This window comes from Salvia splendens, chromosome 8, assembly GCF_004379255.2.
Source record: "Salvia splendens isolate huo1 chromosome 8, SspV2, whole genome shotgun sequence".
Taxonomy (NCBI): domain Eukaryota; kingdom Viridiplantae; phylum Streptophyta; class Magnoliopsida; order Lamiales; family Lamiaceae; genus Salvia; species Salvia splendens.
In genome coordinates this window covers 4,925,594-5,047,243 of record NC_056039.1, presented here as the reverse complement: position 1 = coordinate 5,047,243, position 121,650 = coordinate 4,925,594, and the positions used below count along the sequence as shown (strand labels likewise).

Genomic DNA, 121,650 nt, shown 5'->3' with positions numbered 1-121,650 from the left:
GGCCGGTATCACCATCAATTGCTGCATTCTCATTCTCGTCTACACCAAAAGTGTCAGGAGTAATAACTGTATTATCTGAGCTAGTTTCAGGAATTACCTCGGATATCACTGGAGGAGGACTCGATTCAGGCGTAGGCGGTTGAGGAGGCTCTACAGCAGATGTGACTGACTCGACAGTGACACTAGCTTGTTCTGTTGGTTCCACGTTCGAGATACTTGGATGTGACATCGGAAAACTGAGGGGTCCAATTTTATCACACTCCCCCTGAACAGCACTCCCCCTGACCCCGAGGTTGGGTGTGATAGAAGTATTCACTTTCTAGAAAATTACAATTCATGGTTGTTATAACCTTCCTAGACCCCGGGTGATAGCATCGATAGCCCTTCTGATTTACCCCATACCCAAAAAAACACATTTTATTGCACATGCAGAAAATTTTCCTCTTTCGTGTTTCGGTACATGCACATAAAACGGAACAACCAAAGATTTTGAGCGGAAGTATGAGAGGTGGGGGAATATCAGTTAGGGATGCGAGAGTCTGCAAAGGAGTTTTCATACCCAAAATTTTTGTAGGCAAACGATTAATCAGGTAGACAGCAGTGGCAACAGCTTCAGGCCATAAAAATTTAGGAACATTTGAGTCAAAAAAACAGGGCTCTCGTGACCTCTAGGATTATCCTATTCTTTCGTTCAGCTACACCATTTTGTTCAGGAGTGTAAGGACAAGTAGTTTGATGAACTAACCCCTTTTCTTTAAAAAAATCAGTCATGTCTTTGTTAACAAATTCCCTACCATTATCGGATCTAAGAATTTTGATCGTGGTTTGGAATTGTGTCTGGATCATTGTAAAGAAACGGGTAAATTTTTCAAAAACGTCAGATTTATGCTTCAAAAAATATACCCAAGTCAATCTAGTGCAGTCATCCACAAAAATGAGAAAATATTTAAAACCATGATCACCAACAATAGGAGTTGGACCCAAACATCGGCATGCACTAGAGAAAAAATAGTCTTAACACGAGTATCACTTGATCTAAAGGATTGTCTGTGGTTTTTTGCCAAAACACAAGATTCGCAAGTAATATCCTTAAAATGAGAAAACTTTGGAAAAAGCAATTTTAAATACCCCGAGGATGGATGCCCCAATCTGCGGTGCCACAACCAAGCTTCCCGATTTGCAGATCCGTGAGCAAGCATCGCGGTGCCACCTTGTTGAGTAATCTCATCCACATAATAAAGACCTTGACGCTCAGTGCCACGCCCAATTATCCTCCTCGTCCTGATATCCTGTAATACACAGAAATTTGGATGCATTAGTAACGTACAGTTTAATTCTTTCGTCACGTGGCTGATAGACATAAGTTTATGAGATAATTTGGGCACATAGAGGCAATTTGTAAGCTTCAGGGTTGGGGATATTTCAATGGTTCCACTCCCACCCACAGCGGTCAACTCTCCATCGGCAGTTTGAATTTGGCTTTTAGTTGCCCCATTAAATTCATAAAAATCTTTCAGAGCGTAGGTCATAGTATCAGTTGCCCCACAATCAAAAATCCACTCACTCTCCTTAGGGTCAATTTTACTTTGGGCAATGCATGCAATAGGTATATTTTCCAAGGGTGCAAAACGATTTGGGCTTAAGACGGAACTTTCAGACAGTTTTGGGGTCAAACGTGGAATATAGTTTTTCTGGGGTCCTAACTGTAATTTTCGCGGGTCATATTGCATATATTCTGAACTATAAGGACCAGAAATTAAATTACTCATGCTTTGGGGTTTATTCTGAAAATCAAATTGGGGATCGGGGTTTCTCAACCCCAATCCGTTACCTCCATATGACCCGCCTCCTTTCTTCTCCGCGAAGGCTGCCTCGCCGGGCCTGCCGCCTCCACCCGGTTGAGGACCGGTATCTCCTGCTCTCCCACGGGTGTTAGTCATCTCCCTATTCCCTGCTCCTTGCAGAAATAATCCGCCTCCATCTTCGACTCCGATGGCAAATCGAGCTTTAGCCTTTTGATTTTCATCCCACCATTCCGGAAATCCAACGAGGAGGAAACATGTATCTCGAGTATGTCTTTGTTTTTCGCAATGAGAGTACCAAAATTTTGATTTGTCAGGTTTGAAACTGCCTTGGCGATTGGGCTGTTGCGCGGCGGTTCGTGGTGGTGGCTGTTTTGGTCGCGGTGGTGGCTGGTTTCTAACGGCGAACCCGTGTCCGACTTGGCCCGATGATGATCCATCGTTGATTGCGCCGGTCTGGAGATCGATGTCTGCTGTCGGCATGATTTTCAACCGCGTAGCTTCTCGTTTTACCAGACCGTATGCGGTCTCGGCTGAGGGCAACGGGGTTTCCTTGAGAATATCCCTTCGGATCCCGTCATATCTTGCATTCAAGACTGTTAGGAATTTGAACAGCCGTCTTGTTGCTACATACGTTCGAAGTTGGCTAATCCCCTTGTCGCAGCAATCCACAGGTTGATGTTGGCATCGGTCAATTTCGACCCAGATTCCGTGGAGATGTCGCCAATATGTTTCTAGCCCATGTTCCCCTTGCACGATTCGGCCTGCCGTTTCCTCTAGATCGCACAACAGATATGGATCTGCAGTACTTTCGAATGTAGTTTGTAGGCTCTCCCACAGCTCCTTTAAATAGGCCAAGGGTTACATAAAATTGGCAAGATTTGTCATAATACTCATTCCCTAATTAATTTTTTTTCCTAGCTTACCTATTTTCCTTACTTACATATTTTCCTTTCTAACAGGTCCAATTTTCAATTTCGAATCATGATATAGTGGACAATTTTAATTCCACTTATAATTCATTGTACTTGTGTTTATGATTGAGCTTTGATCTTGGTGGAATTGTGTTTGGATAGAATATAAAACAAATGGGTGTTAAAGCTGTTAAGTATAGTAATTGTCTTATATTTTAAATGATAATTTATTAAAATAATTAAGAATATAATTAGGGAGTAAGTAATTTATTTAACAGTTTTAATTGGTCAAAATCAAATTAAAAACGTTCACGTTTAAAAATTGATGGAATTGTTAGTTTAGGACCAACTATGATCCGAATTGCAAAAATTCAAAAGATAATAAAAATTCAAAAAATAATATTTTAGACACTTTTTTTCCTTTACTCTATATTCCATTATTACACGTCTTGACATTTAGAAACTCAATTCAAATAAAAACCCAATTATCATTCAAATAAAGCTCAAATTAGTGAGACCCGGCCCATGTTTAGTGGGGCCGCACGCATGTGGCAGTGTACATAATTCTGAAATTCCGAACATAAATATATTTCCGACTCCAAATCCAAACACTTCGATCTTCAACAATGGCGAGAAATGAATTGCCTCCGGGGAGGAACACAAATCCCAACAACAATTCCACGAGCCCTGCCACAACCAAAGCCAAAACAAAGAATTCACCTAAAACCATCGCGAAGAGCAGCAACGGAAGCCGAAACAGAATCACGGAAGCCGCCAATGGCGATGCTTCCAGCGAAGATACGGAAGTATCCGTTGTTCCGTCCTCGAGTGTGGAATCGGAAAACGATTCTAGAGCTTCGATTCACCGCCGCCACATCGATTCACTGGCCACGGAGTCCAGTGAGGCGGAGGACGACGGAGTAGAACAGAGGAGCTCGAGCAACGAAGAAGAGGAGGAAGAGGAAAAGGAGGTAGAAGAGGAGGAAGAAGAAGGGGAAGAGGAAGAGGAGGAGGAAAACGAAGAAAAGAAGCCAAATAGCGTTAATAGGAAAGGCAAAAGGGACAATGCGAAGAGTAAGGGGAAAAAGAGAAGTAGAAAGGAGGAAGACGAATCGGAGGCGGAGGAGAAGGGCGAGAATGCGCAGTATGTGTTTCCGATGAAGCGGATCAATCGGATTGCTAAGGTCGAGAATCCTGATCGTAAGTTTTTCCAGGAGGCGGTATTCGTCATCAATAGAGCTTCGGTATGGATTTTTATTGAATTCTATTTTTGATTGAATTCCGATTTCGAGGAGTTAGGGTTTGCTTGCAAAAAATATGCAAATACGTGTTGTGCTATTCAATTGACATTTTTAGAAATTTTGAGGCTGAGCAATTCGAACTGCTTATCATAACTCATGAATTTAGATTTTATGTATCAGATTAAATTATGGTAGAATTCTGTTCCATGAGCTGAAAATCTATGTATCTCTCTTTGCTGAATTTGATAGTCTCTAGTGAGGTATGGCAAGGTGAGAGTATGTGTTATTTTAAAACCAATCTATAGTCTGGGGATACGAGGGGGAAAATACATGAATGCTGCTTATCGTGAAAGACGATGAATGAATACCATGTGAGGTTGGCATTCCCGAATATGAAATGTGGATAAAGATGCAGATATTGCTCCGTTATGTCTTTGATGTGGTTTGTCGTTTTGTGATTGGTGCAGTGTATATGAGCATTGTAGTTAAGACTTTAGTGAAGGAACAAAATGCTCGTGTTATTGCTGTTTCTAGTGTCGTGTTATTGTCATTAATTGCTACAGATCTCATTTTGAGAAAGAAGAAGTTAAATTTGCTACAGGTCATCTGAGTTCTTGACACGTGTTGTCTAATTCGGCATAGACTCTTAACCTTTAGTGAATACATTCAATCAGACGACACATTCATGATGCACGTGGAGAACCTAGACAATTAAGTTTTAGTAGAGATGAAGCTCCTATACATGCTAACTTGAATACATTAGTTGATATTTTTTCTGCATTTTTTGGTTTTGAGGTCATTTTTATTCAATATTAAAAAAATTATGTAATTTTAGTTGTGTGATGTATAACTAATGCCCGAATCTCTAACTCTGATAACCGGGGAAAATAGAAAGAGAAAAGAGTGAAGCACTCTGTCCTCTGTTTATGTGCGCATATGTGTACTTCTGCCCCCTTCCCAATATGGGCTAAAGGATAGAAATATTTCATTGTATATAACATCAGGTGTCATCATATATGAATGGTGTTTTGAGAAGGAATTTAAATTTCTCTAATATGACAAGAGTTTCATATTAATTGAGGAAATGTTCAATTATTGGATAAAGTATCATGGACCTTTAAATATCAGAACTTTACTGAGGTATTGAAACTGCACTGCCTGGGCAATTTTTCATGTGTTACTGGTCTTGTGGTTGCAGGAGAAGTTTCTCCAAGTTTTCTGCAAGGAGGCATATGCTTGCGCATTTCTTGAAAAGAAAAAACAGATCGCTTACAATCATTTGTGTAATGCTTCTTCTTTCTATTACTTTGTTCCTTTAATTTTAAAGTGAAGCATCATTCATCCATGATACATGTTACTATGCCTTCATATGCATTTTGAAATGCTAAGAATTAACATGGTGTTGCCGTCTGTTATTCCTTTTTTGGGGTTCAAAGTGCACAATACATACATCACTTTGAAAATCCATTTATGGTTGTAACAACTGAGGCTGCTACCGTTTTAAAATCATTTATATTACAATCTTTAGTTTGCTCTACCACCTCAAGATTGTAATTTAAATGATTTTAAAATTGGTATCTCACATAAATTATATCACCCACCATTGGAACTCGTCATTCATTTTGCTATTTCACTAGTAAATTGCGTGTGGCTATTATTGGTATGGTGACTGGGAAGAGATCCTCACAGGATGACAGCGGATGAACCAGTGCAAAGGAATAAGTAATTTGTTAGTGTTAACTGAAGATGAGTTCGTTGTAGATTGTTTGGTATAAATATTATTGAAGTTAATAGTATTTGTTTGAGATGAATAGTGCATTACAATCGATATATATTTGTATTTAACTAAATTTATACCTGACTTGCTTTTAATCCTGTGTACAGCTTCAGTAGTTTCCAAACGGAAGCGATTTCAGTTTATCTCCGGTACTTTTCTTCCTTTCAGTACACTGATCTTGTGTTTTGGTGTTTGTCTAATTCTTGCTCAAGAGTTCACTCACATCGCCATTGTTTGTGCTCTTAGATTTTGTTCCTGAGAAGACGAAGGCGAAGGATGCTTTAGCACTAGGGGAAGAGGCTGAGATGACGAAGGCTAAGGAGAAATAATCTGGATTGAGAGTACAAATCTTTCACCAGTCTCTTTCTTGCCTGCATTTTCTAAGTGGCAAATTCTATTGAAGAATTTGTGGAGGATAAGCTTTTTTTTTGAGTAATTCATTTTTTTCTTTTTCTAACCTATATGAGCTTACGGCTATATTATTGTTAACTTTATTGAAAAAATGCAAGCTTCCTCCTGGTAGAAATCATAAATCTGGGTAGTATTTTCCATTCTAGTTTTTCTAATTTTAAATATAAAAATTAGTTTGTAGTACTATATAAGTTAGGTTCCGATCAGCTTCATGCCTTCATCTATGTAAGCTCAATCTACAAAGGAGTAATGCTTTATTATCTTAAACACTCTTACGATTTTCTTTTTGGGACATCCCATTTTAAAGTGAAACAATTTAAAAATAAAAATTAAGAGATTTTATATATGGTTAAGAATTACTAGTAATGACTCATTTAACATTAAATTAAGAAGAAAATCCAAACTAAATCCCTTCTTTCCCTACACGTTGATTATACACACCTATATCTCATTTCCCTCAAATGATTCACATTTACGTCATTACCTCACCTCATTCACCCCTCATTCTCTTTTTGATCTCGTAAGAACCTTAGTTCTACCGAACTTGTTCATCGCCGGATTCCCCTCAGATTAGTGCCAGTACCCTCGTGTTTTTTCTTCATCATCTACCCTGCTGGTTACTTAACTACCTTAACCATACTGCAGTCCACTATGATTTTTATGTTTTTCGAAGTGCAAATATGAAACTAAAATGTGGCTATGTTGATTCTAAATATGCTAATAAAGACAAGAGGAGGTTACAATTGCTACTATGTTTTTACACGGGACATTATTGTATTATTATCAAATACTTAGCCTGAAAACATAGTTTTCAAAAGAATTGGTTTTCAAAAATATTTTGTTGTATATTCACTCTACACTTTTTTACTTGGTCCAATACTATGGTGGTCCAAGTCCTTGATAAGCCCATTACCCAAAACCCAGACTCTTGATGTTCGATCGACTGTCGGATACCCACCCTGACCTGGAAAAGGTCTGCATCCTTGACCAGCGATGCTTCGTTTCTATCACATGGCAATCGAGGAGCTTGTACCCGACCTTATTCGGGTGAGAACTCATTCGAGTTATTCATTATCATCATATCTCACTACAATCTGCTCTCCTCTGTCTTCTGGTGATAGTTCTTCGTCTTTCTTCTTTTTCTTCCTCTTCTTCCTCACTTCCATCATGTGTATGTGTGGCAAGCTAAGTACTTATGGTGATCATGACCTTCTGGTTATTGAAATCGTGTATAAACCTAGACTATGGTTATTGTTCTTGAGGATTCGAATAACTGAATGTTGAGATATCTATAGTTTCCAGTGTGTGAAATATGTTTAGGCAAACTTCGTGTCCGTTAGTCAACTTTTCTATGTGTGTAGGCGTTCGACGGCTGGGTTAGGGTTTGTGGTGGTTTGTGACGATGGTTTGTATCTTCTTCTTTCTCAATTGTGATTGTTCAGTAAAAGATAGCAGTCTTTTGTTAATCTGTGGTTGTGTTGTGTCAAAGTCTTCATTGGGAGTTGTTGGTTAATGTGGTTAATTGGAGAGATAAAGAGGAGATGTAGGTATTAAATGAAGAGAGAAAGAGGGTTGAGTATTTTATTGGAGATGAGAAAAAGTGGTTAGGTGTATTAATTGGATAGAGAAAGTTACCAAAAATAGAAATGTGTCATCTTAGTTGGGACAAACTAAAAATGAAAGTGTGTCAGGACGTAGGGAGTACTTCTTTACATTTTTGTTTTGTTTTGGTAATAATTTAGATGTAGTCTTATCTTTTATAGACCTGAAGTTTTGATATTTTTCTTTTAGAATATTTGATATTATGTTGTGTTTCTAAGATGTAACTAACATGTTGATCGTGAGATTGACAATCTCACACTTGTGTAAAAAGAGGTCAGTTGAAGTGAATCTTAGCGAATCTGATCCTTATAATACTCATAATTGTGAAATGGAAAAAAACTATCACCCGCACTCGATCCAAAGTTTTTTTTTTTCATTCTTCATTAAAAGATGATCATTAATTAATAGTTCTCCATATAACCCCTATAATGACTTAACCCTAGATCTAATGGATGAAGAGAAACGTTTTGCCAACCTAACCGCATCTTGATATTTAAAGACTATAAATTCCCCATATAAACAAAACCTAAAGAAGATTGCCATATAGTATCAAATTTTCAGAAGGGTGGTTACGTTTTCTTAGTTTATTCCAACTTTATTTTATTGTTGCACATAGTCCACAAGATAAAGCATAAGATGCAACACCGTTCTAACAATCCACAAGGAAAAGGACAAAGACAATACAATAAAAACACAAGGAAAATCAAGCCATACTAATATCATCACTATTCAAGATATACTACTAGTACACAATAAATAAATAAAACCAATGCACATGACGCTTCCATCACTATTCAAATAAAGCACAAGTCGCATAATTTCACTATTGCTTCACAAACAAAACACACACAGTGATAAGATGTAACGCCAGCAATCACACACACAGTCAATTAAAATTACCAAGGACAGAAAAATTGTTAAATTTGAAGGCACATGGAATAATCCCTTTAACAGAAGTCGACACACACGTTACAAACATCCGTGGTCCAAGAAATGAAACCCTAAAATTCCACTAAAATAAAAAACAAAACAAAAAAAATGAAGCAAATAACCTTTCTACAAATGCAACACAAATTTGAAATAAGAAGAGGACCCTCCTCTCTTCTGACAGTTCACAAGATCGATCTATTCTGTTTTGCATGTCTTGTTTGGAAGCTTTTTTGTCTACTCACTTTTCACCTCAAAATCGAATCCACCATTCTTTTTTCACCTCAGTGATTTCTGTTATAATGGCCCATCTCCATCGTAGAAGCAAAGAAGTTGGACTTCAACTCCTTCCCTCCGACTCCGAGAAAATCCCGAGTCAGGCTGCTCTCCCCTTCCATCACCCTCCGATTCTTGCTTCCCTGACCATCTTTCCCACGGCCCGAGCTCGAGAAGGAGGAAGGGCTCATGAAGCCGAACCCAGCCGCGCTTCTTGTGGAGCCCATCTGAGCCGCCTTGTGCAGCAATGCAGTTGCGGACATGGGAGCTGCTGCTGTTTGTTGAGTGTAATAAAGTGATGAGGGAGTTTGGGACAAACTTGATTTGTTGTCTTCCTCTTTGAGGAGGAAAGATTCCTCCTCGTGCCCCCGGCTCAACCACTGGCTCTGCGAATCCAGCTGTTGGTGGATGATTTCCTCTTGCAATCTGCTCGCATCAGTATTCAAGAAAGTGTTTTCGTTAGACGAATTCGGATAATTTGCAGACTCCAGCCACAAGGGGAACCGGTTAATCTGACTCCCCGATTCGAAAACCCCAGAAAAATCCACATTATTGTTAGTACTGCTCTGGAAAGAATCCATGACTAGCCCGTTCCTGTTGTTGAACCTCGCGCTCTCTTCCACCAGCGCATCGCAGAAGGCTCTGTGCGTGATGAAGCTATCCTTTCTGCGTTTTATTGTTAGTATTAGCCTTAGAAACAAACGAAGAAGATGAGGAAGAGGAAGTGAAAATAGTAGACCTAGAAAAGAGGGTTCCGCAATCACACTTGTATTCTCTGGTGCCGCAAATCTTGTTGTGAGCTTTCCAATCGGACATGACAGCGTATTTCTTGGAGCATTTGTCGCACTTCCACTTCTTCTCGCCGTGCTTCCTGCTGTAGTGCTTCTTGATCCCGGTGAGATCGCCGAGGGCCCTGGAGGGGTGGTGGTGGGCGCATGTCTTCTCGGGACAGATGTACACCTTCTTCCTGACCACCTCCTCCTTGTTCCGCTGCTTCAGCTTCCACGGCAGGTTGTGGCCTCGCCGGTGCAGCTGCAGGTTCTGGTCCCTCTGGAAACCCTTGTTGCAGATCTCACACACGAATCTGTTCGTCGCCATCAGAGACTTGGGCGACATCGCTATCACTTCCGCATCCGGATCTGCATATATATATCACCATCATCAAATTCATCAATAAACATAAATAATATAACTATCTGTTTGCTCTTGCCTGGTGTTCCGGGGAGGTTCCGCTTCCGTTTCGATGGATTAGTATTGCTAGGGTTTGGATTGGTAGGGTTGATGGTGAATTGCTCTTGAATGAGCCCTCTCAGGGGGGGTGGATTCACCGAAGATAGTTCGTCGTTAATCGACATCATTCTCTCTCAAATTTCTACTTTTGTTATGTGTGTGTGTGTGAGGAAGCAAGGATTTGGGTGGAAATGGATAAAAAGAGTATATGAGTTGGGTCAAGGCAAAGTGGAGGCAAACGCTTTTACTTATTATTGCATATTTAGCTCAAAATAAGACGAAGGAAAGCAATTTGCCATGAAAACCTAGGTGAGCTGAGGAGAGGTGATGAGGAGAGAGGATAGAATATTTTTGGTGTATGTTTCTCTCTCCTTATCGTATATGGCTGCTGATGCTAAGAGTCGGTCAGGATGGACTCTCCTTGGACCACACCCACCCCACCCCCTCTCTCTTTATGTGTATATATCTATATCTATGTGTATATATATTTGAAAGGGCACTGATTACCAGGAAAATTGAAATTTTACTAACAATGATTAGTAATTATTGAATGTATATATTCGTGTATGTATGCATACCTATGCTCTTCTAGTAGTAGAAGAATGGAAGTGGCAAATTTGCTCGGATAATTACTACTACCTCCGTCCCCCAAAATTCGTCCCAGTTTGACTGGACACGGGTTTTAAGAAATATAATGAAAAGTGAGTTGAAAAAGTTAGTGGATTGTGGGACCTACTTTTATATATTAATTTTATAATAAAATGTGAGTAGGAATGAGTTGGTACCAAAAACGGTAAAAGTGAAATGAGACAATTTTGAGGGACGGACGAAAATGGAAAACTGTGACGAATTTTCGAAGACGGAGGTAGTACAATTAGTTAGTAAAATTTTTTCTTATACTACGTCTATCCTTGAGAAATACTATAAACTTTTATTTTTTATTTGAACACGACTTTTAATGCACAAATTGTAAAATAAGAGAGAGGATGTTAAAGTATAATGAAATTAGTGTTTGTGGGAGTGGGGTCCACTTATTAGTAGTTTATTAATATTCAAAATTAAAAAAATTCATACTTTTTTGGACGGACTAAAATGGAATAGTTTACCTACTTTTCAGGAAGGGGGGAAAATATATATTTGAAACTCGTCGTATATTTGATTTTTTGTCAATACTTAAGATTTATACGGGTGATAATATGTATGTGAAATTAAATATAATAAGGTAGAGGATTAGGTGAAAGTAACGTAACCAGTCTCAGAGTTGAACCCCAATAAAGTGAGAAATTCTCTAAAAAAAGTGTGAGTTAAAAAAATGAAACTGCTGCAACAATTTCTGTAGTGTGAGCTAATAGTTGAATATTATTGCTTGAAATTTGAAAAGAAAACGAGTAGTAATATTTTGATTTGAGAGAATTGGAGAATTATTATTAGACATGCCTACTGTTCGTAAACCGGCGGTTCCGAGCCACGGTTCAGAACCGCCAGTTCCGGTTTCGAGAAATGTGGAACCGGAACCGAACCGTGAGGCTATTTCACGGTTCCGGTTTCGGTTCGAAAACCGGCGGTTCCGGTTCTGAACCGTCGGTTTTCCGGTGGGTTTTTTTACGGTTTTTCATGGTTCTGAACCTCCGGTTTCCGACGATTTTTCGCGATTCCAGCTAGATTTCATGGTTTTCACGGTTTCGGTTTGAAACCGGTGGTTCCTGCACGGTTTCGATTCGTAAAATTTGGAACCGGAAATGGCCCCGCGGTTTAAAATATGGAGGTTCCGGTTCAAGAAAAAAGTCACGGTTCCGGTTCGGAACCGGAACCAGTGGTTACGATTCCGCGGTTAACCGCCGGAACCAAAAACCTTGGGAAAACTCAGTTTTTCGGCAATAGAAAAACCCTCTCTTATTATTATCTGAGAGATATGGGAATTTGGGGAGCTCCACAAAAAGTTTATGAAAAGTTTACGAGGGGAAAGTGAAAAATGATTACGCCATGATTGTTTTTACTTTTGAGGCCATTTTTCGTGTGGGTACTGTGTGTGAGAGAGATATTTTTTCCTTTTTCTTGTCTTATAGTGATTAAATTCAGAATATATGTTTGTCTATATATGCATGGTTGGTATATTTTGGTGTCAATGGTGGTTTTTACCACTTCCGATTACACTACTATTCAGTTCAAAATTATAAAAATTAGTAATACTTTCTTTTCTATCTTTATTTTGAATTGAAAATGTTATAATCTTTTTTTCTTAAATCCATTTGTTTACTTTCTTTTTTATGGATAAATAAATACTAGTACTATAGTTTAAAGGATATTTACAGTGTATCTGAAAGCCAGATATTTGTCTTGGGTATTGACGCTTCTACCTTTAAAACAACCCACATATTTTTTTACTTTCTTTGTTTTTATGATTCATGGAGAGAAGTGCGAAAAATATATATTACTATCATATGATTCATATCCCACTACAATTAGGCTTGATTTTTCAAACTCATAATTTGAATTAACATTTTCGGCCTAGACTACGCAATAGTGGGCCATAGTCAGGCTTGAATTTTGAAATAGTATGTATTTCAAACTTTTATACAGAAATTCAGTAATGGGCTTTTCAAGGTTTTGATACCAAGTTACATTTAACAATTAAACTGGAGATGTTCAAATTGGGCTAGGCCCAAGGAAAAGAGCCTAGAATGAGTGGATATGGTTGTAATGAGATGAAACAAAAAAAATAAAGTACAGTACAGTATTATTTTAAAGTGAGATTAACTTTCACTAATTTAAAAGGTTAGTGTATTTAAAATTAAGATTTGTTCGATTTTTATACAATGTCTCAAAATGTGGAGGGGTTTAAGGCAGCTGTCTCCATATATAGCCTCACAAAGTCACAATCCAACCCCAATCATGACATGATGCACAATAATGGAGATAAAGATAAGGCACACTCTTTATCAACATCTTATTTTATTTCTCATCCATTTCATCAAAATCTAACAATAACAGTAGTACAATAAAAATACAAGACAATAAAAAAGGTTCACTGTTTCAAATGAATATAAAAAAGATTGAAGAAAATTAGAAAGTAGCTACGCCAGTTTGAGGAGGCTAGATAGTTGTTGATGATCGTGGGATTGAGAGGGGTAATATTGGTTAGCAATTAGGAGAGAGATTAGAACAATACCTAAACAAAACACTGCGTAAAACTGCCTAATTGCTAATTCTCTTTTATTCTTTATCCCGAATAAATGTTGAAATTTCTAGATTTTATTTATTAAATGGAATTAGTTTACTAGTAGTATCCATATTTGATGCATCGTCACGTCACATAGCATTGTGGTGCTAAAAAATGAGATAAAATTGAATTGTAAGTTTATAGAAATTATTTCGCGGTGAAGGCCGGAATTGGCTGCAGTTGCATCAGCCATGTCAATCCTAATTTCGGTCTTGTAGTCTGCAAAATTTAATGTGCATAATCATAGTATTTCTCAACTTTTGATGGTTTTTTTTAAGACTGCGGTTACTATCTATACCATTGTTTTGTATTCTCTCAGTTTCATTATTAATAATATTGCTTGATATAGATTTTAATATTATAAATTTTATATAACAGAATAGAGTGGAAAAATAAGTGTAAAGTATTGTTAACTAAAGATGAATAAATAGGAGGAGAAAAAAAACAATAATAGATCATATTACTAAAAAAATATTAGTAAAACATGAATATTGATTGTGGAAGGAGTATATTATACTCCTACTACATGAGTAATTCAAATCCTTTTCTCCTAATTCACTAAAATCATATATTCTTGTTTTTTTTTGCAACGTAATTTTCCTGGAATCATCAATCATGTCTAATTAATTAATTGGCCCAATTATCTCGACCTCCACTACTACTGTTTCCTTGACTAGAGTCGGGGACCCAATTCACACAATTTTATCGAATCAACACACTTTTTATTTAATATTCATAGAAATTCTTCGACGTTGTCACCTTCAAAAGTGGAAGTGCTTCATTATTTACAAGTAGCACTTTATTTATTTCAACTTCATTGAATGTTAGACATACTTTAAATCTAATTCTTTTTATTTCTTTCTTTTAACTTTTTATATGCTTTAGATAAAAATGGGTCCCTATCTTTAACTAAAATTACCTACAAATTACAATTGCTATTCATATAGTATTGACTTTGTATTACTTAACCCAAAAAATATTGTAAAGTTTTGAACTAGTAACCTTTCAATAATCAAATCATCTACAGGATTGAGTAGGTTCTATGAGTAGAAAGTTGTATTTATTGCGTGTCCAATTAATTAATACTGCAACTAATTTTCAATTATTAATGTGGTAGGCTGGAATTAAAAACTTAAAGACAAAAGACAAACGATAAAGAAGGTTCGTCTTAGAATCCATTTCATTAATATGATAAACCTCCAGATGATTTTTCCCCACATAATCTCGAATCCCAACAATAATCCATTCCAGTCAACGAAGAAATATTATTTAACAAACAAATGAGTGTTTTAATTGAATTTGATATATATATTTGTTTGTGTATCCCTAGAACAAAAAATATTTTTTAGACTGTCAGCTAATGAGATTATACCAAAGAAGCTACCTACTACTTAATCTAATCTAGTTTTTGTTTTAAAATTGTAAGTTGTAGTGGTCATGCGACGTAGGGTTCACACGGGTGCATGGGTGCGACGTAGGGTTCACACGGGTGCATGGGTGCGACGTAGGGTTCACACGGGTGCATGGGTGCACAAGTACGCGGCTGCTAGCTATCTTGAGTAGATTGTAGTCTTAGTCATGTTTTGATTCTTCGTTGTTCATCTTTGTAATCGTAAGCAAGTGAGTGTGAAATACAATCAAGATCCGAACCTTTCCCGTGGGCGTAGGTTTATACTGAACCACGTAAATCTGTGTGTGTTGTTCATTCTTGCATTCTCCGTTGATCGGTGATTTCTATCGCGCTTGATTCCCAACAAAAATAGTACTGCATATACCATTATCTGACGAGCAAGAACAGGACCTTGTTGCAGAAGCTCCCTTAGCCTTAGGTTGTTCTCAATCTCAGCCATCTGCTTTTCTAAACACTCCTTCGACGTCTGTCAAATAACAAAATCGCCAATATATTACTCGAGTTTTCACACACATCATTTACAGAGACATATTCCTTTGATGCTTGTCAATTGGACTAAAACATACATGTATAAAACGAGCTTCGAAAAGCCTATCATAGCATGTTATGTATTGGAACTTATGTCAAAGCTAATCCCATTTGCTAACTACAATTCTACAGTGGTAATTTTAGTAGGAAAAGTCTTAATCTCGTCGGATTCAAAGTCTTAAATTGACCTTGGACAAAGAAAATAACATAATGACAAATAATCAGATGAATATACATAGCATTGGTGTTAAGTAATTCTACAACACCTTCGAACCATTGCTGCCTTCGATACTTAAATCACGAAATCAATAGTAGACAAAGCTTTATAAGACACCTCAAATAGGAGAAATCCTCATTCTTGAAGGTATAGACCTTTCAAATCAACGATAAAAGTTATAGAAACATCACGGCTTAATACCACCGAAATCTAACTCGAAATCTTTGTTATGAGATATTACAAAGAAATCTAAATTTCATAAAAAAAATTAGCTATTTTAAGTTATACTGTATATGAATATGAATTTGATCAAAGAGCTAAAAATTTTAACTTAAATTTTATTTAGTATTTTCCCTTAAGACATATACGTAAGTCCGTCTAAATATATAAAAGTTTAAATTTTTTTCCTGTTAAGAAATGGACTCTTTCAAAGTCGTTTTCCAAAAAAATGAAGGTTAATAAGAACAGGGCCATAACTTGTTGGTATAACGACTTGATTTTGGAATTTTTCTACCCTAGGCTAAACCATTGATTTCGTATTGCTTTTTGAAATTTGAACTCCAGAGACCAGATAGGATATTAAAGGCAAATAATGTCAAATAAGTCAGCATTGTGTGACATTTAATTTTTTTATTCTCTGTGGAAATTCGGACTATTTTCTTATGAAATTTGCTCTCCTATGATTCTCTCAAATCAAAAAAGCCAACCCAATACCCAAGTATAAAAGTACTTTACACACACAAAAAAAAGAAGCCACGCGTCATGGGGTGTTCCCACATGTTTTCTCGGATTTTAACAATGTGAACACCAATAGTTCATATTGTATGTTTACTATACTTAACTAATTAAGTAAATAAAATTGAAAAAATATTTTACGACGAACCGACCTCTATGAAGTCAATTGTTCTAGACAAATTCATGGGCAAATTAAACTTTCAATTTTATGACTCTTTCCAAAAGTCGTGGATGTTTCATTCTTACGTAATTAGTTCGACCATTTTCTAGGCCAAATTTCAAATAAGTTGCAACCTTGATCAATAGATGTCACATGGCATGTATTAAATGAAAATTGACCATGTATTGTATATGCTCCATTCAAAAACGGGTAACCATTATTAAACATTAATATATGGGCATCAATCATTCATGATTACAGACAATTTGATTTACTATTAGTAGTACTATTTTTCTTACAAAGAAATTAAATGGCTACTTACCTAACAAAAGTACCCTTACTGAAACTTCTTACCTCGTTTATATGATTGTTACCTTGTTTTTTAACCTTTTTTTTCTACCTAAACAAACCTAATCCAATTCAATTTTGAAATGAAGTATGGCATAAAAATTATGGCCTAAATTTTCCCTTCATTAACTAAAAAGTAAATTATGCCAATTTCATCTAGTAAGCGTGAATTGACAAAAAGCATATATTAATAAATTTGTGTGAAAAAGAAAAAAGATACATTAATTATTACCAAGTCAAAAGTAACGTGTAGGTGTGACCTTCACTAGACTTGCCCACTTTGGAGACTTTGGATTTTGGCTATACCTTTTTTTTTTCTCATAAACTATAAAAGACTCAAGTCTGCATTATTGGAAATATATGTACTTGTGTTATTTTTCTCAACATTTGAAGCATCACACTCTGTTTTCTCACAAATAATGGCCGGAGGAGGAGGAGGAGGCGACGGTGGCGCGAACCGATCTCTGCAAGAAACCCCCACTTGGGCTCTTGCAACAGTTTGTTTCATCTTCATCTTCCTTGGCATTTTTGTCGAACATCTTATTCATCTTGCCGGCCATGTAAGAAACTATTTCATAGTACTACTTCATAATTTGTTGATCAAAGTTATAATGATTTAATTTTCACATACATAAACTCTGCTTTTGGAATTCTAGTGGCTCAAGAAGCATAAGAAGACTGCTCTTTATGAAGCTATAGAGAAGCTTAAGTCAGGTAATTAATGTCCTAATTCATGAATTCCCTCTCTCTCTCTCTCTCTTTGTATCTCTAATGTTGCAATTTGGTGCAGTGTTGATGCAATTGGGGTTCATGTCACTCATATTAACAGTGACACAAGGATCTATTTCCAAAATATGCATAACAAATTCAGCTGCAGATTATATGCTCCCATGCCGCAGCCAATCACAGACCAAGACAACACAACATCTATTATTCTCAAATTTGAATAAACCACAATTCCAACCTCATCACCACAGAATATTGCTAGCAGATTCACCTTCAAATTCATCTGATTATTGCGGATCTAAGGTTTAATTACCTCTTTAAATTATTGTTATCTTGAAATTTTCATTTTTTTTTCTCAAATTTTATTTTGTTTGGAACAATAGGGGAAGACTTCATTGATGTCGGTAGAGGGTATGAATCAGCTGAATATCTTCATATTTGTGCTAGCAGCTATGCAGATTGTGTATAGTTTGGCTACCATGGGCTTAGGAAGGGCTAAGGTAATTAATTTCTTACTTAAACACAACTAAATCATTGATAAATGTGATTACTTATTTAGTTATTTTTGGCCTAATATGTAAAGATGAAGAGGTGGAAAAGTTGGGAAAAGGAGACTCAAACTATAGAGTACATAACAGCAAACGGTAGGCTTCATTTCATATACATTAGTCATTCCAATTTGGGCGTAAATTAAGTATATATGTATCGAAAATAGATCCAGAGAGATTTCGATATACAAGACAGACGACATTCGGGCGTCGACATATGAGTAGCTTTGCTACAAATTCTGCTCACCTCTGGATTGTAAGCATGTTTTGATTTTAAATTTAAGTCAATTTTCTATGTTCAAATTTCTCATTTTAAATTTGGTTTATGGCAGAAATGTTTTTTTCGACAATTCTTCAAGTCTGTGGCAAAAGTCGACTACTTCACTCTACGCCATGGATTTATTTCGGTTAGTTTTATTTTATTTTATTTTATTTTATTTTATTTTATTTTATTTCTATTGTTTTTATTTTTTTTTTGTTTTTTTTTATTTTTTTTGTTTACTTATATCTAATGATATTGTATACCAAGATGTTCAATTAGACACCTGTGTGGGTGGACTAGAGAACTAGTGTGAACATGAATTAGACTGATACATTCTAACTACTTAAGATTCAGCCTGTTCAAAAAAATGCAATATTTACCAAGAACGCGTTACTTTAATTATGCCAACGATACGAGTGTCTTTTCGTAATTATGTTATAAATTCATATGGTTTACTTTACCCAAATTTGATTGTGGTAATGCAGGCTCATCTATCAACAAATAATTCATTCAATTTTCGAAAGTATATTCAACGATCATTGGAAGACGACTTCAAAGCTGTCGTCGGCATAAAGTAACTACTCATACCTTCATCATATCTACCAATTTGTGTTGGATTTGACTTATAACATAAGTATTAAATATTATTGTACCAGTTTTGTAAACTAACGAGTACAACATAATTAATCACCATTGGAAAATATATATGGACATGATTTCCATTTTTTCACAAAATATTTTTTTTGGACAGCCCAGTCATGTGGATGGTGGTGGTTATATTCTTGTTAGTTGATGTACATGGTAAGAGCATTAATATTACATTCCATATTTGGTTTTATCCATATTTGGTTTTCATATGGCTGCCTGCCTGAATTTGATTAAATTTAGTGATTTAAATGGTAATTATACCATTTAATTTTATCTATTTCTCTTGATCTCTTCTATATATTATGTCATTAGCATTTGCACTAATTAATTAATTAATTGTTATAGGATGGAACGTCTACTTGTGGGTCTCATTTCTACCTCTGCTTGTGAGTATATTGTTTATTTTCTAAAAATCATTTTACTATTTTTGGAATAGAAACGATGACAAATACTCATACTACTACTATTATATTTATAATAATGCAGATAGTTCTGTTTGTGGGAACAAAATTGGAAATAGTAGTGGCAAAAATGGCAATGCAATTAGCAAATAATAACACAGTAATTAAGGGAACTCCATTGGTGCAACCGGACAGCGGTCTCTTCTGGTTTAAACGCCCCCAACTCGTCTTGACTCTTCTTCATTTCATCCTCTTTATGGTAATGAAAACTTGCTTTGAAGTTTCATGATTAATGTTAATTATGGTTGATCAACACAAACTGAATTTACTTATCCTGTAATTAATTTTGATTCTTGTTTTACTACAGAATGCATTTGAATTGTCTTTCTTCATATGGGTCACAGTACGTTTCCTATCCTAATTCACTATTTTTATCTTTTCTCATGAAATATTATTTAAATGAAATAATAATATTCCATATTTTTGCAGTGGCAATTTGGGATCAAGTCTTGCTACCATGAACATGTCGGGATCTTTGTTATCAGGATTGTGCTAGCGTGAGTATATAAGGATTTTTTTTATATTTGTTAGAATTTTTACATTTCCCAAAACTTTTTTAACACATATATTTGCTTAGTTGATTCAACTTTTTTTTGTGTTAATATTTTATATTTCAAATTAAGTGACGTTGAAATTAATTTAATGCAGGGTGGCCGTACAAGTCCTTTGTAGCTACATCACTCTTCCTCTCTATGCCCTTGTTACTCAGGTTAATTTTGCAATCACCTCCTTTTTTTTAACTTATACAACAAAAGTATTATAATTAATACAAATCTTTATCTAATAAGTCTTTAATCTGCAGATGGGGTCCAAATATAAGAGTGCAATACTTGAAGAGCACACAATTCATGCATTAAAACAATGGCATGCAAATGTGAAGCACAAGAGAAAGATTAATGATCGTCTGCACCACTCATCACCGGACGACTCCGCGTCCACTACGGTGATAAATGGGGGCAATAGCGGAACAACGGATGCCTCGACGTTCCATCGACCATCGCCTACTTTTACGGAATTTGTTTCTAGTGATGAAGATGATGAGATCGTTGAAGTCCAAACGCAGGAAACTAACACTAGTCACATCCAAAATCAACATGAATTGGTTCAAATAGTTTAGCCAATTAAACTTTAATTTTGGTAGTTAATAGGATTAAAAATACATGGATGATGGATTCAATTTTAACTTATCATAAATAGTTACACATATATACATAGGTACATATAATCAGGAGTAGTGGTTGATCAATAATAGAAATGCGTATAATCCATTTCTTCACAGTATGTACAGATCAATTTTTTAGATTGTGGACAATTTTTGTTTGTTTTACGGAATAATTTTTTTTCTAGTTGTTGATTTTGCTTTCACAATTGTTTGTTAATCCAGTTAAATACTTTTACGGACTAATTGTCTTCCTTGTGACTATTGAGGCCCAATCTAAAAGCTTTCGCGCTGTTTAATAACAAGTAATTTGTTCTAGGCCCAAAATTAAGGTCCAATCTATGGCCCAGTAGTATAATTTAGTTGGATGAAATGCAATTTTTGGCCCCTTTTATATTTACGATATTGAAATAGAAAACATAATTCCTAAGAGGTTGATGGAGTCAAACAGTTTTATGATTATTTATTTCTAATTAGTATCCTTTTATTGTTAAAATCTAAACAGTAAAATATGAGGAAAACCCTCCACCCAACCAAAATCAAGAGAAAAGACTGATCAAGCTCTCTCTGTCTCACACACACACACACACACATCCCATGCGGTAGGATTGCGAAGGAGATTGATAGAGACAAAGAAACATGAATTGGTGAGACCAAGACTACAGATGGGGACAATGAGAGGAGAGGTGTAAGGTATTTGTCATTAAAATATAAGGCCCACAAATAATTAAAAGGTTAGGCCCAAATAAACTATTAGGAAATGAGAGGTTGACAACAAGACATTTCCAAGTGGAAGGCCCACCAATTAATTGCCATTGTACACCACTTGTCGGCCCATTAATGGCTCCACCAACTACCATTTTACATAGTAGTTTTTCATTATTTTATCATTAGTTCATAACCATGTCACTGACATCCATATTAATACACCTTATATGAGGTCTTTTTTGGTAATTTTACTAGAGGGGAAATCTAAAAAGAGATGGAAATAATTTATAATAATAATTTATTTTATTTTTTTAAAAAAAGGCAGATAGCGAGATTGCTTCAAGTTTTGTCAATTCGTACAAATTGTTGGAAAGAAGATAGACCAATTGAAAGTAATTCTTCAACCATCGCTGTCTTTTTTCTTTTCATTTATTTGGATTGTTATTTGATTGAAACAACACAAACTCACGATTTCTATGCAAAATCATATTTTTCTTCTTTTTATTGTAATGTCTATATATATAATTTTTAAGACGTTGACATAATATTAAAGTACAATGAAAATTCTCAAACTATTCGTTATTTAACAAAAAAACACTTAAACTATTAATATTTATAATAAAATGCATCCTTATATGAAAAGTGAAAACTACCAAAAAATACTTTGCTAATCAATTTCGGTATGACACGACACGACTAGCGACTCATCAATCTCTTATGAAAACTACCAAAAATATTTTGCATGTTTTAAGATGTACTTATAATTTTGTACTTGTCAATAATTCATAATATTATTATTAGTTTCCAGATATTTTTCGTATTTTATTATAATGGTTAACAAATCCGAGTATAAATTGTGTTACTTTAACTTAAACTCAAAACAGATTATCGTGTTCATAATAAAAGATTGTTATGAAAGAATTGATTATAAATTAGTACTTGCAAATAGAATAAAGTTGAGAGCTGAATGATCTAGACATTACCATATTGCGATGCCTGTGGTATGTTGGGAAATGATAAGAATATATGTATATAATATACATTTCATGTACAAGAGATTATAACCACCATATGTCTTGGATTATATAGATTTGCATAATGTCTTTTCTGAATGATTTTGTGTATTTTGAAGTTCGGTTTGGTACATTGACCAAAAAAGTAGTTAAATAATTAAACAAACATATAAATAACCAATTGTAATAAGAAATGTCGCAATAATAATGTGATCATAAAGGTCCTACTTATATTTTCGTGTCTTAAAATCATTTTGGGCACGATGCTAGCTCATGATAAAATACATTTTTAGAGTTTAAATGATTCTTCTATTTTTATTTTTCATTGAGGACTTCTGTTTGAGATGCGTCTAATTTGCATTAATAATGTAAAAAAATAAAACAGAATTGTGTTTTAAATAAGAATTTCAAATTGTTGGTAACGTAATAATTTGGGTATCAATTTGTCTGAAAAGAGGAACCAACAAGTGGGAAACAAAATTAAGAATTTTAGCAAAAAGTTAATCTTGTTTTTACATGGATTTCAACAAATTAAATACACATGATAACTTCTGCTTTATTGATTGAGTTACACAATTATAAAGTTCTGACCCCAAGCAATATGCATATATATAAGTATCAAAATGTTCTCTTTTGGGTAAAACAGTTGTTCAAAAGAGAATAAAATAGGTTGTGCTTAGATTACAGCCAATAAATAGATGTTGTAAGACTACTTTTGACTTGATTAGATGGTTCAAGATATTGGTACACTATCTCAATATAGTACATTTATATTTTCCCATTATATTTGTCCCCCCACGTTCAAATGATTTTTAAAAAATGATCTCTAATTAATAAAGATATAATCTACTACCGCTACAAGTGGTGTTATATCTTTTTATGATGTCTCTAATTAAAAATGAAATAAATTAATTTACAAAAAGTTTGTTAACTTTAGTATAAATCCTACACTTTATACAAATAATTTTTTATACCCTCAATTCGTGTAAGCCAATAATTACAGAACGAATGAAGCTACTACTTTCAACTTACCAAACCATTTGAAATTGAGATACTTCAATAAATGTTTTCTTAGTTCTTTTTCTTGTTAATTGAGCTTTTTTTAATGGACCTGTAACTCATTAATAAATTCATCTTATACTTATAAAATAAAATTGGAGATGCAATTTCATTGGAGTTTTTGAAAAATGACTAAAATTTATCAACTAGTAGTTCAGTACATTTTAATCTTTTGTTTTTCAAATACGTTACTACCATTTACATCCCTTTATAGTACTTTATATGTATGCCTTAAATGTCACATTTTTCTTTTTTCGTCCGTCTACCAATAAATGTTTCATTTTACTTTTACCTATTTTCACTAACTCACTCTACTTACATTTTATTATAAGAGGGAACATCATTTTTGGTTCACGAACTTTGCTAAAGTATCATTTTAGGTCAGTGAACTTTGAGTTAGTATCATTTGAGGTACTTTTTACTATTTCCAAGTTTTTTTGGACGAAAATACCCTCAATACCTTAAAGTGTATATATTTTAATAAATTTATCATATACTAATATTTTTTTATAAATATCTTTACAATATATTTTTGACAAATTTTCTAAATATAATTTGACTTTAAATATTATCACTTAATTTTGTGACATGCAAGTAAAATTGCTTCTTCAATTTTTATATTATTTTTTTAAAAAAATTGAATAAAGAACTTTCTTTAATAATAAAAATTGAATAAAGATCTTTTTATAAATATCTTTACAATATATTTTTGACAAATTTTCTAAATATAATTTGACCTTCAATATTATCATTTAATTTTGTGACATGCAAGAAAAGATCTTTATTCAATATTTTATTATTAAAGAAAAGTTCTTTATTCAATTTTTAAAAAATTTAATATAAAAAATTGAAGAAGCAATTTTACTTGCATGTCACAAAATTAAGTGATAATATTTAAGGTCAAATTATATTTAGAAAATTTGTCAAAAATATATTGTAAAGATATTTATAAAAAATTATGAGTATATGATAAATTTATTAAAAATATATACACTTTAAGGTATTGAGGGTATTTTCGTCCAAAAAAACTTGGAAATAGTAAAAAGTACCTCAAATGATACTAACTCAAAGTTCACGGACCTAAAATGATATTTTCAAAGTTCACGGACCTAAAATGATACTTTGGCAAAGTTCGTGGACCAAAAATGATGTTCCCTCTTATTATAAAAAGTAGGATCCATTTTCTACTAATTTTTTCTAAAACATTCTCTTACAAAATCAACCAATTTCTTAAAATTTGAGTCTGGTAAAAAATTACGTATCTATTGACAGACGGAGAGAGTATTAGAGCATTAGCAATGGGGCGCCCTAAGACGCGCCCTATGGCGCGCCACGTCAGCAGTTTTATCCTCATACCTCCCCACCTGCAGTGGGGCGCCCTAAGGCGCGCCCTAAGGTGCGTCCTATGGCGCGCCACATCATCATTTTATTGTTTTGTTTAATTAATTTAACTGTTTTCAAATAACAAGTAACGAGTAAATAAAAAACGGTCTAAATAACAAACGGCGAAGTTTTAATAAAAAAAGTTACATAATTGAACTAATAAAAAAAAACTAAGTCGGACCAACACCGGGCCAAGGTGAGAGTTTCGTCGTCGTTGTTGTTCGTACGACCGAGGGCGTACTCATCGCAATCACCGGGAGGCGGCAACTTCTGCGCCCGCTGCCGGTTCCGCTTCTTTCTGGCTGGGGCGGAAGCGGTCGCGGCGGGGTCGGGATCGGCCGCTGCGGTTGGGCGGTGCGGAGACGGCTCCATGTCAGACAACCCATACGATTCCATACTGAAATCGGGATCGTAATGGGTGTTGGTGTCGAACGAACGATAATCGCCGGGTTCTGTACCCAGCCAATGCGCCCCTGCGCTAAACGTAGGACTATTGGGGCTTGAATCCATTTCGTAGTAATTATGTAATTGTAAGTTTCGAAAATGAAATCGAGTGAAATGAAATGTTACAAATGAACGGTATTTATAAAAAAACGAAACCGCGTGCCATCGTTCGCGGTTGATCGTCCGCGACCTCCACAATTGGGCGGACGATGGCCATCGTCCGCACTATCCTCCGCGACCGAAGTATAAGGCACGACTATCGTCCGCGCCCTATGGCGCGCACCCGCAATGGGTGCGGACGATGGATGGTGCGGACGATGCGCGCCATCGGGCGTGCCATCGTCCGCCCATTACAGATGCCTTTAGTTGGGAGTTGGGACAAAAAAATGAGAACGGTTTTTGAAGTGCATAGTGAGTATTTAGAAACACAAATTAATGTTTTTAATAGAATAAAAAATGTTCTGAACTTAGGTTTTTACTAGTAGTAGTTGCATAAAAGCAAAAACTGAAAATCCAATCAAACAAATATGAAAAGTGGTTGACAAATTCAGACAAATTAATACGTATATAATGAAGGTAATATTTGAAGTTCCAAATAGTAGTAATTTGGTTATAGTGAAAGAAGAGAGACAGAAAAGGACAGGTGATACACATAGAGATAGGGTACGATGAACGCGGGCGGCCTCCCGGGGTAGGGGCCCACCTGACAAACATGGTTCGATTAAAGCAGATAAAACACATACTCACCCACTCACTGCACATTCACACACATCACTCTCCTCTCCTCTCCTCTCCTCTCCTCTCCTCTCCTCTTTTTTATTTATTTTTTCTTCACACTCACAAATCACATAAGTATCATCTCTCTCTTTCATCCTCATCTCTCCCTTTCAAACCACTGCCTCTACAATTACAAATATGCAAATATTTAATATACAATGAGTGAGAGAAATACAAGGGGGGTGGGGTGGGGATTCAGTTGCGTTGCGTTGCGTTGCGTTGCGTTGCGCTCGACTTTAATAAAGTGAATGCAAGTGCAGCTGTGTAATTATGGAAGATAGACAAAATAATGGGTGTGACATCTCATACGTACGTACTCCATATACTACTACTACTACTCACTCAACCATCTTCCAATTCTTCTCTCATTTAATGGGAATATTGTGTCCAAGGACTAGAGTATCATATTACTGGCTCCCATCCATATTTAATACTCACTCCGTCCCTGATTAATTGTCACTCTTTTCCATTTCGATTCGTCCTTCAATAGTTTGTATCTGAAACAAACTCACATGCATTTTAAGACAAAACATAGACAAGAAACAATACTAGTAATGAATAATTAGATGACACAGCACAACAAATTAAAACGACTAAACAAAAACTAAAATAAAATACTCTATGATTTGTTATTGTGCTTCCGTGTGGATCTTTCGGTAATTTGATGATTATAGATACTTGTTCAAATAAAAGGTTTATAGATACAATATTTTATTCTAAGATCACGTTGGGCATATTGGTTGATCAAGTTCGGTTGTAACTAGAAATATGAGTACTTCATAATATATCTATACCCACTTAATTGTTCAATAACTAATCACATGCTCTATTTTTCATATAAAATTTATAAACATTTTTATCCTTTTTGCTTTTCCTTTCTTTGGGCTGGGGTTGGGGCCTTGGGGTAGTTTGGTTGATAATCCAATCCATCCATCCGCGAATTGGAATCTCATTTTTCTATTTTGATTCGTCTGCAAATAAGAGTCTCGATTCATTTTATTATAAATTGTACTCCCTTCATCTCTGAAGAGTATGCACTATTTCTTTTTTCGTCCGTCCCAAAGAGTATGAACTTTCAATTTTAGAAACTTTCTTCTCTCTAATGTGGTGGGACTAATTCTCCACTAACAATACTTAAAAAACTTTCTCTATCTCTCTCTTACTTTATCAATAATGCATTAAAACTCGTGCCGAACCCAAAGTTCATACTCTTTGGGGACGGAAGGAGTATTAGGATTTCACATTACACTCGTATTTCATTTAAAACTAATATAAACAAATGAGACTCATATACCACTAAGTTTTTTCCATTTTTTTCTTAATATTTCTTAAAACTCACATCGAAAAGAAATGATACTCATATACCTCCGCATGGTAAGTAGTCTCACATTCCACTAACCCACTTCACTCACATTTTATTATAAAAATAATATAAAAAAGTGGGTCACACATTTTACTAACTTTTTCAACCAATTTTTCTTTACATTTATTAAAACACGTGCTCACAATAAGATTGATAATTATTATGGGACATAGAAAGTATTTCTTAAAACTCATATCGGAAAGAAATGAAACTCATATTCGAGACCATAGTGAGTATTAATAAACCCAGAAGTTGGAACTCACAATCTACTTAAATTCTTTAAACGTACGTGCGTCTATCTACAAAATGAAGATGAAATAACAAAGTTGCGTTTGGTCTTCGCTTTTATATAAATAAGACTCACGTATTCTGGTTGGTGAATTGCACACAATTTGATCACTATTTGAGTCTGCTTTTCTAATTAAAATACTCCTAACCAATATTCTTTTATATATAGTCCATAAAAATTAGTGGTGGGGTGAAAAGGTAAATAAGTAAGGTATTAAGGCCATCCACAATAGGAATAGCCCAGCAATAGCCCAGCCATAGTCCAGCCACTGGCACATCAGCAGCACTAAAAATCCTCCTGCCACATCATCAAAACAAGCAAATAGCCCAGCAATAGCCCAGCCATAGCCTAGCCACTAATATCCACATCACTATTAACAAATATATACAAAATGAAATAATTAACAATCACACAATATGCAAAATTTAATTTACGAGACATATACGGAAAAAGTTTAATAATACTATTAAAATTTAAAAAAGTACAATAATTTAAAAAGTACATTAATTTAAAAAAATACAATAATAAAAAAAAGTACATAATTTTTTAAAAAAATACAATAATAAAAAAGAGTGACAATTCACTTCTCGTCTCCGTCGTCGCCGCCACGGGTACATGTTGTAGTACCTGGACACCTGTCCCCATCCACTTCCCACAGGGATCGCCGGAGTTTGTGACCCGCTACTTCCGGAACTAGGCTCGTTGTTGAGATCCATTTACCGTTGTTGATCTTGAACAGAAAAAAAGATAGAGAGAATACTCGTTAAAACAAGTGGTGCGAATGAAAATGACGAACAAAGCGCGTATATATAGTGTTTCGAAAAAAAAAATTTATTTTTTCGCGCTAGGCGGTGCGCTGGGCGATCCGGGCGCTGCAATAGCGCCGAACGGACCGCCCAGCGCCACGCGACCGCCCAGCGCTGCGCGATTTCTCTCTCCAATCGCCCGCTGGGCGGTTGCAATAGATCGCCCAGCGAACCGCCCAGCGCCGACGCTCGGCTGGGCGGTCGCTGGGCGCCTATTGTGGATGGCCTAAAAGGGCGAGCGTGAAAGGTGGGGGAATGGCATAGCCGTTATTTAAAGCAAACATTCAGGTGTGGGCCCCTTCCACCAGCGCCAAAGCCGCACCTCAACCTCTATTCCTTTCCCTCCACCCCACGCTTCACCTTTCGTTTACTCTCTCACATTATAATATAACCAATAATCAGTATATTCATTTAAGTATATTAAATTAACCATTGATTATTATTCGAACTACAATAATTAATTTCACTTTTATCTTGTTGCATCACATTTGGGGTGTGATAGATATAGGCTTCTTGGAATGAATATATATATATAAAATACGACATTTCTTGAACATTGATTTTTTTAAAATTTATTTCATCTGTTTTATAATTGAAATGCAAAAAATTGACATTTTATGAAAGAATATTACTTTTTGGGAAGTCCATTCCTGAGCAAAGTCCTAGTCTTAGCCGATATATGTCCATGCCAAAGGTGTAACTGTAATTGTTCTTACAATTTTTAGGAGTATTAATTTAGTTGTGCATCTCATATATCAAAGGACTCATAATGTGAATGATTTGGCACATTCGGTCACTCCGAAACCAAGGTTGTGACTACATTTGAATGTTACTCACCCCGTCCGCCATTAAGAGTCTCATTTCTCGGCGGCACGGGTTTTAAGAAATGTTAGTGGAATGAGGTCTCACTTGTATATATTAGTTTTAAATGAAATGTGAGTGAAATGAGTTAATTAAAGGTGGGACCCTATTAACATTTATGGTAAAAGTGAATCGGAACTCCTATTCGTCGACGGACTAAAATGAAAAAACAAGACTCATATTCGCGGACGGATGGAGTATAATATTATATTTTTTATTTTACTCATTTTATTTATCTATATTATCTTATTTATTATATACTACTATTTTTATTTAATTCACTAAATATTTATCTTTAATATCTGTATGAATTAGAGGGAGGATTAATTAAAAAATGAAAATGTAGAGAGAGAGAGAGAAAGTAGAGCACGCGGGGGCAGGAGAGTGGGGGGTAGGAAAAGACAATTAATCTGATATGACTTGAGAGATTATGAATAAAGAAGCCCAAACTACTATCACCAGAGCACTCCCACTATACTTGCTGCCAAACATTTTAGCTTGGCCCCACCCACCTCTTCTTTCACATCTCTCTTTCGAGTTTCGACCTCTTTCTCTATACGTACATCCATTTATTACATCATCTTTTTCCTATAATTTCTTTTTCAGTAAATCCGCAATTTACTAGTTCCAGCAATAATTGTCACTTTTTTTCCATTTCGACCCGTCTTATACTTCATTTTTATCATAAATGGTAACTAGGTCTCTCATTTTATTAACTTACTTCACTCATATTTTATTATAAAACCAATATTAAAAATGAGTCTCACCTTCCACTAACTTTTTAACTAACTTTTCTTTACCTTTCTTAAAACAGGTGCTCATAATAAGAGTGACAATCATTGTGGAACACATGAGTGAGTAAGTAATTTTAACATTAAACTTATTAATTCTCATAGCCCAATAGGAGTATTTGCTTATATCTCGGTTTTATTGTTTTTGAAAAAGAAACATCAATTTACACAAAGAAATAAATGAGTTAATTGTTTATATCGTCTTCTTTTACGTTAGGTTGCGACCCCTAAGAAAAATGATCCGATAATGTACTTGGATTTAATAATCGTACCTGTACAGTGATTTATGTGTGCTGAAGTTTCATCATGGGCATTTTATAAACAGAGTGAACTACGCAAATGGTCTCTAAAAATGGTACATAAACTATAAAATTATCGTGGATAGTCCATGAACTAAGGTGTAATCACATTTTTGATAATTTTTCACTATTCATCACGATTTTGTACCAAAAATGCCCCCAATGCATGAAGGGGTACACATTTTTGGATTTTTGGACTTTTATATCACAATCACAATTAAATCTTGTGCCAAATTATTTTTATAATTAAATTTATAATTTTGATTTTTATAATTAATATATTTAAGAATTTCATAGTACTATTTTTTATTTTAATTTTTTACTTCCTAAAAAATTTAGAGAAAAGGAGAAAGAAGATATGACATAAAGTGATTGAAAAAGTAAAGTGAATAATATCATTTTAGGTACTCAAACTATAAGAAAATATCATATTTAGTACTAGAGAGAAAGATAAAGAAAATATCAAATTCAATACCTAGATATGAAAGTTCTAAAATGTCCTTCATGCCTTTGGGGCATTTTTTGTGCAAAATTGTGATGAATAGTGAAAAGTATCAAAAATGTGATTACACCTTAGTTCAGGGACTACCCACGATATTTTGAAACTTTAGGTACCATTTGCGTGCAAAACGCATAGTTCATGAACTATTTGCGTAGTCTACTCTTATAAATATATATAGGTACGTTGGAAAAGAAATTTTCTGACATGTGTAGACAATTTAAAAAATATTATTACATCAATTGATTTATTTTATAATGTATAGATTCTAAATCTATTTTGTATACGTATTTATTATAATCCCTCCTTTAACAACTTAGTACTTATCATAAAAATTTTAGTCTTGCCACAAATCTTTATTCCACTCTCAAGTTTTTCCACTAGTTAAGTTAATTGAAACATTAAAATTCACGTCAGTTAAAAAAATGAAAAATTGATAGGAGTAGTAAACTAAGAGAGCATATATATAAAAATGGCTAGCTTGTATTTAATTTTTGATGATACCGTGCATGTATTGGAGGAGGTAATATTTATTGATAATAAGTAGCATCAAAACAAGGAGTATAAAAATAAAATAGGGAAGTGTTTAAGTTACAATCAATATGGACTTTTCCAATATATTATGCATTTGTAGGTCCTAAAAAAAAGAGAAATCCTATTGCCATTGTCAATGGCATAATTAGAGCTCCACCTTGTAAATCTTAATGGATGGGTAATGTATGCTAACACATAATTATTCTAATATTTATCCCATTACTTTATGTTGATATGATTATTATGATGAATAATTACGAGCATTATAATAAAATGGATAAGGCTAATCAAGATTAGTGGGTGGACGTCCAAATTTTGTTGGTGAAATATACCGGTGCACTAACTTATATTTACGATTTATTTATAAGTATATACACTAAAAGGGTAGTGTACACAGGTAAAATACGTATTGTGATTTGACAGACATAAATACCGAATGTAAAACACATTAATATTTAATTAAACGTTTTTCAACTCTTGTAAACTTTTAAAATGCTCCTCCATATCGTAGTTTTGATCGTAGATGATATGAATTTTAGTTCAAAATTATAAAATGAAATATATATAGAAAAAATAATTGAATTAATGATTAAAAAATAAGATTCTTTTGTTAGATAAAATAAATGAAATGAAGAGAAAATGATTGACTAATCATTGATTAAGAAATGAGATTCTTTTATTATATAAATTTTATACTATAAGTAGATATGGATTAATTTTAGTATATGAATAAATAATAGAAAACAAATTAATTTTTTAAAAGAATAAATAAAATAGGTTATGATTAGCTAGGTACGCTAGAGCTTGACTAAGATGTAAACATCTAGAATTTGGACTTCTAATACATAGTTTAATTACTAAAAATCAGTATTCAATTACTCACGGCTATTAATATTTCTATTGACGACCACACTATATATAATTATGTACGAATATAAACATACAACCATAGCGCAAACAAAATTGAGATAAAAATGCAAGGTAAAATAAAGAATGTAAAATAAAATCTGAAAACTCAACTCAAAAAACGGTGGCATGTACTTGGTGATCAACCCCCCCCCCCCCCCCCCCCCTTTTTTTCTTATTACTACCTCGATGAATTTAGTCAAAGTAAAATCCAAATGGTAGTGGTACATTGCAATGGATGTTTTCAAATTCTTGAATAAAAATATCTTCTTTATTAGGATGGGAAAACACATTTTTGTTTGCATTCAATGGAACCCCTCCTTTTTCTGCTGGTGGTGGTGGTGGTGACCAGAGGAAGGGGGCATCAACTTGAAAGTAATAAAGAAATTTAGAATATTTGGTATCTAAAATTATGAACTTTGCTCAAAATTTAGTATTTCTCGTGAATTTTAAATTTGGCCTAAAAAATCATAAACTTTACATTTTGTTTGTTATTTCTCATGGCGGCTCAATCGCCATATCCAACCAACTTCCGTGCATTTTTTTTTATCCTACTTGTCACTACTAAATCAACGTAATTTTCTACGTAGCTTTTTATCTTACTTATAACGAACTTAAAAAGTAATCTAAAATATTATAAACATTTCACGATTACCACGTATAATAAGATTTTTGCCGAAGATTTCTTATTTAGGATGCCATGAGAAATAACAAACAAAATGTAAAGTTTGTAATTTTTTAGATCAATTTTAAAGTTCATGGAAAATACCAAAATATGAGCAAAGTTCATGATTTTATGGAACAATATCCCACAAAATTTCATAATCACCAAAAAAAACATCTTAATGTTATTAATTTTACCTTTTTTCACACTGAAAAACCACAAAAGCAAATGCAAAGTGAAGCAAGAAAGGAGTGGGGTTAAGGCTTTGGCTGTGGGTTCTGTACTGTCTTAGCTTGTCCCCTCCACTAAATGCAGTTCTCTCTTTCTCTTTTATCTCTCACACACATACACACACAAAAACAGTCTAAGTCCAAATGGGGCACTACTACATTGGCTTCCTTTGCCTTTTGGTTCTGTGCTTGCCAAGCAATTGTCTATGTCTGTTGCTTCTGCTCCCCCTTCACAGAGCTGCAAATGGGGGAGGAATCATACTCTGAATTTCTTGTTATTATTTGATGCCCCTCTCTCTTTCCTTCTCATCTTTTAGATTAGCCAACTGCTTTTTCACACTACAAACTCTCTTGCTATGCTATCCTATCCTCACCAAAAAAATGACTTCTTTGTCTCTTTGCTATTTTGTGAAACCCCTTTGCCCTTTATGGATTTCTTACTCAAAATTGATTGCTTTTTAGGATAATTCGTCTGGCAATTATCTAGGAACTTCCATAGAGCATATAGAAACATTCTCAATTGCTCATTTCAGCCTATTTCTTGATCAATGTTCTTTGCCCCTTTGTTTTGTTGTGCTAGTTGCGTTTGTTTTTGTGGTTGTCTAATGCTAGAGTGACTCAAGTTTGGTTCAAGAAAAGCATAAAGTTGGAAACTTTTTCATCTGGGAATTCATGGAATTCGATCTGAATCATGCTGTGAGTGAAGTGGAGAAGAATAATGCATGTGTGAATGGAGAATGCGAAGATGGTAGTGGTGATTATGAGTTTCTGCAAACTTCAATTTTATCACCGAATGCTGCCTCTCACTCATCTTCTTTTTCCCCTTGTTCAGAATCTGCTCCACCATCGATATATATGGAGCTCTGGCATGCTTGTGCTGGACCTCTCACCAGCTTGCCCAAGAAGGGAAATGTGGTGGTCTATTTCCCTCAAGGCCACATGGAGCAGGCTGCCTCTGCCTCCCCCTTTCCTCATATGGATGTCCCCACTTTTGATCTTCCTCCACAGATCTTTTGCCGGGTTGTCGATGTTCAGCTTCTTGTGAGTGCTTTGTTGAGCTCATGTTTTGTGCCCAATGCCCTTGCTGGTTTTGTTTTAGACTGTGGTTTCAACACTTGGGCCTTGTTGTTTTCTAGTTTTGAATTTTGGTTAATATTTTTGTAACAGGCAAACAAGGAGAATGATGAGGTTTACACTCAGCTGAATCTGCTTCCTCTACCAGAGGTTGGTAATTACAGCTATATGTATTGGTTTTTTAGTTGGATTGGATGTTTGATTTTTGAAATTCTTGATTGTGAATTCATTGGTGGTGAGAAGATTGGTTCTTGATTTCTACCTTTTGAAATTCTTGATTAGTGAAAGAATTGGGTTTTTATGATGATTATTGTAAATTCATATTGTTTTATGTTTCATCTTCAGTTAGAATTAGTTATAGGTCGGTCATCAGGCCTTGGATTAGTGCCAGAGAAAAATTGGTAAGTGTCCACTTTCAGCATTTGTAATGTTGTCGTGCTGATGCAGGTCGAAGGGGTGAAACTAAACGGCGAAGAGAGTGAAAATGCGGGTACTGGCGAGGATGGGTATGGTGTCATGCCTGCAAAGTCGACTTCCCACATGTTCTGCAAGACGCTGACTGCTTCGGATACCAGTACCCATGGTGGATTCTCTGTTCCTCGTAGAGCCGCTGAAGACTGTTTCCCCCCTCTGGTTTGGCTAATAACACGTGAATTCTCTAGTAGCTTGAGTAGTGTTTGTCTTGCTGAGGAATCATGTTTGGTTGTAGGATTATAAAGAGCAGAGGCCCTCCCAGGAACTCATAGCCAAAGACCTGCATGGAGTGGAGTGGAAGTTCAGACACATTTATAGAGGTATAAGGTTCGTGTATCACTCATTCTCTTGTGGAGATTCTGAGTGTTCGATTATGATATTGCAGGCCAGCCAAGGCGGCATTTGCTCACTACTGGTTGGAGTATATTTGTTAGTCAGAAAAATCTTGTTTCGGGGGATGCTGTCCTCTTTCTGAGGTATACCTACTCGAAGTTCTGCATTTGAGCAATACATATGCAAGATGCTTGGAAATGAATTGTGTAAAATCTAAACACACTTTTAATTGAGAAGATTAATTTATGTTAACATAAGTTGATTTGAAGGCACATACTGGTGTAAGTAAAATGTGGGATTAATGATCTGTTGCAAGGAAAAAGAGACTGATATTGGAACTGAGCTTTTCTCTGCAGCATTGTTGTTTAAAGTGTTCCTTGCCTTATAAGGTGTTTTTACCATACTGCAGAGGAGAAGCTGGAGAACTACGGTTAGGGATTAGACGAGCTGCTCGACCTAGGAATGGCTTGCCTGATTCGATCATTAAGAATCAGAGCTCTTATCCCAATGTCCTCTCTCCAGTTGCAAATGCTATATCAAGCAACAACTCATTTCATGTTTTCTACAGCCCAAGGTACTGTTTCACACACTCTTTGTTATCTGGAAGATTTGGTTACATCGTGAAATTTTATACTTTTACGCTCTTAAACCTTGTTATTCTTGCCTGATAATATAGAAAGAACACGTTTGAAGAGAAAAGCTTGGAAATTACCTAGTAGTAAATCTGTAGCTGTTTTTGCCTATAGCACGTTATTGTGTCCACAATGCCATGGAAATTCAACAGTGTTGCTGAACACTTTCTAGTGAAAATAACATAACTTGCTTAGAGATTGTTGCCTCGAAACATGTGTGTACATTGGAGATGCGAAGGTCATAGCGGTAACTGCAAGTCTATAGATGAAACCCTCTCTAATTTTACCTCTAGAGAGCATCAATTCCTTGATCTACAATCTTGTTTTTATGTGACCCCTTAGTCGTAGAAACTTCCATAAGTTTGCTTTTCTCACCAACAATTGAATGAATAGCATTGCTTGTCATTTATCCATGTTTGAATACTCACCGACTCTCCAGCTTATCTTATGCTATTTGTTTGTAGTTTTCTTGATATTATGTCTGTGTAAATAGCAGTATCAGAAAAGCGTTGCTACTTTTAGAAAATGCATTCCCTTACAACCTGTTAAGAATTAGCATAATATTCTATTTAATAGAATATCGTTCTAATCCAAATTAACATTTTAGCCTTTCAACCATATTTTAATGATACAATGGTTAAAATTTATAGTCTCAAAAATGATACCAGTGACTATAGGCTATAGCTCTATTACTTTGGTCATAAAGTAAGATAAGTTCACAAATGTGATTGATTTAAGATGTCTTGGAGTTGTTGACTGTGTGATATATTATTCGAGGAGCTGTTAGCTGTCTTGGTCGTTTTAAAAAGCATCGAGTCTTGAGTGCTTGGGCAATAAAATCCTAACTTGATTGGGCAAATGAAGTATGCTTGTAGAAAATAGCAGTATCAGAAAAGCGTTGCTACTTTTAGAAAATGCATTCCCTTACAACCTGTTAAGAATTAGCATAATATTCTATTTAATAGAATATCGTTCTAATCCAAATTAACATTTTAGCCTTTCAACCATATTTTAATGATACAATGGTTAAAATTTATAGTCTCAAAAATGATACCAGTGACTATAGGCTATAGCTCTATTACTTTGGTCATAAAGTAAGATAAGTTCACAAATGTGATTGATTTAAGATGTCTTGGAGTTGTTGACTGTGTGATATATTATTCGAGGAGCTGTTAGCTGTCTTGGTCGTTTTAAAAAGCATCGAGTCTTGAGTGCTTGGGCAATAAAATCCTAACTTGATTGGGCAAATGAAGTATGCTTGTAGCTAAAATTTGATGGATAATACAAATGTAGAAGATGGGTAATTCTTACTGAATGAGGAAGAAATCACTGGCATGTTTAGAATACATGGTGATGTACTATTAGCCGCTGACATCACGTGACACGTCTGCTTAGAACTTTATAATATTTTGCAGGGCGAGCCATGCTGATTTTATTATCCCCGCCAAGAAATATGTGAAGTGTACCTCTAGCCGGGTACCTGTTGGGACAAGATTCAGAATGCGATTCGATTTTGATGATACTCCTGAAAGAAGGTTCCAGACAGTTAATTTCAAATTTTACCGTTTTAGTCTCTGCATTCTGCAATGGATGCTGATTGTATTGTTTTATGTTTGCAGGTTCAGTGGAGTGGTGACTGGAGTCGGTGATATGGATCCCTATCGATGGCAGAACTCGAAATGGAGATGCCTGATGGTAGAGTACAACTTCATAGCCAGGCAACCTTTCTGTGATTTTGCATTTTTGCTATTCTAGGACGTCAGTTTATCGTTGTCATTCCGTTGTATGCCCTTATAAATGACCGAAATGGCACATGTTCTCAACTAATAGCTTATAATGGATGTGAAGGAGCTATCGATTTTTTCATTTTCCCTGTTCTGTTTTCATGATGTTGTAGTGCCTTTCTGCGAGATTTTGGTCAACAGGTGGAATTGAGATTGTTGCTTAATTGCTTTGGAGTTTATATAAGAAAAAAACGATTGTAGACATAGGTTCGAGCCCCTTGGAGTCGAATCATAAATTGAGTTAGTGTTAGTAGCAAAGATAGATCAGCATAGCTTATTCTAATGTCATTGTGATTACATTTATCCAATCATTTCTTGCAACGTCACTAACACCCTTGTTACCGGCAAATGCTATAGGTGCGTTGGGACGAGGACATCATGAGTAACCACCAAGAACGAGTTTCTCCATGGGACATTGATTTATCAGGTAGCTATGCACCTCTGAGTATCCAGTCCTCGCCTAGGATGAAGAAACTGAGGTCGAATCTGCACGTTGCCCCGCATGGTAGCCCGATTGCTGGTGCACATCTTTCCATTCGGATTTCAATTGTTCTTCTCTACATTCTTTGCTCTTGTCTGACCTTAAAATCTCATTTTATATGCAGGTGGGGATGCTGTTTTGGACTTTGAGGAGTCGGTACGATCCTCCAAGGTCTTGCAAGGTCAAGAAAATGTAGGTCTAGTTTCACCTTTTTACAGAGGTGATCGTGTGAACCGCCAGCTCGATTTTGGTGTGCAACCTACCACACTTAATCCTGTGCCAAACGGGATGGATAAAATGAACTATGGCGAGTTTATGAGAAACCATGCGCCCGCCAACTTCACAGGCTTTCTGGAATCCACTTGGTTTCCTAAGGTCTTGCAAGGTCAAGAAATTTGCTCATTCAAATCTCTCACGGGGAGAAGTAGCTCGGATCTCGGTGTTTGGTCAAAACCTCAGCATGGTTACAACATTCACAATCAGAGGCCGATGCCCAGCTTCTATCCCCTGGCTTCAGAAGGTTCTAGAAGCATGTCGATTCCGCACAAGAGCATCCATACAGGAGGACCCTTGCTGTCCAACTTCTCCAATTTCCAGACAGGAAATCATGTTCTGAGCCCTACTTCTATTCTGAGTGGGACTAAAGCCGATGTAGATCGAATGCCACATCTGACAAACGAACCAAGGGCGCTGGAGAGGACGTCTGTTCTTAAAAATGTGAACACTGAAAGCAACTTGAAGGAGAGTGTTCCGAGCTGCAAGATATTCGGTTTCTCCTTGACAGAAGATCCGGCTGCCATCAATCTACAGGGTCCTAGCAAGAGGAGCTGTACAAAGGTATGTTTCGAGCAAGTTGAGCAGCGATGGCTGATTAATACTCTTTTGTCACAAGACTCGAAAGGTTGATTACCATTTTTGTTTGTAGGTTCACAAACAAGGTAGCTTGGTGGGGAGAGCCATTGATCTTTCAAGATTGAATGGCTATGATGATTTGCTGACTGAACTCGAGAGGCTGTTCAACATGGAGGGCCTCTTGCACGATCCAAATCACGGATGGCGCATACTGTACACCGATAGTGAGAACGACATGATGGTAGTTGGCGACGACCCTTGGCAGTAAGTCCCTCTCGTAACAATGCTTTGTTTTTTTTTTGGTGGGATAATAGCATGTAAATTCCTGAATTTTAGCCAAATTCTTGCTCTGTGTTTGATGAATGCAGCGAGTTTGTTGAGGTGGCGATGAAGATCCACATATACACACAAGAGGAGGTGGAGAAGCTGACCATTGGAATGAACAGCGACGACACCAAGAGCTGCCTAGAAGAAGCGCCATCAGCGCCTGATGTGTCCAAGTCGTCGTCAGTAGGGGAGCCCGATTCTTCCCCGACTGTGATAAGGATGTGAGGACGAGGTTCGTGTATGTTATTAAATAAAGTGTGGTCGTGTTTGTGTTCGTGTTCGTGTTACGAAGGAAACGATGTAGTTGAAGTAGGTGGATTTGGTTATTATTATGTATGAATGCAATTTATTCCTCTCTATAAACATGAGTTGGTTTGTGTTGGTGCTTTGTCTAATGTAATGTTGTTATGCTGTTGCACAATGGAGACACAGAGAGAATAATATTCCTATTGTTTTGTTTTTCTTCTTTTTTTTCCTGAAAATTGGACAATTTGACATGACATTTTATTTGATATTAATAGTATGTTAAAATAGATTTGTTAAAGTTTGAAGTTAGTTATAAAATAGATTTACAAATCAACTTTAAAAGAGATCATTTTACTAGTAGTATACCAAACCTTAGTATATTGGGTGTAATTAATCGTGAGATTATAGTATTCTTGTGAGAAACATGACTCAACGTACCGGAGTTGGTAGAAGAGTTAATTAATCAAAGCTTACACTAATCATAAAATAATTCATGGATATTAAATCTTAAATATGATAAATGATTTAGTTAAAAATCAGTCATATTTGTAATATGAATAAGGCTTAATAATTCATTATTAATAAAAATTAAATTGTGTTAAACAATTAATTCCATTGAGTTTGAGAGGTTCGTCTCTATTTAGCCCTAATCCGGCTTAGAATATCTCCTAAGGAAAGAAATAAATTGAGAAATACTGTATTTTTTATTGATCACTTCAATTAAGGTAATATACCTTTTTAAAAAAAATGTAAATTTCACTACAGAAAAGGTAAGTTGAAAAAGGTTTACAAAAATAGCTATCAGTTAAATATACCTATTTCAAATTGAAAAATGTATAATACCTTCTCAAATGCACTTTGAAGAAGAATTTTTTTATAAAGAATAAGCACTTTGAAGAAGAATTTTTTTATAAAGAATAAGTAAATATGGTAATTATTTCTATATGGAAATTCTAAAAATAAAAAGTCGGTTAAATTTAATAATTAATACGGATCAAAACCGACCCGTATTAAGGCTTATAAAAGAGAAATCCACAAGCGCTGAAATTTCGAAAATTCCGGCTTCCTCATCGAGCTCCAAAAACCCCAACAATGGCAGAAATTCACATTGTTAAACCCTAAACAGCTAATTGGCAGAAATCAGCCGACCGCTACCAGCGATGGATCGTGGTGGAGGACAGCAGCAGATGACGGGCGCATCGAAGCCCTCGGTGTTTGCGGTGTACCAGAACCCAGCACTCTCTGCCGCCCTCACCTCCAACAGCCTTCGCCCCTCCGCCTCCACAGTCTTCTTCATCCTCTCTCTTTTCTGCGCCTCTGCCGTCGCCCTCGCTATCTCTTTGTACAGGTAATTCGGGGTTGTTTCAAGGTATATGCTTTGCATTCCGGTTAAATTATTAAAAAAGAGGGTGCCATTAGTTCCCACTGTGAGTGAGATACTTAATTTGAGCTTAATCTTGAAACTTTGAAATTAATTATATATATTGAACACAAGTAATATGTTTTTTCCCTTGATCTTGTCTTTTTCCAATTCTACTAGTGATAGGAGTTATGACATGGGAATTGAAATATTTAGTACTCTTGAATGAATTGGGAAATCTTCTGCACTGAACGTGATTTCGAACCTTAGATGTTTGATAAAACCTGTACATTGACATGAGCTGTGAAATATTTTGTGCTAATGTGAATGTGATCGATGCAGGGGAAATACGGCTGCTACTGATTTTGGACTTGGCTTTGTCTCTCAAGATGTTGCAAGTAAGTAGTGTTTTGATTTTCATTGCCGTTTCTGAAGGCAATGATGTGACTAGTTCTAGCAATCGATGTTTTGATACGATTTCAATACAGGTATATGTTCCAAAGTTATAGCAGCAATGGCAAGTTGCATACTGCTTGCAGCTGTGTTTGCTTTTGTCAAAGCCCTTTCAGTTTGGAGAATAAGAAATCTTAGAGAGGTTTTTGTAGTATCTCCTTCCAAAGGCACAAAAGAGCTAACACGCCTTACCGATCGACAGCTTGGCCTTTTGGGGTTAAGGTCAAAAATTGAAAAGGATTCTGAGGAGTCATCAAAGAGACCTCCTAAATCAAAAGTTAGCTCGCCTTACCCATCAAGTTTGCTTGTCCCACTTCATCCATCAAGTTTGAATCATGAAGTGAGTGGTGGGAAATCAAGCTCTAGTGGTGGGCGAAAAATGCATGCTTATAGTACACCGTCCAAGTCACCTGCTTCTCCTTCTATGTATCTTGTACCTGCAGCCTCTACACGGTCATCAATACCGTCACCATCACTGCAGTCTTCACCTGGAGTAGATCAGTTGACTGGCACTCCTTGGTCAAATAAGCGTCGTGCCTTTCAGAAAGATTTAGCAACAGAGAAAGATCTTGAAAGTTTTCTGGCTGATATAGATGAGAAGATATCTGAAACAGCTAGTAAATTGGCAACTCCTCCCCCCAGCATAAATGCATTTGGGATGACCAGTCCAAACACCCTAACTGGTTCAGTTAGTACTTCTGGTGCTACAAGAAGTACGCCTTTAAGGCAAGTTAGGATGTCCCCTGGTTCCCAGAAGTTCACAACTCCACCTAAGAAAGGAGAGGTAGAGCTTCCCCCTCCAATGTCTATGGAAGAATCGATTGAAGCTTTTGAAAGGCTGGGCATTCATCCACATATAGAGAAATGGCGTGACCGTCTCAGGCAGTGGTTTTCTGCTGTTGTATTCAATCCTCTTCTTGGAAAGATTGATACCAGCCACATAAAGGTGAAATTAATTTTCCCCTGTAATCCATACATACAGTGAGTATGTATGGATTACTATATCTAGTTACGAGTTTTTGGCAATCTCTCTGGCAGTCAGGATTTAACTAAAAATATTCTGCTTCACTTCTTTTGATGACAGAAAAAGGGACTCCTTTGTATTATTATTATATGGATCTTGAATTTCTAACATTGCACTAGAAGTTCTCTTTGGATAACTGAAACCTTACACTGTAGCATCACCTGTTAGTTTCTGGCATTTTATTTCAGTTCACTTTTAGTTTATAGTAGTATGATGTTTTCAGAGACTCTTGATATAGCTATGACTGTAAGACTCTTAGTTTTACCTCTTTTCCTACTCCCTTAATACTCTATTTAGGAGACACTGTAAATCTGATGATTAAATTAAGATTTTAAGCATTCTTCCCATGGAACAATGAAATAAGGCCTGCCCTTGTTTTGACTCAAACTAGTGTAATCATTCACCTAGGATTCTCATCGATGGGTGTAGTTTGTTGTTTGCACAGATCTAATTTGCTGCATACTTGTTTGGATGTACTTACATAAATGACCTATTTTATAATGCATGCATATTCAATCGTAGTTCTCAGATCTTGTTTTGCTACTAGAAGAAACACCACTTACCTCTTGGAAGTTTTTAGGTTATTGAAGCAGCTGCAAAACTTAATATTTCAATTAACATTAGCCAAATTGGAAGTGATGCACCAAATGCGCCTGGTACTGCTAATGTATCTCCAATTGATAGAAGTAATGACTGGAAGCCAGCATTTGCAGTTGACGAGGATGGACTTCTTCATCAGCTTCGTGCAACTCTAGTTCAAGTTTTTGATACTTGTATGTCACACTTATGGAAATTATGATTTTAATATACAATCCTGAATTTGAAGGAGAAGTTTGTTTAACAGCTTAGTGGTCCTTTTTCATTTCTAGCAAAAGCTCAAGGCATTAATTTCCAGCAATCCCAGCAGCATGCCGCAGCAATCTCTATTTTGCGAGAGGGTATGGATGCCATTACGGAGCATCAGAGACTCCATGCTTTGATGAAAGGGGAATGGGGTAAAGGTTTACTTCCTCAAAGTAGTGTAAGAGCAGATTATACTGTACAAAGGATTCGAGGTATGTGCTTTCCTAATTGCTTGGTTCTAAACAAATTGAAATAATCAATTAATAGATTTCCTGTAGTGTGGTTTTCATCATTTGATATATATCAATTATCTTGTAGAACTTGCTGATGGAACATGTTTGAAGAATTATGAGTATCTGGGTAATGGCGAGGTCTATGATAAAAAGAATAAGAAATGGAGTCTTGATCTTCCTAGTGATTCTCATTTGCTTCTTTATCTGTTTTGCGCTTTCCTGGAACACCCGAAATGGATGTTGCATGTTGATCCTACAACATATGGTGGGGCTCAGGCAAGCAAAAACCCCTTGTTTTTGGGTGTTCTGCCCCCTAAAGATAGGTTTCCTGAGAAGTACGTAGCTGTTATATCTGGTGTTCCCTCAGTGCTACATCCGGGGGCTTGTATTTTGGCTGTTGGGAAGCAAAGTCCCCCAGTTTTTGCCTTGTACTGGGACAAGAAGCCTCAATTCTCTTTCCAGGTAATTTATAATACACGATGCTAGTCATATGCTTTTGCTTCTACATGATAACTGGAATTACTTGTGCAACTAGAAATTTGTATACAGTTTCAAATGACATAATTTAATTCATTTTGTCTAACCCCTAATCCCATCAGGACTTGCAAAACATGTAACATCATTTCCTCTCTCTTCGTGCTATATGCTCTCCCTCTTTCCCAATTTAATGTCATTTGAGTCTGCGTACATTCATTTTTGTAGTCGATTTGTAGGCATGATCGGTACTTGTTAACACACCATCTGTATCCTTGATAGCAGGGAAGAACTGCACTATGGGATGCCATATTGCTCCTGTGCTATAAAATAAAGATCAGTAATGGTGGTATTGTTAGAGGCATGCACCTCGATTCATCAGCGTTAGCCATTCTACCAGTCCTTGACCAGGAAAGTGATGACTGAGCAAAGTACGGGTTTATGAATGGCAATTGAGTCAATTTTGCCGCTGTGTCGCACAAAAAAGTTGTATCCAGATTTACAGAGGATGCCGTCACAGAGACACCTTCTTACCATCTTGTATTGTATTCAACTCACCATTTTAATTATTTAGAGTGACCTTCATAATTGGTTCACAAATCATAAACTATTAAGTACTACATTTCAGGGAGCCTAATTTTAACGATTCATTGGATAAAATTTTGTTGGAAAGATTTGTTCTTTCTACTATTTCAACTGACGCCATAAAGATTTAATGCTGACTTCTCCCTCTTGAATCGTTTAAATTTTTTGCAGCGGATGCAATAGTTGAAAACCTAGAGCATCAATAGTGGTGCGGAATTCCCAAAAACACCTCCTGCCACGTCATACGGACTTCCCACTGCACTGTCACGTCATACGGAATTCCCACTGCACAGTGGCGGAATTCCCACAATTAAAAAAAATTCACAAATTCACAAATTAAACAATTTCCGGAAGTAAGAAATTTACGGAATTAAATAGTCTACACAAATAGGGAAAAATATTCCATTAATAAAAAAGAAAGGTACATTTCACCAAATTAAAAAATACATTTCAACGAGATGTATATATAGGAACTGGAAAAAAACATTTAATGCATTAAACGGGAATTCCGCGGGCGTCAACGCAATGACGGACGTCAGCCACGGAATTCCCGCACGCCGGTGGGAATTTCGCGTGGACGTCCGCCATTGCTGATGCTCTTAAAACTACTGAAACTCAAATCCCAAACAATTTCCTGAAGTATTGCTTGACTTTTACTAATGTTTGTTTTCTAGTAATTTCTTAAATGTTGTTAATGGAGCTATCATTTATTGATGTAAATTTGAATTTAAATTTTGAGATATATTTACGGAAAGTTTTTGTAAGAATATATCTACAGAGTATTTGAACGAGTGACGGGTATAAGAGCTAAAAAAAAGTAAGTATATTACTATTCCAAACAAAAATAGTGTACATGAGAGACCTGTAAGGCTGAAACAATTATACTATGATCGATGCCTTAGTTGTGATTCCATATTTCGTTTATCTTGTTTGGAAACCTTCAAATAACAGTGAATTCAGAAATTCTGAAAATTAGGACTTCATTTTTCAAGTAACAGTTAATGCATAAATTAGTGGAGTGCTTGTGGTTTTGTTTGCACACACCATTGATATATTATTGATTGCTCAAGTTCAAGGAGTAAGAGTCCAATTTTCTCTGTTTTTTCCTTTCTCCCAAAAAATCGCTTTCATTCATATGCTTTAGCAATTGAGCATTATTATGAAAATTGACTCACGAATGATAATTTATAAGTGCCTAGAAGCAACTACAAATATACTATTTTAAGGATCGATTGTAATTTCACTATATTAATTATCATAGTACTCAATCTCACCACATTGTAAACTTAGTTTCTTAATGAAACCTACCAACTAATAATAACAGAAACTATCATGCCAATCAATGGTTGAGCTTTCGTCTTGTTATCTTGTAAATTAATAATAATAATAATAATAATAATAATAATAATAATAATAATAATAATAATAATAATAATAATAATAATAATAATAATAATAATAATAATAATAATAATAATAATAATAATAATAATAATAATAATAAATCAAATTCGAGATGTATTTATTTAGTTGTAAGGCAAACGGTAGCACTATACATAATGTCCTTAATTAGTGGCGAAATCATCAAGGGAGAATTACGATGGAGATATGATTAAAAAAAACTTTAATAATTAATCATTTAAGAAAAAGAAACACCGTATTTTATGCCATGCTGTGCAATTTACAGGTTATTTTTTCTAACCTAAATGTAATAGTATTTCATATTTCCCTCAAGCAAAATTAGCTGAACTCCAACTTTACCATCTTTCTGAAACTACAAAATGAGCAATCTAGCAGCGCTGCACCTACAAACAACCAAGGTGAAAAATAGAAGTATTAAACAAAAGCAATCAGAAAGCAGAGCACAACAGGAATTGAGGTTCAAAATAGAAGAGAATAAATGGCTCACCAAATTCTATCGAAGAAGCATAAGAGGGTTTTTTGGGGGGTTCATTTCCCAATGCAGCAGGTAATGTGGTCAGCTTCTTCTTCTTCTTCTATCTGCTAAAATGTACAGATGATCTACTAGAAAGCATGAATGAGACTCTTCACAGAAAAACAAGGCATCTGACAGAAGTCCTATCGACATCTAATCGAAAAGAAGGCAATTCCTACTCTCCATCTGCTCTACTCGGAGTCTGAATCAATAGACAGATATAGTCTTGGTCTTACAGATCGCCGTTGGCGAGGAAATGAAAAGGGACTATCTGTTCCTTCCCTACTCATCTTACCGGTCCTGTTGCCATTCATACCAAGCATAAAAGTTGCTGTCAACCAAGAAATGGAAACAAGTAAATATACAGAAGGATTATATCAATAACAACTCATCAAATATTACATTCAACTGAGATGCAATTTTAGTAGTAGCAATCTGGTGAGTCTGTTTCACAATCATTCTCCCTTGAGGAAGTTACACACGGTTGAAACAACTCATCTCTTAAATGAAGATGAGTTTTTCTGATGATTAAAGAATAGAACTAACCTAAAGGTACTCGTCTTTTATCAATTTTTTAAGGGATGGTAAAGGGGCATTTAGAAATAAGATAGCAGTAGTGTTACCATGATCTGCTAACACATCCAAGTTACCATCTTTTGGTGGTAATTGATTGGCTGAACTCAAGCCATTTGCTGCTGTAGGTTGACCCCGACCCCCTCCACCACCATCACCAAGCCTGAGAGAAATCCAGTCCTCAGTACGAATGCCATTTGATGCATCAGGATGATCTCTCAAATCAGTCTGCACAGCTGGAGCATCAGAATGCCTTGCAGAAAGAAATATTTGAAGTGAGCGGCGGTCCTTGCCATTATGCGCCAAATCATTGCCTACTAAACCACCATCAATATCAGTAAGTTGAGCATCAGAATCAGGCATGGGTGCAGCAAATCCCATAGAAGTCTCCGGAGGCAAATTATAGCCACTAATAGAAGACTCGCAATTAAGAGTGACGTCTTCCATGTCAGCTAAAGGTCCAGAAATGCCAACATCAGAGCCAAATAATTGAAAATTCCGGCCTCCAGGTGGCAATGACCAAATATTACTCTCAAACTCGTCATCATTTGTATTGTAAGGATCGAGGCATGAATTTACACCATTACTAACAGCAGGATTTTCATAAAAAGAATCAGGAATCCCATGCTGTGAAGCTGGAAACTGAATGCCACTAGTAGCTGCCCCATTGCTCTCGTAAACAACCTTTGAGGGCATTAGTGGTTCAGTTTCTTCATCAGAATCACTAAGGACGATTACTTCAGCATCTCCACCTGGAGTAGCTGTGAATGGATCATTAAATACATGTGGAGATTCAACACTTGGGGGCATGGACTCATATTCAGTAACATTAACTGCAGTGAAGTCAAGGTTTCCCTCATCATCCTGATTAACACTGCCATCTTCACCATCTCTGTCACTACCGGTGGCACTACTGCTCATAGGAATTATAATTTCACCATTATTCTTGGAGTTCTGTTGAAGTATATTTGCAGGCGAGACACCTCGCGCATGATCAGTTTTGTTAACTTCCCAGCAACCATTCCGGTTCCTTCTAATTCCTATTTTTAGAGCACCATGACAATCAGAACCGTTCTCCTGTTTAACTGATTTAAGTTCTACTTTTGGCTTTGATTCTGCTTCAGTTGACGAACAGATGGTGCCATCAGGCAAATGCCACAGCCCAAGCTCCCCAAAACTTCTACGATCTCCCTCTGCCTTAGCACGCCAAGAGCCGTCAGGCTTTACCTCAATATCAGCCACATCTTCTCCAGCATCCCGCATCTGTAATACATAATGAAGGGGGCATAATATAAATCCAAAAAAGCAGAAGATATAATATGTCAATGTACAGAACAGTACCGTGTGTGATATCCGATTGAAATAAGGATCTATGATGATTTTCTCCCAAGAATAGTTCTTCAGACAAATGGGACATTGCCACTGCATTTCCAGACAGCAGTGAAGAACATAAGTAACAGAGTCAAGGAAGGACTTAAAATTAAGTTCTAAGTGTAATTAACTTATGATGGAGAAAACTTGTTCTTGTCCATTCAGTACACAGCAAGAACAGGCATTTAGGAAATATACAAACTAATTTACCTTCCTGGAGCGTTGGTTCATCTCCACGAATACTTCCAGATCAAAACAGCCCATGTGAGCACAAGGCTTAAACCTTCCAGCGATCTTCATTCTCATGCCACTCATCTGAATAATTCAATCATCAGATTAGAGGCTATTCAGATTCAATATAATTGGAGTAACCTCTAACAAAGAAACAAGGCTGCATACTGTGCTACAAGAAGATAATTTTTTTGATGAGTTTCAGTGATAAACTAAATCTTTGGGAAAGCATACACTGAGATGTTTCGGAAGTAAATGGTTTGCAACTAAGTATGTAGTTGTAAAAAACCCAAAATTCCATAGAAGTAGAGAAGTACACTATGATAAAAAAAAATGCATCAACATCAGACTTCTTAGATCTGCTCATGGGAAGCAGACGACAGAGATATCTTATTCTCAATAAAATTATGCCAATCAGATCAAGTATTTATGATAACATTACTCACAGGACAGCGGAGATTGACAGGAACAAAATCAGAAACAACTTCAATGTCACTGTCACTGTCACTATCAGCGTTTTCTGTGGCAGCTCCCCCACCAACACACTTACAAACACGAACTAGTGCATCCTCAAAACGCTCACCTTCGTCCTCTTTTGGGATCAAGTTAAGAATCTAGAGAAAAGACGGCAAAAGTTAACTATTAAGTCCAGGTTAATAAAAACTGAAACAAATGTACACTGCCAATAAGTTCCACAAACTTCTGATTCACGGTACAATAGAAACCAAGATCAAGTCACTCATATCTTTAGATGGCAAACTCAAGAAGATGACCTAATTATCAGAACGAAAATGAAAATTCTGGCAAGCAAAGAAACTGAGACAATACAAACTAAACATCAATAATGAGTACAGTACCCCAAACACAGACACACAGAAGAATGATGTTTAATGACACAATTAGAATTTAGAATGACACCGTGCTATATACTTCAACATAAAGAGGTACTGCTAAGGCCTAAGAGATTTACAAAAAGGGCCATGAGTACATTAGAAAGTCTGGTCCTATGAAACAGGGTGAAATCATATGCATACAGCACGATTCGGAAACATATTACTGGTGCATTATTTTAAGCTAACTAATATATTCAAGTTTACCAAACCACATGAGCATATAGCAAGAGACATTTCAAAATATACACCAAAATAAAATTTTTAGGAGAATCGTTCAACCTGATGCAAAGTCCTTCGCTTTACAATTCTAACTCCCACACAGAAAATGCGAGCATCACATCCTGTTAACGAAATTTTATTAATTCCATCTCTGGTGCATGTTGTAATCTGACAAAACAACAAGATATACAGTAAGGGATATGTAAACAACTATACAGAATATCTAGTCAAACATGAATGAACGACATAACTGGGCTACTGATTTCCCCCCACAAAACCCCAGCTTCCACATAAAATAAACATAACTCCTTAACAATGAATGGTTTTCTAATTTGACAGTTCATATATACATGGTACACCATAAAAAAGATGGCAATGTGAAGAGAAAACTCACAAGAGGTCCATCATCTCGACCATTTGCTCCGAGAAGTTGGGAACCGGGTCTGTTTATTGCCCGTACTGGTATACCTATAAGGTTAATAAAACAAAATTGTTCTCTTTGTGAGCAAGTGCATTACTATGTCCTTTATCGTTCACATCAAAGTGAACAAAAGAGAAATGGAATGCCTACAGAAAAATCAAAATGCATCTCCTCCCAAACAAGAAGGTTATAATAATATCATACTTTGGACATGGATGAATAGGAAAGTCCTGATTTTGAAATGTACTAAAGCACAACAACAAATTAGAAATAAGATGAGCATCTCTATACTTAGCTGCAACGAAAGAGCACTTAGAAACAGTTTCGGAAAAGTTGAAGAAGAAGTTAGCTTCTAATCTAATAGACTCACAAAATTGAGTATTGTAAGAGGATATCATACCGTTCACTTGCAGATCTGCATATCGTGGCCACTGCATCCTATATGTGACCTGGTCATTGAGTAGCATGCACCATGCCTAGGAGGAAATAATCATAATCATGTAAAGATTAGCATATACCAAAAGAACAACAGTTACAACGCAAACAATTTTCCTATTACATTAAGTGATCACCTACCTGAAGATCAAATTCGTGTTTCAAAAACAAGTCCTTGTCTGCCCTAGTTAGTTGAAACGTTTTCTCGATGCTCATAGCAGGATTAGAGCTGCAGGCCACAAATGTGCAGATATTTAAAATAACTCAATGGAACAAACATACATAAACAACAAAACCTCAGAAACAAATAAATAGGAAATGGGCATGGTAAGCATCTTGACAGACCACAAATTTAATTGCCAGCATTTATAATCCCACTTGACCACTTCTCAAAATCGAGAGAGTGCAACTGTGATTCAGGAAAAGTTTAACTAGGCTGCAACACAATACGCCAAATCTTGAATTTGAACTAAAATTAAAAGTATTATATGCAACAGAAGACACAATCAGCCATTCCATGGTACACTGTATTTATATCATACTGGTACATGCACCGCAACAAACAAAGATCAGAAGACATTGAAAAGCTAGAACAAAGAATATAGTTGCACATCTAACATACTAGATTGCTGAATATCATCTTTAAAGTAAATTATATCACTTGTAAAGCACTTAATCGCACAAATGCTCAGGTTCAGCTAGTAGAGTGTGACATATTGCTCTCATACATGTGAACCTTACAGAATGTTAATAATAGAAGGATATCCGATCGACATACCCATCTGCTTGAACATTTGTGACATTCAATTTCCCAGGAAGCAGAGGATGAGCCATTGACACCAAGAAGCTGCATATTTCAGCACAACGATTACTATCAGGCATCAAGCATTCTTCTAAATGGATTCCAAGTACAAAAGAAACCAATCATTTCATATCAAGTATAACACGTTGGAGCATGTCAATTGGGTACGGTGTTAAACATAAATTAAAACACTGAAAAATAATTTAAGGGCCCAGAAGTACATAGAACCATACATATATTTGAGTTTAGCATATCTGATAATAACCCAACAAGTGTCCAACATCGGGCAAGCTCTTAGTTATATAATGAGAGATCTTCACAAATTAAAGTTACATGAAAATAAATTGGCATATACTTTCAGCTGATTGTAAATACATTGGCATGACAGTAGAAAATTCTGGAAATGGGAGAAAAGTTGGAAGCTTGAACCATACCAGATCACAAGTTATAAGACAAGCAACTGCTTGTGAGTTGTGGCAGTGTTAATATGCACGAGATAGAAATTCCAAGCAAGGATAAACATACAACCAAAGCATCTCAGGAATTCTTCAAGTATCTGCCTTTTTTATGTTCAGTTCATTAAAAAGTACCCAAAAGAGTGAGACTGTGGAGCCTACTTCAACCAGAGATTGTGACAAGCAACTACATATTTATTTACAAATTACAGCAGGCAATAAAAAGAATAGAAAAAAGGCAGATTGTGAAGGAAGTAGATAAGAAAGGTTTACTTCTGGAAATGACACAATATGTATCGATATCTCAAACAAAATATAGGCAAAAGGTAAAATAGGTTAACGAATAATAAGGTAATCAAATGGTGAATATAATGACTATGAGAATCAACAAGCTCCAACAAGAGCAATAAAGGTGGCCTTTTTTACTCACGGGTCAGCTCGACTCAGCCTACATAGTTCACAGTAAAATGTCTCTGGAGGACTAGGTAGAACACCATCCATTGGTTTCTCGGGAATCAACACACATGCTATATGTTGCCATACATTACACCTTGGATCCTCACACTGCACCAATATGTACACCATAAAATTATTTAGAATGTTCACTAGCAAGTAAAAGCAAGTAAGATCCTGAAACTTAATAACTGGAGTACTAAATATTAACAGGTCAGAATATAAGCAACATTTAAATTTTTCATAGCTTCTTTAGGAATATCATGAACTTTGGTCATTTTATAATCAATGGTTCAAGTTTTAACATACTTTTTCAAACCAAAAGTAAAACAAACATTATGAATACCAACTTGCTTAAAACCGTGCCGGGTCAAATGGTGACAAATAATTACGGACAGAGGGAGTATAACAAACATTATGAATACCAACTTGCTTAAGGAGGACCAAGTCAAATGCACTTGGTAAACTTTGTGCCCTCTGGTACACCTTTAACAACTATCCTACCTTATTCCTACTATATCAAGATGAGAGTGTAAGAGTTCATGAACATCAAACTTCAGTAAACTGTACATACCTTAATCATTGAATCAGTAGGCAATGTGCTTCCACAGATACAGCGTATCTTGTCCATGTGATGTGAATCTACTATCTCCTCTTTAGGTTTTACCTTTGCACCATCTGAAATGCCTTGTGATTTTGATGCCAGGTCAGGTGCCCCAGATATTTGCATTTTTCTGAATATATAAAGAGGATAATGGGCATAAAATCAGGTCCAACCAATGAGTACTCCTCCCTACTTTTAAAGAAATATTCTATCAGTTGCAGTTTTTTCCTCATGTTGTCACTTTACAATTTTTAACCCACCACCTCAAGTAAGTTTCTTCTACTGTCTTTAAATGTTTTTTGCTATAGGATTAAGTATTATAGCTCTGAAACCTAAATGGGACATAAATTTGTAAGAGCGAATGAAGAAAAACCGAACAACAGTCTGCTCCTTGACAACATAAACAGACAGCATGAGAAAAAAGGACATAGTAAGTAGCAGATAATAAAAGCTATCTAAGACAAAAATGCAGTAAGGCCATGATTTAAATTTTATATAATACCTGTAAGTGTCATCAACGAGCTTTGCCACTTCATCCTTTCCAACAGCATTCTTCTTGGCCCAGGTTCCAGAAACTGTTACAAATAAATAATATAATTCATTTCTCCAACGCATTGTAGTCATCAGATGTTATGTCAGAAAAATGAGGTTTACAAGTCTAGTAGTATTCCTCACGTTTCTTCATAAGTACTATTTGACATGCCGTCACATATTTGTCTGTAGACGGATTATTCATTTAATCCAATTATCACCATATTTACTTTATTACTTAGCAACAATGAGATTAGAGCTTCATATCAAATCATTTTTTGTCAGAGCACAAAAACTTTGTCAAGGACTTTCGTAGTACTTTCTCAAGTCCTTTGACGCATAATTTTCATTGGACCAATGCAAATTGAGTTTGCTTACATTTTGTAAGACATTCTGAAAGAAAGTGAACAGTTGTCCTCATTCACAGATTTGTTAAAGTAACAGAGAGATCGCATAGCCAATTACCTCGATCATCGGAGAGGATGGCAATTATTCGGTCAACAAGGTCCTGTGCCAATTGAATACAAAAAAAGATTCAAAATGTTGTTTACTTCAATATTCAGAAGCATGAAAATAAAACATTTACGGGATAATAGAAAGTAATAGTACTCCATAATACTCCTGCTAAAGAGCAAATTTAACATATGAGTCATCAAGCCTCTGAGTTATTGGAAACTAAAACATGCAGGATAACAACCCAATTATACAAGTAGGTTGCCATTTGTGAACATAGATATTTTACAGTCTTAATTTCCAACTAAGTGCTCCCAGGCTCGAGCCAGCAAGTACACAAAAGAAAGAGGAGACTAGGAGTCTAGGACTGAGTGGAAGTCTCCTTATTGTAGAAATGCCAGTCAATAGCAATATATAAACATCTTACCTGTTTCTTTCCCTGCTTAGAAAGTCCGAGTTGTGTAAGGACATCCTTAAGCTCCTTAATCCGAAAATATGCTAATTTGTCCTGTGAAACACGATTGTTGAGTTTTTTCTCAAAATAATAGTACGCACTAGCTGAGAAACATAAAGAAACCATTTCTTAAACCCAGGGGTTAGCAAAACAGGACCAACACAAGCAAAACAGGACCAACACAAGCAAACAGAAAAGTTTACAAAGAAACATGAGAATTCCCTCTTAAAAAGAACAGTAAGTTAGAAACACAACAAAAATTTTAATTCAAATACGGTATCAACACACCGTTATGATGCATATAAAATATTCCCAGCTAAGGGGGTATTATACATTACAAGTGACCTACTATACTTGTTGTTATGATGAGATATTAAGCACACACCATAAAACAACTTTTTACATATCAATCTCGACCAAATTTGTCCTTCATTAATTAAATAATTCACAATTATCAAGCAAAATTAATTCAATGAATATTACCACGATCTAATCTAATCAAACACATGCATTAATTTTTTATTCTAACTCCAAGCTTTTGTGATGATGCATCCTTGCTTTTGGTCTCCTTGTCAGAGCATATTAGTTCTTAAAACTTAACATTCCCTCCTTGTCACTCATCAAGAACAGCATATTCATGTGTGTGTCACTAGCACCTCATACACTTATGATGTGTCTACATGCATATGCTCATTGACCTTCTTCTTAAATGTATTGAATTAAAATAAGAAATGGACTTCCAAAAACTAGGAGAAAAATGCCTCACATTTGCAAAAAGAAAAATGTGGGGTTGTCATACATAGCTTCACTCGAGGCTTCCGCCCCTCTTAGCTAGAAAACAGTAACAAACCCTAATAAAATCAACTGATAAAGTTGCCCTTTCTAGGAGTAAATGTGAACCAGAAAGAAAGTATGCATGAACTAGGGATATTTCTCCAAGAATGAGCATAGGGTAAAGGATTGAGGGTAAAGGGTAAGTGGAGGACAACAGAGCAGGTGAGAGACAAAATGAAACAAAATAATTATACAATCAAAGGAATCAAGATAGACCGGAGATGTCACATTTATTCGACCTTTAATTGGAATTCAAATGACTTCTTATTTACCTTTGAACATATACTCATTTGTTTGTTATTTTGAAACCAAAAGAAACTGCAGGAAAAAAACTCTAGTAAAGGCTTCGTGAATAAACCAATTCGCATAAGGACAGAAATATGATATGGATACCGACAAATTTCAGATTGCTTATGTGATCTCTCAAAAAAGGTAGCCAATTAATTTATATACAGATATATTGGCTTTTAATTTATGAGACTAGCTTCCAAACAGAGACTAAATCCTGAATACCAAACAAATTTCTCTACGTCACGTTTCTCTAAGTGATAAGCTATGGAATCATGAACTTACAAATTTCTTAATGCTGCCACAAAGAATAAAGAAATATATCCTACATATCCAAATCTGGAAACAGCCATCACATGGTACAATATCCCATTCTCCCCCTTCGAGGAAAAAAAAGTAAGGGGGATAAAACCTCAAAATCACTTCTCAACAAAATTAATTATTTCCTCTTACCAGAAGAATTTATCTCCTAAACAGCTCCCACTCTCCAGCATTACAGCAATGGAATGAAAAAATGAAATATGCAATGAGGATAAGGATCTGAATGCAATTTTAGCAAACATAACCGCAAGGATATCACGACAGTTCATTTCTTAATCACCAAAATTCTAACTCTCATGTACCTTGCCTCATAAAGGCAAAGCTTCAATCTTAACCCAATCCTATGCCTTTACCAGCTTCTGTATCACGCGGCACATTCAAATAACACTGATCACATTAAGCACTTAATTGCTACTACTAGTTTCCAGATTGCACAAGTCTGTGGCACACAGGTACAATATCGGAAAGACACAACCCAGATAGTGCAATTTTCTAATTTCCACTATAAGCCTCAAACAAAATGGCCTAGGTCAACAATGACTTGCATGACATCTTCAGAGTAGTCATCAAAACTGAAAACACAGCCGCCAGACTGATAATTGAAACAACAAGTAAAGAAACCGAATGTTGAAAACAATTCTACAAGCAAATAAATAATCAGGCTAACATTACCTTGCAGCTAGCCACCACGTCCATCCTCTTTACTCCCCAAACTCACTCCGCCCCACAGCCGAACTCACAGAAACAACACCAAATGATCAGATAAAGCTGCGGAGCCACGCGCCTTCTTCAATTAGCCATCGGAATCCAGACCCCCTCACGTCATCAGCCAATTCGCTTCATCAAAACAATAATATAAATACGCAGGCACAAATCAGCACACGGTATTAAATTGGAAGAGGACAAAAACTTACAAAAAAAAGTTATGAATTGGATACAAGAAAATGCACCAAAACCAGCGGCGCAATTAGGGCGGAAAGTGATTAAGGGTTGCGAGGGTACTAAACAGCGGCTCGTCGTGTCTGCCCAAATCTCTCGCTATAATCCACACACTGCAAGGTGTTGTGTGTGTTTGATTTTGCCCCAAAAAAGCAGCCGGAAAAGAGAAAAACAACCTACCAAATTTCCGGACGTATCATCGGTGTATTCAATTCGGTTTATTACTGCGAATACGTCCGGGTTCTGCTTCGCTATTTCTCGGTCCAAGCCACCAGTATTTTTTAGGAGTATTTTCTTAACTAATTTCATTGCATTTTAAAAGTGCTTAAGACTAGGACTAGGAAAATACAATTTTCACATATTTCTCAATTTTAACATTATTTTAGAAATATTTATTAAAATTTGCGTTAATTCTAGTGTATTAGTATAAATTTAGGATATAATTTTATGATATCAGATACTGTATTATGTTAAACTGAAATAAAAGGGAAAATCGTGTATCATTTGATGTTCATCTAATAATGTAATCCTTGCCTATTATCGCACAATCTTATGATCTATTTTCTATTATCAGCTTGGAGTATTATAATTGAATAATTACACTATGGTGATTGCTATACAAATTAGTCAATCAAATGTGCTTATTTTTATTTGAAATATCATGTGAAAAAATTTAAATTGGTGTAGCATTTGCCATCTTTAAACGGACGAAAATTGCACTTTAAGAATCTAACATTCAATCATCAATTGTCCATTTTCATCCCTCCTGTGAAATTTAAATGGTTACAATACATGGAATTCGGTTGCAAATAGCGAAACAATAGGCATCCACAGATTACAATAGTTGCTATTGTTAATATAAAATTAATACTACTAGTATTACACTGTTTATAGAAAAGGAAAAAGTGTGCAGTATTATTTCATGTGTTAATATAAATTAAGTTTAAGTGAAATAAGATGATCATTGTATGAGGAGATTAGTCCACTAAGCCCAAACTCGTACCTCGGCTAAAATCTAAATTTTCTGCCTAAATGGTACAAGCAACATGCATACAAATGACGTCATTTCAATTTGTTAATTGTCACATGAGATTTGTAAATGGTAGCATTATCATCGATTTCACCCAGATTAGAAAATGTCCAAAAAAATGACGTCATGTTAACCGTCGTATAAAATTTGTTAATTGCGGCATATCATCGATTTCACCAATATTATGAATTGTCCCATAAATTACGCCATTTTATTTTACTTTAACTGACACATAAGATTTGTCAATTGTCGCATCATCACTTATTTCCCCAAAATAATAAATTGTCCCATAGATTATGTCATTTTTTAACCTGTCACATAAGATTTGTCAATTGTCACCGATTTCACCAAAATTAGGAATTGCCCCTGAGATTACGTCAATTTCTTTAACCATCACGAAAAAATTGTCAATTGCCACCGATTTCCAAAATTGGGCATTGTAGGATAATTGCAAAAAAATGAAACTTTATATTAATATGCTTTTAAGCTCACTTAAATTTTTTTAAGAAAATAACCGTAATCCAGTGCAACATCATGAATTAAATGATATTTACCTTCATTTTTTTTAGAGTAAATATTCGTCCGGAGCATACATTGAAGTCAATGCAAATGTTTGTCGAGAGCGTTCTCATATTATCCCTCTTGTTTTTCTTTACTTCTTTTTCTATCTTCCACCCCCTTTTCTTCATTTTAAATTTGATTTTTCTAATCTCTTTTCAGTTTCTCTTTCATTTCATTATGTCACTATGCAGCTTTTTTTTTAAATAATTGACATGTTTGGTACACTAGTGTCAACACTCGTACTATGCACGGGACATAAAATTTTTAAATTATGTGTAAATAAAGATAAAAGAGTATGAGTTAGTTAAAATAAAAGATTAGTAGTAAAAATAAATACATAATCGAAAGAGAAAGAAAATAAAACATGTGCAAATAAAGACAAAAAAGTAACAACCGAATAAATGGAACAAAATAAACAGCTCAACAAAATAGGATCTACAAAACACCAATAGTTCATAAGTTTTGAAAAAACTCTTTGTAAACAACATTAGCACTCGAATCACCCCTACTATCATCATCCTCATGCTTACAAACCAAAATCTTCAGACCTGCACGACTCGTAACTCTAGATATAGCAACATACAATTGTCCATGACTAAAGACTGGGTTTCGTAAGAATACTATAATGATGTATGAAGTTAAGAATATGTGTTACTACCAATAAGTATTAATAATACTAAGAAAAATTTAAAATATTATAAACAGTTAAAAACATTATAAACAATAACAAAAAGAGAAATGTACTTCTCTGACATGAGTGGAGTAAAATAAAATAAAACAAATGACAAAGAAACGACTAAGGATTAAAGAGTATGAGTTAATTAAAATAAGATAATTAAGTAGAAATAAGAAATAATATCATTATGTACACTTAAAGAAAAAAAGTAATGTAAGGTCTCAATCCAAGTAAAGCATTTCCTATTCGATGCAGAACTTTATACATTTTTATTTTGTGGGTTGAGTGTAGAAGAATAAAATAACACATAATAAAGTAAAGATAATGATGTTTCCATTAGTTAGAGTAAAAAAATAAAAAATAGAAAATGCATTATAATATTTTTATAATATTTCAAGAATTAACACTTGTAGATTTAAAAACATGTTTCAAGAATTAAAAAAACCAAATGGTAATTATAATATTTTTAATTTTTAAATAAAAACATAAAAATCACAAACATGTAATAAAAAAAATCACTAATATAAAATACTTTATGCCCAATATCATGACACGTAAGATTTATCCTTCCTAAAAGTGTAATTGTCAATTGAGTGCCATTACAAATCCAATAATGGAATGCAAGAATAGTTTTGAAATGGAGAAATAATGTCGTCTCTACCATAATTAATTTATGGGACTATTTTTCGTGGACAATCCAAAATGGTAAAATAAGACTATTTTTCATGGACGGAGGATGTAAGAGTACTTAAGTAGAGAGAAAGTAAAGAGAGTACAAAATAATGTTGAAGGGGATTCCCCTCTATATTAATCACTCGCTTACCTTACTTTCTTTCCACTCTAACTATTTATTACTTATATTATTTTTTTAAAACACGTCCGAAAAAGAAACATGTCATCTTAGTTGGGATGGAGGTAAAACTTAATGGGTTGCTCATTCTTTTTTGAGTTTGTGGTTTTGAGTATCTATTTGCAGATTGCAACTTGCATATTATTGCTATTACTAATATTACTTCATAGTTCTTCATCACATGATAACATCTACGCATCTTCAATTTAATTCTAGTTCCTAAATTTTCAAGTGATAATTTTATTATTTATATTGTCATTTATAATGGTGTGAATTAGTGTGGTTAAATATGGTTAATAGTAGTTTATGAATCATGAAAACAAATCCGAAAGTTTTGGTCATAAACTAATCTTTCTTATGGAAGATTTTTTATGTAAAGTAACCTTTTACAATATTTTTAGATCACAAATCTTCAATAGATATTCATGGAGTTCTTTGAAGTGAGGCACATTATCATTTTTTTATCTAACCTTTTGCAATATATTTTTCTTAGCTATTCATCTTTAATTTAATGCAAAATATACAATATAAATTATTTAGTATTTGTACTTAGACATGCAAAACAAATTCGTATGATTACGCTCCTAAACCCTATGCTTCCTATACTCTAAATATGGCACAAACAAAGAGCCCATCATCTAATTAGAAGTAAAACAATTAAATAATTTTTAGCCCAAACAATGAGCCCAACAACTAAATAGAAGTGAAACCTTACTATTTCAAAATCATGTTTCAGATATTAGATAGGGTAGCGGCGCCTTTGTCACTATCGGTCTCACTGTTCTCGGCTGGCAATGGCGGCGCCGGTGAGCGGCGCCGGCCGCCTATCGTTCTTCTTTCTCTCCTTCTCGCGGTTCCACCTCTCGGCCACCGGCTTGAGGACTCCTCCACGCCACCCAACTGCCATCGCCGGTCACCAACCCCTCTCTCTCTCGTAACTCTGAGGTATTGGGCTTGTCGGCGTACGAGTCCAGCCGCCACCGCCGTCGGCCCTCCTGTACCGCCACCGTTGGTCACTAAAAGTTAAATTTAAGATCAGTAAGTATTAAATTAATCACTGTAAATGTTTGATGTACGATTAATTACAGTAGTACTCCACATTAGTACTTGTACGACTAGTTAACAAAAGGGTAATTACTAATTAGAGTATGCATGGCCTGGTCATATTATATGTTTTGCGGTCAGAGTTAACTTTATTTTATCAAATTGGCATTTGACTCTCATTTTGCTCCCGGATCCCAAGCTACATCTGTAGTTCAAATTCGTGTTTGAAAAAGATCTGACTAATAATCACATCTTTATCCACCCTAATCCAGAAGTAATAAAGAGGGTAAATAAATTAAAGACAGTAATATCTTCTTCTTCTCTCTGACCGGTCAACTATGCCCCCTGAATGCTTTAAGTGTCTTTTTCCGAATGCAACCTTGTTTATTACGATCAAAGCAGCACCACCCCCAGTTGTATCACTTTTTATATGCATCCCTCCCTTCCATGCTCAAATCCCAAACTCCACATCCAAAAAGCAAACTTAATCTGCCTACATATCCACAGCATTCTCTCCCAACAAAGACTCAAAAAAACAAAAGAAATGCTATCAATCTCGAGCAGCTGTGGCCTTCCAATCTGTCTAACTGGGACTTCTCGTCCTCTTCCTTTCTCCCAAGAGTATATATCTCTCTCTCTCTCAAGAAAGCAAGGAGTGGTTTGTTTAATGTTGTTGGCAGACATATTTCAGGCTGGAGGATCATGAAAGGAGGAGGGAGAGCATGAAAAACAGGAAATTTCAAGAACTTTTGCAGTTTCATGAGATGATTACTAGAGAGGCTTCGGGCCATGGAAGCGACAACCATGGAGGAGGTGTTAGTGTTATTAAAACTGAGTTTTATCCCCGCATTTCCCTACCCAGTACTGCAAAAGCTGCATAAGTTGGTCACTATGTTCTAAGCTTCAGTTTTTCTTCTATTGTTGCTTTTCAATATGAATCTTATGAGATGGGAAATTCTACATTCGAATATGGTTGCTCTAGATATCTTCTACTTTACTGCTTTTGTGGTAATTAAGAAAGAGAACAGAGAGGCCGGACGTTATGGAGAGTAAAACATACGAGTATTACAACAGTGTTAAATTTTTAGCCCTAACAATTGCAAATGAGCCAAGTATTGAGCTTACAATAATATGATTAGGTTCGGATGATTATTTATACACCTAATTTAAAATTACTATGATGTCAAAAATATTGAAGGAAAGGCAGCAATGGTTGAGTATTTCTATTTTCTACTAATGTGGATTCTCTATTACTACAAAATTGTTCTATGAATCACCAGTGGTGCTACACTATACCGGTCGTGAGTGAAAGCATAGTAGGATGAGTTAAAAATTAGAATGCTACACATGGAACCAGTAGAAATGACTACACTTAAGCACGGAGCTTCTAATCCCCTCCCCTCTACTGGAGTTTTGTCTGTATTATTTCAAAGGCAGCCAGATTCATGTATTGCAAACAAATGGGAAAAATGAAAATACTAACAAGATGCTGTGAATATTGTTGAATTGTCTGGGCCCAAGGTTGCCAAGTAGTACAAGATTCACATCAAGTTAATAACTCCCAAGTAACAGTCTCAAAGATGACTTAATCCACATATCTAAAACTGGTGACAACAACTAAATATACTATTCTATTAAGTTCATGTCAAGGCAGGGCAGAATACACCTTACTCAGCAACAGTTGTTCGAAGAGGCAAAGAACTTTCAATTTCCTTGGCCTCAGAGTTCTTCTCTGCAACAGCTTTTGACATCCCGAACATCTAAAAGACCATCAAGAGTGCCAAACAGATATTATAACGAGAAGAGAAACCAAAATTCCCTGAATCTAAATGCTAGACCAAGACGTTAAGCTATCTTCTTGATTGTCTTTTGGAAACAAGTTTTGTGTTCGTCCATAGAAGCATGGATAAATTCATCAATGTGATCTTTCACATCCTCTAGGAATGTTGCACTTTCACTCTTCTTCTTCCGACATGAAGCTCCAGCTGGCGTAGAAGCTATGGATGGGGGGTTCTCGGTTGAAGTCTTTTCAGTTGCCATTGAAGGTTATAACCTACAAAACATTCAGTACCGCAATGACAGCATCTCTTAGATTGCTTATACATTGAAAACAGAACACATAAGAGATACAGCGGAAAAGCGAAAGCAATGACTAACAAAATAATCAGCATTCATGAAATAAGAAGATGAATTTCAGTAATTTTAGTAGGAAGTATCAAAAACCATGATTGACCAAATTATTTATCTAACTTGTTTTGGATTATATACTTAAATCACCACATGGATAACTGTTCGAGCATAAGAATAGGAGCTTGAAATCGCATTCATGGCACAACATAAACAAATAGAATGGCGATGTGCCAATTATCTCACAACATAAACAAATTTCCCCATATAATAAAAGCAACTTCTAGAAGAAATTGCCTTTATGAAACACTCCAAACAGAAGCAATCGAACAACTGAACAACACAAAACACGAAATCGAACTGATCACGAATGTAATCAAAGAACTGAAATAAAAATTATATGAGAAAGAGAAATACTTGTAGACGATGAGGAATTCAGAAATAAATTTCGATTCCGATTTTTTCCAGCATCTCCAACCATACCCTAAAACCCAATTTTGCAGTGAAAATACCTCCAACCATACACCAAAACTCATCCCAAATCGTCCTTGTTTTGCGTTTTTGAGTAGTGCTACCCAAAAATGGGGTAGACTGTAGCAATCGCAAATTCCCTTTTCCAATTTCTGAAATTGCAATGTAAATCCTTTCTTGTCTATCTATTTCGAATAGAGCAATGAAACTTACCTGATTTATGGAGAAATCGACGGAGACAGAGAAACTGGAAGGAACTTGCCGTCGCAGAAAAGAAGAACGAAAAAGAGAAAGGAAGAAGATGAAGTGTACGGCGTTATTCTATGATTTAATCTAATTATTTGTAGTTATAAGAGCATCCAAAGTAGAACGGATGTCCCGACGGACATCCCAAAAACATCTTATGTCACGTCATAAGGACATCTCATAGCACTGCCACGTCATAAGGACATCTCATAGCACTGCCACGTCATAAGTACATCTCACTCCACAATAGCGGACATCCACGATAATCAAAATTCACAAATATGAAATTTTACGAAATTAAAATTTCGACATGAGTACGAGAAAAATGCAACCATTTTATTTTTAAAAAATACATATTTAAATTAAAAAAAATACATCAATAAAAAAAATATCTCAAACCGAAAAACGATTCAAACAAAGTACATGTTATGCCTTAAATCTGTATAGTTTGCCGCTAGCCGAACAAGGGGTGTAGAGTTTGCAACGAGCCGTATATATAGAATTTTTATAAAAAAAACAAAACAAAACAAAATTTGGGACGTCCGTCATGTCACCGCAATAGCGGACATCACGACGGACGTCCGATGAAACCCGATGACGACCTCTCGTCCGCAAGGAACATCCGCCTCCGACGACGCAATAGCGGACGTCCGCCGGGAAGTCCGCTATTGCGCATGCTCTAAATGGGCTCTAATTTTATTTTTTGGGTTACAAGAGGAGAGCCAGGGCTCCGGTAAGGATTACCTACCACAATTCCAACTCCATCGACTAATACACATACACAAGCATGAGTGATGGACCCCACCATCACTTATCATGCTTGTGTGTGTATTAGGAAATGAAGTATGAATTGTGATAGGTGATCCATTGTGTCAAAGCTCTAGGACACAGAGGCAACAACAAATGGCGAAACTCACCTATCTTATCTAGCTGACGTAGATGGCCAACGCTTCTCGGAGGATCGTTTAGCAGTCGAAAGATCTCATGCATCTTCAGACCCCAGTTAGCTATAAAGTTTGCCACCCGATTTGCTTTGAGATAGGCATTCTTAATCTCTACATGTCACTGTTTATCTATCAGAGAACAAATGTGTCTAACAATGCCGTAATTGCAACCTTTGACATTGTCACATTCCATAACAACATTTTGCAAATTGTATCCCTATGCAAGCTTTAAGCCATCGTATATAGCCAACAACTCAACAATCAACACATAGCTTTCCCAAGGCGTCAAATGGGTAGTAATTAATCGGGATGATAATATTATATTTTATATATATTATTAGTATTGATTATTTTTTTGTATAACTTGTGAATGTACTTCATATAACATAGTAATACTATTTAATACTATAAGTAAATAAAATAAATAATGAAGTATGAAATTTATAATCATTGATAAAATGTTACAGGTTAATGTGTAATTTAAGTAAATATGAGCGTAAGATTAAAAAAATTCAAAAAAATAGATGAACATGAAATATTCTTTTAGGTTTAAGTTTGAAGTGAATGGTTGGAGTAAAATCAAGATTACCAATTTTGGTCCCTTACACTTGTCCTAAAATTCTTTTTGGTCTCATACATTAAGTTTGTGACCTTTTGGTCCGTAACATATTACTCCATTTTGGTACTTTTTTTGTCCCAAGCATATTGTCTTGGTCCAAAATAACCTTTTTATTGTTAAAGTTAGTAGTCAAAATGTTTGACCAAAATTTAAGTTTGTAGTAGAGAGCTATGAAAAATTATGTTTTAGGAAATAAGAGTTTTAGGATTAATTAACTATAAATGAGTAGTTTAAAAAATCAACGAATTTTTCATGTAAAAATTCAATTTTTATACAAATTAAATTTAAATTTAAAACATTAAATTTACTCCACTTAGATTCATTTAATACTCTAAACATTATTTTCTTAGATTCTGTGACGAAAAGTTGTCTTGGCATTGAGGGAACGAAAGGAGTATTAAATTAATAAGATTATAATTAAATTATTAAATTGGTCAAACACTTTTACGGTTAATTTTAATAAGAAATAGTTATTTTGAACTAAAACAATATGTTTGAGATTTAAAAATATTAAAATAATATATTCGGGACTAAAAGGTTAGAAAGTAAATGCATGAGACCAAAACATTTTTTAGGGCAAAAGTGATAAAGATTGAGAAAAAAAAGATGAGCAAATATATGCTCATCAAAATCCGACGGTCAGCAAAAACCCTAACCTCCAACTAGATGAGCAAATAAGTATATACGCATTTGGTAGAGCTCTTTCACTGACTACTCTCATTGCAAAACTCTCTCACTGCAATCGGCGGCGAGAGAGCTACCGCATCAGCTACTAGCATCCTTAGGTATATCTATCGCTTTGTCTAACTGCTATTTCCTTGATTATCTTTCTCTACCACTCTCTCTCTGTTTTTAGCTGATATACTCGTATGCTTTCTAGATTATGCTGTATCAGTGTATTGTTTATTCACTCAAGCTATCGTCTGTCTGTATTTTTTTGGTCATTTTTTTATGGATTTGTCAGATGTAGGTGGATCTGCTTCTTCTTTGTTAAATATATAAGCTCAATTCCGACCTCATGTCAAATTGGAAGTAATATTCAACGAGTTTGCATTTGTAGGATATATTGTGGCCGAATACTACTTTATATCGTGGATCCGATCACCTATGTGCTTTGAATTGTCTTAGAGATTAATGCATAATTCATGATCAAACTTGATGTGTATGAATCATATGACTAATTTGCCGATTGTTCTTGGTGTAATATGCCTTTGTAAAATTAGCACCCGTTGACGATTTTGATAAATTTCGGAGGAAAATTTTAATGTTCTTAAAGACTAATCTGTTTACAGTAACTCTATACCGGGATCATTCCTTCTTACTACTTCATCTTTTGCTATGGCAGTGTATTGTTGAGAATTTGGGATGGGTAAAGAGAAGGTTCACATTAACATTGTGGTTATCGGCCATGTCGACTCTGGAAAGTCAACCACCACTGGCCACTTGATCTACAAGCTTGGTGGCATTGACAAGCGTGTGATTGAGAGGTTTGAGAAGGAGGCTGCTGAGATGAACAAGAGGTCGTTCAAGTATGCCTGGGTGCTTGACAAACTCAAGGCTGAGCGGGAGCGTGGTATCACAATTGATATCGCCTTGTGGAAGTTTGAGACCACCAAGTACTACTGCACTGTCATTGATGCACCCGGTCATCGTGACTTCATCAAGAACATGATCACCGGTACCTCACAGGCCGATTGTGCTGTCCTGATCATTGACTCCACCACTGGTGGTTTTGAAGCCGGTATCTCCAAGGATGGTCAGACTCGTGAGCATGCTTTGCTCGCTTTCACTCTTGGTGTCAAGCAAATGATCTGTTGCTGCAACAAGGTTTGCTAACTAGTGATATTAACATCTCTCATTTGGTATTGTAATGTGTAAGATACTTATATCTTCTTCTTGTGTGCAGATGGATGCCACCACACCGAAATACTCTAAGGCCAGATTTGATGAAATTGTTAAGGAAGTCTCGTCCTACCTCAAGAAGGTTGGTTACAACCCTGACAAAATCCCATTCGTCCCCATCTCTGGTTTTGAGGGAGACAACATGATCGAGAGATCCACCAACCTTGATTGGTACAAAGGCCCGACCCTTCTTGAGGCCCTTGACCAGATCAACGAGCCCAAGAGACCCACAGACAAGCCCCTTCGTCTCCCACTTCAGGATGTGTACAAGATTGGTGGTATTGGTACTGTTCCCGTGGGTCGTGTGGAGACCGGTGTGCTCAAGCCCGGTATGGTTGTCACCTTCGGCCCCTCTGGTCTGACCACTGAAGTCAAGTCTGTCGAGATGCATCATGAGTCAATGCCAGAAGCTGTCCCCGGGGACAATGTCGGCTTCAACGTAAAGAACGTTGCTGTGAAGGATCTGAAGCGTGGTTTTGTGGCCTCCAACTCGAAGGACGACCCTGCTAAGGAAGCTGCGAACTTCACGTCTCAAGTTATCATCATGAACCACCCCGGCCAGATTGGTAATGGCTACGCACCGGTGCTGGACTGCCACACCTCCCACATTGCTGTGAAGTTTGCTGAGCTCGTCACCAAGATTGACAGACGGTCGGGCAAGGAGATTGAGAAGGAGCCCAAGTTCTTGAAGAACGGTGACGCCGGATTTGTGAAGATGCTTCCGACCAAGCCCATGGTGGTGGAGACGTTCTCCGAGTACCCGCCTCTCGGCCGTTTTGCGGTTCGTGATATGCGGCAGACTGTAGCTGTTGGCGTTATCAAGAGTGTGGAGAAGAAAGACCCGTCCGGGGCTAAGGTGACCAAGGCTGCTGCCAAGAAGGGCGCCAAATGAAGCCTCAGTTGTTAAAGATGTTCAAATACACCTAGGTTCACAGTTTTGTTTTTGTGAATCGGTTTTGTGGATATAATTTGCTTTGGCGAAAGCATTTTGGATTCTGGCTGGACTAGTTTTGCATTTTATGCATTACCAATTTACAATTGATACCAGCATTTCTCGAGAGAAATATGAATAATTTTGCAGCTTGTATAGCTGCTTCCAATGTGTGCATCATCTGACCTGTCTTCTGATGCTGATTTATTTCTATTTTCACCTTCTAAAATGGGACTTAGTTTGATTCTATACATTGTTATAATTGCCTCAATCGGTAAAACATGTATAAATCCTGTTACTCGATGTTTTAAATTTAATTAAAAGCAGTGTAACACTTATGTGATGCACAGATATTTAATTTATACTCTATTAATTAACACTGGTTTGATGCACAGATTTGATTTTATTTTATTTATATTAATTCACATTTATAAAAATAAAACAATATCCTCGTCACACAACTCAAATACAGTAACTAATTGACGATATAACAATTTAATAGTATATGTATTTGATACACTAAATAAAACTACATATAAAAATTATATAATCATAATCATAATCATAATCATAATCATAATCAATATACAATAAAAATATTAGCAGATTAAGTATTTCGTCCGTTCCTATGTAGTAGATGCATTTTTTTGGTACACTCGTTTTAAGAAAATGATACTAACAAATAGAAAAGACTTCTCTACATTATTCTCTTTCTCTTCATTTTAACTATTTTTTTTTCAAAATGAATAAAAAAATGACCCAACTACACAGCAAGTACAAATTTTACTTCAATTTAAAATACTCAACAAAACATAGTAAATCTATTATAATTATAAATCTTTATTAGCATAATGAGTTCATAAATAAAACAATTTTTCTATAATTATAAATCCTTATCAATATAATTATCATGATTACACTTACACCATTATATGTTTATTTTAATAAATTTTATAATCAAGATGTCGTATTTTATTTCTTTTTATACTAAAATAACATGAGTAATCCAACGCCGTCTCCGTCAGAATTGCTAAAAAAAATCACCAACGGCAAATAAGAACAGAAATACAGTAGTACAAAACTTTGCACCACCACTCATCTTCTCTTCTGATTTCTACATATCATTATTATACAGAATCAATTTCAACGGAAAACAATAAAAGAATTATCTACAAAGACGAGTATTCAATTTATTTTCCAACTGGTCTCCTAATTCTTGTTGTTAATAAGAATTGAATTCCTCTAGTTTTAGGTGCACTTAAGTTGAAATTCGAATAGTAGCCTATTAGAACATGAATCAAATTTGTACGGCTATATTTATATACAAACTTAATACTAATTTTTTAGACAGTATGATTAATATGAATTTAATTGGTCATGTACCAGAAATCAGATTGGAATATGATACTTGCCCTAATTAAAAAAACACTTAATTTTTGGTAAAAAAAATTGACTAATATACCTTATAGAAGTAAATTATTAGGTTGAAATAAAGCTGCAAATCAAATTCAAGAATAGAACAAAGAAAAGGCTTAAAAATTAAATATGTAGACTAATCACACTGTGAAAAAACATCCGTCGTATATAAGACCTTTTTAATGTAACACTATCCAAAAATATGTCATTTCAATTAATTAATCTGCTTTTCAATATATACTCTATCCTGTAAAAAAAGCTTTCTTTCTCTCTATTAAGAATCATAATCTTAGTTTTACCTGAGTTTATTTATCATCTTCTTCTGCAAATGCAGGCAGATTCTCTTCGTTTGCTGCTGCGCTGCTGCAGATCGCTTCGCCATTTTCTTTCACTTCTTCAACTGGACCTCGACTATCATTCACAATCAGAGGGCCTTGAGCATGTCCAAAAACCGTAGTGAAGATCTGCCGATGGCACTCATCACACATGTAGAAGTAGCTGAAATGGCCCTCGTAGGGGAGCTTGTGCAGGATGGCATCAGGCAGATCCCGTTGCACAAAGTCGCTCATTGATGGAGGCACGATTGTATCTTCGTCTCCCTGTTCCATATGAAGGGCATTTACTTTGGTTGCTAGTTTAGAAGAAGATAGGCTAATCCAATACAAAGAAAAAAAAAGGGGATGCATGTAAGCGGGAGTGATCGCGTTTTAAGATAAAACGCCTATGAGTTTTGCACACAAGATTTCATCAAGAACAAGAAATGTGACTTACGTGCCATATGTGTATCGGGCCAAAAAAGCCGCTCAATCTCTTCTCTGCAGGATTGAATAGTGACTTGATCCAATCAAGGACACCTCCACCCTTATATTTGTTGCGCCCGTTGAGGTCACCTATGCTGAAACCCCAATTTGAAACCTGCAAGATAGCTTCCTCAACGAATGGCCTTACATTCCCTTGCCTAACGGACTCCTCAATGTTTCTGTGCCAGACGTCTCGGAAGGTTCTGTCTTCAACCACAGCTCTATCCTAGACAATTGTAGCTTATGATGAGAAACAAGTTCTTCGTAGTTTTAGAATAAACTGCTATAAGATTGAATACAAAAGGATAGTTTTGAGTTAAAAGGCCCTCACCCTTTTCCCTAATGAGACTGATAGCAATGTGTCCAATTCACCGTGGTTTCCAGAAAGGAAACTTCTTCGATAGAAATATGGAAGCAATCTAGGAAATTTTCGGGCTAAAGTGTACATCAGCCTTCTCTTTAATGTCCATTTCCCCCAAATTCTCCGAATCTCTGCTTTGCTTAGTCTTGGATCGTATGGGTTAACCATTGGAGCAAGTATTATAGCACCTGGAGTTCGTAAAAGAAGAATCACGACACAAATACAGAATCCTTTACAACTTAACACTTATGTTTTGCAAGAAGTAATGTATGTTTTGTCAAATTTACGTTGATACAATCCCCTAACCTGACCTTAGATGCACATTGTTATATCATCGTCCTCACCAAGCAAAGAATTCTAATATTATTTTACAAAATACGAGTTTCAGCGCTTACCTGCAATGCGATCAGGAATGTAATTAAGAGCAGCCCAAGCATGCTTGCTTCCATCAGAATATCCCAAAACCCACAGCTTCTCGGTAACATTGACAGCATACGCTAAGTGTAGTATATCCATAGCTGATGACTCAAGGTTCCTCTTAGGATCAGGATCACTTTCCCCAAATCCCGGTAGATCATAAGTCACGAGACGGATGCCAAACTCTTCAAGTAAGGCACCCTTGACCCTAGGAACTCCTACTTGCCAACAAACACCACAAGTCACAACCTTTAGCAACCACACAGTTTCATCAGTTCATAATTCAATATATCAAATGACGAATATGCAAAACCTGCTAGTCGGGACGAAAGAAACGAATGGGGTACAATCATTGAATGTCGAGCTCTATCAGCCGGGACTCCCTGCTCTTGATAGGCCAAGCGCCTCCCATCCGGAAGCAGTATGATGGAAGCACTAGAAGGGTGCACCTTCATCTTGTTAACCAATGGAATTCGACTAGTTCCACACATGTTAAAAGTTAAAACTGTACAAATTCCTTCACTCTGTTAGTAAAGATCCTCCAACAAACACATACACATAGAGATAAAGACTATTCCATCATCGTACTGAATTAAATGCTCCATCTAATCAAACAGGCAAGCATAGATTCAATTTTGATGAGCCAATTCTTGAAATCCACAATCGAAACTAAAATAAGAAACAATAAGCATAAAATCACCAAACCTGCAAGAGCAAGAACAGAGACGAAGGCAATGACGGTCCAAGCGTGAAGGGGATCGCGATCCTCAGGCAAATACTCATTCAAAAACCTCAATCTCTGAAACAATTTCTGACAAGGGCCCTTAAACTTCTTCATAATCAGAGAATCCTCTCTCAGCACCGTCTGCTTCACCACATCCCTCACCCCCTTCCCAAACTCCACGCTCATCTCCGCCGCCCCCTTCGCAAACTCCGCCGCCTGAAACCTCCAATCCCCAGCCACGGAGGGGGAAGAAGAGGAGGCGCTGTACCTGATCCCGCTAGCTCCCTCATCGAGAAGATCTTCGAAGTCGTTGTTGACTTCTGACATCAGCAGAATTTCTAGTACTATAAAATTTCCCCCAAAAAGATCCCTTCAACAATCCCGACCCATTTCCAGAGCTCGAAAACCCAGATTCCAGAAGGGCACAAGGTTCAATCTTTTATCAGATTTAAGTCTTATAATCGCATCGAATCAATCGCAGTCGGAAAATGACAATCGAAGTAGACAAGGAGCTGGTGTCGCTGTACTCGGTTAATGTGGGGTGTTTTGGCAGCTTACAGAGAGTGTTATGAATCAATAATGATGAATTAAAAAAATCATTAATTTGATGCTAATAACCTGAGCTTGAGTTGTGGGTGTGCTATTAATGGACGGCGTGGGGCGGAGGGGCCCGAATGCAAAATTTTCAAAATGCAGGGGTCGCGGCGTTAGGTGAGACGTGGTGCTGAATTCCGCCATGTCAGAAGGCGTGGCGTCCATGTGGGGCCCGCTGCGCCGACGATGGTGGTTGCGTAGTGGCGGGGCCCGCGGAGAGGTGGCACTGTAACGGCCGTTTAACCGCCCTTTTCCGTTAATTTTGTTTTATTAATTAGAGAACTAGTTTAGGGACAAAAGGTGATTCGCTCACCCCAGGCGCCCCCATAACCCGGCCCGACATCGCTATGGAGGGGTTCAAACACGGTACCTCAGCGGCCCATTAGGTGGGAGGAACTTACACTGGTAACCAGCACACAAGGAGCCACCACAGTGGTGAAACTCCCACACTGCGGCTGCCAGCATTCGATCCTGTCTGCTTAGGGACAATCTACCACCCAGGAACCAACTGAGTTAAGCCCGTGCGGGCTTTTTAATTAGAGAACTAGTAATTATAATAGTTGTTCTTCATTCTCACTTTGTTTTATTTTCTTATTTTAATTAAGTAATGCGTCGAAATTTGAATTTTTTGAATTATTGAAGAGGACATTGTCTTGGTACTCTGATTTTGAAACATTGGCAATTCATGCCCCTTTCCAGTCTATTTCGAAACAGTTGGCAATTGAGGCCCCTTTCCAGTCTATTTAATTTTAGGAAAATTATTTTAAGACATAATGGCAATGCGGTTAAAATAGTAATCTTATATTATAGGGATAACTGCCTATCATCAAATTTGCCCAAATTCAATTTTTTCCCACGACCTATAAAATCGGCGTATAAAGTCACCACTTTGTCGAGTTGCTGGTATCTCCCAAATTGACCCGATCCTGTGTTTTCGGGTAAGTAAGTGGCCTATGTGACAGGCTTGAAAGTTGACATGGATTCATCGGAAAAATTTCTTTCTGTACTTTCTCCAAAACCCGAGCTTCGAACACTTCATCCGATTTGGGAGATACTAGCTAATTTTCGTCCGATTTCCTTAAATTGATCGGTGTTATCGGTTGACGGCGACCCCACCGCCGTCAACCGGAATCTCAGAGGCCCCCCCGGCCTCAGCGCCAACGCCTGGAGCAGCGGCGACCACTGCATCCCCTACTTCATACTGAAATCAACAGCGTGGACTAAATCTCTAACGGCGAAGGATTCCAAAATCGCTTGATTCGCAGTGAAATGCGCGAATTTCATATAGGGGCGCGTCTGGTAGAAATGCATATGGAGCAGATTGGTGAAGGCGGAGTCCGAATTCGCCGGATACAATCTGTAAATTCGCCTCGCCAAAGCTTCAGCGAAATAGGTCGCGACCTTCCGCATCGCACCGGCTTGCGACACCGTTAGAAAACCGATGTTCTTCACCAGCGCTTCCGCCAATTTGAAAGCCTCCTTCTGCACAGCCTCCGCGCACTCCATCAGCGAGTGAACAAGCCTGATTCCGTTTTCATGCAAGTCAACCATCACAATCGACTCGCTCGACTCAGTCTCCTGCGGCGAAAGCTTCAATTTCTTGGCCGGAGATGGGGGTTTCGCCCTAGGGTTAGGGTAGACCGATTTTCCCGGTATGGCAGTGAGATCTGACCCGAAATCAGAGTCCACAACCATTCTATTAACGGCGGAATCGAAATCCAGAGTAGGATTGAGGCTGGAAATCATGGATTCGAGCCAGGAGGAGAGATCGGAGGGGTTGTAGTGAGTGGTGTCGGAGGCGAGCTGAGAGAGGCCGTCGTTTTCAACGCTGCACATGACCTGCTCCAGGTGCTTGATCTTTTGCGCGACGTCGGCCATGTCGGGGGGCTTGACGCTGTAGCCGAGGACGGCGAAGAGCTCGTCGTCGGCGTCACAGAGCCACATCAGGGGCTTGAAGGAGGAGCTGCAGCTGGCGCTGCCGGAGAAGTCACTAATTTTTTTTATTGCACAGTCAATAATTGTTGACCATGTCAGCCGCCACGTCAATTAAAAACGACACGTCAACTCTCTCTTTCGCCGGAAAAAACATCATGGGAAATCGGCGACTAAATGCAAAGTTGGTGACTTTATACGCCAATTTTATAGGTCGTGGGAAAAACCGGAATTTGAGCAAAGTTGGTGACTTTTAAGGCAGTTATCCCTATATTATACTCCCTCCGTCCCGCACTACTCGCACTTATTTCCTTTTTGGGCGTCCCAAGTTACTTGCACTCTTTCCATTTTTAGTAAAAATTTTCACATACAACCGTAATTTTTGACTTTCCTATACACTTATTCCTTAATCTCCGTGCCGAAAAGGAAAGGGGCGAGTAGCCCGGGACGGGGGAGTATTATATTATATTTTTTTATTAAATTTATATTTTATATTTGTACATTTTTGCCCCTGCATCTGAAAAATCGACTGTCTGTATTAAATTTTGATCTTAAATAAGAATGGCTTAATTTATGCATATATATATATATATATATATATATATATATATATATATAGATGGAAGATATGAGTTAAGGGTCCCCTTATATGCACAACACCTCCTTAGTGTAGAACTAGAGACCAAATATTAGCCATTGGATCTAATTTTTGATGGATGAGATGAGATATTGTACAGATAATTTCCGTCATTCATCCTATGAGCAATCTACTTCATACCAGGGACTATTTAGTCATAATACATTATTATAAGTTATTTTCATTTTTCGGGTGAAGTTATTTGATTATAAGATGAAGTAATGTAAATATAAGATGGAGAAATTATATCATAAGATGAAGTTATTTATTTTGGACTGTTCAAATTTTGGCTCATTTTAACCGAAATGTTTTCATTTCTCGTGTGAAGTTATTTCATTATAAGATGAAGTACAATGATTATAAGATGAAGTGATTGAACGACGGTAGTGTAGTAGCGGCGGTGGTGTCACACTACATCGGGGCCGAGTTGCAGGTGAAATTCAACCCGAGACTGACCTCGAGTCAGTGCCTGAACAACAACGATGTACCTCGAGTAGGGAGAGCCGAGGCACGTCGTTAGGAGTCGAGTTATGGCGGTTACCGACACCGAATGTCACGAATCAAGGGTGGCTATAAGTTGCTGAGAGGGGAGATTGATGAAGAAGATTTTTCGGATGGCTAGGGTTCGAAATTGGTGATGGGGATGAGAGTGAACGAGTTTGAGCAAGAGCAGACAGTCAGAGAGTGAGAGAGTGAGAGAGAGAGAGAGAGAGAGGTCAGACGTGAGTGAGAGGGGGAATGACGGGTGGCGTGCCGCCACTCGTCGGCGAAGGCAGAGGCACTGGAGAGAGATGCAGTGAGCGAGATGTAGAAGACGGAGGAGGGAGGTTTTAACCGAAATGTTTCTATTTCTCGGGGTGAAGTTATTTCATTATAAGATGAAGTGATTGAACGAGGATAGTGTAGCAGCGGCAGCGGTGGCACACTACATTGGTTCCTATCCGACTGGAGTTTGTAACTCATCCTTATTGCTCCATGATGTCCGACATGGTTGGCCACAGAAGTTGGTGCACCTTCAGTTGCTGCTCATCGAGAAGCTTCAGTTGTGGGAGTTGGGTTGTTCCTATCACCCATTGAAGGAAAAGCAACTACATGTGTGGGGTGGTTAAATCCTCCATGGAAAACGATGGAATTCATAAGCAAAATTGGCTATATGGAATTCAGAATTAAAAGTATGTATCTTGGTAAAATACTACAAAAATTGTGATACAATCTTTGTATATCACGATTTCTTCAGTAGCAGATTATGTAGGTTAATAGTGAATCAAAAAAATAATTGTTGAAGTTTTATTCCGTATTGGTGTCGCGTGATTTAAGGAAACAACATAACTGCAGTAATTTGGTAGTTCCTAAAAGACCCTGCAGCCTATTAATTGAATTTAAAAAAAAATGATATTTGGTTGATTTTATACAACTGTTAGATTACAACAATGTGTGGATGAGATTTGGTCTCTGGTTCGGTCTTTAAAATTAGTTCGACATTGAATACAATCGTATGAGTTAAAATTCAAATATATACCTACAGAAGTTAGAAAATCAGAAAAGTGGGACCCACATTTTGTCCCACACCTTTATAACCTTTTCAAAATAATTCACTTAATATTTCAGTAACGTGTTCGAAAGATAAAAGGTAAAATATAAGAAAAATTTTATCACTTTCACCTATTTTTTGTTTAAATATAAAATATAATTTTTTAAAATATTAAAAATTAAAATGCTTTAATAATTTTATAAAAATACATCTCATCTGGTCACGTTCATTTTGTTCTATTAACTGAAATTAGTAGTATCATTTTTATTTATGGAAATTTGTTTATAATTTTTTTCTCTTTCTCTTTCATAAATTTATCCTTTAATTTTTGAAAAATTACATTGAATATCGATAAAAATAATAATATGATCACATGATTTTAACCCGTTTATTTATTATTTTAAAGCTATAAAGTTAATGCTTTCTCTTATTCTTTCTAAATATTAGTGTACTGAGCTCAATTCACCATAACACGCAAAAAATAAAAAATTTGATGTGTATGATATACTAAAATTAAATGAGTTTAACATATTCATTTAACAATTTTCACAATTTTAATTTTCATTCTTTATATTTCAAAATACTCATAATTTCAAAAAATAAAAATTTGATGTATTAGGAGTATATTTAATATTTTCCTTTTATATTTATAAAATATTAGAATTTTTAAATTTAACTTTAATTTTAATTTCTTTTTTCCCAAAATTTAATTTTTTAAGATTCAAGTTTTTGGAACGCTACGTCGAACATTGATAAAAAAAAATTACACAAAAACCTATATACATTAAACTACAAATCAAAATTATAATTTCTTGATTCTTAATTTTTAGAACGTTACCTCAGTGAAACAAATTAATCACATATTATTAACTCATCTATTTAATATTCCAAGTTATATAGTTCACATTTCTGTATTTTAAAATAAATTAATCTCTCTTCTCTCCTTATTAAAATATTCAACTATTTTTACTTACTCCACCTAACAACAACTCTTCCTAAATCTCGTGCTACTCAAGAATGTGGATATCTTGAGTGGACGGAATGAGTAGTTTAAAACTATGTAACTAATAGTAATTTTTATTTTTTGTAATAAAAATTTTAGATTAATAAACAAATTATATTTGATATATGATATAATACTAATTGAATCTAAAGCTTTAATTTTAAATATTTCATAATTTTAATTTAAATTATTTACTTTTCAAAATATATACTAATATCTAATAAATTAAAGATAAATGGCAAATTGAATTTTCATATATATACCAAAATATTAAATATATTAGTAATGAAGATAAAAAAAATATTAGCTATCTAATAAGGAGTGGAGTTGTTGTCGGATACATTGGAGCCTAAAATTGTGCAGTACATAAATATGGTATAATTGAGGTACACGATGGGATATGGTGTATTTAAAGGCCTAATAGGCAAAATATAAATTATAGTTATGGAAGAAAAACATAATGGTATTATGGCATAGAGACATTATGTCTCTAAATCACTACCCTTCATTTTAATACTCCCTGAAAAGTACTCCTACAAATTTTTGGCTGGGTATAGATTTTTATAAATAATTAATAAAAATAAAGAGATGAAAATAATAAATAGTAAAATAGTGTTAGTAAAAAAGAGGGTCTATATTATTGATATTGTAGTTGAATTTTCAATTTTAGATAATTTATACTATTCAAAGATGAATTATAAAGAAAATAGTTTATACTTTTCATAAATAAAAGAATTAATATATTATGTGATTTGAATACTTTTGAAGATTCTTGAAGTAATAGGAAAAATGGAGTCATTGTAGAATAACAATTGACAAGTTTCAACATCGTTACATAGAATTTAGGCCACAATTGTTTTAGTCACAATTTTCTAAAGATTCAAGTATATCTAGTAATTTTAATAAATGAGTGTGTCAATAATTACGGCAGTAACAGTTTCACAAAAAAATTTAATGATTCATGTACAGTGAACACTACCTATGGATCTTAATTTTTAAATGGTTTCAGACAAATTATTTTACTCGTATAATAATTGGCGAATTTGTTAGTTGTCGATCTCAAAAAAAAGGCTCAAATATTTCAAACACAACTTGGAAAGTGGGAGTGGGCATTGACTTATTCTGAGTAATAATCACGCAGTAGAAAATGTTCCAGAAAAGAACGAGTTGATTAAAAGGTGGATGTATAAGATTTTGTATTTTATCATACTCATGATGGTCCAGTTAGCTGTAGGAAAGATAACTCAGTGTCCCAAGTATGTTGGGAAGAGAAAATGTGGAGTCCCAACTGTTGGAACCGTGCTTGGTCAAATGATTTTTGAATAATAATAAATGTTACAAGACATTTAATTTTGTGAAATTAAATGCAATAACGTCGATCTACGTTCCGAGTAGATGACCGTAGTATATTCATTTTCTCAAATCCGATTCCCGCTGAGTGAGAAATAATATATTAAAGTTGGTCACAATAAAGCTATAAATGAGTTATGTGAAAAGACTAAGGGATTAATTAACTAGGTGTTAATTAATAAGATGAATTATCAATTATTGATTTTAAATGTGACAAATAATTAACAATTGGATATTCATAGGAGTAGTATATAAAAAACTGTTATGAGGTGTTTAAAATCGAGAATCATAAATGAAAATATTGGTCACAAAATATTTTTTATTAGTCACAAAAAATCACAATAAACACAAACTGAATCGGTCAGGCGTTCTTATACTGCATTTCCCAGAGAATTTAAGAAAAATACAAGCAAGAAAAACACAGAAGGGAGGATATATAGAGAGACGTCCACGAAATTGAAATTTAAACCTTTTATTTTGACATAACATTTATGAGCACTTAATATATACTGTACTGTTTTAGCATAAGGCATTCTAATAAAATTATTTGGACATTCCTCTCAACTTAAAATTAACTTACCATATTTTGAATTCATTTTTAAGTGTATGGTAAGATTGGGCCAAGTTATGGGTAAGCCCATTTAACTAAGTTTTGGACCTCGTGAATCAAACGGCAGACTCAAATTGAGAATTAATACAATTACGAAATTATATGTAATTAGTAATGCTTTTTGAAATTAACTACATAATTTGGGGGCACAGCTGTGAGTAGGATACTTAGAGAGTTTGATTCTGCACACGATTTACTTATATTGTTTAAAATTAACAAAAGAACTTTCTTCTTAGAAATTTCGTAATCGAAATTAGATAACAAACTTAATCAAAAGTATTTTGTAACTTATTTTCACACCTCATTTGCCATCCTCTGGTGTGGGACTAAAACCTAAACACCTCACCAGATTTAAAAAAGAAGCAGCTCCAACTTAAGCACAAAAATGCTTGAAGAATGAGTGGATATATAATAGGATAAAGGTGTGTGTAGGAAATATGTTTGATTATGCATTCTCACTGGGGAAGGTATGACAATCAATTAATTAATATACATGTAGAAAATTAGCACATACTGCATTAAGTTGCATCAAAATCATAACATTTAATTAGCCCCATTTTCACTCTATTAGTGTAAACATAGTTACATCTTGCATAAAATTGTAACATTGCAAATTCTTCAATTTCAAATTAATTTACCCTTTAAGTGCATCCTAAAAAAAATAACTTCACATTTAGGCTCTTCGGTTTCAAGTCGCTTCAAATTCAATTATATTTGCAACTTCATTTTCAATCACAAAGAATGGTATTACTGTAGTAAATTTTTTTTATTTAATCTTCCATAATCTCTTGCATATATAACAAAATGATTTATTCAAGAGTATTTGCAACACATCCACGTTCACAGATGCAATGGAGGCGTCGCGGCTGCAGATTATGGCCAAGGGCATGGTGCAGATTTGCATGAACGATGCAGCCGATGACAACAGATTAGGCTGAGGGCGTGGTGCGGGTATTGTATTTGTAAGGGTATGATTTGGAATTTGGATGACCAAAATGTTTAGGGTCGAATTGAATTTGAATTGTAATTCTAAAATTTGAAAAAATTGTATTATGATTCAATTCCAAGTCTATTACTATTTGATAAAAGGATATATTAACTGATAGCAAGTACTCCATGAAATTGAATTTGAAGAAATTATATAGTGTGTGTGCAGTGTGTGTTGTATGTGTAGTAAGATGCTCAATTTTATAATTATTTGGAATTCTAATTATTTATTTTTGATATAGAATTTAAATTGTGGAATCGAGAGGAATTGAAAATGTGGAATTGTAATTCAATTAGAGCATCTATAAGGGGGAGAGGTAAAGTCTTATAACTATTATGTTTGCACTATTTTCATAAAAAATATTATTCGAAAAAAATATTTGAGAATATATTATATCTTTTCTAGATATCTTTACCTCTCAAATGATTGGGAGAAGTAAAATATTAGTACTAGATAACTATCATATTTGTCTTTTTTCTTATGAAAAATCATTCTCTAAGAGAAATGTATTGTGCATTTATGTTTTGGAATGCATCTTGTATATTTTTTTATATTTCAGAAAATAATTTACCTTTTTTATATACTTTTTCTTTTGAAATTTGTTATTTTTGAAAGTGTATATTTTTATTTTTAAAAGGTAAATAGAGGATATGATCAATTTTGTTATTATTTTACTCGTTAGGAGATGCTTTTACAAATCTAAATCTTTTGTGATTAGATTTGAAATCGTAAGATTCAAATTCAAACGGAGTTAGAGCATCTCCAATAGCGGCGAGCGTACCGGCTAGCCGATTCTTGGCGCTCGCCGAACCATTGCAGCCGGTGAGAGCCAAATCGGCGAGAAAAACGACGAGCGCGCGCCGATTCTCGAGCGCTCGACGATCTCCTGGCCGCCATTGTAGGCTCCAGATCGGCGAGCGAGATTTTTTTTATTTAATTTTCGAAACACTATATATACGCGATCTGCACGTCATTTTCATTTGCACCACTAGTTTTAACGAGTTTTCTCATCTTAATTTCTGTACAGGATCAACAACGCGAAATGGAGCACAACAACTAGCCTACTCCAGGGACGAGCGGGTCTCAAACTCCGACGGTACCCGCTGGAGGTGGATGGGGTCCGATGCCCGGGCTGGTATCCGAGGGTGGTATGCCGGGATGGCAGAGGATGCCGGGGGGTCCGGCGATGCAGGGCGGGCGGCGGTTCCGGGCGAGCAGAGGGGACCGGGGATGCAACCCCCTGTGCCGATGATGCCGGGGTGGACACCCGGGATGCAGATGATGCCAGGGTACCCGGGGATGCAGGGGACGCTGGGGGGGGGGACATCGTCTATTGCCCCAGTCTTGATTTTGCTACTGCTGCTTCGCACACATCGACCCCAGCGGAGACTCAGTTCACTGGGTTTGAGACCTTCTCCTTAGAGGAGTTGGGACTAGATCTTGGGGATGCGGACACTCCCGTTCAAACGGGGGGAGTAGGGCGGGGTCGGGGCGCGCCCAAGAAGAAGAAGGAGAATAGGATGGTCGGCGAGTCATCGCAGCCAGTTGGTGACGACAACTTGGCACAGGGGAAGTGGACGGACGCGGAGAACGTCTAGCTGTCCAAGGCATGAGTGAGTGTTTGTGATGATCCCCTCGCCTCGAACAATCAGAGGATCGTCAACTTGTGGGCTAAGCAGCCTACAAGGCATTTTGCCCGGAGGGGAGGCCACGCAGCGGGGAGGAGTGCCGGAAGGGGTGAGACCGAATCCGGCAAGGGGTCTCCCGATTTTCGGGCTTGTACACCAACGCCCTCCGAATGCAGTCCAGTGGCCAAACTGACGAGGACTACAGGAGGATGGAGGAGAAAGAGTTCCCCGTGCCCGGGCTTTACAAGGAGTTCACCTATTGGAACTGCTACCTGGTGCTAATGGACTCTGAGAAGTTTCGGGCAGGAGTCGATGCTAGCTGGCTGAAGAAGCAGCGCCTGAACTATACCGGTGATTATGACGGCGGCAGCAGCGGCGGTTCCCACGACCTCCCCAAAGATGCTCAGGAGACCCCGTCCCCTCCCGCGTTTACTCGCCGCACTCGCCCGGTTGGTCAAAGGCGGGCGCAACAGGCTCGCCAGAGGTCCGAAGAGGTCTAGTCGCCATCCCCCACTGTTGGCAGCCCGACAACCGACCTCGTCTTCTTGGCGCGTCAACAAACGCGAGTTCAGATGTACAAGACCAGATCTGATTGGAAGAATGCCACTGACCCCGAGGAGAAGAGTTTTTTTCACGCACTGCTCGTGAGTATGCGAGCCGATTTGACTGCCGCCGCGGCACAGGTGGGGGGCTCAGACGCGGGCTCAGATGCCGCAGATTTGGGGGTCCCGGATAGCGGCGACAACGGCGACGACGGCGAGGTGTGAGGCGGAGGCGGAGGCTCGTGCGTGGAGTAGGAGTTTTTTTAAAATTAATGTAATTTTTTTTTGTTAATGTACTTTTTTTTAATTAATGTACTTTTTAAAATTTTAATATTATTATTGAATTTTCCCGTATATGGGTCGTAAATTTAATTCTGTATTTTGTGTGATTGTTAATTATTTGTTTTTAATAATTTTATTTATTGTGGCTGAGCTATGGAGGAGTTTTAGTGCTGATGATGTGGCGGGAGGAGTTTGTAGCTAGGTTATTATGAGAATTATGGGAATTTGGAATTAAAAATACTAACGAAAAAGTCTCTGTAAAATAAGATAAGTATACGACAAAGTCTTACAAAAGTTCAAATACATCTGCAAGTGTTCAACAGAAAAGAGAAGGAAAAAAGAAGAGGAAAAGACGAAGCAGAGAAGAGCAGCGGAGACTGTATTAAGCTGGCCGGAAACAATTGACGAAAAGCACCAATGGCGGACGACTCAGAGATGGCGTACAACCTCCAACTCGAAGAAGCCATCGCCGCTTCCCTCCTCGACGGCGCCGCCGCACCTCCTCCAGCCACTGCCGCCTACGACGCCCTCATTGGATGGGAACAGGACGCCTTCGACGACGAGGTGGAGGCCGAGCGTCTCCGCCTCGACCTCCTCCGGCAGGTCCACGACCGCGCCCTGGCCTGCGAGATCATGAGCGTACCGGACGAGGAGTGGCTCCAAACCGGCAACAATTTGCACAGGCCGTTCGGAGAGGGCTCCTCCTCGTCGTCGTCTTCGAATGGGCAAAACTTCCAATTCAAGGTTTATGTCAAGGGTTTGGTGGAGCGGGGGGCGGGCGGAATCGGCGTGGCTATTTGCGACGGGAATGATGGTTTGCTGTTCGAGTTGAGTAAGGGTTTGAGCGGCAAAGATCAGGATACGAAATTGGTTGATTTCAAAGCGCTGATTGAAGGCCTTGATGCTGCTGTGATGCTTGATTTGAAGAGGATTACTGTTGTTACCGATAATCCTCTGCTCTATCAACATGTCGGTATACATACACTCTTCAATCTTTATTGATTAATTGATTTCGATAGTCACTACAAACGCCTTTGTTATGATAATTGAACCTTTAGGCTATTGATTTCTTCGTTTTTCCCTGTATTCTAACTTACTTCATTAACTGTTTAATCTTCAAGCACACACACACACACACACACTCAAAGATTGCGTTTTAAAGCTTTGTTTTATCATTAATTAATAGCAAGAATAGTAGCATGTGATATACTTTGTTTCCATAAGTATTAGTCAGGCTCCTTGTGTGAAAATGAAAGTAAGCCTTGTTAGTTACACTGTCTGTCTCGGACTTGATTTTCTGCTGCTTAACATTGAAATCATTCTCTTGATACAGATTCTTGCTTTTGAGTTATATGCCCTTATCTGTCACTTGTATGTGAATCATCCATATGCAGATAGTAAACACAGGAATTGTTTATTTTTGTTATCCTTTTTAAGAAGCTGTCTTGGGTGTTTTTGCTGCTTAGAGGAGTCTAGAGTTTTCTGTTTGTCGATTTCTTTAATTGTATCTCAGGTGTATTTTTCTTAATTTGTTAAGTAGGTGTAACGGTTTCATCCGTATTTTCATTAACAGCATTTAAAGAAACTTTGGTTCTTATGTGATTTAGTGTTTCTAAATGCAGATTACTGGAGAAAACACTCAAATGATAAAAACTGCTGTCGCATTATCTAACCAGATACAACTCCTCCTAAGAAAATTTACAAAGTGTCAACCATCACTTGTTGCCTCTAATGTCAATAAGTCTGTCAAACTTGCTAGGAACGCAATTGCATTTCAGGTTAATCGTTCAGCAGGTAGTAGCAACGGCAAGAATCTGACTGAGCAATGTACTATTTGTTTGGAGGATACTTATGTGGATCGAATGTTCTTAATTTCAAGTTGTCGACATAGCTACTGCTTTTTATGCTTGTCGAAACATGTTCAGTTTAAGTTGCTTCAAGGGAGGCTGCCTAAATGCCCTCACGAGAAATGCGAGACCGAGCTGAAACTTGAAAGCTGCAAAGAGTTTTTAACTCCGGAATTACTTGAAATAATGAGCCAACGAGTGAAGGAAGCATCCATTCCAGCAGATGATAAAATTTATTGCCCTTATCCGAGGTGTTCTAATTTGTTATCAAAAAAAGAGCTTCGAGGATCCACTTACGATGGATTACTCAAATGCAGAAAGTGCCCCAAATGCAGTGGCAATTTTTGCATTGATTGCCAAGTTCCCTGGCATAAAGACATGCAATGCTCTGAGTTTAAAAGGCGAAACCCCAACCCATGTAATGAAGACAAGGTACTAGAGTCTTTGGCTTCTCGGAACCTCTGGCGTCAGTGTCCAAAATGCAGCCATATGGTTTCACTTGCTTCCGGATGCTACCACATTTATTGCAGGTATTGCTTTCATTTGGTCTGTTTAACTTGTTGTGACCATATAGGGATGTTGAAACTTACGACTACAGTTGCTTCTAGTTGAAACATACTCCCTACTTATTACTAAATGTCTATTCTTCTCTCCGGCCTACACATGCTTCAATCTTAGCTGATGTTTGTTTAATATGTCATCAAATATTATGCTTCTACGATGAAGATCTTTTCTAAGTAACCAAGGTTATATAGTGCCTCCTGTACTGAGAAATTTAAGGATGAAGTGGTATTTATTAGTTTTCTCACCTTCAGTATTCGCTGTGTGATATGCTACGAATGTGCCTCTTGTTAGCCCATTACCTCCACCTAGTTATAGAAGCCCAACTTGATATTCTTCCCGACTGAATTGTGTTTTCTATATTTCTTGGTACTATAATGCATTTCTTCAACACTCAGTTATTACAAGTTTACAATATACTACTTCTCATTTCTATGCTGAGTTGAAATGAGAAGATTTTGTTGGTTCCTCTCCATTTCGTCATTTCCCCAACTAGCGGATGATTTGACCAACTCCAAGCCTCTGATAACTATCGGCGATGTTTCTGTAGATGTGGACATGAGTTCTGCTATACTTGTGGAGCTGAATGGAAAAACAAGAAGGCCACCTGCAAGTGTCCGATCTGGGACGAGCGCAATCTCATATACGAGCAAAATAGACAGCAAGGTAGATGATTGCATTGTGGTTCAGAGCTTGTATGCTCACAGTTTTTAGATGGAGGGGAACTTCAGTAACCTGTGTTCTCTTTTTAATAGCTTAACCATTTTCTATAAGTCTGGTTATAGTAGTACAAGTATTTATGGAAGTTCAAGGATTGAATGATTTTGCCTGATCAAGATTTCATTTTTAAAAATCCTTCTTGTTTCATAGGTATTTTATGTGTAATTATGTTCTTAATCGATGTGTAATTATGTTGTTAACTTGGACATACGACATGCGTCATGTTCTACTCTTCTAGAACATGTAGTAGTACATAACAAAATTTCATATTAAGTTTAATACTAGTAATTAATTTCTGTGATTAGTTTAACTAGTATTTAGCTGCACAATTCTAAGGACTGATTTTTTTATTTGTTATTGTTTTCCACCTGAGGTTGAAACTCGAAAATCACTACTTTTTTATTTGTTTTTTTTCCTATTTGATTGTTTATATATTCGGGTTATAAATTTCTAAATTTAAATATTTTCTGCACTGGAATTGCTTGGGAATTTAGACGGTCAGTTGATTGGCAAAAAAACATCAATAATTAAATTCGTTATTAATGATCAAATGAGACTATTTTCTGAGCACAGATAGTATAAGTTTTTGGAATTTATGTGATTGAGATATAATTTCCTTAAAATAGTTCACAAGTTAGTAGTAAAATAATCTCAAACAATGTAGTGGATGCTATAAAGCTAAATTTCAGCAATTTATAAATTCTCAAAAAGAAAAAAAAAAGTCCTTCGACTCCAGAAGTCGAAATATGAATAGTCGTGGTGAAGCAGTAATAATGATCACCTCTGTAAAAACCTAAAAGGGTTGAAAATCTGTAACGGCTTCCCTAATAATTGGCGCGAAAATCGACGGCAACACTACGATGGCCGACGACTCCGATTTCGCTTTCAATCTCCAGTTGGAAGAAGCACTGACCGCCTCCCTCCTCGACGGTGCCATTTCTTCCCCCAATGCCGACGGAGTCACCTACGACGCTGTTTTCGGCCCCGCTCTGTCGGCTGCCCTCCAGCGCGACGACGATCTCTACAAGTACGAGTGCGAGCTCCTCGACCAGTACAGTACGAAGGCCGCGGAGAAGCTCCTGCGCCTCGACTTGTGCCGCCAGGTCCACGACCGCGCCTTCGCCTGCGAGATTTCCAACATACCGGAGGAGGAGTGGAGGAAAATCGGCGATGAGCTGCAGAAGCCTTACGGAGAGGGCTCCTCCTCCTCATCGAATGGGAAATGTTGGGGATTTAGGGTTTACGTCAAGGGTTTGGTACAGGGGATCGCGGGCGGCGTTGCGGTTGTGATACGTGACGACAATGGCGGATCGGTGTTTGAATTGAGCAAGGGTTTGAGCAGAAAAGATCAGATTATGGTTGGAGCTATGGTAGAGTTGAAAGCTCTGATTGAAGGGCTTGAAGCCGCCGTGATGCTGGAGTTAAAGAGGGTCACTATTGTTACTGATAATCGGTTGCTTTACTTGCATGTTAGTAGCGATTGCCATGGCTATTTATTAACAGTGATTCATTATTATCCTTCTCTATTTCATGAAGATTGTTAACAATATTGTTTATCATTGATTAACATTCCTTATTTTAGGATGAACTTATAACTGATTACTGATTTATGAAAATTTGTGGTCTAATTGATTTGAGTTGTTGGGATTCTTGGTTTGCTGTCCATGTGAATGAATAGCAATACTTGTGTACATCCTAAATTCCTAATGCGGTGCATCCATCTCAATTAGATCTCATTAATTCCAGTTAGGGCTTATTCATCACAATTAGGATTTAAGATGGCTAGCACTCTGGTCTCCTTTCGATTGTCACGCTCATAGTATGATTTCATGCGCTGTTACATTACAAAGACTTAATGTTCATCCTGTTTTTCTGAATGTAGATCACTGGAAAATCCCGGGAGATCAGAGAAACTTTTGCTGTGCTATCTAACCAGATAGATCTTCTTATGCGGAAATTAGGCAATCCTGGTGCATCTTTTGTAACTTGCCATGATAATGCATTCGCTGTTGAACTTGCTAGGAAGGCAATTGCATTTGAGGTCAATCGATCAGCAGGAAGCAGTGGCACAAAGAATCTGATGAAGACATGCACAATATGTTTGGAAGATACAGATGTGGATCAGATGCTCTTAATTGCAGAATGTCTGCATAGCTACTGCTTGTCATGTATGTCAAAACATGTCCACTATAAGTTGCTACAGGGAATTCTACCTAAATGCCCCGATGAGAACTGCAAATATCTGTTGCCACTTGATAGTTGCAGAAAGTTCTTGACTCCGGAATTGTTCGACATGATGTGCCAGCGTGTGAAGGAAGCATCAATCCCACCAGCGGAGAAAATTTACTGCCCCTACTCAAGATGTTCTACTTTACTATAAAAAACAGAGCTTCAAGGTTCCAAGAGTGGTGGTGAGGCTATTGAAGTATTGGGTTGTAGGAAGTGCCCTCATTGTGGTGGCCTTTTCTGCATCAACTGCAAAGTCCCTTGGCATAGTAATATGAGCTGCTCTGATTTTAAAACCGGTAATCCCAGCTCCAGTAATGAAAAGAAACTGAAGTCATTGGCTACTGAGAATCTCTGGCGTCAATGTCCCAAGTGCAGCCATATGGTTTCACTTTCTGTAGGATGCTACCACATTCACTGCAGGTATACACTTCATACATTGAAACTCAGATTACTAATTCATGTGTTTTTCAAATGCACTGACACTAGCAAATCTTCCTATTACTGCTGGTAGCATCTGACTGCAAAAGTTTGCTCCTCTCGTTGATGTTTATCATTCTTATCTGTCAACCATGCCTCAAGTTTATTTCCCCCTTCTCTTTTGAAGAAAAACATGCTTCTATATTTTTAAATATGGTTTGAAATCCTAGTACGAATACAATTTGCCTCTTGTATTGGTTTTGCATTGATTTTCTGTTTATACGGCCAATGCTGGTGTATGCAATGATCAAAGTATTGCTGGCAATGAGAGTGATAGCAAACTATCATGCAAGTTTTTTGTAGCAACTGTAGGAACTATCAATATAGCTCTTGTTTATCGTGAGATTTTACTCTGTTTTGCACTTTGAAGAATCAAGATATCCAAACTCGAATATGCAGGTGTGGGCATGAGTTTTGCTATACATGTGGAGCAGAATGGCGAAACAAGAAAGCTACATGTCATTGTCCTATCTGGGACGAGCGCAACATCGAATATGAAAACTAAGATTGAGAAGGAGAAGCAAGATTGAGTGTGATGTGCGGTGCTTCTACGCTCCTTGTTCCTTGGTAAAGATCACTTTTTGGGAGGCTGACTTTCTTTTTTGCTAGATGAGAATCTGATGGATACAACATACTCATCCATATGTTTTGGTTTTGTTTCCTGCGCAATTTTTGTGTAATTGTGCTGCACATTTTGGGAATGTGGATATGCTTGGCTTCTAGTTTAGTACTCGTATTCAAGTTTGATGAATTTCTTTAAATAATTTCTCATAATCGAAGATATACTTACAATTAAATCCATTCGGAAACACAGGAGTATTTTTTGTCACAATATTTTTTGCTAAAATTAACAATCAAATGTTGATTTTTTATGTAGAGTAATGATAGACTACATACCTTATGTGGGCTCCTTATATGAGTACCACTCCCGTTTGACACACTTTTAGCGTTGTTCGTTTCAATTTATATATTTAGTTTGATTCTAATACGTTAAAAAGTGCTATTGAAATTTTTAATTTCACAAAATTCATAAAAATCAAAGCTTGATTTGTTATTTTATTAATTTACAAGAAATTATAGAGAAAACGAGCAAATTGAGCTTTGATTTTTTAAATTTTTGTGAAATTAAAAATTTCAATAACACTTTTTAACGTATTAGAATCAAACTAAATATATAAATCGAAACGAACAACGCTACACATGTGTCAAACGAGAATGATGCTCATATAAGGAGCTCACATGAGGTATGCAACATATCATTTCTCTTTTTATGTAAATATATAAGATTAATAATTGCCAATAATAATTCTTAAGATATTAAAATTAAATTACATATATAAATTAAATAAATAATGTTAAAAAATATAGCATTAGACTTGGATGAGCATTCGCATTTCAGATACTACTTCCTTCGTTCCATAGTAACGGAGGCGTTTATTTTTGACACAGAGATTAAGAAAAATTGTGTTAGATGGGTTAAGTAAATGGAGAATAAAGTGGAAAATGGAAAAGGTAGAGAGAAAAAAGTAAGAGAGAGTAAAGTAGGTGTTGAAAAATGTATTGACTTTTACTAAAAAGGGAAATGACTCTATTACTATGGAACGTAAAAAAATGGCAAAATAACTCTATTATTATGGATGGAGGGAGTATATTTTTACTCAACTAGATCTAAAATCTGAAATTTTCTGAGAAATGAATTTGTTTCGATTTGAATTGTTCGAAAAAATCTGAATCCAAAATTCGAACTATGACATTAGATCAAATATTGCGTGTTAAAAGTATAAAAATTTGAAAAGTCAATAGAAAAGTCCAAACATTTGACATTTGAAAATTCAATAGAATAGTCCAAACATTTGAAAATTCGATACAAAAATCCATTAAAATGGTTGGGATACAAAGATTTTAGCATCCAAGAAAGGAAAGTGTGTAGAAAATACATGGAGGGAGAGACGGCCGGGCCGAATGGTTGTGGTCGGGCCGTCTCCAACGTTGAAACCTCCCATTTTGACTTCCCAACAAAAAATAGAATCGCGGAAAAATATGGTTATCGACACGCGTTCCTTCTCCTTCACCGTCTTAACACAATAACACATGCCACCGTTTTATTTCATTTTCCTTCTTCTGTTTTTCTGACCATATCAAACCAAATCCTCGCCGCTCCCGTTCTTTAATTCTTCTGCAACAAAATTCTTTTCCTTTTCTTTTGCGGTTGAACATTTTTTCAAGGAACGGAGGGGCTGCACATATTTGAAAATGGTTCAGATTAAAGAGTTGTATCCTTTTTGGCATTTATTCTGGGAATTCTGTTTTCTTAATTATGGCTGCATCTTTCTGTTTATTTGTTCATATTGTTGTGGATCATGACGCAATTTTTGTTCATTTCTGTGCTGTTTCCGAAAATTTGTTTTTCTTAACTGGGTTTGTGGTGCAGTCGGATTGTTATGCCGTTATCAGTGGAAGAGGTAATTGCAATTGATGTTTCAAGAAAAATATACTCCTTCTGAGCCTTAAAAATAAGAACTTTTGAAGGTTTACGGGCAATTGGTAGAGTAAGAGAGATAAAATACAAAAAACGATTGAAGTATTCTTAGCAGAGAAGAGTGCATAATTCTAAGGGACGTACAAAAATGGAAATAGTTCTTACTTTTAAGGGAAGGGGATAGAGATTTGATGTTTCTGATGTAATGCTCATTTGCACTAAAGATATCCCTGTTTGATTATTTTTTTATTTGGCAGTTTCAAGTAGCTCAGATGTACATGGTAATGAAAATGCAGCAACAGAACACCAATTCGACGGAAGGGGTGGAGGTGTTGGAGAACAGACCTTTCGAAGATGATGAAATAGGAAAAGGCCAATACACTTTGAAGATTTATAGGCTGCAAAGGTAGTTTTTTGTTGCTTTTGGCATAGTTTTTGGAGTATTCTTCTTCTATCAAAATATTGTTTATTTTTACGGTTGATGTTCATCATTACACCCTCTTCCCCTGCATTTACTATTTTTGTTGTTTTTTTTGTTAAGAGTTGTTTATTTTGGTAGTGTTGTTAGTACTTCTTGTTTCGATCTTGCACGAAATTCTACTTTGATCATGGACCATGGGTTTATTTATTTATGCTTTTCAGCAAAGCTCCTTCTTGGTTAACTGCATTTGCCCCTGCCGATGCTCTTGTGATGCAAGAGGAAGCTTGGAATGCATATCCAAGATGTAAATCAGGTTTGTTATCTCTTTTGATTCATGTTATATTCTGAATCTGTTTGAGTTGTCTTCATCTAATATGTTTTCATTATTATTCATGTTCATGGCTGCGATTTCAACAACTCGAGCAGTTATAAAGGTAAATAAAATTATGACGTGTTTGATTTTCTGTCTACGGGTGATCTTCCGGAGTTCTAATAATAGTTTTTTTTTTGGGTTTTTGACGTATTTCAGTGTCTGTATTTCACGAGGTTTATTCTTACTATAGAAACTATTCACACAGCTGACTGTGGTCTCTCTGAAAATGTAAGTTATATCACACCTACCTGGCCTCATGATATTTCGGGAACAAGTTTGCGATTTAGGTGCTTCCCTAAGCGAGTACATAACCCATTTTCCCTTTTGGTTTCTCTTTAAACATGTAGGTGCATGACCTTACTAAAGAGCAATTAGCAATTAGGCAGGTGGAGACTCTCGACATAGCTTCAGATTACAATGATTATTGGAGCTATATAATTGGGGCTAGCAATTTCGATTTTTCTCAGCTTCAATCAGCTCAAACTGGCCGTGGTCCTTTATTAGATGGATGGCAGGTTGGTATTTCTTCTTCATTTATACAGGGTCCTGGAATGAACCAAAGATGTCTGTGCTTTCTTCTTTTATCCTAAGAACTTAACAAAAATAGTAACATAAAACAGATAATTTTAACGTGGCCAAAAATGGGATTGTATTCACTGACTTGATGTTCCTCAATAATTCAGGAACAATGCTATCCAGTTATGACAGCTTACAAGTTGGTGACAATAGACGCCCCTTACTGGGGCTTCGGCAGTAAACTTGAACAAGCTTTGCTTGCGGTATGATTTTTGGTAGAACTGTGGAACAGTTTGTCAGTGTTCTTGAATGTGATAATTTTTCATAAATCCTATATTTTGTCTCATTCATTTCATGCACATTACAGATATGAATATAAAGGAAAAATAAACATTGAATTGAAGTATCTTTTTTTCAGAAACACATTACGAAGGCATATACCTCATAGGCCAAGCTATAGCATCCATGTAGTTTGGATGAAACACTATGCATCATCTTTTCATATGATCATGTTTTTTTACTTTTCTTGTAAGTGTTCAACACCAACTTAGTACTTGAATTTGCGGCCTTTGTCTGAGTTTCTGCATAATATGACCGCAGGGTGAAAAGGCACTCTTCCTTGAAAGTCATAGAAATTGCTTTGGTTGGATCGATGAGTGGTATGGGCTGAATGTGGATATGATGCGTGAACTTGAAAAACAAAGTGACTCTTCTTTAAATGAGGTAAAGGACGATTCAAAAATCGAAGCATCAATTCTCACTTCAGGAGATGTTATCTACTCATACATCTCCTTCTTTACGAATTTTATAGTATATCTCGAAAGTGTGTTCCTGACATACTGCCTTAGAGCATATTCCTTTCCATCAAAGAAAAATAGCAGAGGAAGAGCAACAAAATCCGTTATATCCTTTCCCCTCTTTCATTCTGATCCCTTTGCCAATAGTTAATGTCATGTTACCAAACATTCAAGGTCCCTTATACCGCTTCAAAAGACATTGATTATTTTGCTTTACGATAAACTTTGTATAACAACTAATTCCTGAGATTTTGAACTCCCGTGTTGATGCAGAAACTAGGTCGGCCTGGTCTAGTGGCAAATGGGGAGGAATTGGATAGGAAGCTTAACTACTAGAAGGTGCTGATGCTGGGGATTTCATAGGAATCTATGCATCATGCTTCTAATCATGCTGAGCCGAGTGTAAAGTTATTTCTCATCTCGTGTGTGCTCGAATGTGGAAGACTTTAGGCAGAGATCTTCTTTTTGGTTAGAAGCTCAAATGGTACAAATTTAGACATCTGATGAAAGACATCAGCTGCTGCTTTGATGCATTAGAGTATGTGAACCTTATCCTAGTTGTAATTCATTATTTATTTTCGAATTGTTGATACGTATAGTAATGTTGTCTCATGTATATAATTGATTTAGACAATAATCATCTACTGATTAATCACCAATGATCAGGGATTATTTTATAGAGATGGTAAAACTTGAAAAACTGGAAATTTTGGATCTCTCCAAAGATTTTGGTAAATCGAATCTATCTGTTATTTGTTTGGTAAAATAAAATTACAGATCTTATTCCATTTAATGTTCCAAGTAGTTCCATTCGAATCATGATTGCTAAAATATTTCACAATATATTTACATATACTTTTTTCATTCGAGTCCACGGTTGGGCCATGTATCAGAAGAGCCAGCTCGGGCGGGCTTTCTGCATACGGGTCTCACCATGGGCATCATCGAGCTGCTGGTTGTGTCTGATGGCAGCTAAGGCAACGATGTAAACTAAAACTAAGATGACGAGGACTACAATGTTGATGACCGAGGCTCTTCTCCAGCTCTTCTTGAGGCTGCCTAGCACGCCAGCCTTGCATGAGCTGCAGCTGTAGCATAGCTGGTGCTGCTCGTTACTCCACTGAGCGCAGTCGGGGTCTGTTCCCGTCTGCCCCTCACCGGGGATCCAGAACGTCTCGTTCATGTACGTATACCCGCAAGACGTTGGTGGCTTGCAGCATCCCGACTACAATATTAAAAATTGGTGATAATAGATCAGTAAAGGCTAGAAATTACATAATTAAATAAGCTTTGGAAATTAGATCTCGAGTCCAATAAATGTCAGTATCTAACATATTTTGTCTAACATTATTGGGTTTTAGATAAGTTTGGAAAAGAACCTTCAGATTGTGACAGAAATCACAGAGATAAAACATACTCCTACCAACTTTTTGAAGGGAAAAGAGAAAAAAGATTTTATAGTGGACTAAGAATAAAGCAAAAAATAATAAAAAAGTAAGCTAAAAAAAGACAAACATAAAAAATTCTGAAGAATTTGACTATAATCAAATAGAACTCTAGAATATATATAGTATAGAGTATAAAAGTGAGGGTGGCTTATCGTAAATTAAAACTACATTTTTCGCGAGAACATGTTATTATGTCACTAATTATATAAAGTCAATGCATATATATTGAAATTAATGTACTAAAAAAACTTTTGACTAAAATTCAAACTCTGATCCTGTATTTATCTTGTACGAAGATGTATATTTCTCATAATATTTAGGAGCTCTCATTTGAACCACGTGATTTGCAATTGGTTCGTATCAGTGCTTGGCACAAATTATATAACCAATTGGGAAAAATACTTAACTTGTTGGATTCTTTCAATACAAATTAAACATTTCTACTTTTCATGGAATCAAATAAAAAACTAAAGTGAGTACACTACATTTGACAACACTAACATAATTATAGCTAGATAGCTCTCCACTTTCCTCTTTGGTTATGCATATCCATATTCCCAAATGGGGGGAATTTCTTAACTTGTAAGCTTTGCCATTTAGAAATTTAGAACGGAGCCTTCCCTCTTCACATATATGATCGCATTAATTTATACTTACTTTTATTTTCATATTTCAAATCAAAGTACTCCCAAAGAAGAAACAATAAGACACTTTTTTACTACTAGTAAGTAGGGATGTCAATTTAGCCCGCAACCCGTGGGCTGGCCCGAATAGCCCGCCAAATTTATAGGGTTAGGGCTGAAAATTTCTAGCCCGATAAAATTACAGCCCGATTAGCCCGCACCCGATTAACCCGCAACCCGTTAGGGCCAGACCCGAAAACCCGATGGGCTGGCCCGGAAACCCGATAAAATTTATATTGTTCTATTTGTTTTACTCTAATTCGACACTTCATTGATTATTTTATAATATAGATTACTGAAAAAATAACTTTCCATTTTATATATTAAATATATAAATTATATATTAAGTTTTTATTAATATAATAATAGATAAATGAATTAGAAACTTCAAATTCACTAAAAATATATTTAAATTTCTAAACATGCTTTAAAATTTCTTGTTTATGTTTTATTTTGCATAAATCTCAAATATTAGTATTTGATCATGTTTATGTTTGAGTTTAAGCATATATCTCAAATTTATAATAATTAAATATTTTACATTTTATAAATATAACTAATTTTCACCATTATTTATTGGATTGATCGCGTGTTAATTTTATCGATAGCAACCCGATTAACCCGATGGGCTAGCCCGAAACCCGAGCTTTTAGGGTTAGGGTTGAACTTTTATAACCCGGAAAAATAACAGCCCGATTAGCCCGCACCCGATTGACCCGCAACCCGAATAGGGTTGGCCCGAAACCCGGTGGGCTGGCCCGATTGACATCCCTACTAGTAAGTGAAGCTCGTAGGTTGAAACCTAGTAGTAATACTATAACCTAATTTTTCATATGGAATGATGAAGAAAAATAATATCTAAGGGCCATTTAATCAACATGCAAAAATATACTCCCTCCAATTTTCTTTTTTTAATCCGTCTCCATTAAATATCTCATTTTACTTTTACTATATTTAAACGGTGTGACCTCTGATTTAGGTACTATGAAGTAATTACCTAAATGGGGGTGAGTTTCCTGCGTAGAAGAGATCGGCCAACTCAGGAACTCCCCCGATGTTTCTATGCAGGCTCTGGCAGGCGTGCGAGGCGCGAAGGCAGTCTCTGATCTTGGCCCAGTGGGCCGGGGAGGAGACGCGGTCGGCGAGCCAGCTGCCGGAGTAATCCTGGAGGGAGTAGTCCGGGTAGGCCCGGTTCATGACGGGGCGGCCGGAGCCCTTCTCGGTGGCGGAGTAGGCGAAGATGATGAAAAAGACGAGGGCGGCGATCGCGAAGAACATGGCCCACAGGTAGGCGTACATGAGGAAGGTGTTGCGGTAGCAGGCGCCGGCGATCCCCGCCAGCGACACCGCCATAACGGTGAGGCCAATGAGGATCAGCGGCCACTGGAGGAACTTCATGCAGTCGGTGGTGCTCAGCCATACGCCGCCGCCTTTGATCGGAATGGAGAGGATTAAGCTGAGGAAGTGAGGAATCCGATTAGGTTGTTGCTCTTTCCCATTTTATTTTATATATTTTTTATTCATTTTTGGGAGTTTGGTTTAGAAAAGATGCCAAGATGCGAGTTAGCACATGCACCAGATAGAGATATATAAGAATTGTGGAAAGTCACCTTTTTATATTTTCACTTTCTGGTTTTATTTTATTGATTTATTGTCAGTCAGTGAGGGATTTAGGTTTTAAATTAGCCAGTAAATTAATTATAATTGACTAAAAACTAATTAGATTATTTGTAAACCCTGATTACGATTGGAAATAGCAATATGATTTAGAGGTTCTCAAAATCTCAGTCTTATAATTATTTGAAAATCTAAATAGTTAGCTAGAGTGCATTTGGTCATACTATAAAATTGAGAATTTAAAATTGGAGTAACTTCAAAAATCTTTGACTTTGGAACTTAACCAAATTACAAATCCTCTTAATCATACAATTCCAGTTCCATAACTGAAAGTAGTAGTAAATATTGAAAATTTCAAATAACTATAGAATTTGATGCCTCCCCCACACTGCAACTAAATTATATACTAGTATGAAGTTGTGTGATATGATACTCGTAAGACATAACTATCGTAAATAATAGTAAAAGATAACCCTACTTAAATGTATTTTTGATCCCATAAGTTCTATTCTCTGGATTCGTCACAAATAATCAACATAGTGCTACGATTATAATTAATAAAAAAAATTGTCATAATTTTTGGTTTCACGTAAAAATTTATTCTGGAGCCTATAAAAAATTTGGGCCACTTAACCAACGGGTCGCAGCACAGTTGGCAACGCGGAGCTGTGGTGACCTTAAGGTCACGGGTTCAAACCCCGCCACCCGCTGGGAGACTTTCGGCCTTAATCCGCAAACCCGGTCGAGCATGATTAGTCGGATTCCGTCAAAGGCGGGTTCGGTACACCAGTGGTCAAACCAAAAAAAAAAAAATTCCGGGCCACTTGATACTTAGCCCAATTTACCAATATAGTTGGGCCTTTAACAAGGCATATCACACTGTGAATTTGAAACCTTTATTTTTCCGAAAAAAAGATGATTCATTATATCTGTAAATAAATATTAATCCTACTCTTCTTGACATCACATGTATTATAAATAAAACTATCAAAGAGTTTCCGAGCTTAAATAAACATTTGACATTCCAATTAATTATTATTAAGGGAAATATGACATCTTAATTGAATCTAATGGGTCAAAAATTTGAATCATCATTAAGTAATGCTGCAACACGGAGAACTATTATTGATCAATGCACAGGATCGGAATAATAGTTTCTTCAACTCAATCATATACCCCTTCTTCCTTTACTGACTTGTATGATTTTTTATTTTAAGTTTTAAGTTTATATTTGTGTCGGATAGACTATTAACACCTAGCTGCATTGTTAGTCCATCATATTTATGTCATGTGGTAGACTATAATTCATACATGTCAGATGCAGGTGCCTACCTATGTAAGATTTGATCATTCAAAAAACTATAATTGGAGTACTTGGATCTAATAATCCTGATCCAGTACTCCATAATTTTTGTCTATTTCATAATACTACAACCCACATTAACAACTCTCCAACAAATGTACTGTTTTTTTGGAGGAAATGTGGAATACTTTTTTTTAATATATGATGTATGAGCAATAGCATGAAAGTGAATTGTTTAAAAAAATTGAAAGTAGATATTGTTGAATTTGGAGATGTTAATTTTACCAAACAGATGCTATTTTTTTGTGCTAACGCTAGAATGAATTTTCATGAAAGACTTTTTTGAAAATGAGGGAAATAATGCATAACACTTTTTTATTTTATTATATGGAAAATATAGTATGAAATTAAATGGAGTGGGAAAAACTTATGGACAAGGACAGTGACCTGAAATAGACGGAATTGGCCTTAAACACAGGCCCAGCCCATGTGATCAACTGCGAGAATCCTGCATCCTACGGGTCCCACTTTTGCCTTCAAAATCTTCCAACCAAATGTTTAGTTACATACAAGGTCATACCATCATATGTTATCCTTTTGTCTTATTGAAATTGTCTTTTTTTTCTGTTTACTTTTTATTTTTAAAGTTTGATTTTAAAATTCTAAATTTACCTTTTTAAGTTCAATTATGAGATCATATATTCCATCACTAACACATCGCTCAATTTTATGATGAATTCATTATTTTATTAAATGAATTTCTGATTTTGGATTTAACTTATATGGAAAAGGATAATTTGAATTTCTAAATTCAACTAATTTTATATATTCCCAAATGTTGTTTTGGAGTATTATTTTTGATGGGTTTTAATGATGCTATTTGACTTGCAAGTTGATTAAATTTCACTAGTCTCACAAGTCCTAGCTAAACATGGAACATTTGCTAGTTGATTAAATAAATCACTAGTCTCCCAAGTCCCAAACATAGAACATGTTTCTTATTTTTCGTATATAGTATTTCATTGTGTGTATAGTATAGCTGCCAGAAATTTGAAATTTGGGTAAATCAAGTTGAAACATTTGAATTACTATTACCAATGTTAGAAAACTACAATTTCAAAATTCAATTATTGATTTGTTATTTGCACCTAAAAAACGTCATATATATAGGGAGTACTAGTATAACATAATAATAAATTTACTTTTCTAACATATCCATCGGATTCCTAGGAATGCAACGGATTCTCGAAGGTCACATCCATGTTTTTCTAATTTGAAACATAGACAACCTAATAATGATATTTTACTTTTTCTAAACTTGGTTGATAGAGTATTTTATTTGTTTAATGGAGACATAAAAATAATCCAGCCGAAAGCTAAAATTCAACCGATTTGAGGTTAGCACATGATGTTTTTTAATTAAGCAAATGATTTATAGTCAGGGTATTGTAACTTGAATTAATTCATGAATCGACTTATTAGTGTACACACACAATGGTGTGACACCATAAGTAATAAAATAATAAGTATTTCCGACACCATAAGTAATAAAATAATTAAAACTTTGTTTTTATTGAAAAATGAACTAAAACATGGAGTAGTATTAGTTGCCATGGTAATAAATTTTGAATCGAGCTCAATACCTTCTTCAAATTGAATCTCAATCTAACAGATCACGCTAGAAATCAATTATCGTTAGTATTAAATTCATTTGCAATTGTCAAACATAGACGTATAATAGGCGATTTGATTTGACAAGAACTATTTAAAATTTAGCGAAAGTAAAAAAATTTGACCGTTAAGACCAAGTTCGTCCATCAATATATTTGATAACTCTCGTCATATTTTTAATAATGAAACACGACTAGATTGAGAAGATATTTTTACTTCCATCAATAAATGATCACCTAATAGTCAAGATTGGTGTGGGTTAATAAAAAAAAGCTGTAATTATATTTAACCTCATTAACTAGTAATTCCCTCAGTTCTATATTAATTGAGTACATTTTTATATTGAAAAGTTTTAATATAACTGAATCATTTCTAATTTTGGCAAAATTACTTCATTTTCTCTTTGTTTCTCCTTATCTTATTCTTTTTTACTTTATTCACTATGTATTTAATACAATATTCTTAATTCCATATTAAAAAGAATTGTTTCAAATAACAAGTAACATAGTGCTATAAGGCCATCCACAATAGACGCCCAGCGACCGCCCAGCCGAGCGCCGGCGCTGGGCGATCTATTGCAGCCGCCCAGCGGGCGATTGGAGAGAGAAACCGCGCAGCGCTGGGCGGTGCGCTGGGCGGTCCGTTCGGCGCTATTGCAGCGCCCGGATCGCCCAGCGCACCGCCTAGCGCGAAAAAATAATTTTTTTTTTCGAAACACTATATATACGCGCTTTGTTCGTCATTTTCATTCGCACCACTTGTCACTCCTTTTTATTATTGTATTTTTTTAAAAATTTATGTACTTTTTTTTATTATTGTATTTTTTTTAATTAATGTACTTTTTAAATTATTGTACTTTTTTAAATTTTAATAGTATTATTAAACTTTTCCCGTATATGTCTCGTAAATTAAATTTCGCATATTGTGTGATTGTTAATTATTTCATTTTGTATATATTTGTTAATAGTGATGTGGATATTAGTGGCTAGGCTATGGCTGGGCTATTGCTGGGCTATTTGCTTGTTTTGATGATGTGGCATGAGGATTTTTAGTGCTGCAGATGTGGCCATGGCTGGGCTATGGCTGGGCTATTGCTGGGCTATTCCTATTATGGATGGCCTAAGTGAAAAAGAGATGCCCAAATATAAGCAATTTTGGTAAGCAATGGATGCCGTTGTATATTCCTAAATTTTTGTCTTAAACTCTGTATATAATGAAGCATACCTCCACCCACTTGTTGCTCGCTCACAACAAATTACCCACTTCACCATTCGCCTAGAAAACCGAGCTCCTTCTCCCCCACTAACAATGCCTTCTTATTTTCTCCTTCCAAAAATGCCTCTAATCGTAAATTCTTCTGCTGCAGCGCAACATTAATTACAGCATCTCTTTTTCAACATTTTCTTGGTAAGGACTACACACATTCTCTCTCCCTCTCTCTCTTCTTGAAACTTGCAAATCGTTCAAAGCTGCACGTTTAATTCCGAGTCCTTCGTCATAATCCTAGGTTTTTGGAACATGGGTTCGGAGAAAAATTGTTTCTTTAAGCCTCTTTCAGCTAGAAACCGTTGAATCTGTAAGATGCAGCTGCAGTTTTTAGTTCTTTATGTGTGTTTGAACTTTGCAAGAGTTAAATGTATCTGAAAATTAAAGTGCTGGTGAAAAAATAGAATCTTTTTTTGGTTCTAATTTTGCTTCTGCCTCTAGGAGAAAAAAGAAAAAAAAGTAAGAAAAAAAGTAAAGAATCTCTCAGCTTATATAGTTATGAGCAGAAACGGCCATTAATTTAATCTCCAAATATAAACACAACTTCTTCTTGTTTGGTTTACATTTGACTTGGCAATCTCAATCGTACTGTTTAGATTAATCATTTGCAACTGCCACTCTTGACTTGTTTCACCATCTGCGTTAATATAATGGTTTTTGTAGAAAACAAGATTTTAGTTTTTCACCACCAATCTCGGCTACAAAGGCGGATGGAAGTGATATTTGCCCCCACTTTGGCTGTCCCCACCCTTTTATAGCTGTGATTGCCTCGTGACTGCATTTATGCTGCATGTGTATCACGCCTACAATTCTTGATCATTGAGTTCTTGCACCCTATGAATCATTCATTACACTCCCTTTTGATTGATCTCACCACGGCTATTGTATCCGTATTTTGCGTGAATCGACTTAATGCCTTCCTCTGCGGTTGTGTGAGGACTAGGTAGATGCATTTCATGCCTTAAATGTAGGGATTTTGGACACCCTACTGCATTTATTTTCATTGGATTCTCATGTTATTTTTGATCTTATATCTTTTATCTTACTATTTAGCTTTTGAAATTGCTGCAGTGTTGCAGGTTGTGGTAGGAAGCATTTAAGGAGCTGAAGCCTATTTTCCGTTCACTACATTGATTTTACTCTGTTCCCACTGGTTGAGAATATGCAGACCCCTAAAGCAAGGTATGATTTCTTCCATGATTTATGTAGCAATACAACATTCATTTGAAATATAGTATGGTGCTTGAATCTCTTGATTAAATCTTGAAATTGGTGAGCTATTGGGTGAGAACTGTGTGTGTTCTAGTCTTGTTTCCATAGAGAAGAACTAGCAAGCATTGTTGTATTTCCACTTAGAATCCACTTCTAGCATCATGCAATATGTTTGTTGGTTTTCATATATTTTGGGAATTCTAGGATGTCCAGATTGCTACTGTCATAAGATTGTTTTTTTTATTGATTCTATCCGTTTGTATGGCTCCGAAAGTATGTTTTTCTTCATTTTGCATATGCGTATTGGTTTATGGAAGACGAAGTTATGAGAAGCTCTTGTTTTAGTAGTTGGACTCTACATTCTTTGACTTGCTTTCATGTTTATACTCCTCATTTCCAGTCTTGTTATAGAGCCTCTTGGTTTCTATCTGTTGTTGCGACGAATGCTTGTTAAATGCATCTGATTTTATGTGTATGCAGAAGTAGTCCATCAGGCGCACCTCAGAAGAGCTCTCCTCGATCTATATCCTCAGAGGCGTCTCTCAAAAGCTCGTCCCCTCAAGCTTCATCCACAGAAGCTCCCCAAAAGGTCTCTCCAAGAGTGGTGCGTCAGCTTAAGACAGGGCCACGTTTCTTAGACCCCACCGCATCTTCATCAAACCAAGCAAACCGAGCTTCAAAAGAGAGAAGTCCTAAAGTAACTGATCACAAATCCCCTAGAAGCCCGCTTTCTGAGGTACAAAAAGTTCATTCTTCTCTACTTATGCAACGACAATCATAACGTGCTCGTATTTATGGCTGCTTTCATTAAGAATTTGTACAAATTTGTGTGTTTTACTAAAAGAATTTATCTCTACAATTTCCAGAAGAAACGGCCTAGCAAAATACCTGAGCTTGAGAGCCAGATATCTCAGCTTGAGCATGATCTGAAAGTTGTCAAGGATCAATTAATTTCTACGGAAGCACAGAAGAAGCAAGCTCAGACAGATGCTGAGGAGTCTAACCAGCAGCTCTCGGCCTTATCTTTGAAGCTCGAAGAGTTGCAGAAACACCTCTCTGAGCAGCCATCTTCGGAGGAAGTTGTGTCTGAGGAACAAAAATTGGGCTCACAATCTGAACTCGAGGCTCTCAAGAAGCAGGGCTCTCTTGACTCGGCTGCATTGGCTTCTGCATTTGATGAGATCAAGCAGCTTAAGGTTCAGCTTGAGATGGTAGCTGAGTTCAAGGCACCTCAACCTAAGCACTCGGAATCTGAGCAAAACGACCTTACTAAATTGAAGGAGAACTTGTCTGAGACGCTCTTGATTGTGGAAGAAATGAAACAACAGGTAATGTGTAGCAAAGAATCCGAAGCTCAGGCTCAGGCGCTCGTTAGAGAGACTCTGGTGCAACTTGAAACGGCCAAGAAGATGGTGGAGACGCTTAGATCAGATGGACTAAAGACCACCGAGGAGTATACTGCCATTGCTTCTGAGCTGGAGCAGTCGAGAGCTCGTGTTAGTTTCTTGGAAGACCTTGTGAGCAAACTCCAGGCTGACATTGGTAGTGATGGCAAAAGAGACTCCCAAGGTGAAATAGAAGTTAGTTCTTTGAGACTCGAAATTGAGCAACTGAGGTCGGTTTTAGAAGCCGGTGAGATAAGATACAACGAGGAACGAAGTCGTAATGCAGAGCAGATGCAGGACGCTATGGAAAAGGTGGAAAAGTTCAAATCTGCATCGAGCCAGAGAGAAGCGGAGCTGGAGGTGGAATTCCGGAGATCCAAATACGAGATTGAGGAGCTCAAGGCAAACCTGATGGACAAGGAGACTGAACTGCAAGGTATAGTTGAAGAGAACGAGGGACTCACAGTGAGGCTCGAGAACTCTGTGTCGGGGCAGAGGGAGAGCGAGCTGGAGAAGAAGTTCCAAGCCGAGATAGAAACTCTGAAGGCCAGCCTGGCACAGAAGGAGGCAGAGTGGCAAAGCACGTCGAAGGAGAATGAAATTCTCAAGGAAATGGCAAAGAATGGCAGAACGAGCGAGGAAATCGAGAGTGAGGCGGTCATGAAGGTGAGCTACATGGCAGAGGAGATAGAGAAGAGCAACAAGAAAGCGGTGAGAGTGGGGGAGCAGCTGGAGGCAGCGCAAGCAACGAATGCAGAGATGGAAGGTGAGCTGAGGAGGCTGAAAGTGCAGTCGGATCAATGGAGGAAGGCTGCAGAGGCTGCTGCTGCAATGCTGTCGGCAGGGAACAACAACGGGCAGATGATGGAGAGGACGGGGTCGATGGATGGTCATTACAGCCCTATGACAGGGAAGGTAAGCTCGCCTTATGCGGATGATCTTGATGAGGAGTTGATGAAGAAGAAAAATGGTAACAAGCTGAGGAAGTTTGGGGTGTTGTGGAAGAAGCCACAAAAATAGGAGACCATTCATTTCAGCATTGGTTTTCTTCACTGCTTGAACCATATTATGTGGAGTATTACTCTGAGTAACCAAGACAACCATTTATTTATGTTACATACTTCTATCTTCACTCAGAAGGAGCTGTAAAATCTCTGTCTGTTTCCCCATGAAGATACAAATATCTACGGTAGCTTCTCTAACTCTCTTCAGTTGTTCCATATAGTTCTGTGTTTGGTATAACCTTTTCAATTGTTCTGTGAATGGTACTATCCATCTAATTTTGAAGTTCAATTGTAGTACTTCCTCCGTCTCGGTTAAGATGACACATTTCGTAGCCGGCACGAGATTTTAGGAGTTATTGGTTAAAGTGTTTAATTGGAGAGAGAAAATGTGAATGTAAGTATTAAAATAGAGAGAGAAATAAATATGAATATATTAATATGAGTGAGAAAAAATGGTTGGGTGTATTAATTGGAGAGAGAAAGTTTCTAAAAAAATAAATGTGTCATCTTAATTGGGACAAACTAAAAATGAAAACGTGTCATCTTAAGCGGGACGGGGGAGTATAGTTAGCACCTACTACTATCTAGTTAATGCTTCTTTAATTGTTGCTTTTTAAGTCGTAAGAAATAGTAAAACAAACACCAAAACTAAAACCAGTTTATAATAGAGAAAAAGTAGTACTCCATCAATTTGCGTGTATGATAAAATGAATATCTTTAAGAAGTTTCGAAAGGAATGTTAATTAATTTCCTGTGATACAAATATTATTAACATGAATTTGATGGGAAATATTGTACCTCGCATGCAATTCTCATTTATAAAAAATCAGCAATAATGTGTTACACAAATGTCACTACAATTATTTAAATTTTTTAAACGAATGTAGCTAAACCATAGCACTACGTACAAGTACTAAAATGGTGCTCAGACGATTTATAAACTTGGGAATTTTATTCTTGATGAATTAACGGGCTATAAAGATGTGGTCCATGTGGATCTAGTTTATTGTAAACATATATTGATTTGGCTCTAACCATAAACAACCGCTTGTTTTACGAAATAAATTATAGGTTATGTGACTAAAATGTCATTTGAAATGTAGTAGTATATCATATTTACGAAATTTCACCATTTTTTAAAATCAAGCCATTATATGTCTAGTGCGAAGAAAATAGTTGTTTCAAGTAAATAGAATTTACGATTAATTAAGTATATTTGGAAAATAAATGCGTATATTAATGTGGACAAGTTTGTGTTGCAATTATATCACATTAATTACATTTCTTTATTTTGAGTTCACTCAGACCACTGCATTATATGGTTTCTTGTGTGAATGCTACTGCAGATAATGATTTGACCTTTGAAATAAATTATCAGTGTTTAGATTTGTAGTAATATTTAACTAACTCGTTTGCACTAATCATTACTACGATATTTCAGATTATTAGATTATTGAATGGTGTAAAAATTCTTTTTTCTTTCTATTAATTTCAAGGAAAGTTGACTATATAAGATACGGAAAATGGATAATACTAGTATCAAACACATTGAAAAGTAAAAAAAAAAACTAATTCGTTTGCAAGTTAATAGACCACCATTCTACTAATTTCCAACAAGTAACAACAAACATAAACTGTGTTTATAAAATTAGTATACAAAATTAAAAAATAATACTCCTAAATCTGTAGTGTATGAAACTGTAGTGATTCAAATTTCAACTCTAACCACGCCTAAATCTGTTGCATGATTTGGTCTAGAGCCCGCAGGAGCGTAGCGCAGTTGACAATGGAGGGGCATATCTTGCTGCAATGATTTGGTCTAGCGAAAATATTATAGAAGTGCGGAAAGCAGAGCTCACTGAAATTCTAGTTTACTGGGATATGTGAAGTATTAGTATTGAATAGAGTCATTATCATTTAATTATACATCTTTGTTTATTAATATGAGCAAATATCTACATAAAAGTAAGACATAATCCACATAATAACTTTCACACCAGCTAGGTTAGCAAATAGTATTACATTATGTTTCTAAACATCAGAATTTGAGTCAAAACATTTTATACTTCATATAAGAAAGAAACCATGAGCCTATGTATAAGGTTAAAAAACTAGGGAATAATAATTCTGAAAAATTTTACTACTACTATTTCTTATTCTCAGATTGTTCTTGTTTTATATAGTAGTATTAATTAGATACTAGTATTATATAAACCCAAATATACAAAAATTCTAAAACCGGAAATCTTTACTTTCCCAAGGAAATTAAACATGCCTGGAAAATTTAGAGAAGAAAAACAACAGAAGGAAAATACAGGAAATTAATCCTTTCTCGAGACATTGCTGTTTGAAGAAATAATTTGACACCACAAAATTTAAACTATCGAGATATTGAAACTCTCCTGTGTAAGAAGCTTTTTCTTCTTTCTAGACTACTTGAATAAGAATTGCCAAAATTTACTCTACACTAACACTCTCTATACTATATACTCCTTGTTAGATATAATCATGCATCACTTCTCGATAGCCGTTGGATTTGCATGGAGTACATCAAAGGCTTGGAAGGGAGGATGGTGGTTAAGTTGTTAAGAGAAGTTGTGGTGTTGCAACAGACTTAACGGATGTGAGGAGCGTGAGTTGGAGCTGGGAGCGCGAGCTACAACGGTTAGTGAGATGAGTATATAAAGATCTCAGCATCACGAACATACACACGCAACACATTCCAGATTCAAGAGAGTATATTGTATTTCTTCATTTGATTAGCTTTGAGTTGAGCAAAGTGAGATTAGAGGTGAAGAATTGAGAATTATACATTGTTCTTGAGTTGTATTCCATCCTTAAACATACATCAATAAAGAGTGAATCATTTTCTTGCCCGTGGACGTAGGTTTCTAAAACCGAACCACGTAAACCCCATTGTGTTGTATTCTTCTCGTTCTTGATCAATCGCGCTTCAATCATAACAAGTGGCGCCGTCTGTGGGAACGTGGATTGCGTCTGATTGATCGAGAGTCTCTGATTCGAGGCTGCATTATTTTCTGTTTCAATATCTTGGATCGATTTTCTCATGAATCCAAGATGAGCTCGGTGAGGCTCGACGTTGAGAAGTTTTCAGGCAAAAATGATTTCGGATTGTGGCGCATCAAGATGCGCGCCATGCTCATCCAGCAAGGCCTGGGCGATGCGATCAAAGATGGTGTGGAAAAGGAGAAGGAGGCCGAGGGTGCCGATGAAAAGGAAGTGTTGAAGAGACAGGAGATGATGGAGAAAGCTCACAGTGTTCTTATTCTCTCTCTCGCCGATAGTGTGCTTAGAGAGGTCTCTAAAGAAACCACTGCGGCTGGGATTTGGTCGAGGTTAGGCTCTTTGTATATGACTAAGTCTTTAGCAAACAGACTGTATATGAAGCAGAAATTGTATTCCTTCAAGTTTATGGAGGAGAGGTCAATTGCAGAGCAGTTGGAGGAGTTCAACAAATCAGTGGATGATTTGGAGAACATTGATGTCAAATTGGAGGACGAGGACAAGGCGATCATTCTTCTTAGTGCGTTGCCAAAGAGTTTTGATCATCTAAGGGATGCCATGCTTTATGGCAGAGAGAAAACCATCACTCTTGAGGAAGTGCAATGTGCACTCAAGTCCAGAGAGCTCAGGAAGGCGAGCTCGAATCAAGATCCACCATCTAGCCAAGCTCTGAATGTGAAGTTCCAACAAAAGGGTAAGAAGAGAAAGAACTTCCCAAATCAGAAGCCTATGCATCAGAAACAACAAGATTCATCCGGAAAGGAGACTAGAAGTTGTCACTATTGCAAGAAACCGGGGCATCTTAAGAGGGATTGTTTCTCATGGAAAAAGAAGATGAATGAAGAGAAGATCCAACAAAACCATGCGGACCTAGCTGAGGAGCATGAGGATGCTCATGTCATGAATGTAGTGAAGTCACAGATTGAGAGGTCTTGGATAATGGACTCGGGCTGTAGCTTCCATATTTGCTCCAACAAAGAATGGTTTGAGGATCTTGTGGAAGCTGACGGCTCGGTGATGCTAGGGAATGATCAGATTTGCTCAATCAAAGGCATTGGGAATATTCGGCTCAAAACACAAGCTGGAGACATCAGAGTCATCACTCAAGTCAGGTATATTCCTGACATAAAGAGAAACTTAATTTCCCTGGGTATTCTTGAGTCTAAGGGTTATAAGTTTAGTTCTGAGAAAGGGTGCATGACTGTATCTAGAGGTGATATGATTATTATGACTGCTGAGAGGAAAAAGAGTCTCTATTATCTTATTGCTGAAACAGTCATTGGATCATCCAATCTTGTTGTGAAAACTGATCTTACAATGTGGCATAGAAGGTTGGGACATATTGGCATGTCAGGGTTAATGCAGCTTGTGAAGAGGGGTGTAATAGTTGCTGATGGATCAGTGAAGCCGCACAAATGTGAGCACTGCATTCTTGGCAAAAGCAAGAAGCAGCCGTTTGTAGCTGGGAGACACACCTCATCAGATATCTTGGATTATGCTCATTCGGATCTCTGGGGGCCTGCACAACCAAGCACTATGGGTGGAGGGAGGTATTTTTTGTCTATAATAGACGACTACTCGAGAAAGGTGTGGATATACATTCTAAAAGAGAAGTCACAGGCCTTTGCAAAATTCAGAGAATGGTGCCAGCAGATTAAGTTGGAGCAAAGCAAGGTTCTGAAATGTTTGAGAACTGATAATGGCTTGGAGTTTCTATCTTCAGAGTTTGAAAGTTTCTGCAAGGAGAATGGCATCAAGAGACATAGGACCGTGCCTGCTAACCCGCAGCAAAATGGTGTGGCCGAGAGAATGAACAGATCTTTGATGGAGAAGGTAAGGTGCATGCTATTTTCATCAGGCATGCCTAAGGCTTTCTGGGGTGAGGCAGTAGCTACTGCAGCTACACTGATAAATAACTCACCCCCATCTGCTATAAAGAATGAAATCCCAAATGTCATGTGGTATGGAAGAGATACTGACTACAATCAGATGAGAATTTTTGGTTGTAGAGCTTATGCTCATTGCAAGCAGGGAAAGCTAGATCCAAGAGCCTTGAAGTGTGTGATGATTGGCTATCAGCAAGGGGTGAAGGGATACAGATTGTGGTGCACAGAGAAGGGGAGTCAGAGAGTTATCATCAGCAAGGATGTCATATTTGATGAGGCCTGTATGCCATATCTGAGAGATGAAGAGCAGCCTCAAGGCCCTGAAAAATCAGTGATTATTGAGTATCCTAATGCAGGTGGAGTTGAGCCCTCCACAGATGATGAAGTAGGAAATAGTCAAGCTGAAGATGATATGACTCAGGGTGAGCAATTTGGACCACCCAGAGAAGCTGAGAATCAGTATATGTTGGCCAGAGATAGGACCAGAAGAGAGGTGAAAAGGCCATCAAGGTTCAATGATTATGAGATGAGCTTTTTTGCCTTGTGTGTTGCTGAGGTGATAGAACACTCAGAGCCTGCTAACTATTCCGAGGCTATGAAGAGCAAGGACAAAGAGATGTGGATCAAAGCAATGAGAGAAGAGATAGAGTCTCTGCTAAAGAATTGGACTTGGATCTTGGTAAAGAACCCGGGTACACAGAAGCTTATAAGCTGCAAGTGGATTTTCAAGAGGAAAATTGAGGTTGCAGAGACTGAGAGTATCAGATATAAAGCGAGGCTCGTAGCAAGAGGTTTCACTCAAGAAGAAGGGGTGGACTTCAATGAAGTCTTTTCACCAGTGGTTAAGCACACATCCATCAGAATCTTACTGGCTTTGGTTGCTAGATATGATTGGGAACTGCATCAATTAGATGTAAAAACGGTTTTTTTTCATGGTGACTTGGAGGAAACGATTTATATGAGGCAGCCAGAGGGGTTTGTGATACCAGGAAGTGAAGACATGGTGTGCTTATTGAAAAAGAGTCTTTATGGATTAAAGCAAAGCAGTAGGCAATGGTACATCAAGTTTGATGAGCACATCTCCAGCTTGGGCTTCAGAAAATCTCATTTTGATAGCTGTGTATACATCAAAGAAGACAAGGGAATTGCAGTGGCATTTCTTCTTTTGTATGTAGATGATATGTTGGTGGCAGCTCCCAACATTGATGAAGTGAAGAAGGTGAAATCTGGTTTGGAGTTGAAGTTTGAAATGAAGGGTCTTGGGGAAGCAAGGAGGATACTTGGGATGGACATATTCAGAAACAGAAAGCAAAGAGAACTAAGATTGATCCAGTCAGATTACATCAAGAAGTTGTTTGTCAAGTTTCAGATAGATGAATCGAAGGCAGTGAGCACTCCACTTGCCAGCCATTTCAAGCTGAGCATGGATCAAAGGCCAAGCTCAGATGAAGAGAGAAAATAGCTCAGCAAGATTCCATATGCAAACATAATAGGAAGTGTAATGTACACAATGCTATGCACCAGACCAGATTTGGCACAAGCCATCAGTGTGACTAGCCGGTTTATGGCTGATCATGGAAGAGAACACTGGATTGCACTGAAATGGATGCTGAAATACCTTAAGGGGGCATCAAACTTCGGTCTAGTATACAAGGCAGAAGGTGTTCATCAAGGTGGAGCTCTTGTGGGGTTCTGTGATTCGGATTATGCATCAAATAGGGATAACCGAATATCACAAACTGGTTATGTTTTCAACTTATTTGGAACAGCTGTGAGTTGGAAATCTGGACTCCAGCATGTGGTGGCCCTATCAACTACAGAAGCCGAATACATAGCCATGACAGAGGCAGTCAAGGAGGCTAAGTGGTTGAAGGGAATTCTGGAGGATTTTGGTGAAAAGCAAGAGACAGTGGATATATTCTGTGATAGTAGTAGTGCCTTATCACTTGCAAAACATCAGGTTTTCCATGAAAGGAGTAAACACATCGATGTAAGAATGCATTTTGTTAGAGACGAAGTTCAGAAAGGAGAAGTGAGGATGGTTAAAGTATCAACCGACCACAATGCAGCGGATATGTTGACAAAGCCGCTGCCGACCGTGAAGTTCAAGTATTGTCTTGAACTGGTGGGACTCCGAGGATAGATGGTACGAGGGGGTTGGCAAGAATCACGAATTGATGACATGATTAAGGTGGAGATTGTTAGATATAATCATGCATCACTTCTCGATAGCCGTTGGATTTGCATGGAGTACATCAAAGGCTTGGAAGGGAGGATGGTGGTTAAGTTGTTAAGAGAAGTTGTGGTGTTGCAACAGACTTAACGGATGTGAGGAGCGTGAGTTGGAGCTGGGAGCGCGAGCTACAACGGTTAGTGAGATGAGTATATAAAGATCTCAGCATCACGAACATACACACGCAACACATTCCAGATTCAAGAGAGTATATTGTATTTCTTCATTTGATTAGCTTTGAGTTGAGCAAAGTGAGATTAGAGGTGAAGAATTGAGAATTATACATTGTTCTTGAGTTGTATTCCATCCTTAAACATACATCAATAAAAAGTGAATCATTTTCTTGCCCGTGGACGTAGGTTTCTAAAACCGAACCACGTAAACCCCATTGTGTTGTATTCTTCTCGTTCTTGATCAATCGCGCTTCAATCATAACACTCCTAAATCCTAATCCATGGAAATAGGGCTAGTTTGATGCTAGTTTGTAGGGGTTAAAAATTCAATCCAATTTTAAGAAAACTATGTAGAAAATCTTGCAAGGCAAAATAATTTTCCGAAATTTCTTGATTTGTCATGTATCAATATCTGTTTTCTTGCAATTTAGAAAATAATGACACGAAATCATCAAATTAGTCGAGCAAAAGTAAGAAAGCAAACATGAACTAGTTAGATTTTTATGTTCATAATTTGGCTGCTGTAAATCATAGTAAAAGAGACAAAATCTAGAGGTGCAACATAAGACACTAAAACATGGTAAAAAATTCCCAACATTAAAGAAAGGATGAGAATTCATGTGACAAGAGAATTATACAGCTTGAATGTAAACGATCACAAAATCTATAGGGAACTAGTGTAGTTTGGCAAATTTTCCACAAAACATTATGTTAGATAATTCCAATATCCTTTTCTCAATACACAACCAAATTAAGAAAGATGCATCTTCCCCTTCAACACATCACACTCTCTCTATATATTATCGAATTTCGACCCAGCCCAGCCCGATTACATAAGAGGGCTATTTAGAAGCCCGTGCCAACTAGACGAGACAATCCCATTCCAGCTCCCAATCCTTGTGGACTCAAGGTCACCCAAGCTTCCTTCACCACCACTACTATTTTGCCACGTATTCAAACCCCACCTCTCTCCCTCGGCCCCATTGGAGCAGATACCTGCTCCAGTGGGCCCCCCACCACTACAAAATTCCTCAAACCCCATCAATCCCATCTCTTGATTCAATGCCTCTATTCCTACCTCCATTCCATTCCCCAGGCCAATCCCGAACCCGGCCCCGCATTCCATTCCGAAACTACCCCCCTCGCCACCGTAGAGATTGTGAAGCCCGTCCCTCAGAGCGTCCATGAGGCCGGGGTCATCCAGCCCGAGGCGGCCGCCAGGTGTGGGCTTCCGGAACACGGGCAGTGGATCGTAGGGCGAAGGGTGGTCGTGGGTGCGGCGGCCGGAAGTTGAAGAGCGCTTGTTCTTGCGGTAGCCGCCGCCGACAGGGACGTTGCGGAGCGTGCCGCCTCTGGTCCAGTACCTTCTGCAAGATTTGCAGAAGTACCTGGGCTGGGAGAGGCTGTAGTTGTTGTAGTAGCAAAATTTGGTGTTGCTGGAATCGCACCGGGGGCATTTTAGGGATTGCTCTGCCGGCCGCGGCTTCTTTGCGGGCTGCGCCGCCTTTGTGCTTGCCAGCATGCTTTCTAGTGTTTGAGATCCCATTTCCTGAATAATTTAATGACAATTAATTAGTTAAAACTTAAAATTAATACATGGAATGATTTATTGCACTATAATGGATTGCATTTGAGGAGAGGAACAAGAAAGAATTATCAAATCAAGTCATTATTTATTCTTGAGTCGCAATAACACAAAAAAATAAATTTATATCATGGGATTATATCAAAGACATCAACTTTATCATTAAATTTGTTCAAGAAATGCTTTTGTTTTCTAGAGCTCATAGTGTTTGTATTTATTAAGTACTTCGATTTTTAACTAATAAAGTAATTCACTACAAATTACGTAGTACAAACTTCGTCAATCAATATTTTGTTTCTAGTATTTTGTGAGAGCATAACAAACAAAAGGAAGCTATCTTTATTGCGAGTTAGTTAAACATAAACAACATTCAATCAATTTCCGCAAAAAAAATTGTAGAAAAAAAACATGATAAATTAATTAAATCTCCGTACCTGGTGATGATGAGCTTGTTCTGTAGCAGAATCCATAGGCATGCAACAGATTGATCTCTTCGGAAGCTCACCTTCAAATTTTAGTTTTTTGTCTTGAGAAATGAGGTAAGTATGTAAGAGGGTGATGATGCAAAGGTTTGTTGTGTTTGTCCGTGTTTGTGTGTGAAGGTGATGAGCAGCCCAAACACAGATCGATATATATAGACGCCAAGGGAATGGAGACGAGGTGGGGTTTGTCGATATGTAAGAGAGAGAGAGAGAGAGAGAGAGAGAGAGAGAGAGAGAGAGAGAGAGAGAGAGAGAGAGAGAGAGAGAGAGAGAGAGAGAGAGAGAGAGAGAGAGAGAGAGAGAGAGAGAGAGAGAGAGTAATGATTAAGAGAGTGTCTAACCTAATGGGGATGCGTGTCTCTGTATGTGTATCAATTGTGTTTTATGCAAGAAATTGGCATGCCACAGGCCCACACCCAAAGTAATCTCAGTCAGCAAGCTCTTGTAATTTCAAGAGAGAGACTGAAGAGACAAGAATGGACAAGAATTTTGTGTTCAGATTTCCATTGGGTCTTTTTCCCTGGGTGTCCACAAATTCTTTTAAGTACAGTATTAATTAATACAAATAAATTTATGTGATCAAATTTTTAGTAGTGCGCGTATATTATGTGTTTTGTTTGATCATAATTAATGTGGTCACATAATATGTTTTTGTGATTTAGCACTTTAAAATTAAATGGGTTAAATGGTAAAGATTTCAAAATATCAATACAAGACGTTTAAAAATGAACATACTATATATAGTAGTAGTATTAGAATTTTTTGTTTTTGGTGGGTGTCAAGCTATTAACCAACGGTATATATAGCATGATATCACAAATGAAATTAGAATGCAACTAAAATTAGGTGCATGTATCCTTACAAATACTGACATATGGAGTAACAAATATTGTCAGTTACTAGTATTTGATATCTTATCAACAGGGTATTTCAGAAATATTCTGTGATTTGCTCGTTACTCCCTCCTTCCATTATTATCAGGGGACTTTGTTCGTCATGGGGTTAAATAAATATGAATTGAAAATTTCAATGAAATGCAGATCTTATTTCTATATTAGTTTGAATAAGTTTCTTGTAATACAAGTGAAACTATGAATGATGGAGTAAAATGGAACTCCTATTATTATATGAAGAGAGTATAAGTGTAACTGTGCAAATGAAATTATGAATGATGGAGTAAAATGGAACTCCTATTATTATTTGAGGCCAGCATAACTTTTTTTTTGTTTCACCTTCAAATTAATCTAAAGAAATATGCATGTGATAAACTGTAAGTCTGCCTATTTTGATAACACAGACATCTTTGCACTTCGAGCAATGACTAACCGAGGTGCGTCTATTGCAGGCTGAAAACTATTTCCAAATATGGAAATCTTAATACTTTTAATTTAGTTCTTTTTTTTCTAGTTTTGGCTATGTGGTTGAAGTTGTCTATTTACTGTTGTTACTAATAACCAAAAGAGTATAAAATTTACTCTAAAAATTACATTTAATAATTTTCTCTTTTTTATACGTATATAATCGAAAAACACACAACTATAGAAGGTAATGAATAGGAATTTAACATAGCCAAAATAAATAAATAAAGCACACCTAAAAAAAAGGTAAACAGAATTATCCCTAATCTTACCAGACCGAGAGCAACCAAGAAAACAAAAAACACTACTAGTAGTAAAAGAAGAGAACAAAACATAAAAGAATCTTAACGAAATGATTAGATCAATTTCCTTATCCAGTATCCACTAAGGTATGAACTCTACGACACACATGCAATCCACCAACATATGATTCTCACAATATAAACATATATTTGGGCTGAAAAGAATTGGGATTAGTCAAAGATCCCTACTTCAGTTGCATTGCATGCCAGATTGCCAAATCCTCATTATTCCGGATCCTTTATATGAACATATATCATATTTGTAAATTTTATGCTGTTATTAGTTTTATAAAATTCAAGTTATATTGTCTTTTATATGAATCAGTTTTTTTATTTCATCTCACCCAATGTAGTGTTAATTATATAGTTATAAGTTTGTCATTATTAAATAAAGTATGGTAACAAAAATTGGAATGAATAGCCAACATGAAAACCCCACACAGCCACAATTACTTTTGGTACCAATATATTTCTTCTTTTCTCATTCCCAAGCCTCACCACTAAAGAGACGAAGAGTCATGAGAAGGTGTGAAAATCAATGTGACCACACCAAATATAAAAGCATGTCATAATCTATCAAAGATTGATAAATATCACAAACGGACAATCATTGATTCCACTCATCCCTTCATTACCCTATTACTAGTTCCTAGCTTTTAATTTGCCCCACTTCCAATCACTATACTATATAGTATTTCAAAATACTAAACAAGGGTTAAGTACTTGATTTGTTGGCTCACTTTTAGCTATTCTTCGCATTAAAGGGTACACTTTGAATATCAAATCCTTGTATTCCAAGTTAATCATTTCATTAATAATCCAAACAAAAATGATATTTTAGTTCGACTTTTGGTATATCTAGTGACTAGTGAGTTTTTTTTTAATCCGATTTGTTCGATTTTACATGATACATTTGAAGGATATTTTTTGTTGTTGTTGTTGAATTAGAGATGAGCGGATTGAGATTTATACTCCGATGAAAAAATATCATTGAATTACATTTCTATGATAGTAGGATATAATTTGCATTTTTTAATGTATAAGAACAAAAATGGAGTAGTTGAATAATTGAGATGATCTACTTTAATTTCAATAGTAATGTGCTAATAACAATGCGGGCCCATATGTTGGAAAATGTTGGACCATGGTCGTATTGGGCTATCAGCATCAATCGAAATTGGTTGACTGGTCAAGATTATTTTTTCAGTCAAAAATTATAAATCATCGAAGGGCAAAGTGAAAACTAAATGTTGGAATTGGAAATTGTCAGTAAATAATATAATAATAATAATAATAATAATAGTAATAATAATATATAATAACTTGTCGACCATTAATTGCATAGTAGTTACTTTATGGCAATTTTGTAAATAACTAAATATTGTGCGACGTGTATTAGAGCATCCGCAACGGTAAGTGGGCACGCGTCCGTACGTCCGTGCCAGCGAGCAGCTGACGTAGCGCGTTCTGATTGGCCAACGGCATTTCCGATGGAAATTCATTTTTTTAAATCGAAAATAATACTAAAAATTAAAAAAAAATTCAGATTCCCTATCGTTTTCTGGAATTTTTTTTGATTTTTTTAATTTTTTTTATTCTCAAAAGTATCTATAAATACACACATTTATCATCCATTCTTCACATCAAATCATCTCCCATTCATCTGTCATTCATATTTTTTCATACAACTTATCTACATCTTCCCCTCTCACTCAACCCTCTCAAATGGATTTCACCAATCTCATTGCGGAAGCGAAGCGCGAAGAACAAGAATATTATGAACAATATTGTGCCGCCTATGAAGCCTATGTCACAGCGAATACCCTCGCCCATCCTCCTCGACCAACTAGATCAACTCGCCGCTACATCCATCGTGACCGGGAGGGAGCCAACGAAAGGCTCGTTGCCGACTATTTTTCCGACCAGCCGCGGTTTCTGGAAGATTACTTTCGGTGTCGTTTTCGCATGTCAAAACGCTTGTTTATGCGTATTGTCAACACATTATCCGCCCGTGTTGAATACTTTCAAACAAGTACAGACGCAACCGGTCGGCAAAGTCTCTCGGCGTTGCAGAAGTGTACGTGTGCCATCCGACAACTTGCTACTAGGCAAACGGCTGACCTCTTCGACGAGTATTTGCATGTCAGTGAGTCAACTGGAATCCTTTGCCTTCAAAATTTTTGCGAAGGCGTTCGTTCAGCTTTCGGTGAGGAATTCCTTCGGGCACCCACCACCGATGATTGCCAACAGTTGCTTCGTCTTCACGAAACAGTCCATGGTTTTCCCGGTATGCTTGGCAGCATTGACTGCATGCATTGGAGGTGGAATAATTGCCCGACTGCTTGGAGGGGGCAACACTTAAGCGGCCACAAAGGCGGCGGCCCAACACTTATCCTTGTCGCCAACTACCGCCTATGGATTTGGCATGTATATTTTGGTATTGCCGGATCCAACAACGACTTGAACGTGCTCTATTCTTCACCACTCTTCAATGATATTTTGAATGGTGTAGCACTGGCGATCGACTTCACCGTCAACGGAAATGCATACCACATGGGTTACTATCTCGCCGATGGTATCTACCCAATGTGGTCGACTTTCGTGAAGACGCTCAGCAACCCGCAAGACCCGAGACGAGTTCTTTTTGAGCAGCGTTAAGAGTCTGTTCGGAAAGACGTCGAAAGAGCTTTTGGGGTCCTTCAAGTCCGATTCAACATTGTGAAGGCCCCGTCTCGGCTGTGGTACGTGAAAAATATCGCCGACATCATGTACACGTGTATTATCTTGCACAACATGATTATAGCTGACGAAGGACCGATGGCGGCTAGCTTTTACGATGAGGATGAAGCCGGAAGCTCAACCGCATGGTCTCCCCCACGCCGAGGTGTGCATACGACGGTGGGCGAGAGGATCGAAACAAGGAACACAATGCGTGATACCCGAGCCCACATTGAGCTACAAGAAGACCTAATCAAACACATTTAGGCGAAATTCGGCCACGAGTAGTGGATTTTTTTAATTTTATGAATTTAATTATGTAATTTTTAATTTTTAGGATTTTAATTATGTACTTTTTAATTTTTTTTTAATTTGTAATAGTATTCCGGATATTTTTAATGCATTTTAATATTGTGGAAATGTTTTTATTTAAATTGAATAATAAAATGGTGGGACCCTTGAACTTGTCCATGCGGAAGAGCACGTATGTGGTTGTTGTGCTCTTGCCTAAAAGCAGAGAGTAAAAGTGGGTCTGAACACGAAAACATAGTCAATTACACGAGTAGCTAGGAGAATGAAGCATTTTATGAGATATAGCAACGAAAGGATGCAAATATAATTAACATACCATTTGATTTGATTACTAAATTAGGGTGAAGCAATAAATCTCTTTCATGGATTAAAAAAATAATACTACCACACATTTAAGAAAATGTGCCACAAACTCACTAATGGATCAATTTATTGGAATGTTACTTTATCATTGAACATTGGTTATACTTAGCCAGATTAGACGAGAGAAGGGCATGTGGGGACATTGACTGACTTTTCTAGTTTCTACTATGGAATATATTTATTTGCATTTTTAATGAATATTTCTCATTACCAAACTTTTAAAATTTGTCTGTTCACAGTAGTGCTTTTTTTCAGGATTGTTTTAGTATAAGCGTGAGACACATGGAGAGTGAATTCATTGACAATACATTCTAAATTTAACAGAGCAATCAAGTTTATTAGAAAATGGAGTAGAAAATTCCCTTATTTGTTCTGTGTTATACTACCACAAAAATTGTCATTTTATGTTTTTCATTTTTAAATGACATAAAATGTTAAATGGATTCGCCGCCGAGCATATTTAGATTAAAAAAAGTTAGAGTAATTAAGTATTTTAATGAGAATGACAATAAACTTTACTCAAGATATAGAAATAAATATTTAATTGAAATACATTAAGAATAAAATATGTATACATTCTGGTAATGCGAGTGGCGAGAGGCTGGGCCCACAAGATGATGCCAGCAGACATGGCATCCGAAGCAGACGAATATTTGAGCTTTACGAGGAAACTACGCTGTCCATATCAATCCCGTAGTGGGTGGGCCCCTTTTCTATTCAAATCACTATTAGCATTAGTAATTAATTAATTATGGTACTAGTATTTGGCTTCTAGTTGATGTTCATATCATAAACTTAATTTGCTTCCACATTAGTAAAATTTCTATTGATACTTGTAACTTGTTTATAGTGAATTCAGAGGAAGTAGTTCAAGGAAAACTTAAATCACACTAACAAACATTTTGAGTTTACCAAAGTAAAATTGGGTTGTCCAAATATTAAGATTGGATTGAACTAGAAAAATAGAAGTTTGAAAAAAAAAATCAAGTTGCAGAAATTCACCAGATAATTGTTCGAATTTGACGCCTGATAAGTCTGATAGATTTATGTGATCTTTTGGATATATTTAATTTAAATAAAATATTAAAATCATTTAGTACTCCTATTATATTCTAGAGATTATGTTTTCCGTCTAAATTAAAGGTCTTGAAGAAAAAGTAATTTAATAGTAGTATAATCAGTACAATAAAAATGAAAGTAAAATTCTTTCTTACTATGAAAATATATTAATTCAATTAGCTAAATTTGAGAATTTGGAATTTGTCTCATGCTTTGTATAAAATGTGAATGCAACAACAATCAACATCACACTAACAAAATATACTGCATTCCAATGATTGTGCCGCGTGAATGAAGTTAAAATGAATAGAACAAGATCAAACAGTTGGTGTCATAGACTCATTGTAATGAGTTTCATATTTATATTTACAAATTTTAACTTAATACACAGACACAATGAAAATATATACTACATGGATAGGGGTATATATGGATAGGGTCGGTGTGCATTATATTGGTAACTATTTAATTTGCTAACTCTGTTAACTCATCAATGCATTGTATTAAAAATGTCAATACATAATATCAACAAAGTATATTGAAGTTCAACAAAATTATGTGTTGACATTTTAGCGTCATTGTATTAATATTTTTAATACATCGCGTTGATTAATTAAGAGAGTTAGCGACTTGAATATTTAACAATTGACCGCACCTGATATAGATAGACTGGAATTGTGGGCGGACTCGAGTAGTGCACACGTCATTGAAGAACATGCGGCCCATTTGCAGACGTCACACTAAACGGCTCAACTTGGCTGGGTTGATTTAATTGGACAATACACGATATTTCATCAATTCACGAAAATAGTCCACTTGTACTGACTCCGTTCAATTATCGTTGGTACGATTTTTTTTAAAAAAAATTTACACTCATTTCGAAAAAAATACTAATAAATATTTAAAGTAAAAAAGGAATAAAATAAGAGAGAATAATATAGAGAAAGTTATCACTTTATTATTATTTCTATTACTTTACTCTCTCCTATTTAACTATTTATTACTCCATCTGTCTCATGCTCGTTGCACTTTTCATTTTCGGACATTTTCAAACTATTTGCACCATTTTAATTTTAAGTAAAAATTATGATATTTAATTAAGATATTAGAGTTAGTTAAGTGTTCTTTTATTAAGTGTTCTTTTATTATATTTGAAATGCCAATATTATTACACTAATTACTTATGCATATATTTACATTGTAAAGATGAAAAGTGCGAGTAGTATGAGACAAGGGAGTATCATTTTTTCGAAATGGGTGCGAAAAAAATGTGCCAACACTAATGGAACAGGGGAAGTATCATTTTCGTGCAT

At 36.4% G+C, this 121,650-nt stretch overlaps 13 protein-coding genes, 2 long non-coding RNA genes and 2 pseudogenes across 25 annotated transcripts; 10 read left to right on the top strand and 7 right to left on the bottom strand.

The window, feature by feature from the left end:
• Nucleotides 1-3,324: 3,324 nt before the first annotated feature.
• Nucleotides 3,325-6,285, top strand: LOC121743186 (glutamic acid-rich protein-like). The gene is made up of 4 exons (XM_042136415.1): nucleotides 3,325-3,960; nucleotides 5,156-5,240; nucleotides 5,842-5,883; nucleotides 5,981-6,285. Exons 1-4 carry the CDS (start codon nucleotides 3,343-3,345, stop codon nucleotides 6,061-6,063), a joined length of 828 nt encoding a protein of 275 aa, XP_041992349.1. The 5' UTR covers nucleotides 3,325-3,342; the 3' UTR covers nucleotides 6,064-6,285.
• A 2,379-nt stretch (nucleotides 6,286-8,664) lies between these two features.
• LOC121745043 (zinc finger protein BALDIBIS-like) lies at nucleotides 8,665-10,629 on the bottom strand. 2 transcript variants are annotated; one of them, XM_042138802.1, is made up of 3 exons: nucleotides 10,161-10,629; nucleotides 9,717-10,089; nucleotides 8,665-9,616 (listed from the first exon to the last, which is right to left on the bottom strand). In XM_042138802.1, the coding sequence occupies exons 1-3, from the start codon at nucleotides 10,306-10,308 to the stop codon at nucleotides 8,959-8,961; spliced, it is 1,179 nt and encodes a 392-aa protein (XP_041994736.1). In that variant the 5' UTR covers nucleotides 10,309-10,629; the 3' UTR covers nucleotides 8,665-8,958. The 2 variants fall into 2 exon arrangements, with proteins under 2 accessions (XP_041994736.1, XP_041994734.1); XM_042138800.1 differs by having other exon boundaries at nucleotides 9,690-10,089; nucleotides 10,161-10,623.
• A 6,520-nt stretch (nucleotides 10,630-17,149) lies between these two features.
• Nucleotides 17,150-20,790, top strand: LOC121745444 (MLO-like protein 3). The gene is made up of 15 exons (XM_042139358.1): nucleotides 17,150-17,359; nucleotides 17,456-17,513; nucleotides 17,590-17,828; nucleotides 17,909-18,025; nucleotides 18,109-18,169; nucleotides 18,241-18,329; nucleotides 18,406-18,480; nucleotides 18,821-18,909; nucleotides 19,087-19,136; nucleotides 19,329-19,369; nucleotides 19,470-19,643; nucleotides 19,752-19,787; nucleotides 19,874-19,941; nucleotides 20,093-20,153; nucleotides 20,247-20,790. Exons 1-15 carry the CDS (start codon nucleotides 17,219-17,221, stop codon nucleotides 20,559-20,561), a joined length of 1,614 nt encoding a protein of 537 aa, XP_041995292.1. The 5' UTR covers nucleotides 17,150-17,218; the 3' UTR covers nucleotides 20,562-20,790.
• Nucleotides 20,791-33,281: 12,491 nt separating this feature from the next.
• LOC121745158 (auxin response factor 4-like) lies at nucleotides 33,282-39,648 on the top strand. 2 transcript variants are annotated; one of them, XM_042138958.1, is made up of 13 exons: nucleotides 33,285-33,977; nucleotides 34,062-34,270; nucleotides 34,397-34,453; nucleotides 34,751-34,936; nucleotides 35,013-35,097; nucleotides 35,163-35,253; nucleotides 35,520-35,684; nucleotides 37,158-37,277; nucleotides 37,362-37,437; nucleotides 37,884-38,046; nucleotides 38,132-38,844; nucleotides 38,933-39,123; nucleotides 39,228-39,648. In XM_042138958.1, exons 1-13 carry the CDS (start codon nucleotides 33,902-33,904, stop codon nucleotides 39,409-39,411), a joined length of 2,316 nt encoding a protein of 771 aa, XP_041994892.1. In that variant the 5' UTR covers nucleotides 33,285-33,901; the 3' UTR covers nucleotides 39,412-39,648. The 2 variants fall into 2 exon arrangements, with proteins under 2 accessions (XP_041994891.1, XP_041994892.1); XM_042138957.1 differs by having other exon boundaries at nucleotides 33,282-34,270.
• An 830-nt stretch (nucleotides 39,649-40,478) lies between these two features.
• LOC121743245 lies at nucleotides 40,479-44,509 on the top strand. Of its 2 annotated transcripts, none has more exons than XM_042136492.1 (7): nucleotides 40,479-40,780; nucleotides 41,135-41,190; nucleotides 41,281-42,191; nucleotides 42,850-43,042; nucleotides 43,139-43,324; nucleotides 43,431-43,807; nucleotides 44,105-44,509. In XM_042136492.1, exons 1-7 carry the CDS (start codon nucleotides 40,593-40,595, stop codon nucleotides 44,243-44,245), a joined length of 2,052 nt encoding a protein of 683 aa, XP_041992426.1. In that variant the 5' UTR covers nucleotides 40,479-40,592; the 3' UTR covers nucleotides 44,246-44,509. The 2 variants fall into 2 exon arrangements, with proteins under 2 accessions (XP_041992426.1, XP_041992425.1); XM_042136491.1 differs by having other exon boundaries at nucleotides 44,102-44,509.
• Nucleotides 44,510-46,013: 1,504 nt separating this feature from the next.
• On the bottom strand, nucleotides 46,014-56,846 carry LOC121744571 (E3 SUMO-protein ligase SIZ1-like). Of its 3 annotated transcripts, none has more exons than XM_042138159.1 (18): nucleotides 56,593-56,846; nucleotides 56,351-56,515; nucleotides 54,209-54,289; nucleotides 53,794-53,836; nucleotides 53,300-53,372; nucleotides 52,768-52,927; nucleotides 52,171-52,304; nucleotides 51,262-51,330; nucleotides 50,625-50,712; nucleotides 50,449-50,524; nucleotides 50,022-50,095; nucleotides 49,688-49,795; nucleotides 48,962-49,129; nucleotides 48,495-48,599; nucleotides 48,255-48,335; nucleotides 46,964-48,176; nucleotides 46,314-46,671; nucleotides 46,014-46,209 (listed from the first exon to the last, which is right to left on the bottom strand). In XM_042138159.1, exons 2-17 carry the CDS (start codon nucleotides 56,372-56,374, stop codon nucleotides 46,532-46,534), a joined length of 2,637 nt encoding a protein of 878 aa, XP_041994093.1. In that variant the 5' UTR covers nucleotides 56,375-56,515; nucleotides 56,593-56,846; the 3' UTR covers nucleotides 46,014-46,209; nucleotides 46,314-46,531. The 3 variants fall into 3 exon arrangements, with proteins under 3 accessions (XP_041994093.1, XP_041994095.1, XP_041994094.1); XM_042138161.1 differs by having other exon boundaries at nucleotides 56,617-56,846; XM_042138160.1 differs by having other exon boundaries at nucleotides 56,629-56,846.
• A 3,364-nt stretch (nucleotides 56,847-60,210) lies between these two features.
• On the top strand, nucleotides 60,211-61,759 carry LOC121745152. Its single transcript, XR_006038785.1, has 2 exons — nucleotides 60,211-60,772; nucleotides 61,459-61,759. It is a non-coding gene; the product is annotated as an uncharacterized LOC121745152 (long non-coding RNA).
• A 495-nt stretch (nucleotides 61,760-62,254) lies between these two features.
• On the bottom strand, nucleotides 62,255-63,699 carry LOC121745151. 2 transcript variants are annotated; one of them, XR_006038784.1, is made up of 2 exons: nucleotides 63,590-63,699; nucleotides 62,255-62,831 (listed from the first exon to the last, which is right to left on the bottom strand). It is a non-coding gene; the product is annotated as an uncharacterized LOC121745151 (long non-coding RNA). The 2 variants fall into 2 exon arrangements; XR_006038783.1 differs by having other exon boundaries at nucleotides 63,323-63,684.
• Nucleotides 63,700-65,823: 2,124 nt separating this feature from the next.
• Nucleotides 65,824-68,187, top strand: LOC121744226 (elongation factor 1-alpha). The gene is made up of 3 exons (XM_042137705.1): nucleotides 65,824-65,970; nucleotides 66,531-67,012; nucleotides 67,092-68,187. Exons 2-3 carry the CDS (start codon nucleotides 66,551-66,553, stop codon nucleotides 67,977-67,979), a joined length of 1,350 nt encoding a protein of 449 aa, XP_041993639.1. The 5' UTR covers nucleotides 65,824-65,970; nucleotides 66,531-66,550; the 3' UTR covers nucleotides 67,980-68,187.
• A 1,360-nt stretch (nucleotides 68,188-69,547) lies between these two features.
• On the bottom strand, nucleotides 69,548-72,328 carry LOC121744225. Its single transcript, XM_042137704.1, has 6 exons — nucleotides 71,718-72,328; nucleotides 71,326-71,517; nucleotides 70,991-71,230; nucleotides 70,566-70,783; nucleotides 70,206-70,460; nucleotides 69,548-70,033 (listed from the first exon to the last, which is right to left on the bottom strand). The coding sequence occupies exons 1-6, from the start codon at nucleotides 72,061-72,063 to the stop codon at nucleotides 69,740-69,742; spliced, it is 1,545 nt and encodes a 514-aa protein (XP_041993638.1). The 5' UTR covers nucleotides 72,064-72,328; the 3' UTR covers nucleotides 69,548-69,739.
• Nucleotides 72,329-73,365: 1,037 nt separating this feature from the next.
• Nucleotides 73,366-74,959, bottom strand: LOC121744705 (annotated as a pseudogene).
• An 8,186-nt stretch (nucleotides 74,960-83,145) lies between these two features.
• LOC121743167 (probable E3 ubiquitin-protein ligase ARI9) lies at nucleotides 83,146-88,346 on the top strand. Of its 2 annotated transcripts, XM_042136392.1 has the most exons (4): nucleotides 83,146-83,802; nucleotides 84,456-85,210; nucleotides 85,792-85,907; nucleotides 87,844-88,040. In XM_042136392.1, the coding sequence occupies exons 1-4, from the start codon at nucleotides 83,251-83,253 to the stop codon at nucleotides 87,891-87,893; spliced, it is 1,473 nt and encodes a 490-aa protein (XP_041992326.1). In that variant the 5' UTR covers nucleotides 83,146-83,250; the 3' UTR covers nucleotides 87,894-88,040. The 2 variants fall into 2 exon arrangements, with proteins under 2 accessions (XP_041992326.1, XP_041992327.1); XM_042136393.1 differs by lacking the exons at nucleotides 83,146-83,802; nucleotides 84,456-85,210; nucleotides 85,792-85,907 and adding an exon at nucleotides 86,725-87,430 and having other exon boundaries at nucleotides 87,844-88,346.
• On the top strand, nucleotides 88,345-89,458 carry LOC121744704 (probable E3 ubiquitin-protein ligase RNF217; the record flags this gene model as incomplete). Its single annotated transcript, XM_042138290.1, has 2 exons — nucleotides 88,345-88,610; nucleotides 89,067-89,458. Coding segments are annotated over 2 exons (372 nt in total), but the record flags the coding sequence as incomplete, so codon positions are not given.
• A 1,132-nt stretch (nucleotides 89,459-90,590) lies between these two features.
• LOC121744230 (phosphatidylinositol transfer protein 1-like) lies at nucleotides 90,591-93,869 on the top strand. Its single transcript, XM_042137708.1, has 10 exons — nucleotides 90,591-90,940; nucleotides 91,099-91,129; nucleotides 91,404-91,552; nucleotides 91,789-91,880; nucleotides 91,994-92,001; nucleotides 92,097-92,168; nucleotides 92,288-92,455; nucleotides 92,624-92,719; nucleotides 93,057-93,179; nucleotides 93,527-93,869. Exons 1-10 carry the CDS (start codon nucleotides 90,921-90,923, stop codon nucleotides 93,587-93,589), a joined length of 822 nt encoding a protein of 273 aa, XP_041993642.1. The 5' UTR covers nucleotides 90,591-90,920; the 3' UTR covers nucleotides 93,590-93,869.
• A 154-nt stretch (nucleotides 93,870-94,023) lies between these two features.
• Nucleotides 94,024-96,898, bottom strand: LOC121744229 (annotated as a pseudogene).
• A 4,300-nt stretch (nucleotides 96,899-101,198) lies between these two features.
• Nucleotides 101,199-105,139, top strand: LOC121746193 (interactor of constitutive active ROPs 3-like). 4 transcript variants are annotated; one of them, XM_042140116.1, is made up of 5 exons: nucleotides 101,199-101,382; nucleotides 101,483-101,551; nucleotides 102,313-102,423; nucleotides 102,934-103,189; nucleotides 103,320-105,139. In XM_042140116.1, the coding sequence occupies exons 3-5, from the start codon at nucleotides 102,404-102,406 to the stop codon at nucleotides 104,856-104,858; spliced, it is 1,815 nt and encodes a 604-aa protein (XP_041996050.1). In that variant the 5' UTR covers nucleotides 101,199-101,382; nucleotides 101,483-101,551; nucleotides 102,313-102,403; the 3' UTR covers nucleotides 104,859-105,139. The 4 variants fall into 4 exon arrangements, with proteins under 4 accessions (XP_041996050.1, XP_041996052.1, XP_041996049.1 ...); XM_042140118.1 differs by lacking the exon at nucleotides 101,483-101,551 and having other exon boundaries at nucleotides 102,321-102,423; XM_042140115.1 differs by lacking the exon at nucleotides 101,483-101,551.
• A 7,597-nt stretch (nucleotides 105,140-112,736) lies between these two features.
• LOC121743252 (dof zinc finger protein DOF3.1-like) lies at nucleotides 112,737-114,442 on the bottom strand. The gene is made up of 2 exons (XM_042136500.1): nucleotides 114,178-114,442; nucleotides 112,737-113,707 (listed from the first exon to the last, which is right to left on the bottom strand). Exons 1-2 carry the CDS (start codon nucleotides 114,217-114,219, stop codon nucleotides 112,988-112,990), a joined length of 762 nt encoding a protein of 253 aa, XP_041992434.1. The 5' UTR covers nucleotides 114,220-114,442; the 3' UTR covers nucleotides 112,737-112,987.
• Nucleotides 114,443-121,650: the final 7,208 nt, after the last annotated feature.

Coding starts and splice junctions, on each gene's coding strand:
- LOC121743186 (XM_042136415.1), top strand. CDS start 3,343: ATGGCGAGAAATGAATTGCCTCCGGGGAGGAACACAAATCCCAACAAC. Junction 3,961..5,155: donor TCGTCATCAATAGAGCTTCG/GTATGGATTTTT, acceptor TTGTGGTTGCAG/GAGAAGTTTCTCCAAGTTTT. Junction 5,241..5,841: donor GATCGCTTACAATCATTTGT/GTAATGCTTCTT, acceptor TCCTGTGTACAG/CTTCAGTAGTTTCCAAACGG.
- LOC121745043 (XM_042138800.1), bottom strand. CDS start 10,308: ATGATGTCGATTAACGACGAACTATCTTCGGTGAATCCACCCCCCCTG. Junction 10,090..10,160: donor GAACCTCCCCGGAACACCAG/GCAAGAGCAAAC, acceptor ATATATATGCAG/ATCCGGATGCGGAAGTGATA. Junction 9,617..9,689: donor TGCGGAACCCTCTTTTCTAG/GTCTACTATTTT, acceptor AATAAAACGCAG/AAAGGATAGCTTCATCACGC.
- LOC121745444 (XM_042139358.1), top strand. CDS start 17,219: ATGGCCGGAGGAGGAGGAGGAGGCGACGGTGGCGCGAACCGATCTCTG. Junction 17,514..17,589: donor TATAGAGAAGCTTAAGTCAG/GTAATTAATGTC, acceptor AATTTGGTGCAG/TGTTGATGCAATTGGGGTTC. Junction 19,644..19,751: donor TTCATTTCATCCTCTTTATG/GTAATGAAAACT, acceptor GTTTTACTACAG/AATGCATTTGAATTGTCTTT.
- LOC121745158 (XM_042138957.1), top strand. CDS start 33,902: ATGGAATTCGATCTGAATCATGCTGTGAGTGAAGTGGAGAAGAATAAT. Junction 34,454..34,750: donor ATCTGCTTCCTCTACCAGAG/GTTGGTAATTAC, acceptor GTGCTGATGCAG/GTCGAAGGGGTGAAACTAAA. Junction 38,845..38,932: donor GCAAGAGGAGCTGTACAAAG/GTATGTTTCGAG, acceptor TTTTGTTTGTAG/GTTCACAAACAAGGTAGCTT.
- LOC121743245 (XM_042136491.1), top strand. CDS start 40,593: ATGGATCGTGGTGGAGGACAGCAGCAGATGACGGGCGCATCGAAGCCC. Junction 40,781..41,134: donor CTCGCTATCTCTTTGTACAG/GTAATTCGGGGT, acceptor TGATCGATGCAG/GGGAAATACGGCTGCTACTG. Junction 43,325..43,430: donor TACTGTACAAAGGATTCGAG/GTATGTGCTTTC, acceptor ATTATCTTGTAG/AACTTGCTGATGGAACATGT.
- LOC121744571 (XM_042138159.1), bottom strand. CDS start 56,374: ATGGACGTGGTGGCTAGCTGCAAG. Junction 48,600..48,961: donor CTGTCAATCTCCGCTGTCCT/GTGAGTAATGTT, acceptor TGAATTATTCAG/ATGAGTGGCATGAGAATGAA. Junction 46,672..46,963: donor GGATGTGTTAGCAGATCATG/GTAACACTACTG, acceptor CTTGGTTGACAG/CAACTTTTATGCTTGGTATG.
- LOC121744226 (XM_042137705.1), top strand. CDS start 66,551: ATGGGTAAAGAGAAGGTTCACATTAACATTGTGGTTATCGGCCATGTC. Junction 67,013..67,091: donor TGATCTGTTGCTGCAACAAG/GTTTGCTAACTA, acceptor TCTTGTGTGCAG/ATGGATGCCACCACACCGAA.
- LOC121744225 (XM_042137704.1), bottom strand. CDS start 72,063: ATGTCAGAAGTCAACAACGACTTCGAAGATCTTCTCGATGAGGGAGCT. Junction 71,231..71,325: donor TCTTTCGTCCCGACTAGCAG/GTTTTGCATATT, acceptor GTTGGCAAGTAG/GAGTTCCTAGGGTCAAGGGT. Junction 70,461..70,565: donor CAGTCTCATTAGGGAAAAGG/GTGAGGGCCTTT, acceptor ACAATTGTCTAG/GATAGAGCTGTGGTTGAAGA.
- LOC121743167 (XM_042136392.1), top strand. CDS start 83,251: ATGGCGGACGACTCAGAGATGGCGTACAACCTCCAACTCGAAGAAGCC. Junction 85,211..85,791: donor TGCTACCACATTTATTGCAG/GTATTGCTTTCA, acceptor ATGTTTCTGTAG/ATGTGGACATGAGTTCTGCT. Junction 85,908..87,843: donor CGAGCAAAATAGACAGCAAG/GTAGATGATTGC, acceptor TTCTGAATGTAG/ATCACTGGAAAATCCCGGGA.
- LOC121744230 (XM_042137708.1), top strand. CDS start 90,921: ATGGTTCAGATTAAAGAGTT. Junction 90,941..91,098: donor ATGGTTCAGATTAAAGAGTT/GTATCCTTTTTG, acceptor TTTGTGGTGCAG/TCGGATTGTTATGCCGTTAT. Junction 92,169..92,287: donor ACTGTGGTCTCTCTGAAAAT/GTAAGTTATATC, acceptor TTAAACATGTAG/GTGCATGACCTTACTAAAGA.
- LOC121746193 (XM_042140118.1), top strand. CDS start 102,404: ATGCAGACCCCTAAAGCAAG. Junction 102,424..102,933: donor ATGCAGACCCCTAAAGCAAG/GTATGATTTCTT, acceptor ATGTGTATGCAG/AAGTAGTCCATCAGGCGCAC. Junction 103,190..103,319: donor CTAGAAGCCCGCTTTCTGAG/GTACAAAAAGTT, acceptor TACAATTTCCAG/AAGAAACGGCCTAGCAAAAT.
- LOC121743252 (XM_042136500.1), bottom strand. CDS start 114,219: ATGCCTATGGATTCTGCTACAGAACAAGCTCATCATCACCAG. Junction 113,708..114,177: donor AACAAGCTCATCATCACCAG/GTACGGAGATTT, acceptor TAAATTATTCAG/GAAATGGGATCTCAAACACT.